This window comes from Candoia aspera, chromosome 2 (genome assembly GCF_035149785.1).
Source record: "Candoia aspera isolate rCanAsp1 chromosome 2, rCanAsp1.hap2, whole genome shotgun sequence".
NCBI classification, from domain to species: Eukaryota; Metazoa; Chordata; class Lepidosauria; order Squamata; family Boidae; genus Candoia; species Candoia aspera.
The window spans coordinates 96,612,401-96,722,995 of NC_086154.1; the positions used below are offsets into that span (position 1 = coordinate 96,612,401).

At 40.4% G+C, this 110,595-nt stretch overlaps 5 protein-coding genes and 1 pseudogene across 8 annotated transcripts; 4 read left to right on the forward strand and 2 right to left on the reverse strand.

The window, feature by feature from the left end:
• Positions 1-384: 384 nt before the first annotated feature.
• On the reverse strand, positions 385-5,816 carry PTTG1 (PTTG1 regulator of sister chromatid separation, securin). Of its 2 annotated transcripts, none has more exons than XM_063292472.1 (6): positions 5,329-5,816; positions 3,828-3,939; positions 3,067-3,236; positions 1,350-1,440; positions 906-1,055; positions 385-533 (listed from the first exon to the last, which is right to left on the reverse strand). In XM_063292472.1, the coding sequence occupies exons 2-6, from the start codon at positions 3,916-3,918 to the stop codon at positions 460-462; spliced, it is 576 nt and encodes a 191-aa protein (XP_063148542.1). In that variant the 5' UTR covers positions 3,919-3,939; positions 5,329-5,816; the 3' UTR covers positions 385-459. The 2 variants fall into 2 exon arrangements, with proteins under 2 accessions (XP_063148542.1, XP_063148541.1); XM_063292471.1 differs by having other exon boundaries at positions 5,317-5,816.
• Positions 5,817-6,523: 707 nt separating this feature from the next.
• On the forward strand, positions 6,524-22,549 carry SLU7 (SLU7 homolog, splicing factor). Of its 3 annotated transcripts, none has more exons than XM_063292470.1 (16): positions 6,524-6,566; positions 6,923-7,094; positions 7,805-7,958; positions 8,299-8,379; positions 9,500-9,664; positions 10,791-10,859; positions 11,860-11,907; positions 12,328-12,459; positions 13,391-13,488; positions 14,379-14,446; positions 15,130-15,269; positions 16,173-16,334; positions 18,616-18,720; positions 18,833-18,904; positions 19,784-19,894; positions 20,706-22,549. In XM_063292470.1, the coding sequence occupies exons 2-16, from the start codon at positions 6,946-6,948 to the stop codon at positions 20,883-20,885; spliced, it is 1,734 nt and encodes a 577-aa protein (XP_063148540.1). In that variant the 5' UTR covers positions 6,524-6,566; positions 6,923-6,945; the 3' UTR covers positions 20,886-22,549. The 3 variants fall into 3 exon arrangements, with proteins under 3 accessions (XP_063148540.1, XP_063148539.1, XP_063148538.1); XM_063292469.1 differs by having other exon boundaries at positions 6,563-6,694; XM_063292468.1 differs by lacking the exon at positions 6,524-6,566 and adding an exon at positions 6,705-6,775.
• A 4,135-nt stretch (positions 22,550-26,684) lies between these two features.
• Positions 26,685-43,624, forward strand: C1QTNF2 (C1q and TNF related 2). The gene is made up of 3 exons (XM_063296481.1): positions 26,685-27,160; positions 36,804-37,055; positions 42,727-43,624. Exons 2-3 carry the CDS (start codon positions 36,812-36,814, stop codon positions 43,338-43,340), a joined length of 858 nt encoding a protein of 285 aa, XP_063152551.1. The 5' UTR covers positions 26,685-27,160; positions 36,804-36,811; the 3' UTR covers positions 43,341-43,624.
• Positions 43,625-44,180: 556 nt separating this feature from the next.
• LOC134490024 (sodium/potassium-transporting ATPase subunit beta-3-like) lies at positions 44,181-47,278 on the forward strand (annotated as a pseudogene).
• An 8,086-nt stretch (positions 47,279-55,364) lies between these two features.
• CCNJL (cyclin J like) lies at positions 55,365-72,641 on the forward strand. The gene is made up of 5 exons (XM_063296482.1): positions 55,365-55,463; positions 65,307-65,517; positions 67,959-68,258; positions 71,323-71,482; positions 72,182-72,641. Exons 1-5 carry the CDS (start codon positions 55,386-55,388, stop codon positions 72,627-72,629), a joined length of 1,197 nt encoding a protein of 398 aa, XP_063152552.1. The 5' UTR covers positions 55,365-55,385; the 3' UTR covers positions 72,630-72,641.
• A 6,863-nt stretch (positions 72,642-79,504) lies between these two features.
• FABP6 (fatty acid binding protein 6) lies at positions 79,505-84,286 on the reverse strand. The gene is made up of 4 exons (XM_063296483.1): positions 83,932-84,286; positions 83,129-83,304; positions 81,673-81,762; positions 79,505-80,130 (listed from the first exon to the last, which is right to left on the reverse strand). The coding sequence occupies exons 1-4, from the start codon at positions 83,996-83,998 to the stop codon at positions 80,077-80,079; spliced, it is 387 nt and encodes a 128-aa protein (XP_063152553.1). The 5' UTR covers positions 83,999-84,286; the 3' UTR covers positions 79,505-80,076.
• Between the last annotated feature and the right edge of the window lie 26,309 nt (positions 84,287-110,595).

Genomic DNA, 110,595 nt, shown 5'->3' on the forward strand with positions numbered 1-110,595 from the left:
ACACGTAGAAGAGGAGGAAAATGGGAGATCACAATGGAAAAGTACAAAGGCAGCCCAGAACTGTAGAAATATCAGGAAAGCTACAGCTCAGAATAAGCTGCAACTGGAAATGATTCCTAGAACCACATGTGGCTTCATGTGCAGAAATTACTTGAGAGGGGCAGAAAGACAGCATCTCCAGGATTGTTTCAGCTATTTTGGTAATCCTGGCTGATAAACTGGAGATGATTATTTCTCTGTGGTGTTTGTAACTTTTTATCTTCTTTGTGGGGATCATCTTAAAATCAGAGTTGTCTTCCTTTGGGGTAAAAACAGTAAAGAAATAATTTTATTATATGAAATTATTTTCCCCAAATCTACCAGTAGGTTCAAACAAGACAAGAGTTATAACTACAAGTTCTTTATTATGAAATTGAAACGTGTTCAGAATACAGCTTTAAAATATAGCTTGTTCACTTGTTATAAGGGAGGGGGAAGATCAATTATTATTTCATCCAGGGTGGCCAGGAAGTCCTTAGTTGATTGCAGACAGTCTGAAAAGAATAAAAGGTTTTAATATCTCAAGTCAGTTATATTCTAATTCTGATTGTCTCAGCCCTAGTTTTTTTTCCAAAACATGTGTTTAGTCATTCTTCAAGTAGCTGTTATTGGGTAATTCCTAAACAGTTGTTGCCTTCCTTCAATTTTTACTCAGTTCCTACTACCTCTAGACCAGCTCTTCCTAACCTGGTCCCTTCTAACTATCTTAGGACTGCAGTTTGCAGAACTACTAGCCCACATGACTAACAACTAGCTAGTAATACTAGAAGTTATGGTCCCAGTATATCTTGAAGTTGAACAAGGCAGTTAAAGGAAGAACATCATAGCTGCTGGCTTTTCTGAATACATTCTAAATATGTATTTACCATAGTCCCATGAAATTGAAGGTTGCTTTACAGGCAGAGGGATGGTGCTTGCAAATCTGTCAGGTGCACTTTCAAATGTCATAAGAGGGACTCCAGTCAATGACATATGGCTCAGCCGGTGCTCTTCAGGAACCTCAAAACTCTCAAAATCTGTTCATGGAAAACAGCAGAAAAAATGAAATGCAGCTTCCCACTCAATCTTATGCATGGGTCAGGGATAAGCTTGAGTAAAGCTATGCTTAAATTTAGTCAATTTAACTTCTCCCAACTTTTCAGTATCTTTATTAAACTGAATCTAGAATGGAACCCTACTTTGCTATAGACAGGATGACATGCCGGCATCTTTATTGTCCGGAGGTACTGTATATCTGTGAAACCTGATTATTCAATAATCAATCCTCTCTTGCCAAGAAAACTGAAGCTCTTTCCTTTTTTGGGCATTACCTAGAGGATTATAAGAAAAAAGATTTTCCTTCTCTGGGCAGTCTTCAGGAACCATGCTGTTGTCTTCAGCTCTGCTTGCATTTCCATTTGCCTAAGTGAGAATAAACAAAAATAGTAGTTACAACACCCTCTCAAGACAAGGGCTAGAGATTGTAGCACATGAGTATCTGGAGTAGACAGGAGGCTGTTTTATTCCAGGACTATTGACCCACCTGGCCCCATGACTGTCAAGACCCACTAGCAGCAGCTCCAATCTTTCGGGCAGAAGTTTTACTCCTCTACCTAAAGATGCCAGAGATTAAACTGGGGACTTAAGTGCTTTTTCATGGAGTTGCTTCACTTCCTGTAACCAAAGCCTTCAGTAAAGAAGAGTATACAGAACTACTTGTTCTCACTGAGAGTTCCTTTGCATTGCCTCTACAGGTGTGAACTACCCATCCTCTTTCCAGCCTTATATCACTGTTATCAATGTGAAAAAATGGCAGTTACATTGAATATTGTCAGCAGTAACTTATATTCGCTAGTTACAGTGAGAAGGTAATTCTTCATTAAGTATGAAATCTGACAACCATTTGTTTACTTGTACTGATAAACCAAGCCAAGGGAAGGAGTAACTAAAAAAATTTAGTGATGTTTTAAGAGATCCAACGCAAGACATGCTTGACAGGAATAGTGAATCCCCAAATGATGATAATATTTATTTATCTAATTTATATGGCTGCCCATCTCAACATGTAAAAGAAAGCATTCTGGTCCTCAGTTCCTGAAGCTAAAACGTTCACAGATGTAAAACCCACACCTGGATAACCTTAGTTAAGCAGGGGCAGAGCTGGTTAGGACATGGATAAGAAACTACCAAGAAAGACTAGGCTATCAAAACAACAACAAAATAGCAAACTTCTATTTTGTTAAGAATAAAACTATATGGATGTTCCTGAATAGTCAACAGGCATTGAGCTTGACTTGGAGACTTTGCATTAATCAACACAAAACCTTAGAGAAAAATTAGTTCTTTCAGTTAGAAGAACGCACCAGCAAGCACTGACACAGGTGAAATAATCTGAACGTTGCAGAAATCTTTATTTCTTGGAATATTCCCTTGGAAATCCCATAATACCACCCTGATTTGTTGGGTCTCTAAATTATATCTGATTTGGAACCTATCTACACAGGGATCCCTGTTTTCATCCTCCGTACTCTAGACTTGATCCACTTTCTTGAACTGTAGGGAAAGCAACTTCTCTGTCCAGCTCATTCCTCTAAAACTAGTTTGTTCCTTCCCTTCACAAAATCCAGCTTATTAAAGCCCTGCAACCTTCCCCTGTTTGCTCTTAACTATCACCTTTTAGTCCTGGTATATTTGTTTTATCTTCCCTTCCACCCAAAAAAATCTCCAGAAATGAATCTTGGTAGGTATCAACTACATTCCCCCTCCAATGGGTTGGCACAGAAGTGTAGCTGGATTGTTTTTCTGGCTATCCATCAGCTTCTAAGATGTTCTTCCTTCCTTTTTCATGCAGCTGTTTGAATGCTGTACACGTGGCAGATTGGAAGATACCTCTAGAGCTTTATGTTCAACTTGTATAAATTGTGATTCAGGCTTACTATTCGTTCTTTGGTTTACAATTACTCTCTAAGCTATGTTTGACATGAGCACTGTTAGTTTCTTCTGTCTGAGCATCCCACTGGCCTCCAACAGAACATTAGCTTTACTAACCTTTTTCAACAAGAACTTTTTTCCTTTAGGGAACTGACTCTTTGTTGTTGCTAGGGGCCTGTTCAGACTTCCCAGAGCCTTCCTGACTGATTGAGATTCTGTTAGATTCACATTAGCTGTCCTTCCAACAAGAGGGGTTTTAGGATGAGACCTTTCAACAAAACTTTTCGCTGTAGAGGGGAAAAGTCCTGTTACACAATGCAATTTAGATCCTATATGCCAACATTTATCAAAATAGGTTTTCCCTAATATAGGTTTAACATCCCCAAATGCATTAAAAACATACGTCACAATCCAGAGCAAGGCTATGGAGGAATTAGTACAACCACACTGGCCTCTATGTCCATTAGGTAACAGTTTACTAGAAAAGCAACTTTTATTGAAATTAAGATACCCTGCAGCTTAACTCAGCTCTTTCCATACAAGGCAGAATCCACAGTGTGTTCCTTTCTACAGAGCAAATAGGTGGCCACTTTTAATTTCTCTTCCTTCCCACCCTGTTTTGTTGTGTTGTCTTCACAAGAGTTACATCACCAAGTCATGCCTAGAATCTCAAGACTGGCTTTTTTCTCATTGCTGTCCATTACACAACAGCCACATTGATGTAACATTTAGATAGCTCTTCATCTTCCATCCTCGTAAAATAACAAAGCATTCTGATTAGCATCCAAATCCATTAATATTTTGAGTGAACCTTTTTAGAGAAAGGGATTTCTGCTCATTTAGACCAGCTGCACTGTATTATATTAATGCAAACTCACAAGGTGCCAATAGCAGTTTTAGCCGGTCCTTAGTAGCAGCGGTGGTGCCAGTCTCTCCATTCTCTTTGTCTATGAAGATGTGTGTTGCCATTCCTATGGCATCAAATGACCCCTAAAACAGATACCCACAATATTATAGTACATCTAAGTTTATTGTCTAAACCTCTCACATCAATACAGGACTGCAAATGTACTTTTCTCCTAGAATATCACAGAGAGGATAGCTGCTTCTAGCTCAGCCAGAATCTTTCAGAGCCAAGACAACTATCCTTTTTACACCCTGGTTCAAACTGTCTTAAGTTGATTCACACTTTGGAAGACTATGAATTCTATACAAAAGTAACCCATACTTTTTACAGGAAACAAACATTTTTAACTTAATTTGAAAACATGACTTGATAATTGCTTCTTCCTCAATTTGGAAAACACATTAGTCTGCTATCAATTTATTTAATTTATGAAACAAATTTACAAGGCCACCCAACTCACATCAGTACTGTAGGCTAGGTTGGGAACCCAAAAGCAGTGGGCAGTTACAAGTCACTTTCATACTGGTTGCATAGACATGTTGATGAAGTAACTGAATGTCCAGCTCATTAAAAGGAGACCTATTTGTGCCAAATTAGGGATTACACCTGATAGTTGAGCAAATTAGATTCAAAATGTATTTGTTGTTCAGTCGTGTCTGACCCTTCGTGACCCCATGGACCATAGAACACCAGGCCTTCCTGTCCTCCACTGTCTCCTGGAGTTTACTCAAATTCACGTTCATTGGCAGTATCAAAATGTATAGGTCAGACTAACTATAGTACAGTATAGCCATTAATTTGATCTCCAAATGCTAGTCATCTCTTGAAACCAACACCTAGTTAGTATTCAAGGGTCTAATACCTCATATCTTACTTTGAATTAAACACCTTGTAGTTTAAACATTTAGTTTTAAAAAAAAATTACTTCTTCCCCATTTCAGAATATCATGCCTCATGAAGTTCTAATAAAGATATTATCCCATATGGATTTGGGATGTGTATCCTGTGCAAGCACTACAGAGTTCAGCATATCTTGCTCTCTACTACCTGTAAGCAGAATTGGAGCCTTCAATTTTTTTTTCCAATTATTTTATTTTAATACTCCTAGTGTTGGTATGTCTAGCTTCATTAATACAGCTTCTTCAAGAATTAGTTCTAGAAGGCTATCAAGCAAAAAAATAGCATTATGGTTATAAACCTAAACAATGCAAGTCCATAGAAATAATTACAGGACTTTAAAAAAACAGTTTTCAACTAACAACAATTATAAAGGACAGAAGACTAGAACTGAAATACTGACCAACTCGCCTACATTACTGCTTGCAGTTACGATATTGCAATTCAGAACACATCAGAGCCAGCCCTTAAAACGTTATACGGTAGAAACAAATAGAAACGAAAACTAAAGTAGGTATCACGATAAAAAGTTCTAAAACCATCAATTCTTATTGATTCATTACCTCCACACCCACTTCGTCTGAAACCTACAACGCAGCTTTCTCCACCGGATTCTTTTAAATCATTAACCTCATTCCTGATTGGCTGTTGCTCCTCGTGTTGAGATGCTAAAACTACTGATTGGCTCCCTTTCTAAACCAATGCTGGAGGACGAAAAGGCGGAGGTTGCACTTCTTTGCCTCGAATCTTATTTGCAAACAAGCGAAGAGGGGCGTGCAATTCGAGTTAGAGATGGAAAAAAGGCGGGACGTTTATGTCATGGACGCGTGAAGTCGACCTGTGAAACACTAAAGCGATGCGGACTTGATCTCCTAATCTTCAAGCAACCTATTCTGGTGGAATAGAGAAGAGACTTTAAGTTTTAGGATAGTTGCAAGCGTTTTAATTTTAAAAAAATACTTCAGAGGGGTGGTTGTGTTAGTCTGTCGCAGCATAATCAGCATGGAATCGTGTGGCATTTTACGGACTAACGCTGCGATGCTATGGATGTCTAAATCAGAACAAAGTCAATGGGAATTATGAACAGTTAAGTGCGGCTAGCAGTGTCTGGCTGACTTTCTCTGGGCTGGGAAGTCAAGCAGGGTCCGCCGTGGCTAAGACTTAGATGGGAGACCGGCACTCCAGGGATACCACAGCTATCGGCTACACTGGTCGAGAAAGTCCCGGAAGAAGGCAATACAAACCAATTCTATATTGTTGCCAAGAAAACGGTATGCTGTCCCTATAGTCTTTTGTAATGATAATGATTACGTGCCATCAAGTCGTTGTCGACTCTTAGCGACCCCCTAGATAGATTTTCTCCATGATGAGATAAAAACTTTTGTAAATTACATTTCACTTTATCAGATGCTTTAAACAAAACAAAGATCCATGGAAACATATGCCATAATAAATTCCATTGCAGCAAGGTAAGATTCTGGTAGCGGCTTGTATTAAAGAAAGTGCATTTCCACCAAGTCTTGGGCTTCAGTTCCTCATGGTTCTATTAATGTATTCATTTATTTGGGAATAAACTCCACCGACATTTGAAAGACCGACTCTGAAGAGCTTCAACCTCAAGTCCGCACCAGAGAGTTACTGAAGTCCAAAGCCCAGGAACGGAACGTCGTTGGAGAAAGTTGAGCTTTTGAAAACAGAGTGCGGCCCCTTTAAGAAGTGGCGAGAAGGTGGCCGCTCTGCATTGTGGGAAGCGGAAGGGAGGCCTAGTGCGCGTCACAGGCCCGGTGGCGCAGGAAGGCTGGTTGTGGCTTGGGTAAGTGCTCATGTTTGGGTCAGAGAGGCTTCTCGGAGCTCGTTTGCTTTCCCAAGCAGTTCTTCAGGCTTTCTGTAACTGATGTGTATTTACACGAGGGGCTTAATCCGGGTTAAATTATTCCGCAGGTAATTAAATTCTGGGTCTCTGCGCCCGGGAAGTTCAGAGCTCGCTCTCTCCTATTTTCCCCACAACAACAACCCTGTGAGGTGAGTTGGGCTGAGAGAGAGTGACTGGCCTAAGGTCACCCAGCTAGCTTTCATGCCTAAAACGGGACTAGAGCTCACAGACTCCTGGTTTCTAGCCGGTTGTCTTAACCACTAGACCAAACTGGCTATACTTGTATGTGTTAATAGACAAAACAACAGAATCTGGGAGCATGGAAACTATAGCTGCTAACCCTCCTGGAGGATCAAATGGTTTGGAAGAACCTAAGAAGATGACAAGAGAGGATTGGAGAAAGAAGAAGGAATTGGAAGAACAAAGAAAACTGGGAAATGCACCAGCTGAAGTGGATGAAGAAGGAAAGTAAGTATTGTTTGCAGTCCTGGTACAACTTTCTTTCAACTTTTTTAGTGTAATCTTTTATAACAAAACTAAGTGTGGGGCTGCATCTGAAAGGATCTGTTACAACTCTTTTTATATTATTAGACATTGATCTAAATGAAGTGAACAAAGTGAACTGATTTCTTTTTATCTTTTATCTGTGCTGTATTTTTTAACTTTTTCTAGAGTACTGTAGGGTAGGCATTATTATGAGGTGTATTGTTGAGCCACATAGGCATCTGACTGTGAAGACCTTCCTTCAGCCCCCATATCATGCAGACAAAGGAAAAAGATTCCAATTGAGATCTTAAAGCATGGTATGATGGAAGTGGTTCTCAAATAAAAGCAGTTTAGTTATATCATCTGATCCAATTTCATCTTTAAAATAGACATGCTTACAAAAAACTGCACTGTGAATTCAATTTCTACTGTTCGGTCGAATAAAATTTGTGTATTTGACTATATTAAATTATTTGGCTGTATTACATTATTGAGATTCCATTTAAGTCTTTTCCAAGAACATTTAGTGAATCCTCTCTCTCTGACCACTAAATGATTTTAGATTTCTAAAGCAGTTATATATCCCTAGTACACTTATTGGAAAGTAAGTGCCATGTTCAGTGATTCTTACTTAATGATAGGACTGGAGCCTTAACTCCCATCTAATTCTAACATGACTATGCTTTTTACAGAGACATCAACCCTCATATTCCCCAGTATATTTCCTCAGTGCCATGGTATATAGATCCTTCAAAAAGGCCTACACTGAAACATCAGAGACCTCAGCCAGAGAAACAGCAAGAATTTACATTACTAGGAGAATGGTATAAGCGAGGAGTTAAAGAGGTAGGTAGCTATATGTAAAAGTGACACTGTTGTTCGAAACTATGAATAAGTGCTAGCCAGTTTGCTGGGCTTTTTTATTATGACCAGCATTCAAAAGATCATATTTAGTGACACTGCATTGCATTTTCTCAGTATCAAATGTGAAGGGGTATAGTTTGTTGGAGTTGACAAACCTAGTTCTGGTTAAAATTCCCTGCAATTAGCATTTCAGAACAATTTAACTTATAGTTAGGCAATTTCTTTGTGAAGTTAGAGTGGGCCTACCATATTCTAGCTTGCAGGAGAGGATAAAGTAAATATCTTCTTTTGCTGCAAAAATCTCATTTGTTTTTGTCTTTAGAATGCTATTGCAACTAAATACCGTCAAGGAGCTTGTGAGAACTGTGGTGCATTGACCCATAAGAAGAAAGATTGCCTAGAGGTAAATATTAGTTATTCCATAAAAGCAATATGACCCTGTCTGTCAAAAGTTCTATAGTCTATATGGATTCAAAAAATTAGTATCTAATAGAACTGAAATTGGAAGGAACAGTTGCATGGAACATAGAAACAGAAGTGTACCATAGTAAGTTCCTTCTTGTTTTGCTGTTTCATTTTTTTCAAAATGAAAGTATACCTTTCATACATTTAATTGTATATACATTTGTTGTATATACATTTAATTGGAGTACATTTGTTGTATATACATTTAATTGGAGTACATTTAATTGTATATATGAATGTTGAGGGAGTGTTACCGCAGTTTGTCTAGCTCTCAGTACTGTACAAATATTCCAATTATAACATTTGTCCTAAAGACTTGCAAACAAACACCTAAAAGAGACCATAAATTTTAATGTATCATGATTTTATAGCTAAGCCATTTTATTTTTGGCAGTGCCAGAGTTATTGATTGCTAAAGAACTCACTGCCATTTTGACTGTTTCAAAGATTCAACTAATATTTTTACGTAAATAGCACAATCCTATACATAAGTACTGAAAAATAAGCCCCACTGATTTTGATGGGATGGGACATATTCATAGATAATTGTGGATAGGATTGTAATCTAAAACCTGATTTTTTATACACACTATACTATAATACTACTATATTAATAATTCTCGCGATGCTTCTGAGGCCTTCTGAAGCATCATGAGAAGGCAGCACACAATTTGGAGAAGGGTGCATGTGGCCTTGTGTAGAAGGCCTGGTGTGGCCAGCAGCTGCCTCACATAGGGCCAGGCCAGGCGTGTCTCATCAGCAGTGGGAGGAAGAAGACGGCGAACATCAGCTGGAACTATATTCATTTGTCCCATATGGTCCCTGGTTTCAGTGTTAATAGTGGAACAGTAGTTCGGTCACAAATGTAGTAGCTGCATTGCACCTGGAAAAAACTTAATGCCACTAGGAAAGAGTGTGCAGGAAGGAAAAGGCAGAAAAAAATATCAGTGCTGTGTGATGGGGGGGGGGGTTTCCCTGATGTCTGCTAAGAAACAGGAATAATGTAGGCAGTTCTCTTTCTAAGAGGCAAAGATTGTATTACATTTTGTCCCCTGCAGAGACCTAGAAAAGTTGGAGCAAAATTTACAGGAACTAACATTGCAGCAGATGAGCACATGCAGCCTCAGTTGATGTTTGACTATGATGGGAAAAGAGACCGTTGGAATGGCTATAACCCAGAAGAACACATGAAGATTGTAGAAGAATATGCCAAGGTTGATCTAGTAAGTAGATTTTTTTTCCTCTTTATAGATAATATTAACAATATCTTTGTGTAATTGCATCATGTTGGTATAAAAATAAATAACATTATCCAGAGTTGAATTAGCTTTTGTGCTAATATAAACATGTAGAAATTTTACAGGAGAGAATGACAAAAGCTGTTATTGATTCATTTACTTTAGCTTTCCAAGTTTTCAGATAGGATTTTTTTCCTCCTCCATGCCTGGAGAACCTGAAGATTATGCCAATTAATGTTTGCATGTAAACTTTAGTACTCTTCCACCAAGCAGCACCCCTCCCAAATAATTAAAATTCCCCTCCTCTCCAAACTTGATTAGTTAACAACCACAGAGTATCTGCAATACTAAAAGAGGAGCCAGGAGGAATACACATCCTCCTACATGCCTTTCATGGTTTTAAGAGAACCATGCTAAATCTCTGTCTGCCTTTACTTCTGATTCCATTGATATTTTCTCATTGGCTGCTTCTGTATTCAGACACCAAAGAAGCTAAACATTCTTAAGTCTTGGGCAAGTCACTGAAGAAATGGAGGAACATATTTCGGACAAAGTTTAATGAACAAGTGAAGCTGGGGGGAAAAAACCAAGTTTGTTTGTTTAATTAATTTCTATAGCCAACCATTTCAACAAGTGACTAGGCGGCTTACAATCATAAAACCATAAAACAGTTAAAACAATTAAACAGTACAAAATAAAAATATATGGTCACCAAGTAAACAATGTATGGATGTTAATATAGCCAAGAAATGGGGCCCTTAACATACTTGGGGGCCCAGGCCCGTAACTAGTTCTTCACGGCCTTACGGAAGGCCAAGAGGGTCAGGGACATGCTGATCTCTGAAGGGAGAATATTCCAGAGGGCAGGCGCTATGGCAGAGAAAGCACGCCTTCTAGTCCCTGCCAACCGACATTCCTTGGCTGACAGGACCCATAGCATCCCCAGCCTGAATCAAGTATATAAGTCAATTTTCTGTCTGTAAATTGCAAATAATAACTGTATTATTGACCCTAAATTATAATGCCTTGCTCATCAAAACTAGAAAAACATTGATTCTTTCATGATAAGTATGGAGTAGTTAGAAATCTCTGCTTTTCTTTTAATGTATAGGCTAAGCGCACACTGAAAGCCCAGAAGTTGCAAGAGGAACTGGCTTCAGGAAAACTGACAGAGCAAGTGGTAAGTCATGGGGGAAAAACTCTCTAAAACTTAATCAGAAGGATAAGGCAGTGCCCTCCTGTTTTTAAAATAAATTTTCCTAGCTAGCATGGGATGTTGATGACACAAAGAAGCACTGGCTAAAATATGGCTAAAATCTGTGTAAGGTAAAGCTTTCTCCTGTTCACTAAGTTGAAGGAATGCATGGGCTTGTCTTTCACCTTGCAGTAAATTCTTAATTGCTTCACTAGATGGCAGTGTAAACTTTATATAAGTCTTCTGCATGGGAGGAAGCAGCGGATGGAAAGATATTTTTGTTATTTGGAACTTACTTTCCTGTGCCTGGGAACCTAATTATTTGTTCAGCTAGCTAAATGTTAATTCTGGATTGCAGCAGTTCCCCAAGTCTGGACAAAAGATTTTCATATCACCAGCTACCTGATCTTTTTAGCTGGAAGTGTCTGAGATTAAAATCTGCATACAAAACAAACTATTTTCTCCCTATATGTGACCATGTGTTCTTTATGGTAACGATGCAGTCCTATTGCATACTGGGTCTCTGCATAACCAACACAAGGATGCCATCATAAGTGCTATGATCCACTTCAATCCCTTATCTCCTTTAAACAACTACTTTTGAAATCGAAATTAGATGCCAATTTAATTTAAACAGTTACATTAAAGTTACCTTTACAGTTTATTTTAGAAGTATTAATGTCTCAGTTCTTGATTGTAAAACATGAGTGATTTTTTTAAAAAAAATTCAGTTATTTATTTTGTGACTTGAGAAAGCATGAAAGAAAGGTCAGTCATAGGCTATTTTGAGGAAAGAGGGATGTCTTAGATAAATAAAATGGCTTAAAGCTAATAATCTACCCTGGTCAAGCTTGAGAGGTTCAGTGGGGGCCTTTTTATTTCAAAATGCAGCTTTGCCTTTTCTCAAGCAATTCATAGTTCCTTCTGATAACTGTGTAGTTCTGTGACTATGCTGGTTTTAAGAGATCTTTTTTGTTTGCTGCAGAACTCCCCACGACATCGATGGGGAGAAGAGGAACCAAATTCACAAATGGTGAGTTTTTTTTAAAAAAATAGTAACAACAACAAAATGCAGGACAGAATAAATTCATCTTTCACATAAAGGACTTGATATTCTGTGTGATCAGAATTCCTTGATTTTTAAGTGGCCTTTATCATTTTGCCTTCTTACATGAAGATATATGGATTAATTTGTTGTTGCAGCTGAAGTTTTCCATGCAACTGATATAATGAAACTTTGGGCCCAAAGAAGAACTTAAATACAACCTCAAGCTTTATCTAATTGTATTTTTTATTTACAAAGTATTCAGCCAACTAATCCAATCCTTCACTAATAATATTGTATGGATATTACTATTTTTCTTAAATGATTAGCCTAAAATTCCACATGTGTTATGTTACTGATACAAATGAAGTCACACCTGTTGCTTAATGCCACTCACTGTGTTTTTAGGAAAGAGATCATAACAGTGAAGATGAAGATGAAGACAAATATGCAGATGACATTGATATGCCTGGACAGAATTTTGACTCCAAAAGACGCATTACAGTCCGAAACTTGCGTATTCGAGAGGATATTGCTAAAGTAAGCTGGACCACATCCAGAACTGTCACTTTGAAGCTAATATTCTCCTTATTGTTCTAAAAGGCATAACTTTCTTCTGTTTATCTTTCTATCATATTGGTAGTACCATCTTTAGTAATAACTAAGTATGCAATTCTGTGGCTTGGGATACTGGGTGAATGCAGTATAGTACAGGTTGCTCTCGACTTACAAGCATTCGTTTAATGACAGTCCAAAGTTATGACAGCCTCGGAATGGGTGCTTTACAGGCTGTAAAGCACTTCTGAGCATCACAAAGCATTGCACCACCACTACCCCATGGTCACATGATTGCATTTCAGGCGCTTGGCAACCGGCTCGCATTTACGACCAGTTGCAGCGTCACGTGATCATGTTTCATGACTTTTTTGCCATTTTCCAGCAAGAAACGCCCATTGGGGAAGCTGGATTTGCTTAAAACTGCAGTGATTCGCTTAATGGCCTGTGATTCACTTAACAGCTGCCATAAAAATGGTCATAAAATTGGGTCCAGTCATGTGGTGACTTGACTTACGACTACAACAGTGTACAATGGAAACTCCAGTCCCAATGGTGGTCGTAAGTCAAGGACTACCTGTAGTCCAGTGCAATGTAAATACTCCAGTACTATGTAAATGCAGCATAATAGTCCAAGAGTTACAGTTATCCTCCCTTTCTGCAGTATGACATTTCTTCCTTAAAGGGATGGAAGCAGACTGGTGATGGCATATTGTTGGGTGATAGCTCTAGTGCATCCTAACTTTGGGTGGGCAGAATTGGCAGTATTGATTATCTGATTTTGAGGATATATAGCTGTATTTATTGAAGGGTTCCTCAAATGATGTATGATCTCAGAGTAGCTTCATTAAAGTGATAGTGTTATTAGCAGTACTAGAGTTTCAAGTTGATATTTTTATGTTGTTATTGCTTTTAGTACTTACGGAATCTAGACCCCAATTCTGCCTACTATGATCCCAAAACCAGAGCAATGAGAGAGAATCCATATGCCAATGCAGGAAAGAATCCAGATGAGTAAGTTAGCTTCAAATTGCTTCAGCAAATATGTGATCTTGTATATTGCCCTACAGTGTACTAGTAAATGGGAAGGTCTTTCCTGGATGATATTTAGTTTGAAGAAATTAAAAAAAAAAAAAAAGGAGTATCTCATAGTGCTCATCACTCAAAGCAGGTTGTCTGGGATGCTCATAGAACTTGGAAAAGTTCTGAGAGTTGATGGTGAACACAGATGAATATTGGTTGTCTATATTAATCTGCTGTAAAACAAGCGTCTCAGTAATTATCTTCAGAAAGCTTTAAACGCTCAGTGAATAACCACGGTGTATAAGAAAATTTCTTTAATTCTTACATGTAATTTAAATGGAGATTTTGCTGCAGGAGGAGGGCAGTGTCTTTTTTCTTACCCAGATTTTATTTGGAGATTTTTTTCTCATAGTAGATTTTAATGACAGATGAATTATGAATCATTCTGTCTGCAGACACGATCTAAATTACTAACAAAGAAAATGCTCAAAACATTTTAAGACCAAAAGGATTGGCTCCTGTGGTCAAAATATCATAAGAGAAGCAACAATGTATTCCAGAATCACTGTTTGTTTGTTTGTTTGTTTGTTTATTTATTTATATTTTCTACCCCACCTTTATTATTTTTATAAATGACTCAAGGCAGCGAACATACCTAATACTCCTTCCTCCTCCTGTTTTCCCCACAACAAGAACCCTGTGAGGTGCAAAAAAGAGTGCCTGGCCCAAGATCACCCAGCTGGCTTTCATGCCTAAGGTGGAATAGGTCTTACTAAATTTCTACCATTTAATCAAAGTGGCCTTGCGCTTGCTTTGCTTCTGTTTGTGCAAAATATAATTGCAGGCTAGATACTTACAGAATAAACTATTTTTGCTTACAGAGTCAGTTACGCAGGAGATAACTTTGTTCGTTACACGGGGGCTACCATTTCTATGGCTCAAACTCAGCGTAAGTATTAAATCTAAGGTGTTATCTTTTAGTGCTACCCACTTGTTTTTAACTTAAATTTGTTTCAGATAAGATTATTATTCTTTCAGAGAAGAAAATGCCCAGTTTGCTGTGAAGAACGTCCTATTTGGTGCTATATCTCCCACACAAGAGAGGGGGGAATATTAGAGGCAAAGGCCTCTAACAGGGCATCTCCCAAAACATATAAGAAAACATTGCCTTTTGAAAGGCGCTCTGCATAACATCTTTCTGGGCTCTTCTAGGGATGTATACACATGCTTCCTTACACTGCAAAGGGCCACTGACTGCAGAAAGAAAATGTGCACTTTTATGAGTTCTTAGCGTGTTGGAGCTGGAAGTGGATTAGCCTGGGACTTCAAGGGAAGGGGCTGTACCAAGTGAAGTGTCCTCCAGTCCCCTTTACCGCCCTCAGATCCTTAGTCTAGAAATGGGCCTGGCATGGATGAATGCTTATCCTCCACGCTGATCTCTCTCCTCCCTTTGCCTCCTGAAGCATCCCAGAGGATGGGAGAAAATAATCTTCTTTTCTAGGCTTTCCTTCACAGAGAATTTCCACAATATTTTCTCTTTAAGTACCTGTTTAGAAAAAGCTCGTTAATAGTTCAACATTCATGAATTTCAGAAGAACTGAAAATATTTTTCCTTTTTTTTTATTTCCGAAGTATTTGCCTGGGAGGCCTATGAAAAAGGCTCTGAAGTTCATCTTCAGGCAGATCCTACAAAACTTGAACTCTTGTACAAATCTTTCAAAGTGAAAAAAGAAGACTTTAAACAGCAGCAGAAAGAAAGCATCTTAGAGAAGGTAAATTAACGCATTCAGTCTCCTTGAAAATATTCTTTTAACATTTTTTACCATTTTAGCTTAAAAAAATAAAATGTTTGCAACACTATAGCATCACTTCCCATTTCTTAATTAATTAAAAGATTATGAAGTAATTAGATGTCAAATTATCTGAGACTTTGCCAGATCAATATTCCTAAAGAATAAAATAAAACAGTTAAAAATGGAAATAATCTCACATATCACTAGAGAAAGTTAAAATGTTTACACTGACAAACATACCTAATTTCAAAATCTGAATAAATTTATTATATAACTCTGATATTTGATTTTTGTTGGGTGGGGTAAGGAACCTTATCAGAACTCTCACCACCATGGGAATCTCATAGACAAGCATAAATGCAAACATCATACAGCCTGTAAAATGCTACCAAAAATTATTTATTGATTTAAAAGATTTATATGGGCACTTATCTTAAAACACAACTCTGCGCGGCTCAGAAACCAAAGCAATAAGACCAAAACCTGGCACCTCAACCATCCTTCTTCAGGGCATCTAACAAAGCCACCCAGTCGTCATTGAATGAGATTGGGCAGTGGATACATTTAATCAATTAATTAATTAATTAAAGCCATCCTCAGGCTCCAACCTCACTCTATCCCGACCCTTGGGAGCAGAGTCAGCGCTTTACAGTTGTCCAGAAGGCTGAAACAGTGAGGGCCTGCCAGATACCAGGAGGAGGGTGTTCCACAGGGCAGGGGCTGCTATGGAAGAGGCACGCTTCCTAGGACCTGTTGGATGGCAACATTTAAGGGAAGGGATCTGGAGCTTTTCTACCGTATCCAATCTGATGGAACTGGCAGATACCTTCAGAGAAAGACAGTCCTGCAAATGAATCTTTCAAACTTCTTTTTCTCTTGTAGTATGGAGGCCAAGAGCATCTGGATGCCCCACCACCTGAACTGCTGCTTGCTCAGACAGAAGATTATGTGGAGTATTCTAGACATGGAACAGTTATTAAAGGTCAAGAGAAGGCCATTGCTCGGTCTAAGTACGAGGAGGACGTAATGATCAACAACCACACGGTAAGCACCTGGAACAGGACTTGGCAATTTGTGGCTCTTGGGCTAATTTCAGAAGCCCTCTGCATGGAACAAGTGTAACTAGCCTCTCTGCTAGCCAGAAAGAGGGAATTACATCTTGGAGAGGATCCTGCATCTGCCCTACCTACAGGTAGTTCTCGACTTAAGATGGCAGTTGGGACCAGAATTTCCATTGTAAAGCATGACCGCATTGCTTAGCAACAGCAATCCCTGCAGTCCCAGTTGCCATCATTAACCGAATCCCATGGTCATTAGGTGAGGCAACTTCCTGCCAGCTTCCCACAACCAGAGTCAGTGGGAAAGCTCGCAGGAAGCTACAAGTCCCAGGCAGGCAGGTAAATGGCTGCTGCCAGGTGGGGGAGTGAGGGGGGTGCGAGGGTGGGTCAGGGCAGGTGCGTGAGAGGCACAGCACGGGGAGTGCATGAGAGGTGGAGCACAGGTTGGGGAGGGTGCTGGGGGTGCATGAGATGCGGGGGTCAGGGAGGATGCGCAAGGGAGTATAAGATGTGAGTCAGGGTGCACAAGAGGTGCAGCACGGGTCGGAGGTGTGAGGGTCTGCGCAAGCATTGCAGGTTGGGAAGGGGGTGTGAGGGTGTGGGTCAACAAGGGTGCAAAGGGGTGCACGAGAGTGCAAGGGAGGGTCAGGAAGGGTGCGCAGGGGTGTGCGAGTGGCCGGCGTGGTGCAAGCACAGAGGGGCTGTGTAGGGTGCATGGGTTGGGGAGACTTACCCCAGCGACTTCCATCCTTCCCTGCTGGCTTCCCCATTGACTTTCTGTGGAAGCCGGTAGGGAAGGTTGCAAATGGCAAATCATGTGAACACAGAGTGTTGCAACCGATCATAAGTGCAAACTGGTTGCCAAGCACCCAGATTGCGATCATGTGATTACAGGGGTGCTTGGACAGCCAGAACTCGAAGGATATGCTTGGATGGCCAGAACTCCAATGGTGACCATAATCACCATTCATACAGCGCCGTTGTAACTATAAACAGTCACTGATTGAATGGTCGTAGGTCAAGGACTACCTGTACTTCTTACTTCAGCCCTGCCCTGACATGCACTTTCCCCAACAGCCTGTTCTCAATGAAATGCTGTCATTTATTACAAAAATTGCCTAGTCTGACCTAAAACAAAACATCTGTGTTTGTATTAGAAATAAGTCTATTCAAGTGATCAACACTTAGTAAGGATTCACTGTTCAGAATTATTCTGAGGTGTGCAATTGCAAGAAGCCAGCATTTGAATGCAGTTGAGGACCATGCATTTTTTGGCTTCTATGACTTTTAAATTACTTTTTTACAATTACTCTCTTCAAGAAAACGTATACTGTATCGTGCTTTCCCTTTGCCTCCCCACTCTGGGATCCTTGTTCAATGAAAGTTAGCTAACTGGCCTGTGGTCCATTAGGGAGTCTTCATAGTTGAATTGAGATGAAGCCAACAGATTGAGTTGGGGCTGGTTACTAACTTTACTCAGAATCCGATTTAAAAAGTGAAAGGTCAGTTTGCCATGTTCAGTCAGTTTGCTTCCTAAACACTAAGACTCTAATTACTGTTAGTTATCACAAAGTGTTTGTGTTAGTCATGAATAAGTTTGTAGAGAGTAGTGTGTCACGTTCGTCATGAGGGAGCTTTTAGCAGAATTAAACAAGAAGATATTGTAGATGTAGCTTGTCTCTGTTTTGAAGAGAGGCTTGATGTTTCTTTCGTTGAGCCAACAGTTTATTTGCTAACAATTTATTTCAAAATACTCTGTGAGGAAAGTGTTTAATATTTACTGGGTAAAATTAAGATTTTGCAAGGAGAAAGTTGATCAAGTAATTATAGAAATGCTTGTTTAGCTAATTTCAGCAGTTTGAACCTTCTGTTTGGGAAGGTAATGAGGATAAAGTGTGAAAAATATTAATAGTGTAATCTATTCCAAAAGACATACTTTTAGATTGCATTGATTTCATTAGTAGAATTAAGCAGATGCTTAAATCTTTCAAATAAACCAGTATAATAGATCAGGGATTCCTGGTACAAAGGAATTATTGTATTATAGCTAACTCAACTATATTTTATCTTTCATCGTCTCTGTTCATTTCTCTGCTGAAGAAGGTTGTCTCAAACTTCTACAGAAATTTAAATACTATATTCTTCAGGAATAGAATGTTTCTCAAATTTATCATATTCTGTCTTTGAAAAAAAAACTTTATGAAATGTTCTACATGAAATTGCAAATCATTATTATAAGCAGTTAATCCCTTTGGTTTTTCTTACAGTGTATTTGGGGTTCTTATTGGAAAGAAGGAAGATGGGGATATAAATGCTGCTACTCATTTGTCAAGTATTCATATTGTACAGGAGAAGCTGGAAAGGAAATTGCCGTAAGATACAGTTTACTTACTTGAACTATAATTTGACATTTTTAAAACAAACCTAATACTTAGCTCTCTTTGTGAAATCTGACTTTTCTCATTTATTTCTTGCTATACACAGAATGCCAGTGAAGAATTGCTAAGTGAGGTGCACGAGGACGAGCATATGACCAAACCCAAAACTCTAATGGAGGTGGGTTTCCTGTTTTGTTTTGTTTTGTTCCTGACGGATGGCTTTCTAGACAAGCCTATTGCCGGTCAAGTACAAGAGAGATTATTTTGGTGTTTAGTCATGCTGGCCACATGACCACGGAAGTGTCTATGGACAAACGCCGGCTCTTCAGCTTTGAAACGGAGATGAGCACTGCTCCCTAGAGTTGGACACGACTGGACTTAATGTTAAGGGAAACCTTTACCTTTACTTAGAGTGTATTTAATGAATTAGCAGAGTAACTGAACTTCCTGTATCATTTTTTTTTCAGTAGCCAGAAAGGCTACAGAGGGGATAGCAGTGGTATAATTATGCCATAGGATGTGGCAGCTGCAATTCCTTTTTTTCTGATTTAGGGGGCAGGAAGATTAAGTGAAATAAATGTACTTGTAGACCCTTGGGGGTCTACCATACATTTTGCTGCTTAATTTACAAAAAGAAAAAAATAGAGTCATTCTGCCATTTTTATTATTCAGTGGCATGAGCTTAGAGGCCACAGAAAAGGAGGCTGTGGGCAGTGTGTATGGCCTTCAGGTTGCCTGCTCCTGCCTTGCATGAAGTCCTGAAAACATCCGATAACCACTACAGAACTTTCAAAGCAGGTATAATGCAGTCATGGTACAATGCATCTGTTATCAACAATTGTGCATCTGTTGCAGTTGTTGAACCTTTTCAGGTAGGACAGGACTCTGCCAGGTAAGTGATACAGGCATGTACATGCATCTGCCCCTATGAGAAAATTTCTGGGTCATCGTGTGTTTCGTGTATGTGTGACTACCCTGAGTGCAAATTGCCTGTAGCAGAGTACCCAGATTCATGAGACTGTCTGCAATTATTTCATGCTCTTTCCCATTGCAATAGATGCACCAACAAAAACAAAAAGAAAAGAAGAAGAAGAAGAAGAAGCATAAGAAGAGTACAAGTTCTGATAGTGAGGGAGAAGACAGAAAGAAGCAGGAAAAATTGAAAAAGGTATGCATAGTGCAACCACTGTCAACTGCATTGTCCCATAGAATTCTCAAAATATCCTCTTGGAGCATATAGACTATCTGGAGTACGAAGTTCAACCATGAGAATAGAGGCTTATTTCTCTCTATTCTCATGCTGGAACTTCCTTCCCAACAGCTACCTTTCCAGCAACAGATTTTCACAGATCCATACTGAATTTAAGGGAGAGGCAGTGTCTTTTCCAATCAAAACACACTGGCATAATGAACTAAATATATTCTGGTTTTCTTGGATTTAGAACAGAATCAGAGATTCTGTTGGGTCCCTTCTGATAGGTGTGAAATTACATTTTCAGTCTACGGAATGGCAAGCTATATCCTCACAACTATAGGGAAGCAAGTGGCTATTCATTAGTAAAAAAGACAGTTGATGCCGAAGCTTTTGTATTTAGCATTAATTTATTAGTAGGCTGTGAAATGTGAAAAAACTGCAGTGTGATATAATTGTTTATACACCATTAGCTTGGACAGAAAGATTTATGTTTCACTTCTGAGGTTTTTTTTTTTTAACTGTTCTGCTATACAACTATTGAAGATTTTGTATTGGCCAGCCACTGGAATCCTTTGGATCAAACCTGACCCATATGGTCTATTACTAATTGCAACTTTTTCCAGCTTTCTCATTACCTTTCCTACCTATCTTTTAGTGCAGCTTCACTCTTTGTACTGTATTGAGTCTTTCCATCTGCTTACTAGATTCTTTAAGCATATGCTGTAATTCTAGGTGCCACCGTAACACGGCAGTAACCGGCAGTGAATTTGCGTTTCCATTTCAGGCACTGAATGCAGAAGAAGCCCGTCTCCTTCATGTGAAAGAAATCATGCAATTAGATGAAAGGAAGAGACCATATAATAGCATGTATGAAAACCGAGAACCAACGGAGGAGGAAATGGAGGCTTACCAAATGAAGCGCCAGCGACCAGATGACCCCATGGCCTCTTTTCTGGGGCAGTAATTTGGGGCAAAGGACTTGCAAGCTCATAGGACTTGTATATTAGCGTCTAAATGGATCAATGTTGTATGCGGATCACTTTCCCTAAGCAAGCTGTCAGCTGATGTCCTGTTCTACAGCATCATACTCAGGCATGGCCCAGCCAGCCTGAAGCTCTCTGAGTAGAAAAAAAAAGTCAGCCAGTGTTCCATTTGTTGAGCACATATACTCAAAATCCTTGGAAATTATAGTGCTGAATGAATTTCTGAGTTTTTTAAAAAACTAAATTGATTGGAAGAGTCAGTAAATACCACATGTACCAAACAGCGTATGATTGGTAGGATCTGTTCCATAAATGCATAGTTTACTTCCCTGAATAGATTAAAGCTGCCTTTGAGGAAAACTTTATCTGAATCTAATAGCATTCCATACTTCTGAAATGATTTTAAGCTTCTCTCTCAGCAGAATTTATTTTAGCATTCCAGCTATTATAAGTGGTTCAGATGTTTCACTTCTAATGGGGTAGGTTATTCTGTTACATTTTTTTAATCTTCTGCAGAGCACAGTAGAGAGGAATTATCCAGTCTTTTCCTGTACTGGTCCCCAGCTGAATGTGTAAGAACACGCAGAACATGTAAGAGATATCCTAACTTCCCTTCTTCCTCTGACTTCTGTCCATGCTCAGTGGAGACAGATTGGAGTGTGCTCAGTTTTCAGTTATAGCTATGCCACGCATTACCTAATGCCCCATTGTACTTGGGGTGACCTAGATTCTTTAAACTAGGTACAAGATTCTATTTCCCTGTAGACTTGTCTGTGGCTTGGTTAGGACCACTGTACCTTTTCTTCCTTTACATCAGCCATCCCAGACTTGTTGGTCATGCTGGCCTGGAATTTTAGGAGTTGTAGTGCCACAGCATCAGAATAGCATAACATTGAAGGAAGCTATTCTACATTCTTTTAAAATTAAAAGCATTGTGATATTGAATGGTTTTCAGTACAATTAGGAATTATTTTTGGAATTCAAGAATAAGTTCGAAATTCTTACCGATTTGGAAATGCTTAAACTCTAGCTGTGATGCTTTAACAAAAATCTCAAGTTTTGTGGTACCAAAGGCTAGTTCATTAATTGTAACATATGCCTGGATTGACTAGTCAAATTGAAGCCCTCAGTTTGAAGGGAAGTGTTGCCATGTTGACACGGCAAGCCAGAAGTTAGTGAAATGCAAAGAGCACAGTCCAACGTTACTGTGTAATGCTCAATTGAGAAAAAGAATAGATATTTATATTAGTTACTGTGTAATTGCTGATCTTCCTAGCCTTACTATTTGATGGTGGAAGAAAAAAACTCATTTTGATCAAACTCAAATAGAATCAAACTTGTCAATATGCATTATGTTATTAATTTCACCCTGCATAATGGGAAACTACTGAGGGTCCTGCTTGTTGCTATTTTTTACATGCCTGTTCTTTTGGCCAAAGTTGTCCCTCTGGTTATAATAGAAAGGCATTGCTGGCAAGTGATGGGATACATTTTAAATACAAATAAGAATGCGATTTGACATTTAGAAAGAAGGTACAGAAAATAATAGAGAATATTTTGAAATTTGTAACTATAGCATGGAAAAGAGACCCCATTCTGAAGTGTATTATTCCAAAAATGTATAATTATTTTTATATAAGCTTTTTATTACCTGAGTTCTAATAGGTTAATAATCCCATTTTGCTCTATACTAATTTTTATGTTTAGGTCTAACTATTTCTTTTCAGTGTTGTGCAACATTTTACTAGCAAGTTAGACTCTTAGTAAAATTTAGATTTTATTAAGTTCTTTGAATTTTAAAAAAACTGCAAGTTCCATGATTTCCTTTAAACTTAAAATTCACTAGTTAGCAAAGGGCATATTTATTGGACAGTGGGTCCCTGGTGATGTGGCTGATATTAGGTCCTATCTTGTTTGAGGATTTCATCTACAAAAGGGAAATTATTTCACAAATTTTGAGTGCTGTTTTTCTTCCAACTGTTCTGAACTGGAACATTGAAAACCTCTTCCAAATATCTGAAGTATTTTCGTTGCAAGAAAACCAGCACCACCAAGACTTTCAATACTGTAACAGATTTTACCCAACAGGGAAAAAAGAACTGTGGTGAAGAATAATTTTGCACTATGCCATTCACTGAATTTGGTTTTGCACTTTAAACTGAGTCGGATTCTAGAAAAGCCATGGTTTTTTAAACCTATCCAAATTCTCTCACCAGCCACAACTGATGCAACCCAAGAAGTGTTTTTCATCTTCTCCCCATATGCTTTTTTTCCTAGTTCAGACTCTCATCCCGTGTGTTTCCATGTAACCCTTTTTTTATACTGTTCCTTTCTTTTGTACTGAGACTATCGTAATTGCTGGCAGCAGGAGAACCTACCCACAGTCTAGATCTACCTTTCCTTCTCTTTAGTGAGGGCGGTGGAAGGCTGATATCCGAAAAAGCATGTCACCATCCTTAATTTTCCTAATACAAGTCACACTGCAGTTTCGTTCTATACCATATAAATACTGCACTACATTCTGGCACATTATGTTATTTGTAAAAGAGGCCGTGGTAATCTTAAAAAATACAAGCCCTGTTTTAGCCTGATCTAAGTCTTAGTAGTGCTTCTTTTGGTCTGCATCACATCTGTGAACATTCATTTTAAAGGCTTTTAGCTGCACTAATCTAAACAGAACATCTAAGACCTGGATTGCCTCATAAAGTCTAATGTAGACTAAGCTAAGCATTTTGTTTTGCTATTAGAATAGTTTACAAGATCTCTTTTGGGACACTGCATAAACTCTTTCAGATTTCATGGGAAGCAAGAGCCAACGCAACATACACAATCTTCCACTAAGAAATATAGCTGTGACATTGCATAGTTTGCCAGTGCTGGAAAAAAAGGGGCTAAGGCTTGGAAGCAGAGGACAGCTAAACCAGCTTAAGTATGGTAAAGCCCCTGGGAGTGACCGTATCCCCCCTGAGCTAATTAAATCCAATTCAAACTGGTGGGCTCCTGTATTGTCCTCACTCTTTTCATACATGAACCATGCAGCTAAAATTCCAGAGGACTGGGGAGAAGCCATAATTGTTCCCTTATATAAAAAGGGAGATAGAAATGACCCAGCTAACTATATGCGAATCAGTTTATTGAACATTATTAGCAAATTATATACCAGGTACCTATTCACCAAACTCCAAACCTGGGTAATAGATGAGGGACTAAAATCGACCCTGAACAAGCAGGGTTCCAACTGGGACAATCTACTATAGACCATTGTTAGGTGCTTCGACACCTGGCGCACAAATATACTAACCACTCTGGTCTGAATCTATATGCAGCCTTTATTGATTTCAAAGCAGCTTTTTATAATATCTCAAGGGTCAGACTCTGGGACATTCTGAGCAGATCCTCTTGCTCCTAATTCATAAGCTACTGTATGTGACAAAACTGGCCCTTTCTGATTTTATACAGACTGTTATGGGGTGAAACAAGGATGCATTTTACCACCGTTGCTTTTTAACATACCAACTCTCTGATTAAAACTCTTAGGACAGTTGATATCCATGCACCTAAATTGGCCGATAGACATCTCCCAATTCTCCTCTATGTGGATGATGCAGTTCTCTCCTTGTCTTCCATAGGCACGAAGAGGGTACTAAGAACCCTAGCATCCTCCTGTAATGAGGAACAATTAATAATCAATTATAACAAATCTAAAGTCCTAGTTTTCTCTAATAAAAGACAAAAGCAAAAGTGGACAATTGATGACTCCCATGAACTAGAACAAGTTAAATGTTTTAAATACCTGGGCAGAGTATTTCAGGCCTCTAGGAAATCAACAGCCCAGGTAAACTACGCCACTTCTACTGCCCAGAAGAGCTCACAAGCAATAATAAAATTTTACAGGCGATGGGGCAAATTACATCCTAGCAGCATTAAACTATGGCCAAAACAATTGCCCAACTACTATATGGGATACAACTTGGCCCATATACGGTTTGCCCTTAGGTTTTAAGGGCTTATGAAACCAATTGAATTTCCTTAGGTCTTTGGTACCCCAAAGTGCACCCCAATGCAGTTTTGAGGCTTGAAGCTAACATGCCAAGTATTAAGGCTCAGGCTTGGATCACGATTTTAACTTCACGATTCAAAATCATGTTTGACCTTACAGGCCTGATGCCTTTGCTGTTGTCAGACAGCTACCAATCTCATTGGCACCATACCTGTACAAAAGAACTTTGCAGTCTTGGCCTCTCCTGAATATTTAGGCCAACTAACTCTGGAGAAGGCCAAATCAGTAGTAAAAGAAAGAATTAGGGACATTGATCGCCCAAATGGTATTACCAGTGCTCCCGAATTCTGTTGTCACATTCTAGGTAGCTGCAAACTCTCTGCTGCAGGGTATCTATACAATCTCTTCTTAAACAAATATAGATGGGCCTTTTCCAGAGCCCTCTTTGATGCCCGCCCTCCAGCACTGCTGGCAGGAAGATTTCATGGGACTCCTTATTCAGAGAGACTTTGCCCTTGTGGATCCAGGGAGGCAGAAACTCTTGCCCATGTCCTCATACGGGGTCCTTTTTATGATGCCCCAAGACATGCTCTGATCTCCCCAATTACTTCTAAATTTGTGGGTCATACTGCTACTGATAGATTTGACCTTTCTTTAAGGGATGCTGATTCCATACTCACACACCAGGTGGCCAAATATTTTTATGAAGTTGTACAATTACACAAAACTTAATTAGATATATTGCTTCACTGTTTCATTATTTTCCTTTTTCCTGACAATGAATTGTTGGATTAAACTATTTTCTTTTATTGTAAAGGCTGGTCAAAGACTGTAATAAAGATATTCAGATTCAGGACAGCTAAATGGAAGTGCCATAAAGTACAGTCAAAGAATCTTGATGGTGAGGGATCACTGGTTTACATCAAGGATCAACAAGCAAAAAGATCACCAAAATGCTTTTGTCAGTTTTATTGTGCTGTTTAATATCACACTTGAAGAAGGCTTGAATGTTTAATGTAACACTTGAAGAACTGGCATTGTACTGTAAGACCCTCTGGCCAGGCCCATATTCAGGAAAGTGCTTAAGAGGAAAAAGAAGGCCTGGAGCTTATTCAACAGGCACAGTTGGGGAATGGAAGACTGTTTTGGAAAAAGCCTGAAAACCTGACTAGGATTTTGATTCTGGTCCAATTTATAGTAATCAAAATCTGTCTCAAAAATAAAACACTGAAATGTAGAATATCTTGTCTACAGCATATCTGCTCAAGCTCTAAGGTAATTTGTGGACCTTCCTGATGGGTGAATGAGGAAAGAAGGTTTCTTCTAGTTTTACTGGGTGTTACGACAGATTAAGAAAGGGAGTTCAAGACATTAAAATAAGCAGAGGCTGGAAACTACATTTCTTTGACAGAGGCCTCATTTCGCTTAAGCTTTGGGGTTACGCTTCTATACAAGACTGCTGGCATTTTTTTAATAACAGAAATTGCATTCCAGCTGGCTAAAGGTCTTTTGTTAAATTTGTGTGGAGTATTTTTATAAATGAAAGCTTTGTTGATTTAAATAAAACTTTCTCTGAGGTACTCATGCATTAGGTTTGGAGTCTTGCCACAAAAACATATTTGAAAGATTTCCCTAGTACTATATAGTACTTTGTCACCTTGAGCTTCTGCACTTCAAAATGTTTCACTACATCACTGATTTTAAAATAAACACATGGTGCCTGCACTTGTTGAGATTTGGCAAAATTGTCAGGAAGCCAGTGAGAAAAAAAATACTGTGGGCTAGATTCAGGGCTACTTGCTGCCCAGCAGTGTTGGTAAACCACCTAGAGTCACTAGGTAGCATGTGGAAGAAGACAAGTAGCTCCTGAACCTTGGAAGCCTTTGCTTGGAACAGAGGGATGAGGGATTTCTCCAAGTATTTAGCCACATGTGTGGAAGGTTTTCTTCCCTGTCTCACATGACACAAGGCAGAAGCTCAAACACATTACACAATAATCAAAATATGCCTCTGGCAAAGCTGAGCCAAAAAAACAAGCTGCTGGAAGAAACTGGGATGCAAATACAAGGCACCCACTTCAACGAACTTCATTTGAGAAGGCAAGCTTTCCAGAAGTTTCATTTAAAGGAAGTGCTTTGTGACAGTAACTCCCAATTCCAACAAAAGTGGACAACAAGGTCCGGCTGTGGAACATCTGTTTAAGATTCAGCAGATTTCCAACTTGATGTCAGGCGCTGCTTGAAGAAAGTGGTGCTCGTAAGTAGTATTTTGTTTTTTAACTTCATTAAAGCATTTTCTAACTAGGGCTTTCAGTCAGATCCTATGCAAGCTAACAGTACGAGCGACTTACTCTTAAAGTAAACATGCGTGAGATTGTCACTTAAAATAGTTGATTTCTTGAGGCTTCTATAGCACTGACGGGATGTGGGGGGGAGAGAGAGTGCAGTGGAAAAATGCTGAGTTTTAATGTTGTAGCTGCAAAGTTCTGTGTCTTGTGCAAAAGATTTTAAATAGAGTGCCAAGGAATCGCTGGAATTGTGACTCTCCCATGAATAAGGTCACACATGCTCAGTGACAAAGGGTGAAATTCTGCTGCTGAGCTCAGAGTTTTGAAATCGGAAAAATAAGAGTGAGGAGGCCACGATAGTCCTTAATATGCACACTAGTCTCTCGCTGAATTCCACCAATGACTTCCTCTTAGATTTTCCGGTCTCATAAACAGCTCATCTGCTTTCATCCAAAAAGCTGCTTTTAAAATAAAGATATAACACCAAAACAAAAAACAAAAAGCCAAATCCCTGCTGTTTCTTAGAGAAGGAATAAAATTAACCCAGAACTAAAATATTCATTTTAGGTCCCTAGATAATAAAACTAAGAGGACAATCGGCACCAAAAAAACCCAGGGTGATATTTGACATGGCCTTTGTGATACAAATGAAGGACGGCTTCATTGCTAATAAGATCCATCTGCTTCCCTTTAGCTGCTAAAAGAGGCTCTACAGAAGGCTGAAAAATAGCAGATAGTACTTTACGTAACTAATCAAACTATGCAGTCCATTGAAAATATGAGTTTATCTTTTCCCATACCTTCTGCCAACAAATTTGACAAGCTTTTTTTCTTCCTATATACTCACCATTCAACTGGTTAATGATCTCTCCAACTTTGAGCTTCCAACTGCTCTTGGGCAGATCCTGCCTCCTCCTCCTCCTCCTCCTCCCCTCCCCATCTAAAGGGAAGGGGGAGGGGTTTAACTGGAGACTAGTGGAAATACGTAAAAAATAAGTGGTCCCGTAAAAAATAAGTGGCAGCGTTGAAGTTTTCCCCAGACTGGTAGCTACAGGATTGCTGCAAACTGCAATCTATACTGATTTATCTGACTAATTTCTGAGATTTATGTAGGAATGTATGCTCAACTGTTCGAACTTACCTTGCTTTTTTTTCTACTGCTTTCCATATTTTAATTTTAGGAAGCCAAAACAACACTGCGTGTTAGTGTGCTGTCTAAAACTAATACCGTGCCACATATTATTACGCTCCTCCCAATAAAAATAATCTCGGAATGACTTACACGTTGTTCACTAGGTTGCTTATGAAACTTTAAAATATAATAATCAAAGAATCTAAAAAAAATAAGTGTCACCAGGTAAGACCGTGTGATAAATTACTTGTTTCAATAAGGAAATATGTTAAAAACAATTCTTTTCAATCTGTATTAATGCTGAACCAATTTGTGGGAATAGTCCTTTGGTGTGAGATAGCGATGCCTATTCACAAGAAGAGTACTCTGTGCAACCTCAGAGGTCTGTTGTTCGTGCACCAGCCTGCACGTATAAGAAAAACAAGGCCCTTCCCCTGTGGGGATACCTGAGGTCTTAGGCATGGAAGTCAGATAGATGACTTTGGACCCGACCCTCTCTCTCAGCCTTAGGAAGAAGGCAAGGGCAAACCACTTTTGAAAATGTTGCCAAGAAAACTGTGTGGACTTGCCTATACAGTTGACAGGAGTCAAGACTGAGTTTCAGGCACAAATATGTAAGGATGAGATTAATAACTGGCACTAAGTATGAAAGGTTGATTGCCTGAAACAATCTGTATACAGTATATTTCCTAACCGAGCAATTCAAGAGAACTCTAATTTGTCTTCCTGCAAAGACCCCTTCATTTCCTGCAGGGAACTGGATCCAGTCAACGCTTCCTGCTGGAGGTGGAGGGACATTCTTTTTCCCCCCCTTGCCCCCCCCCTCCAGGTATCAGCTCCCACTGGGTTCCAGAGCATCCCCTTCTGGGGAGGGGCCCTGCTCTCATCTCCCCTCTTCAAGGCCAGCAGAATTGCACTCAATGCAAGTCTGAGTCCAGCCTGCTCTCTAGATTAAACAGAATTTTTTTAAAAATAGAATTAGGTCCATAATGTGATTGTATTTAATATATTTTAAATATGTTGACATTTGAGGTTGATGTTTTAAAAAGCTCAATATTAATAAGGATAGAACTAGATACGGTTCTCTAAGGGTAATTACATTTCCCCACAACTCTAGCAGTTACTATTTTTCTCACCTATGAGCAAAGCATAAAAGCAAAGAAGGAAGGGTTTTGAAGGTAGAAACTCTCCCTTTGCTGCCATCTAGTGGTTGTCTGCATATCTGCAACCCAGATACAATAGCCCCTGCTTGGGAATTGGTCTTGAACGCAGACAAAACAACAGCACAAAAGTAGCTCACCCGCTGTTCCCCACTCAACCTGCCAGGAAAACCTCTAGAAATGGGAGAGGGTACACTAGACCAGTGTTTCTCAACCTCAGCAGCTTTCAGATGTGTGGACTTCAACTCCCAGAATTCCCCAGCCAGCATGCCAAGGTTGAGAAACACTGCTCTAGTCATTCTGTGGCTGCAGCTTTCCCTAGTTCCTCATTTAAACTTCCCCCACCTATTACAAAAGCCTTTCCCACACTGCCATCTTAAACTGCTTGACTTCTATGCTAAACCAGCTGGAAATGAAACCAGCTTAAAACATCTCTTTCCAGATTTCAATCCCTTCCTGTCCTGCCTAGTAGCGTGCCCTCCCATATATGCCGGGAAAGCAATTGGTGATCTGCTTTCTTTGAGAACCAGGGGTTTCCACCAAGGGATTTTGCATATGAGACACTCTGCATTGATTCTCCCTCATAACTTTCATTTTCCTCCCTGGTGTGAGGGAGGGAAGGAAGGAAGGAAGGAAGGAAGGAAGGAAGGAAGGAAGGAAGGAAGGAAGGAAGGAAGGAAGGAAGGAAGGAAGGAAGGAAGGAAGGAAGGAAGGAAGGAAGGACCTGGATTGCACCAGGATTAAAAGGAAAAGGAAGTTTCATCCTTCCAGCAATGAATCTGTTTAAAAAAGGGGGGGGGGGAGTGGGAGCGTGCACTTTCTCCATTCCACCAATGAACTTGTTAAAAAAAAAAGTAGTCCAGCATTTCACCTTTCCCTGTGAAAGAAGCAAAAAAAAAAGTTTCACCAGTCCAGGTTCCTTCTGGAGAAGACAGACAGTCCAGCAGCCCAGGACAAAATGTCCATGGAGGGCAGCAATCAGTGATGAGAAGGGAAGGGGAAGAGTGCCCAGTAACCAACTGGAGTAGTAGTGTTTGCCCACAATGAAATGAATAACCAAAGGCAAACCAAACAGCTCTGCTTGAGCCAGCACAAGTCATACAATGCTCCTTTTTTTTACAAGTAACTTTATTAAAGATGACAATTACAATAATAAAAAGTAATACAAACTAAAAGAAAGATAGAAAAATAGAAAAAAAGAGTAAAAGGTGCAATGGGAAAAAATAGGAAAGACATAAAGAATAGAAAGAAACAAAAGAAAAGAAACAAAGGTAAGAATATAGTGAAGAAAAAGAAAAGAAATATATAAAGAAATGACTCCCAACCTTCATCACAAGTATAAACAATTTTAATATCTTTTCACCTCCTCTTAAATTACAGCAAATGATCTCTTCTTCCCATATCCCATCTCTTATCTATAAACAAATCCAAAAGCATCATTCCTGGTGTCAGCAAAAGTCGATTAAGGGTTATCAGAAATAATAATATATCTATTTTAACCTTGATAAAATAAACCAACTTTATATTCCATCCTTTTACTTCCAACAATCTTGATCTTTAGTCCATTCAAATAATGGAGAACTTGATTTCTTCTATGTCCCTTCTCATGAGATTCTTCAAAGCTTTAACAAGTCTTTCTTGTAAGTTCAATATAGAAAAATTATCCAGGTCACTCTCTTGGTTTATTGTTTGCATGTCCCTTTTACTTATTAAAACATCAACCAGTTTCTTTTGTATGCCCAGTGTAGCATCTTTTTCCATGTCATAGCTTCTCATTTATAAGTCCATTTTCAACTCAATCTCTGTCTTGTCAGATAAAATTTGTTCCTCTTCCATAACATCTTTTATACAGAATCTATCCATAGAGGCAGATATTGCTGTTGACATTGTTAACATTAATTTCTGACTTCATTTTTCAAAAATATCATTCAATATTTCCAGTGTTAGAATATTTAGTGTCATTCTGTAACTGTTGGTCAAGTTTATTTGTTCTACTCCTTTAAGTGAAACCTTTAGTTTCCTCTGGTGACCAATTTTTTATCTTATAATGTTTTTTATCTCATTATCTCATTATCTCATTATATTTTTTCTGTTTTTTCTGTTTTTATATTTTATGGGTTTTTATGTTTTTTATTATGTTTTATCTTATTATCTTATTGTATTATTTTAAAAAAAATCAAAACGAAAGCATTTTCCCATGGAAAAGATTCTTTATAATTAATTCCAAAATCTTTTTTCAAATTTATCTGGATCCTTGGCCCATTTGTAACTTTCTAAAATCAAAGTTTTAATTAACCTTTTGCTGTCTATTTCAAAAAATATTTTTTAAAGTTCTTAAACTTGTAGTTAAAATTTTCTTTCATTAAGGATTGAAGGCAGACTCACCCAGTGTTTTCAGACTTGGTGACCCAAAGGTTTCTAATAGCTGAAAAGTAGTTAATAAGCAATTTACGAATGTGATTAGAAAAGAAAGTATGTGAACTTAGTGTCCTTTCAAAGGCACTGGCCATGGTTTGAGCAAAAATGACTATTCCCTCATCTCCCAGGGCTCAAAGCCTGCTGGAGACCATTATCTTACAGGCTCTTCATGAGGAGAAACTGTCTGGAGCACTTGTGGGTGATCTCCCATCCTCTCTTTTGTCTGGAGAGGTTCAAAGAGCTGGTCTACTCACTGGCTGTTCATTCTTAGCCATGGTCATCAGCTCCACTTTTCATGGAGCCATCTTCAGTCCACCATTCTTCCTCTGGAATTCCATAAAACACTACTTTTGATGCATAGGAGGAAATGAGCTGGGGTGGGTGAAGGATTACACTTTGTGTTTTGCCTTGACAAACTGTTAGTGGCCTCTTGTCAGGCCCAACCTATGAATAATGGAGAAACAGTCCATTCAAACTTCAGTTCTTTATTTGCTCACACTGTATAGACAGAATCTTGCCAGACTAAAGCTACTCTACCTAACCTAAAAGGAAATAACTTGGGAGAGCTCTAGGGTGGGGCTATTCTGAACTTCTTCATTTTCCCACCATTGCCTCCCAGACTGTGCCTCCTCTTATCTCTGCCACCTCCTTGGAATGTACTCCCTCCTTCCTGAGAACCAGCGGCACCACCAAAATCCATCACACTCTACTCATCCTGGGGCAAGCTAGATATGCAGATCAGCCCAATGTATCAGTAGCATTGCTGGAGCCAACCAAAATTTTGATTGTTGGTTGGTTGGTTGGTTGATTGATTATGTGCCATCAAATCAGTGTCAACTTAGCAACCACATAGATTTCTGTCCCCAACCTAGTCCTTCAGTGCACCCAACACCACTGTCCATCCAATTTGCTGCTTGCTGGTTATCCTCTTCTTCTCTTTCATTCCACCTTTCCCAATATTATAGACTTCTCCAGAGAACTAGGCCTTCACATCATGTGTCAAAATATGATAATTTGAGCTTGGTCATTTGTGCCTCAAGTAAGAACTCTGGGTTGATTTGTTCAATGATCCATTTGTTTGTTTTTTGGCTATCCATGATATTCTCAGGAGTCTTCTCTAATGCCAGAGTTCAAAAGCATCAATACTCTTCCTATCCTGCTTCTTCAAAGAGACTTCAGTCACCTTCCAAGTGCAGTGAGTGACAGGTCACTGGTGTGAAGGTATTCCATGTTGAAAACCTGTTCCTCGGGTTCTGAAAACAGGCCTTCTGGAAGAAGAGTCAACCTAGAGGGGAGGAGGGCTGCTGTATTTGCTCAGCTGATGGCTGTCCCTGACAGTGGCATCACCAAAATCACAAATGAGGCATCATAGATCATTCATATTCCAAAGCATGTGTCAGGAGAAGATGAAAATATTACTATGAAACTGGAACAGCAAAGGATGAATTTAGGCTGACTCTACATGAAGATGAGGCAATTGCAGCATCATGACATATCCTCTAAAAGCAGTTAGCAGGCCATCTTCATGCCACAATTAGCAGGAGATGAGGATGAGCCCATATGAACTATATATTTTTTCTGGCTACCTGGTGCTTTAAAATAAAGACTGTACCCTGTTAATTCTGTACCCTGCAACCTGTTTGTTCTCCTTTCTCAGCTCAGGGCATACACATAGGTCATAATTCTTTGGGAGCCATAGGAAAAACTTTTACATATGTCCAGAGCTATTTTCTTTCTTCTAAGTTTTAGCTGGCAAGTTTTGTGTTTGAATTCTAGTGGTTTGCTGATATTTATTTGAACTCTGATTGATTCTGAGAGCACCCAAGAGAAATACTATACTATAGAAGTGGGGTGGGGCTGGCATCCCGCTGTATTATTTTTTACTAGCTCACTGTGTACAACATGGAATAGAGGAAAATATTGGAGATGGCTAAAAACAAACATCATTTTCAGAGAGTCATTTAAATCTCTCCCTCTCTCTCTCTCTGTCTCCCCCTCTCCTGTGTGGTCTTAATTATATATATTTTAAAATGGTGGAATCCTTTACATAACAATAATTCATAACATATTTCTCCAGCAAGCAATCTGCAGTGAGGAAACACATCATAAAATGTGTGTTTGATCTCTGTTGCTCCCTTTCCCTGAAGACATACAGACTGTTTCTATCATTCCTGACCTCCCCTGATCTAAGGCTATTTATTCTAGGGAGTTTATTTGTTTGTTTATTCATTTTATTCAATTTGTATAGCCACCCATCTGAAACCAGTGACTTTGGATGAAGATAGTGATTTTATATTCTTTTTTAGATTTTATAGTGATGATAGTCTGATTTTATATTCTATGATTTGAACTTAAATCCCCTCCCTTTAACTTGGGGCAGTAAATTACACTCAAATGCATTCTTCTTTTTAAAATGTGAGCTCTATGTGTGTGTATATGTGTGTCACACCTCTCTCTCTCTCTCTCACATACACACACACCAAGATCTGCACTCAGAGGCTCCTTCTACCTGTGGTCACTGGCTTTGCCACTCCCAGTTGTAAGCAAAGTTTTCATGCCCTAAGCAAAGGTTCTCGTCCTTCCAGTGGTCAATGCTCCCTCTTGCTGACTAAAGGGAAGTATTCTTTGCTCTTCCCTTCTAGGGTGTCTTTTCATGGCAATGAAAATAATTTCCACTGCAACTGAAAGGAGGAAATCCAGGCTTAGAAGGGGCAGAAGCTTCTACCAGTGAGAATCCATGTGTCCCACCACTCCAGAGAAACACTGCAAAACTGCCTCTGTAATATTACCCTGGAGCTGGTCAATAGCTTTCCCAACTCCACAGAAGTCTCACAAGTTGTGGGAACACAAGGAGTGGCTCCAACTTAGATCACTCAGTCTCCATGTGTGGAAGCCCCAGAGTTATAAACCCTCCACTACCTCTACTTTTCAAGCTGTATTTCCTTAGCTGCAGGAACTTCAGAGCAGATACATACAGAAATATGGTATAAGGCTCCCAACATTTAAAATATACAGTGGAGGGAGAAATCAATCCTTTTGCCCAGAAGGGGATACAGTTATTTTAAAAAGTTCTCCCTGAAGATCTCTACCACTAAGATAGTAGCTGAAGAGAGGTGACATTTGCCCAAGTGTAACAAAACAATGGCAGCCTTGCAGTACGTTGGAAGGTTGGAATAACATAGAAGTGACTGCCTGAGCACCTAAGTCTCCTGAACGTAAGCTGCCCCTGCAATTCCCTTTTCTGGAATTCCACTCTGAATCTTTGCCCTGCCCTCCTGGGTCTCAATCAGTCTACTTCTTCTATGCCCCCCTCCCATCTTTCCTGACTCTCTCAGAAAAGACTCCATCTCCACCTCTCCTTTGAAACAGGGGCACCTACAGTAGTTCCTAAGAAGCTCCTAGAAGGGCAGGGCTTGCCAGATCAAATCTGTCTTCTGGATGATCCACACCGTCAGGATGGGATGTGTTAATTCCAGAAACAAAAACAGATCTCACATCAATGTCTAGCATTTTCAGACACCTATACATACTTAAAAATCTTTTGGCTCCCCCTGAGAACATTCAACAAAATCTTTTGTTGACAGTGGCATACTCTGATATACCTGAGTTCTCAGGCTGCAGTACTCACTAGACAAAGTGTGGAAAAAATGGTATTGGATTAGCAACCAGGAACAATCCTTCTATAAGTTCAGAAGAATACCTTTAGCTACCTACTGTTCCCATCTAAAATTACTCAAATATATTTCTGTGATCACTCACAGCCCAACACATTTTTTTCTTGCTTGCATAAAGCTATATATTTGCTTACAGTTTCCAACCTAAAACAAAGATACCAACAAAGGAAATAGATCTTGTGTCAGACTCAGATGCCAGCTCTGCTGCTCCCCACTCCCCATATCTAGTCTGACAATAACATTTCAGGAGCTAGTAATAATTATTCCAACCTTTACAAGTTCATGCATTTTACTAATCTTCCAATGTGATATATGCTATTACTTGCTATCAGTGCCCTACTATTTTCTACATTATTTCATTCATTCATTTACATCTCTCCTTTCTGAAGAGAGCACAAGGCAGCATACTTGGGATCTCCCCTACTTTTATCCTCATCATGACACTGTGAGGTGGGACACTGAGAAAGAGTGAAGGGACCCAAGTTATCCTATGAGCTCTGTGGTTGAAGAGGGACTTGAACCTAGGACCTTGGCCACCACATTATGTTAGAGTAGTCTCACTGTATCAGCCATGTAGGCCAGTCTCATTCTACAAAGGAAAAGAAAGAAATTGGTGCAAATCTGAAATCAGTGTGGGAGCACTTCAGCCTCACAGACTGCAGACAATGTTGTCACCCAACTTAAGAAGGCAACTATAAAGACTAATTAAGAGCTCTTCAAAAATTTCCACTTTATGTCTTGTGGCTGGAAAAACAGTCTTGCTAAAGAAAAAAAGCCCCATTATTTGTATAAATCAGCTCTCAAATAGACTGTGTATGTGTGTGTTACCACTTGTTTGGGAAATGACCACTGTTAATAGAATAATTTTCACTTCCTTTATTTTCTTCATTTCATTTTGCTGCTTATAATTTCCCATCAACCATGGGTGAATGTATGCTTCTAACTCCTGTAACATTGCATGTGTCTGATTATGTGGTCTCTAGTACTGTGCACAAAAGCTCCTGCTACAAGACATCTGATAGCCTTGAGGTGCCAGAAGACTCCTTCTGTGTGTGTGTTTTCTGCAGCAGTCTATCAAAGCCACCCCCCTGAAAAGATTTTAGAAGGCATTCCTAGTTCCTCTGAGCCCCAGTCTCAAATGTTAGTTACATAACATGTTCAACTCCTGCCAGTCCTAGCTGCTTCTTGCAACATGCATCCATAATTGCTTCTGTTTCATTTCTTGCAGGTATCACCATGATCTTCCTTGTTCTGGTTGTCTGGATTGCTCCCTGTATAGCTAATCAATTTCTCAGTAGCTTTGTAAAAGCAGAAATTCAGAAAAGTTCCAAGCAAATAATCTGCAGTTTGCCAGGACCACCAGGCCCTCCAGGTGCTCCCGGAGTTCTGGGTGCTCCTGGAAATATAGGAAGGATGGGTCTCCCAGGAAAAGATGGACAGGATGGAAAAGATGGAGAGAAAGGAGAGCCGGGGGAGGAAGGTAAGAGATGGCTTCCTTTTCAAGATACTTTTCTATCTCAGAAGGAATCCAGAAAGAGCAGGGAAGTCTAAATCTGCCATTACTGTGCTAAATCCATTTACCTTCACCAAGCCCTTCCTAAATAGTACCTCTGCTCCAAAATCAAATTAAGGACAAACATCATTTTTTAATGTATTATGGCATCCTACTGGAGTTTATTATTTCAGAAGTCCATAGCCATAACTTATGACAGAGGTGCAAAAAGTGTCATTCAGAGGCTTCATGCAGCCCACGAGCATTACTCTTTTATGACTTCCAAAACCTTCCCAGAACAGCTGGGACTAGAACTTTAGGCCCTTCAGGGAGTGGGCTTTAAAAGGCAAAATAGGATTTTTTCAGCTTTGTAGCTCTTTAAGGCACCTATCATATTGCTTAAAACCCCCAAAACTCCTTCCCAAAGTAGGTTTTGGACCTGCTCACTTTGGGAGCATTGTGTTTGACATACTATGTAAAGATGGTTCACACATCACGTTTTAACAAGGTTTTGTGAATAAACCATGATGGCTTGTTTTGCACATAGTAGATGGGTTTGCACTTCATATTCAACCCATTGTAGGAACCCAGGCAATAAAACATAGATATCACCATCAAATGGTCCTAAGTACTCCCTTCTCCATCAGAAATGAGATTGATTGATTGATTGATTGATTTGATTTGATTTGATTTGATTTGATTTGATTTGATTTGATTTGATTTGATTTGATTTGATTTGATTTGATTTGATTGTTTCTATAGCCGCCCATCTCAGCAAGTGACTCTGGGCAGCTTGAGTAGTGACTTCAGAATTCCTTCACCAGAGAGGTCCATCAATTTATCTTCCTCCTTACCTTTAAACAGCAGTAAAAACTGTCTATCCGGATATATGTTTGAAGGAGGGAGAGAAAATAAATGACCAAATAAGGCTGTTTAGGTGCTCTGCTTCAGCAAAGGATCGTTACCTTGTCGTGGTGCTGGAGCTTGAGCACCTCAATGATGCCATGAGCTAAACCATGAAGGGCCACCCAAGACAGGAAGGTCATGACAGAGAGGTCAGACTAAATGCGATCCCTGGGGAAGGTAATGGCAACCCACCCCAGTATTCTTGCCATGAAAACTAAATGGATCAGTACAACCAGAGATATGTCGGTGTACCATCGGAAGATGAGACCCCCAGGTCGGAAGATGGTCAAAATGCTACTGGGGAGGAACAGAGGATGAGTTCAACTAGCCCCAGACGTGATGACGCAGCTAGCTCAAAGCCGAAAGGATGGCTAGCGGCCGACGGTGCTGGTGGTGAACGGCGAATCCGATGTTCTAAGGATCAACACACCATTGGAACCTGGAATGTAAGATCTATGAGCCAGGGCAAATTGGATGTGGTTATTGGTGAGATGTCAAGATTAAAGATAGACATTTTGGGCGTCAGTGAACTGAAATGGACTGGAATGGGCCACTTCACATCAAATGACCACCAGATCTACTACTGTGGACAAGAGGACCACAGAAGAAATGGAGTAGCCTTCATAATTACTAGTAAAGTGGCTAAAGCAGTGCTTGGATACAATCCAAAAAATGACAGAATGATCTCAATTCGAATTCAGAGCAAGCCATCTAACATCACAGTGATCCAAATATACGCCCCAACCACAAATGCTGAAGAAGCTGAAGTAGAGCAGTTCTATGAGGATCTGCAGCACCTACTGGACAACACGCCTAAAAGAGATGTTATTTTCATCACAGGAGACTGGAATGCTAAGGTGGGCAGTCAAATGACATCTGGAATTACAGGTAAGTATGGCCTGGGAGAACAAAACGAAGCAGGACATAGGCTGATAGAATTTTGCCAAGACAATTCACTCTGCATAACAAACACTCTCTTCCAACAACCTAAGAGACGGCTTTATACATGGACTTCACCAGATGGACAACACCGAAATCAGATTGACTACATCCTTTGCAGCCAAAGGTGGCGGACATCTGTACAGTCGGTAAAAACAAGACCTGGAGCTGACTGTAGTTCAGATCACGAACTTCTTCTTGTACAATTCAGGATCAGACTCAAGAGATTAGGGAAGACCCACAGATCAGCTAGATATGAGCTCACTAATATTCCTAAGGAATATGCAGTGGAGGTGAAGAATAGATTTAAGGGACTGGACTTAGTAGACAGGGTCCCGGAAGAACTCTGGACAGACGTTCGCAACATTGTTCAGGAGGCGGCAACAAAATACATCCCAAAGAAAGAGAAAACCAAGAAGGCAAAATGGCTGTCTGCTGAGACACTAGAAGTAGCCCAAGAAAGAAGGAAAGCAAAAGGCAACAGTGATAGGGGGAGATATGCCCAATTAAACGCAAAATTCCAGAGGTTAGCCAGAAGAGATAAGGAATTATTTTTAAACAAGCAATGCGCGGAAGTGGAAGAAGACAATAGAATAGGAAGGACAAGAGACCTCTTCCAGAAAATCAGAAATATTGGAGGTAAATTCCAGGCCAAAATGGGTATGATCAAAAACAAAGATGGCAAGGACCTAACAGAAGAAGGAGAGATCAAGAAAAGGTGGCAAGAATATACGGAAGACCTGTATAGGAAGGATAACAGTATCGGGGATAGCTTTGACGGTGTGGTCAGTGAGCTAGAGCCAGACATCCTGAAGAGTGAGGTTGAATGGGCCTTAAGAAGCATTGCTAATAACAAGGCAGCAGGAGATGATGGCATCCCAGCTGAACTGTTCAAAATCTTGCAAGATGATGCTGTCAAGGTAATGCATGCTATATGCCAGCAAATTTGGAAAACACAAGAATGGCCATCAGATTGGAAAAAATCAACTTATATCCCCATACCAAAAAAGGGAAACACTAAAGAATGTTCAAACTATCAAACAGTGGCACTCATTTCACATGCCAGTAAGGTAATGCTCAAGATCCTGCAAGGTAGACTTCAGCAGTTCATGGAGTGAGAATTGCCAGATGTACAAGCTGGGTTTAGAAAAGGCAGAGGAACTAGGGACCAAATTGCCAATATCCGCTGGATAATGGGAAAAGCCAGGGAGTTTCAGAAAAACATCTATTTCTGTTTTATTGACTATTCTAAAGCCTTTGACTGTGTGGACCATAACAAATTGTGGCAAGTTCTTAGTGGTATGGGGATACCAAGTCATCTTGTATGCCTCCTGAAGAATCTGTATAACGACCAAGTAGCAACAGTAAAAACAGACCATGGAACAACAGACTGGTTTAAGATTGGGAAAGGAGTACGGCAGGGCTGTATACTCTCACACTACCTATTCAACTTGTATGCAGAACACATCATGCGACATGCTGGGCTTGAGGAATCCAAGGCTGGGGTTAAAATCTCTGGAAGAAACATTAACAATCTCAGATATGCAGATGATACCACTTTGATGGCTGAAAGTGAAGAGGAACTGAAGAGCCTTATGATGAAGGTGAAAGAAGAAAGTGCAAAAGCTGGCTTGCAGCTAAACCTCAAAAAAACCAAGATTATGGCAACCAGCTTGATTGATAACTGGCAAATAGAGAGAGAAAATGTAGAAGCAGTGAAAGACTTTGTATTCCTAGGTGCAAAGATTACTGCAGATGCTGACTGCAGTCAGGAAATCAGAAGACATTTAATCCTTGGGAGAAGAGCAATGACCAATCTCGATAAAATAGTTAAGAGCAGAGACATTGCACTGACAACAAAGGTCCGCATAGTTAAAGCAATGGTGTTCCCCGTAGTAACATATGGCTGCGAGAGCTGGACCATAAGGAAGACTGAGCGAAGAAAGATCGATGCTTTTGAACTGTGGTGTTGGAGGAAAATTCTGAGAGTGCCTTGGACTGCAAGAAGATCAAACCAGTCCATCCTCCAGGAAATCAAGCCAGACTGCTCACTTGAGGGAATGATATTAAAGGCAAAACTGAAATACTTTGGCCACATAATGAGAAGACAGGGCACCCTGGAGAAGATGCTGATGCTAGGGAGAGTGGAGGGCAAAAGGAAGAGGAGCTGACCAAGGGCAAGGTGGATGGATGATATTCTAGAGGTGACAGACTCGTCCCTGGGGGAGCTGGGGGTGTTGACGACTGACAGGAAGCTCTGGCGTGGGCTGGTCCATGAAGTCACGAAGAGTCGGAAGCGACTAAACGAATCAACAACAACAGGTACTCTGCATTTTTAATTTTAACTAAGCTTTTATCAGTTGGGCATGGTTGGGCAGGTTTTAGATGGTTCAGCTCATGTTTTGTAGAAAAATATAAATTGAATGAAACTGACTGAAAGGACAGGATGTTAATATTCCTTCTGGCTCCTAGGCCTGATCAGGGAAGATATAGAGGGGAAAGATCTGTCATTTTCTCTGGGATGATGAGACCTAATTGGGGTGTAATTGTATTGTCTGGCTGACTTTGTTTATAAATAGAAATTATCTAACACTGGGATGGATCAAGCTTAAGCTTCCTGCCAATAGGACTCCTGACCATTAACAAAAATCAGAAGGAGCTTTTTAGCACCTTTTCAGACTAATAGATGTTATAATGCCTACATTTTTGTGAGCTACAGCTCACTTTATCAGATGCACAGAGCAGCTAGACTGATATAGGATTTAAATTGGAATGAGGTGGGCAAAACAGGGTGTTTATGCAAATACAGGTTACACATGGGACAGATTACAAGTCCCTTATCAATTAACAAGTGTAATGTGTTAAAAACCCATTGTGTTTGTTGAGGCCTTCTGAGATAGCTTGAAACCTTTTTGTGCAGGCAACATTTCTTTTTTTCCAAAATGGCTAAATGTAACCTTTATTAAAAGTATATGCCTGTTAATAAAATTTGTTTCTCTGAAAAGATGTTACCAGACTCCTCCTCATTTTTGGCTACCATAGGTTAACTTGGTGCTCCTCCTACGAGCTCTCCACTTAGAGGGGACTTTGAATTTCATGGAGTTTTGTCCTGCTAGAAAAAAGGGGACAGAACTTTCAGAACAATGAGGGTGTGGAAAGCAGAAGAATTGGCAAAATGTCTTCCCACCCCACCCCCTTTCAGAGAGTAGAAATTTCTGAATGGAATTTCACTTGGGATGCTTCCATTTGCAGCAAAGCTCTGATCCAACCCTGTATTTAGCATACAAACAGGGAGGAGTAACTGCAAATATGAACAATAATTCAGCTGGTGGTTTTAGCATACAGTTACTGCTTCTTATGTAGTATCTTTGTGCTGGAGATATTGACTCCATTCCCACATAACACTAAGCCAGAATTTTAAAACCATAGTTTGTTCAGCAAGCTGCAGTGGTCTCATGTACACATATGGTAATAGTTTAGATATCACACCAAGCCCAGAACAAAACAAACTGTCATTATGGCTTTGCAGGATGTGTGAATCCTTCTTTCTCTCCCAAATACTTATCTAGAAGAGAATATATTTTCTGACCTGCATTTTCTAACAGAGGGACCAGGACAAGAGATATGGGGGTACAGTTAGATTAAAACAGTGCAGTTCAAAATCTCTCAGTAGGTGAAATCTATGTAACGGAGAGAGCTTTTTTAATGCTTCCTGGGTTGGAGAGCGCGTTTTGGTCCTCTGATTGCTATGTCCAAAAGCACAGAGCCACAAGTCCCTTGTATGATCACTCACTGAGGTTGTGTTTTCTCATAGGTACCCAAGGCAGGACAGGAAATCCAGGCCAACCAGGAACGAAAGGGAAACCAGGAGCCATTGGCAAAGCTGGTCTCCGTGGCCTAAAAGGCCCCAAGGGAACCCCTGGAAAAAGCGGGGGGCCTGGAAAGAAAGGGCCCAGAGGAACCCAAGGAGACTCTGGGATGCTTGGCCCTTGCAGCTGTAGGGCCAAGAAAGCCAAATCAGCTTTCTCTGTTGCCGTGACCAAAAGTTACCCAAAAGAGAGGTTGCCCATCAAATTTGACAGGATCCTCATGAATGAAGGTGGAAATTACAATGCTTCCAGTGGGAAATTTATATGCAACATCCCCGGTATCTATTATTTCACTTATGATATCACACTGGCGAATAAACACTTGGCTATTGGGCTGGTGTACAATGGTCAGTACAGGATAAAAACATTTGATGCCAACACCGGGAACCATGACGTTGCTTCTGGATCAACAATCCTTTCCCTAAAGCAGAAGGACGAGGTTTGGCTGCAGATATTTTACTCAGAACAGAATGGGCTGTTCTATGACCCCTACTGGACAGATAGCCTCTTCACTGGCTTTATGATATATGCTGATCAGGATTATCTCAATGAAATATAGGGGAGGCTGCCAACTCCAACAAACCTAATGGAAGACCGAGAGCATGAAACGTTGTGTACATTTATCTCTGAAAAAGTATTTCAGCTGCAAAAGCAGGCCTAAACGGACAGTGGCCCAAAGCTCCTGCAATATTTATATGATTAGCCTAAATGTTTGGGTTTCTTTGTCTCAGATGATACAGATGCTTAAAGAATCATTCTTTTCCATAGATATACATTCATAAGTGATTTCTAAAAGAGAGGGAAGGGGAGATAAAGAGATAAATTTTTATTGATGGTTATGATTCCATAGATTGGGACGCGGTGGCGTTGCGGGTTAAACCGCTGAGCTGTCGATCGGAAGGTCGGCGGTTCGAAACCGCGCGGCGGGGTGAGCTCCCGTTGCTCGTCCCAGCTCCTGCACACCAAGCAGTTCGAAAACATGCAAATGTGAGTAGATTAATTGGTACCGCTTCGGCGGGAAGGTAACGGCGTTCCGTGAGTCATGCTGGCCACATGACCCGGAAGTGTCTATGACAACGCCGGCTCCAAGGCTTTGAAACGGAGATGAGCACCGCCCCCTAGAGTCGGACACGACTGGACTTTACGTCAAGGGAAACCTTTACCTTTACTATGATTCCATAATCTGAAAGGGAAGTCTTGTGTGGTCCTCAATATATGTGATGCTTACTATTAATGTCCTTTTCTGCAAAACACAAAACAAAGAATTGTTATCCTATTCTAACCAACACTGATGCTCCTCCTCTAGAGCAGAAAGACATACCTATGCTGCGCTGTAAATGATAGACAGCTATTGCTTAAACTAGAACTGAATTTATCTGCCTAGTTTCTCATTGCCTACATGGAAGACCAATTGCCTTTGAGAGTTTCAGGAATGTCCTTTCCAGCAATGCTATCTTTAATCAGGGAAGCCAGAGATGCCTCTGGAGATCTTCTGCTGGTAAAGCATGTGTTCTGTTGCTAGAAGTATATGGTCTCTCCCCTAAAATCAGAGCACCACTACATGAAAGATCACTGTACATTTTTTTAATAACACCAAAGGGATCTGATGTGCTAAAAAAAATAGTATTACTATTAAAAAGTTACAAATATTCACAAATATTCTGTTTTCCTTCAAGATCTCCTTTATCCTATGAGTAAGTACAGCTGGTATTTGGTTCTCAAACCAGATATATAAGGAAGTAGAAAATTAGTTAAAAGCGTGTCTAAAGAATCAGATGTCCCATAGATTTCCCTATATATGACCCTGTTTCATTAGGATCTGATTATATGATGGTTAGCCAAGCATTAAAGCCAGTTGATGTAGTAGTTAAGGCATCAGGCTAGAAACCAGGAGACCATGAGCTTTGGGCCAGTCACTTTCTCTCAGCCCTAGGAAGGAGGCAGTGGCAAACCACTTCTGAAAAAACTTGCCCAGAAAACTGCAGGGACTTGTCCAGGCAATCTCTGAAAATCAGACATGATTGAACAGATTTTAAAAAGTGAAGCATTATGGGGTGAGTGGAATCCTGTAACAATGGCTTGATCTAAATCTCTCCTGAGAAAGGGCTGCTAGATTTCCACTCCATCATTGCCAGTCCATGTACCCACATGCAAAATAGAATTAATGGTACAATTTTATACTGTTACAATATGTTAGTGCTGCACACTACAATAGTACAATAACAAGATAGTAAAACAGGGAGAGGCGACATTAATCTAGATTTATTCCAATTTGTAAAAGTTTTAATCTTACTAATTCCTATTTTCTTTCTGTGCCCTGAGAATTTATTTTTAATTTGCCTTAAATCATTCTGTTTGGAAATGCCCAAAGGTAATAGATAGCCAACTAAGTTCAGTTGCTCTTGACTTGGATTGACCTGGAGAAAGTGTTTGTCATTTAACAGTTCAATAGCAAAGAATTATTTTGGAAGCTCTAGATGAACATATTCCTAGATGGTTTCTAGATGGACACACAACTTTTTGTTTGTTCATTTTTTCTTTACAAGCCACTGTAGTTGGTAGATACTCTCATGAATAGCTGTATGGAAGCAATGTACATAAAGACTGTAGGTTACTGTAGTGTGGAATCAACACAGGACTCAAAACACAAATGATCAAGACTGCAGTCTTTATTGATACAGTGCACACCGGAGGGGTCCTCACCAAGATGGTGGGTGCCTCCCCTGCAGACAAAAGAAATGCACTGATATTTATGCATTACAGAAAAAGAAATGATGTAAGCATACATATTCATATGATGATGCAGGCATATATACATATTCATAAGCAATAGATCTCAAGTTACTTTCTGTCCTACTTATCTACTCTGAAGAAAGCCATTGTCTTAGTGGGAAGAAGGGAGGGAGCAAACTTCTTGGATATAGAGTTTTGTGGGTTGCTATGGGAATGTCCTGATAAAAGTTAGCAAAACTGCAGAAGCTGGTGTTAGATAGCTTTCAAGGTTGTTGCCACATACCTTTATGTTTCAGTTTGGTTTAAACAGGACCATTCATCTGAAAACTTATCTTTCTCGCAGTAGTAAACCTGCATATCAGTATTTTACAGCACTTCAGGATCAGATCCAGACCAGATTAATTTCAAGATGCCATTTGTTTTGGGAGCTCTCTGCTCTTTCCTTTCCACTCTTTTGCTCTCCCGCCAGGTGCCCAGAGAATATTAGCAGTTTGGAGGATCTGCAATTGTTTGTCAAAGAACCACTGCCATCACCACTCTGGTGCCTGGAAAGTAGCCACTTCCTCTTGCCCATCTCTCACTCATATTTTTGCTCTGCTGCTCTGGCCAGGGAAGTGAAGAAAACCTTCTGCTAGTCTAAGGCCACAGGGTGACAGTTTATCTACTTCTGAAACAGCAGAGAGTTTCTGGGGTGCACAGCCAAGAGCTGGGGCTTAACTTTGCTCGTTCATCTTATCTTCTGTGGCTTCTCAGCTGGAGGTTTTTCATCCACACTGTAGGTTATGCTTCAGACATTAGACAGTAATACACCTGAGTATCATGACCAGATTTCTAATCCAGGGTTTATGATTTCACCAAAACCCATGAAGCTGCACTGGAATTTTCAATAAACAAAAATGACTCAGGAATTTACAGTCATGTTGTGAAGCCCTTCATAAATGTCTAGGAACATATAATGAATCAAAGCAAAGTAGAAACATTTCATTCTAGCTCTTTGACCAGAATTCTTTAAATAAACCAGCAGGCCAATTTAAATCAGGATCTCATAATACCATGCTCTGGACTGCAGGATGAAAAGTGTGGTTATGACAAGGAACACCATGTGTTGTTATAAAAATTAAATGAATAAGTGGATTAAAACCTATTGAAAAGCCATTTATAAAGTGTAATTCTAAGGAAGAGTACAAGGCTACAATACCTTATTTTCCTGTTAATAGTACACTTGATTAGATGTATTTCCAATGCTATGGAAAATGCTTACATCCTAATTACTTAGAGCCACTAGTGGCTTTTCAACTAGCATTTAACACAATCAGTACCAATGTAACAATTGAATTCAAGATCATGGGAGCAGAAAACTTAAGAAATGAAGAGGAGCATGACAAGTTTCTGGGACAGGTTTCATTCAAATGTCAGATATCTGGATAAAATCATCTATATCACCATAAAGTAAACCTTGTCAGCAGGACCTGCCATTCTTAGAGATGAAGCCACATTTAAGAAGGCTGGGGTTGAACAAGGCATTCAGGGTACCATAAAGTGCTTTGAAATCATGTTTCAAATTTGTCATACTATAGCTTCCTTTTAGATCACTGTACAGATATAGTCATTTTAGGGACCTTCCAAACATCTAATCTTTGTCCTGTTACAAAATGTGGGGTTTACATTTTGTACCTCTAGAGTGAGTATCTCTAATATATGTGCTGTGCTATCTAAATATTGCATTAATTTAACAGTGGTTAACTATCATGTCAATACCAACAAGCAAGAAGCAAAATAATTTCAAATTATAATCCAACATAATGAATTCAGTTTGCACAAAGATGCCCTAAACCCTACATTGTTGGGATAGTGGGGAGATTTAAGTGGATTCTAAATGTTGGCACTGATTTTTGACAAAACACTGGGAACCCTCTGCTCTGGTTTATTGGAAACCACAGAAAAGTTTATCTTTTCTTTTGAACCACTACAACTCTGCAGACCTTGTCAGTGGTCCATTTTGCCATTGGTGGGAATGCTTGCCTCACCCTTTCTCCTGACTCCTGTCTCAAGCTAGCCATTACTCTCTCCCCTTCCCTTTCATAGAAGTTCAGGATCCTGTTTCTGAGTCATGTCTCTTCCTGTATACATTGTATAAAACTTGTCTCTGTCTTTCTGACACAACTACTATGAAAAGCACCTAACTGCAAAATTGTCAGAATGCTAGCATTTTACCTTCCCAACTCAAATGCATGGAGGAATACTGTCAAGTGGCTGAGAAACCTTTGAGAGATTTATTTGCTTTTGTTGACATTTTTCACATTCTTTCCTCCTCAAGCTTCTCCTGTTTTTGCACACCACCAGAAACATGCACCTAAATACTATACCTGTACTAAAAGACATATTAATGGTGTATTAAGGAGCATTAATGGTATATTCCTCCATTAATGGGTGCAGGCAGTAGGAATTTATTTTATTTCCTTTTTGTGTTAGAGTGGGATTTTGTTATTCTGTATCTGGCAGTAGCTCTGGAGTGGGATAAAGTGCTGTGGAAGTGCCCAAATTAAGTCAGTAAGAAGGGAAAAAACAGTAAACTATAGTTGGTAACTTTAAGCCTTTGTTAACGTAATCAAACTGTCATGAAGTTAAGGACAATGTTCCAAATTCCACAGAGTTTTCATCAGGCTAAATATTGACCAAAACAACGCAGGAGAAATGTAATAGAACAATTGTAAAGTAGAAAAAAATATTTTCTATCATATGAAGATGGGACACGTTTGAGAAACGGTGCAGAGATCTGTGAGGAAAGTGTCTGATGGATCTCACATCCTTCCATGTATAAAAGGGAGCATACTAAATCAGGAAGATTTTGATCCCTTTTGTCTGGTCTGCAGACATTGGTATCCAAGCAGATAACTGACGGAGCTGAAATTTGCCTATGGCTTTCTAATATTTTATAGTAAAATATTACTAGATGTGACTTTCTTACTGAAGGAATAAATTGGCATGTTTTTGCTTGTCAGCTGATCTGGAAGCCTATCATCAGGCAGAAAGGTGTATACATCTGTGCCCCAGAAGCATGAAAATAAGAAATCCTCCCAGGTAAATAATATATACATTCACCCAAAGTAATAATCTCTATAGTTGGAGGATGATTGCAATGGAAAAAGGTGTGAGAATTTTATGATCTGAACTCAAAACAAAGAGTGTCTTCTTTGAAAGATGAACAATTTCAGTCAGGCACAAAATAAATTGAATATATTTTGGTAGATTTTTATATGTACTGATACTTTACCCTGACAGTTCTTGCAAATCTAATCTGGAATTACTTGGTAAGGAAGGGAAAGAAGAGCAGAAACTCAGCAAGTATCAGCCAAATGACCTACTACCATTCTGAAGTTTCACAACAGTGCTCACTGCACAAGGCCACCCAGAAACTAAACAGCTAATGCCACCTCTACCTTCCTTTGTGCAAGATGCTGACCCAGAAACGCAATTTTGAATGAATTAAAGTTGTTTTCAAAACACAACTAAAAGAGTGTTTTAGCGTGTGCTCTTTGTGCACACTTGCAAATGGCAAAACCATCAGATGGTTTTCCATTTGCATGTCTAAGTTCTGGAAGTTTGTATCTTCTGTAAACATATAAAGCCTATTGCTTCCCTCACATTTCCTGGGGCTCTTTGAAGTGTGCCATTAATGATGCATCCCAAATGAATCAGGACTGAGGTAGGGAAATGTTGTTCCCCACATACTAGAGGTGGCATGTTAACTTTTACAGTGGAAGAATTCCCATATATATACACATGATATATGGTTGATAAAGCTACAGCTGTCTCTTTAAAATTGCCTTATATTTTTCAGGCTTTTAGCTGGCTGTCTAATACATCAGTACTTCCTTTTGGAGGCTGTAGAATTCTATAACAAAGCACTTAAATTCCAAAGTAAGGAACTCTGTGTCCATTATTCATATTCTTATATGAAAGGCTATGACCTCAGCAAAGGAGGTGTTCCATATTTTCATTTTTGTTGTAAGCTGTACTTTCTTCCTACAATCGTTCAAGCATATTGAAAAGATTTCACTATTACTTGTAAGCATGTCCTGGCTAGACATCCCTGCTATTGGCATGCATGGTGACTTACCCCTAAGCAACGTAGAAGGCTTCTCCTGGGTATTCCAAGATTCTGTTGTTTTGACAGTTGGGCAGTTGTGAGACGTTCTCAAGCGATCAACTTAGAAGAGTTTGCCTTTTTTACTGACCTCATATGTTTGGTAACTATTTCAGTCATTCTCTCTCTCTTTCTCTCTCGCTTTGTTCTTTAATAAATCATAGGCAATGCTACTTTTATAAGACCGTTACTTAGTATTAAGTGTATTAATATTGCTTAATATTAAGTACTAATATTTACAATTGATGAGTTGCTAAGATCAGCTACAATCTCTCCTCTACATTGTTATGAATCAACCTACAAATTTACAAGGGAAGATGTTTCCATATCAGCAGTATAATGTAACTCTAGGAGGTCAAGCATAATGTACTCAAGGCCATCTTTGTAGATCCCGGAGTTTCATGAGGTTTTAACTGCATATTCTTCTCCAGAAGAATAATTTTGAGAGCTGGATTCTGATGCAGATCTTGAGAAAGGTAGATCCCATCAACCTCTATGTCACAGACTGATTATGTGCCACCAAGTCCGTATCAACTTTTTAGCAACCACATAGACCTTCGGATGATCTGTCCCCAAGCTGGTCCTTCAGATTTTCCAATAGTTCATCCTTCTCCACTGCAACTGAGCCCATCTACCTTGCTACTGGTCATCTCTTTCTTTTCCACCCATCATTCCCAGCATTACAGACTTTTCAAGAGAGCCAAGTCTTTGAACGATGTATCCAAAATATGATAATTATGTCAGAGATAGTAGGTGATAAGGTTACAGCAAAGAGATTCAGTTTCTTGCAACTACTTATTAGATTACTCTGTCCCTCATGGTATGACAGATGAAAATCTAGCAACATTAACTGTAGCTTTTCTTCATTCATATACTTTCAGGGCAGGCAGCTGGTCAGTGAGGGCAGAATGAAAAAACAGTAGGGTGTTGTTTTTTCCTCTGGAACTTTCATGATGTTATGCTGGAACTCTAAGTTTAGATTTAGAAACTAATAGCCATGAATATACTTTAAGCTTAGGCATGAGTAAGCTGCCTTACAGGAATTCTATTCCTGCATGCTTTGTTATCTACCATTTTGCTGCACAATACATGTACTTGGATTCTTCCTAGCCAGTGCTATTAGACAAGAAAACCTTAAGTGTAAGACTAGTACAACTTTCTCCCATCTAGTATCCTCCAGGACTATACTCTGATTTTCATCAGCCAGTGTGCCATATTGGCTGCAGACAATGAGAGATGTGGTCCAACACATCTGATGGGCACATGCTGAGAAAGTCTTTTCTAGGACCTCATTATTTCTGAGAGTTTCTGAATATGTCAAAAAAACGTTCCACTTTTTAGTTCTTCCTGTTAATTCACTTTCAGCTCTTGATTCTTTGTACTACTCAAAGATGTGTTCAAGATGTTCATGGTATTTTGTATTTCATTTTAATTTGTGTATATAAGTACTGTGATTGTGGAAAAACAAAGAAATGCATATATTAATATTTAGCTGTACATTTTATGTGAAAAATGAAATACACTGCTCCAGTTGTGTGGAAATAATATTTGATGTTCTTGCATAAACTGAAAATGTTATTTGGGACTATGAATAGCTCAGAAGTAAATGTATATATGCTACCATTTGGTTCATTAGTGGCACTATTTTCTTTATCTAATTTTAAAATATGTTCTTAAGTATGTCACCTAGGCCAGTTGTTAAAAAAAACATTGATAAGCCAAAGTAGGAATTAAAGCTGTTCACTGGCGTAATTGGAACTCAAACATGCTCCAAGTTTTATCCCTCTACCCTGCCTTAGAAGGTATGAAGCTGACAGTTATGGAAGTAAACTAGAATGTCTGATCCAAAACATAAAGCATGAATTATTTGATCACTTCATACATATTTTCCCAAAGCTGTTTCCCACAACTCAGCTACATTACCTTCTGTGAACAAGGGCATGTTTAGCATTCCTCATTAAAAGAGATACTTTCCATTTGCTTCAGTCTTCCTAAACTTCTATCACTGACCTTCCATTTCTCAGCAATGTCCTCTCTGTTCCATCCTTTCTTCTGTTCAATGATTGGCAAACAAGCAAGACTTTGCCAAATGAAGGATAACAGCCGCTACCCAAATCTAAAGTCTTTCCCTGCTTGCACTTAATCATAATATAAACATACCCTGGCAACCTACCTATTTATTTATGGCTATTCTTGTCCCTAGCCCATGAGAGGGGCAGGCTTGGACATCCTCTAAAGTACCATTATCTCCCTTATTCCAGTATCATCCAACAGCAGCTTCAGGGTATATAAAACTGTTAGGTTTTTTTACTCATTATCTTGTAGGGAAGTCAAGTGACTGGACAATGACTGGGAACAGGAGCAACTGAGATTGGCTGGAAATCAGCAATAGCAACAGCCAGGTTCATTGCAGTATAGTTTTCTGCAGACCCAAGGATGGGGGGAATAGCACTCAGCAGTGAGAAAAGGCCTCAAGGAGTGTTAACTATGATGACTCTTCTGAATAGGTCCTATAGACATCAACATCAGCAAGTGCTAACCCTCCTTGCACATCCCAAGTTAGCTGCTATCTCTAATACGATATTAACCTTAAGTATGAACTAATTTACTGCATCAACATTAGGCTGAAGTAAATCCTTGAGACGCAATATCTAAGAGTTTTCTATTGGCCATATTGAGAGCCATTTTGGTGTAATGGATAAGGCACCAGGCTAGAAACCGACAGACTGGAAGTTCAAGTCCCACCCTAGGCATGAAGCCAGCTGGGTGATTTTGGACATCACTTTCTCTCAGCCCTATAAAGCAGGCAATGACAGGCCACTTCCAAAAAACCTTGCCAAGAAAACTGCAGGGACTTGTCCAGGCAGTCACCAGGAGTCAACAATGACTTGAAGGCATCTCCCCCCACAAAAGGCCTTATTGAGTATCCCTGTACATCCCTGCATGAGCCTGCAACATTGCAGAATGCCCAGAGGTTAAGCAAGTTTTTTGTCAGCCCTTCAAGGTAGGCCAAGTCAGAAAACAGGCTCCACAAGAATGACTGCAACACTATTGATAAAGTCTATGGCAACAGAAATCTTGAAAGCCTGACTGTGTTTTCCCTTCCCTCCTGCCTCTTAACTCAAGACAGCTAAGGCAGAGCTAGTTTGAGTTTCTTTCTAATGTTTTCTTCCTGTCCTACACTTAAATAATGTTTTTCTAATGGATGTCAAACAGTTTCTCCAAGATCATCTCTATGGTTCTCTACATTTAACATAACATCAGGTAGCCTCCTACAATCTGGCACTCTTGATGTGTTGAGATGACAACATCTAGAATTCCCAGCAAGATAGGGAAGCCTAACCCAAGCTACAAAGCCAGGCATTATAGGCTCATCTGGTTTAACAACCACTTCCTTTCCCTGGGGAATGTGGGTCAAGGATCTCTGTTAGCAAGTTAACGATTTGCTCATCAAACTACAATTCCTAAGAAACACTGTGTGAAGTCAAACTTAAGATTTGTTTAAAAAGTGACTATTCCCTTGAGTTGAGCTTGACTTGTTCACAAAAATTCTCTTGACAAAAGTATGAAAGGATTTTGACAGACTTTTTCAACTTTTTGGTCTACCCTACAACCTAGGAATTTCCAAGTGCCACCTGCTGAGGCCACTGTCTGGAACCAAACAAGATTAACAGTGATAGATATGCCATAGATTGCCTTTATTCTCCCTTTTCCATCCTTAAGCGCTGGATGTCACTGCCTTCAGCAGTTAACAAGAGTTCAATAAGCTGAGCTTTTGTAAACATGTCATCTTCATGCTGAGCACACTTTTCTGATATTTCATTAGCCACTCAGCTTTCTGCCCTTAAAAGCAAAATACTGTAACACTGCAGCATCAAACCAACAATATAGTATTGCCTCTCTCAAGCAGTTTCCAACACCTCTCTAAAGAAAAAGAGTAGTGATCTGCTGTTCAGAATTAGTGTGAGGAAAGGTACAATAAAGCACTTTGTGAAGCACTGTTAATTTTTGCAGGCTAAATAGAATGAGGTTTCCACACCCTTGTTCATATTCTGGAATTTTTAGGAGCACTTTGTTCCAGTTGTTTACATAACAACTCATGTAATTTGCCAGATCGATTCCCATAATTCTTTGTCATAGCAGCCTGTTTCATAAATGTGCATAGTCCATATTAATTTAAGATCCTTGACTGCTGTCACACCTGTAAGACTAATGGGAGTCAAATACAATGCTATGCATTGAAATGGCAAAGCAGAGCAGATCAAAGCAAACCAAAAGCAAAACTCGGGGTGGGGATAATGAAACTGAGCGACCATCCCCAGGAGTCATAAGTGGTAATTCCATTATCCTCCCATTGCTAAATGAATAGCATCTGAGAGGGACGGGAAACCATTGTCCTTATTCACGCCCAAGCGGGCAAGATCCAATGTCTTGATAACGCTCTATCTAAATCCCTTAGAAATGGGAGAATGGCGCCAACAATGGGCTGGGGTACAGCGACAGAACCGCCCAGGCGGCTTCAGGACACATCGGAAACAGCCACCCACGAACAAATGAGCCCCCAGGATGCGCACAGCGCGAGCCAACCCAGCACGGGCCCGAGGCCCAGCAATTATAAAGGGGGAAAGTGTAGGCAGAGGAAGCGGGGCAGGACTACAACGACCAGAGGCCCAGCGGGCGGAAGGTGTGCGCGTGCGTAGTATATAAAGCCGGTGTGGAACCTCACCAGTGAATTAGATCGTTTCTTCAAGCCGGAGCCGAGATTTGTGGCGCGAGGTGGTCTGGGGGCGGGGGAGGCATCCTCTTTCCCTCCGCCTTGCACTCCTGACACATGCATCCAACTGCCGACCTTCCCTCCCGTGCTTAGCACGGGGGCGGACGGGGGAATCCTTGACCCCCCCCCTCCCTTTTTCGGGGCTGCAGGATTTTTCTTGCAAGTCGTCGGATTCAGGAAAGGACAAAGACTGTCTCTTTGCAGGCGATCGGCGAAGGTAACGCTAATATGGAGTCTGTGGGCGGCTTGTCAGAAGTTTCAGTCCGCGGAGTTTTGAAAAGTTCCACGCAATTTGTACTTCAAAAGAGAGGGAGAGAGTAAAATCAGCCCGGGAAAATGCCGTCTTGATTCTCTGCAATTTCAAATCAGATGTGGAAAAAGCGACTTAGGTGTGAAAATCGCCGTTTGTAGGCGGGCATCGGGGCACCTCGGGTTTTGCTGAGTTCTGTTGCAAAAACATAAAAAAAAGTTGGGGCCCTGGGAAATCGGTGCCGTCTCCCACGACAGGCCGAAGAGAAGGTGGGCGTGAGTCGGTCAGGAGAGGAAAATCGATAATGGCTTGTATTCCAATCGAAATCTCTTTGCTCTTGTTTTGAGCAAAAACAGAGCGGCAGGTAAGGTGCTGATAAAATGGCTTGAGGTTGGCCAAGGCTGCTTGAACCCTTTTGCACAGGTACAAATCTGAAATGGGCATCCAGCTGTAGAGAAGTTTAGTGGACTGAGCTATTTTCAGGGTGGGGGGGACTATATAGGTAAATCTGCAGCCATGTCCTGTATCTGGTTAAGCTGTGACATTGCAATATGCTTATAGGCTCCTTTTACAAAGGAGTATGTGGGGTTTTGTAAAAACAGTGGATGAAGTTTAAACGTGTGTATATTTCATTTGTTAATTTACTTTGATTTCTGCCTACCTTGCAGGTGCTGCCTGTTTCACCCTCACTTTTCCTTGGATGGGAAGCCTAAGGATGGAAGAGCCATGGTGGAAAGGAGACCTTGCAGCAGACGTTCACCAGACCTTGAGACTAAAGGTTAGATTAGCTAACCACTTCCTTCTTTTCTCTATCTTTACAGTTCAAAACAGGTACAACCTGCTGTTTAGAGAGATGCCCTCCCGAAGTGACTTCCAAATAAGAAAGACTCAGGCAACTATAAGTATTTTCAAAGCATGATTGAAATTAAACTAAGCTTTCAGGTTTGAAGTTATTGAGAGCAGAACTCACGTGGCAACTACCTCACTCAGGAAAGATCATTTGGAACAAGCAGATTATAAATTGTTCTTATATATCAGTAGATAATGTAGTAAGGAAGATGACTTAGAGAGATATGCAAGATCTGTCACCAGGGCAAGGGGGGGGGCATATGTTATAGACATATTTTAAGTCCATAACAGAGAGATAATAATTGGAAGCGGTCCAGACAGGCACTTTCCTAAGTCACTGGAATACAGTATAAGAAGAGGGAGGGAGTACAGCACAGTTGGAGTTTGTAAGCCCCACAAGGTAGACCAGACCAAGAAATCAACTGCACAAGAAGACTAAAGCTACCTTTATTGTGATGATTGGCCATAATAACAGAAACTTGCAAGTCCAATTGTCTGTCTGTTGTGGGCAGTGTTGCACCTTCCCTCCCCCACATCACCCTGGCGACGGACCTTGCATGTCTCTATCAAGGTCATCTTCCTTTTTACACATTCATTCATCACCTGCAGTCCTGCTGGCTGTGGCTGCCATAGGTGTAGCTGAATCACAAGTTTGCACCAGAGTAAGGTGTAAAGCAGCAGAAATGTACAGTAATGGAAAAAAAACCTGACGAACAAAATGAAGACTGTGCCCCTCCCCCCTTTTGGATATGATCAAGGTCAAACCCAGTTCCTCTCTTTACCTAATCCCATCAGCCCCAAATTGACCCTCCCTACCCCAGACAAGGCCCCCTGCCATCCCAGCTAGACCAAAGCATAGAAGCCTCCACCAGCTCACAGCACGGCCCAAGGGCAGCCCTTATAAGGGAACTGCAACAGGGAGAAACTCTTAAGGGTCCATCCTCCATCAGCCTGATTACATCAACATTCCATCTCCTTTAACAAGGGGCTTCCCCAGCTCTGCTGCCCTCCCGAAAGGCCCGTTTTGCCTAACAATAGAACTGACCCCAGGTAAACTGACAAGGACCTGCCCAGCTTCCCCAAACTGGCCAGCCAATCAGATCCCTGGGATAGTCTGCTTTGTAGCCCTCAAATTCTATTTTTTTAAAAAACTGCTTTTCCATTGTTCAGGGTCCCTCTTTCTTCTAAAGCAGGTACCCAATGGTTGCAATAAACAGAGTTTTCCTTAAGGTTGTGCTCCTTCCTTTGGCAAAATTCTACAGCAGTTATATAATTAAGAGGCCACTACCATAACATCCTTGCACTTTGAAGTTTAGAGCCATTTTGGTCTAGTGGTTAAGGCAATGGGCTAGAAACTGGGAAAGCGTGAGTTCTAGTCCTGCCTTTGGCATGAAAGCCGGCTGGGTGACCTTGGGCCAGTCACTCTCTCAGCCCAACTCACTTCACAGGTTTGTTGTGAGGAAAGGAGGAGGAGGAAGGTGTTTTAGCTATGTTGGCCGCCTTGAGTTATTTATACATAAAAAATAATAATAAAGGCGGGATATAAAATATAAATAAATAAATCCCTGCACTTTGAAGTTGCTAGTATATGTCGATGAAGATTCTCAGTCATCCAGGTGGAATTGTCTGTAGGTTGAGTCATGGCAACTGGATTTCCTTCTTTTTGATAGAAACGTTTCGCTGCTTGTCCAAGCAGCTTCTTCAGTCTGGGCAAAGGTTGGTGAGGGGACCCCATATATGTTTTCCAGGGTGGTTGCATTGTCCCTACACCTGAATGGCTGTTAATTGTGCCGTGGAGGTGTGGATTGCCTTTGGGATGTCTTACTCCTAGATCCTTTGTTCATCCCCAAGTGGATCATTATGAGTGGCCTTCCTGGTGGTCTTAATCTTCCTGGGGACTGATGAGTATAGTTGTTTCAGCTAGTATAGTTTCAAACAGTGTGATAAGTGTGCAGCTGAGGTTTTATTTATTTATGTAAAAGACTTACATGGCCACCCATCTTATGTTCCTCAACTGTGGGTTGTATGGATGAAGGGGTTTCTTTAAGTACATTTACATTTTCTTCTGAGTAAATGTGGCAAGAATTGCTTTCTGTGGGAGAATGATACAGTTAGTCCATGCTTAGTGACCACAATTGGGACTGGCAACTTGGTCACTAAGCAAAAAATCATGTGACTGCAACAGGCTTACGATGTCACTTCCCATTGTCATTAAGCAAATCACCCTGGTCATTAAGCAAGACATCAAGTGAACAAGACTTATTTGTTTTGCTTCCACATTCTCCATTAATTCTGCTTGTCAGGAACTGGTTGTGAAGTATGCAAATGGTGATAATGTGGCTGTGGGATGCTGCAGCTGTTGTAAATACACACTGGTTGTGAAGTGCCTGAATGGCAGTCACATGACCATGAGATGTTGTGATGGTCATAAATGTGAGGATTGGTCACAAAGCTGTTTTTTTAAACTGTCATAACTTCAAACAGTTGCTAAACGAGGCACTTGGTAAGCGAGGACTACCTGTACTAAAAATAAGGCTACCATGACTGGTCTGCAAAAATTTGGATGACCACCAGATGCCATTATAGTTTTCCTTACTTCCATGCTGCCATCTGCTGGATGTCCAGGTTATGCAATCCAGATCTGGTAGCCCTAACTAGATTTTTTTTTCTTTCCTTCTAAAAGAAAAGTGTATCTAAGTACATGAATGCATGATTAAATATTCAGCAATTCAGACAGTTTTATCTTGCAGTATACTCTCTGAAATGTAAAATGCAAAACAAAAAGATTTTTTAAAAATCTAAGCTGCAAAAATACCTTCCTACAGGCTAAAAATATTGGCTATCTTTCTTCCACTCTTTGGGGAAATCTTTAATGAAATCAGATAGTGAGTGAATATTAATGGTAACTCCCTGTTGCATTAAAACTGAGGGTTTAAAGCACTAAAGGAATGTTCCAGTCTAAAGCTCATTTTTAGACTCAAACCTTATGGGATTTGGTTGGACTTTTTTATGGTGTACATTTGGGATTAGGTTGTAACTATTAGCTGTTTTTCTTAGCATTTACTGTGAATATTTATATACTGTCTTTTAGCTAAACAGCTGTCATGATGCTATGTAAAAAGAAAACCAAAACGATGAAAAACATAAAAAGCAACAGTAACATTATTTAAAAGCAAAACATCTTAATAATTGAGTGGGTTGGGCCTTATTGCTCTTTGGGAAGAACCTGTTGTTCAACTGCCCACAACATAATTGGCTGCAGGAAAGTAAAATAGGGCATAAGTACATGTGTGTTCCTTGGACTAAATAGGAAAAGGGAGAAAATCATATATAAAATGGAGATAGAATGATGCATATTCACTCCCCACCCCACAGATCCCTTGTTACTGAATAGGGGTGAGTGGGCTGTGTCATGAAGGGCGGTGACACACTTAGCGTCACCCTACCCTCACCTAGAACATGTTAAGAGTTCTTCCTTAGAGCTGAGAATCCCAGCCAACTGCAGATTTTGGATCATCAACAAGAGACCCCTATGTGGATAACTGTATGTATGTAGAGTCCTTTCTCAGTGCCAGATATGCAGCTATGATGAGGGATTCCCACAGTGTGAATAGGAGCAGAGCATCAGTGCATCCCAGTATTTCTTAATTTTGGTGGTAGCTTTGCCAAGTGCAGGTGAGCTCTTAATGTTCATCCAGCTGGAATCTTTGGAAGCAGGGCAGGACAGTATATGAAAATGGCAAATAAAGTAAATGTTTTCAGTAATCTGAAGCATCTGACTGAATAGGGAAACACAATGTATTAAGTATATTAAATTCTTGTCTCTTATAAACATTTGTCTTTACAACTTATGATCAAAGTGTTTCCATTGACTGATGAATTACAAACATAAGCATGTTATGGTGTAGTATTATGATGAGTTCTTGTGCAGGCTTGAACAGTTTATTTATGTATTTGGTGTTTTGCTAACTTTGTGTCATTAAAACTACAGTAAACAGGGAATCATCTACCAGTTAATAACTTTTTTTATCTGTTCAATCCTGTAGTTAATTAGTTAATCTGGTAAATGTCTTTGAGGGTGAAGCATGGAATTATCATTCCTATTCCCAGTGGGGAATGAGCGTGGAACTTGGATCTGTGGAATAACTGTCTGAAAGAAGCTACTCCTCTGGGTCATTATTACTGTTGTTGATGGGAGATGTACTCTAACTTGCCTGAGGTTAAGGAAAGCTGTATAGAGGATGTGAGTTAAGCATACATGATGGAAGCAGTCTGCTGAGGCTTGTTCTGAAGTCGTACGTAGATGTGGTGCATGTGTAGGGATAAATTATTTGCACTGATTCAGGAGCCAGTTTTGAGGCGACAGTGGTAAAAGTGAGGACTGGTACTTCTACAGCAACCAATTAGACTACAACATTGCATCATTACTTAAGGCCAAATCTTGTTGATCCCTGGGTTGGCTATTTCTGAGTTGACCTACCAAACATTGGGCTGTCCTTCGTCAAGTTCCTTTTAACACTGCAATCCTTGGGGTAAGTAAGCTCTCTTAACACAGCTGGCCTTCTCAATAAGACCTGCATTGGAATGCACTGAATGAAAGATGAGTATTCTTTTGTCCATTACGTATCTCCTGCAGTTGTAAAGATTCCTGAGAAGAGGCCCTGCAACTGCATAGGGAATGCACCTTTTAGCTCTGAATAAATGAGGGCCCTGATTCTCTGGTGGTTTTTAACTATTTTCTGTGTTATTATGTCTTTGCTGTGGAGATTTGTATTTCAGGAATATTCAGAATTATGGCTGCTAAATAGCCTGCTGATTAGCATAACCTTTTATTGACAATATTTCATGAGAAAAGAACATTTTAGCATTTTGAAAAAGAGAAACTGGTTTATGTTTCCCAATTAAGATGAGCAAACTGCATCACAGGTGTGCTTTCAAAAGCACACATGGCCGCAGGCTGCACATTTTTCTGCCCCTCCTTCATCTTCCTTTGACTTGGGTTTTCCATTGTTCATTGTGTTGACGGTAACACACATGCTAGGCTTTTCAAGGAGAAATATGAAAAAAAGAGGTAAGCCTGAGTTTTGTGTGCTTTGTCTAAGAACATATCTCTGTATTTCTTTCATAATTCCTTGCACCATACAGTGGCATAATGAATGTGACTTGCACTAAGAAACAGTCCACCCTTGGAATCTCCTAAGAGGTCTGATTTCTCTAAATATTTACTTCTTCGATATATGCTAATATTGCCTGTCTCTTTAAAAGGGTTGTCTAATTTTTCTTTTAAAGTAGTTCTTCCCTGCCCGTAAAGGATACCAGATTTTGTCAAAGGACCACTTCATTCTTGAAATTTCTTTTTGCATTATTGGCTATAAACCACTGTAAACTAACAGCTAATGATGAGGATCTTGCAATAGGAAATTATTCCTAATTCTTTCCATGTGCATGCAGAAAAATATCACAAATAGGTCAACTGTGGTAGATCTGAGCCTGAAATTTTATTTATTTGCAGCATCGCCACATCTGAAGATACTAAAGAATTCCACTGCACCAACACTGCTGCCACCACCCATTTGCATTATTTCTATGTCCCACTCCCTTTTGGATATGCTTTAGGTATTTGTGGTTGTGTAGTGTGCTCATACTTCGTATCAGAGCCCTCCAGATGCAGGGGATTAAGTTTCCATAATTTCCTGAGACACGGTATACAAATTATAGAATGGCCCCAGAGCTTTCCCTTCCCCAAAAAAGGCTGACACCAAAATGTAATTTCTCATGACACAGAAGAAAATTATTGTATTCATCAACTGTATTTTTATTCCTCTCATTTTAATTTAAACTGAAGCCAAATTTAGTGTTTTGTACTGGCTCAGCATTTGAAATGCAGGCTCTGGCACATCACTCCAAAGCCAAGTAGAACCCTTTGTCTAATGCTGGCTGTGTACCTCTGCTCTGTGGAGCTGGAAACCTGACACCTTTGGAGAAGCAAGTAGAAGAAAGAAACAGACCTCCCTCCTTTCTTATGTTCTCAGTGCCTGATTGGCAGAAGGCAAAACTGTGTTTTCACAAAGCCTGAAACCCAGGTTGTTAACACTGATAACACTTTTGAAGGATTAGTGTTGTGATTGCTCCTCCTGGTTGGACTAGTGAGTGGAGAGAGCTGATCCAATCGGAAAAATAATAATATTAGGCCGAAGCAGCCTGTTGGATAGAGATTTATATAGGGTGGTTGGATGAATTATCTCTTTGCATAGACACAAACATACTGCGGCTTGGAAGATTTCAAGGCTGTTATTTTTCTTCTAGTTTCTTATATCCAATAAGCCATTTTCCTTCCAGTGTTTAACTGTAAGTATGATATCTTATTGTAGAGTATTAATAATGTGCCTTTCAGTTAATATAATCTAATTTCAGCAGTCAAGAATAGTTTCTGATTTATATGACACCTACTGTCTATAATTTAGGATTAAAGATTAGGTGTGCCCTGTGGAACATCTTCCCCCTTGAGATCCAGCAGGCCCCCACCCTTTTAGCCTTCCAGAAGACTTTAAAAAACTTTTTTTCCCCAGGCATTAAGATAAGGTGAGGCTGGAGCCCAGTAAATACAAACGTTAGCATATGGAGAACTATTGTTTTTAGGACCCTGGGAGTTATTTGGGGGAGTATTGGTTTTTATTGTTTTTATGCATGTTCTTATCACTGTTGTGACCATATAAGACTCTTAAATAAATACATCTTTAATATTGGCCGAATAACAGCATCCAAAGAGTACTCATTAATGATTACTCTTTAGCTTAGAAGAAAATATTCAAGGGAGTGTCCAGGGCTCTCTGCTGGTCTCTGTGTTATTCAGCATTTTTATCAATGGTTTGGATGGGGAGTTGATGGGACATTAAGTTTCCAGCTAACACAGAACTGAGAGGTGTGGCTGATACTTTCACTGAATGAGAGGAGATTCCAAAAAAATCTAGACAGGCTTGAACAGTGGGCTGAAATGAACATAATGGAATTTAACAGAGAAGTATCATGTTCTAATCTGGGTAGGAAAAAGGTACAAGTATAGGATGACAGAGACCTAGCTTGGCAGTAGTGCCTGTGAAAAGTAATTAAACATGAACCAATATTGTGCTGCAACTACAAATGGTATTGTGGGGTACATTAACGGGAGCCTAGAAACCAGCTTGTGGGAAGTAATTTTTCCAACTTTATACAGTAGTGCCTGGTCAGATTCCATTTGGAGTAGTGTGTCCCTTTCTGCACACTGCAGTTCAAAAAAGACAGGGACAAAATTGAGCAAAGAGTGAAAGGTCTGGAAACCAAACTCTTTGAGGAATGTTACAGAAAAGTTGACAGAGATCCAAAAGTTGTCACATAGAAGAATGAGTAGATGTGTCCTCTGCTGTTGAAGAAGGCAGGACTAACACTACAGTGTAGTGGACTAAAATTAGAGAAAGCAGGTTCAGGATAGACATTAGGAGAAACTTCTGAATGGTACAAGCTATCAGTGGAACAGGCTGCCAAATAAAGTAGTGAGTTCTCCTTCCCTTGAGGCCTTCAAACAGGCTGTATGATCATCTGTCACAGATGCTCTAGTGGATCCTGCCACTGAGCAAGGGGGTTGATTAGATAACCTCCAAGGTCATTTCCAACTTTATGATTCTGTGATTCTCTGAGATGTCTGATAAACCAGCCAGTATTTAAATTGTAGTATTATTCTTGTGCTAATCTGCTAGTGCTACTTTTTTAAAAAATTGAAGTGCGTTCTCTTTGTATGTTGTAGTACATGTATATAGTTGACATTTCAAGAGATCAAAGCTGTGAACTTCACTGTCATTCTTAAGTTATGTTCCCTTGATGATAGATAAAAATGGCTTTTGAACTATAGAATAAGCATTATAGAATACCTTCCTGCCAATTTTCTGTGAATTTGGATCCAACTTTATTTTCCAGCCAAGTCAGAAGCTGCAAGGTACTCCATCTTGAAAAAGAATGTGTTGATTTGGTTTTGCTTCTTGAACAAAGACTTGGTGGGGGTTTCTAATTGTCCTGATTGTAAATCCATCTGGTATATCTCGGTAGATAACTAAGTATGTTTACCTGAGGAAATGGGGTCCTCTTCACCATGGTATAAATATTTACTTGTGATCCTTTTCTTTAAGACGTTTTATCAGGTCTTTACAAACAGGGCAACTTCACCATTTTTAGCCCAATTTTTTTAAAAAGTACAGTAGAATATATCTGGACCTAGATTTGAAATTTTAGGACTTGGTAGCAGTAGCGTTTTATGCAAAATTGAATTAGTATTCTGAAAAAACTGTAGAATTCCTCAAATTTTAATTGTTTCATTCTTTTATGGTGGTAATGCCACTGAAGAGTCTTATCCTCTTGCTCTTGTCATGCTGTCCCTGCCTCACACAAACCTAGAGTGGAAAGTTGGGAAGAGGCATTGAAGCCTGTTCATCCAGTTGTCTTATCTGATCAGAATGCTGATGGCATGGCTTTGGGCCGCGTTGTTCCTTGGCAAAATTAACTGCTTGAGTGCAGCTAGTTCTTCCAGCATAAAGAGTGGCCATCACAGCATGCCCTGATTCTAGAAATTGAGTTCTCTGTGATCTGGATGAATATCTAGCCCTTTCCCACTCCTGTTAATTGGAAAGTTTGGCGAAACAGTTTTCATCAAGCTTGGTCTTGAGAGGGAAATTAAACTACACACCTTCTCAGATACCTTCCAGGATCCTTCTCCCCCTTGAAAAATGTAGGCAAGTCAACTGCATTTAATTAGCTCATTCTTTTGTTCTCAAACATTCAGTTTTGAATCACTGAAGCAAATGCACGTGAATTTAAAATTAGAAGTCACATTGTCAAGAGTGCTACATGTTAACGCGAAACTGCTTTCTATTCTGACTTTGCTTCAGCTTGAGTCACAAACCATCACAAAGGTGATCTAAAATTCACCTAGAACAAACAACTTCCTAGGCAGTGCTTGATCCATAAGAATTTAATTCCTTTAATTCCCCTTGTCCTATCTTCAAATGAACAGAAGGGTGTTCTTTTAAAAGATGTCTGTATAGTTACAAGAAGGTGAGGAAAATCCCCTTAGTCTATAGCAGCCTTTCTCAACCTTTGTACTCTGGAGAAATCCTTGAAATAACTTTCAGGTCTTAAGGAACCCCTGCATAAAAATACAAAAACTTCATAATACAGTTCATTTCCACCCTACACAATCCACATTTTATGACATTTACAACAACAGCAGAGTAGCAGGCCAGCAGCTGAGTTGTGTTATCTGAAAATTCCCATCATTATGAGCTATAGTGTTGCTTGGTGCACAAAGTTCAAAAAATAATGTTTATTTTTTTTCTATCATAATCTCTGTCACAGAACCCCAGTTGAGAAAGACTAGTCCATAGCCTGGTTTTCACAGGCTGTGATTATCAAATGCCACTGCTAAACAGGATTTGGTAAATAGTATTGTTTCTTAATCAGAAGTATTTACCTTAATATAGAGCATAACAGCTGTTGTTGTTTTTTTAAGTCCCCGCCCCATACCCGAGTTTCTTATTTCTCGGAATACAAACAGTTAGTGTAAATTTAATTGCTTTTCAGCACCTAATTATCCAGACAGGATGGCTGGTGTGGCCATTTTGTGTTCCTTTAGTTGTTATATACATGCCAGAACAGGTGGTACATGCTGATCTGGGTATTCTCTTTACTGAAATGGATATTCACTTGAATACCCCTTTTCTTCCCCCTTCTGTTTATGTTGCCATAGGAGCTGAAACTGCCAGTCTACAAGGCCCATTCTCCGCAAATCGAAAGACGACGCTATTTTGCTCACCTCCTTACTGTCCTCAGCAGCCGTTGCCAACTTTGTCCCACAGCTCGGCACCTTGCTGTCTACTTGCTGGACCTTTTTATGGACCGCTATGATGTCACTGTCAAGCAGTTGTATGTCATTTCAATTGCATGTCTTCTCCTTGCAAGTAAGTCACCTTACCTGTCAATACAGAAATCTTGCAATAAGATTTGGGTGGGGAGAGGGCGTTTTCTACCAAATGCACTGAGAAAGCCAATACAAATTTTGCATTATTATTATTATTATCATCATCATTATCTTAGTAGATGGTTGCGACAGAATCTCAGCAATCTTTGGGCTTGAAGCAATATCTTCAGCTTCTTGTTGCACAGAAACAATTGTTCGAATTACAGTCCAGCATAACCAGAGCTATGCTAGAGAATGTTGTGTGTTCAGTGTGGTGGCCTTTAGATATTACCGTAATGCCATGAGAGGTGTTTTTACCCAGTATAATACTGAAAAACCAAAAGCAGAAGCTAAGCTCACCTTGTATTTGTGGCTGAACATCTCCCAGACCCTTTTACTGTTGACAATCCTGACTGGAGTGCTGGGAGTTGTAGTCAGCAAACACCTCCATGGCTCGTCAAACTCTAAGACTGCAACACATCTCTGTAAGTCCTAAAGGAGTTAGTCAAGTAATGCTGACATTTTAACAGATTGTTTAAACAGATGTATTTCAAAGATGTAACAGACATTGACTTTTTCAGATTGTTAGTTCCTCATTGGAAAGCTGTCACAGTACAAAAGAAATTAAACGCAAAGCCATTTTGAGCAGACTCTTTAAGGAGGTGTCCCCTATGGTTGTTGGTGCAGTTAGATTCCAAAAGACCAATCTGAAAGGGAGATAAGCAACTGCTAATAAAACAACAAAAGCAAGCAAAAGGATCAGAGGGTTGTGTCTTTTGGTATCTGTTGTCTGCCCTCTGTATTCTACTCCCAACTGGAAGATTGGTGGCCATGACCAATTATCTTGAGATACCAGATCTGGGCTGCAAGTATCTGGACAACTACTAGATAGCCGCAAAGTGATCCAGAAAGTGCTAAACCTTTGCTCCCATCTAGTGACTGTTTGCAAGCCAGTTGTAACAGTCCTAAATTATCTGGATCATATCTGATAAATTTTAAAGCATTCTATATCAGTTGTTTCTCAACCTCAACAACTTTAAGAGGTATGGACTTCAATCCCAAAATTCCCCAGCCATGGGGGGTGCTGGCTGGGGAATTTTGGGAGTTGAAGTCCACACCTCTAAAGTTGCTGAGATTGGGAAATACTGTTTGATATCAATATAATAAAAAATAAAAGTATTGCTTAATGAAGAATGCATTTGCAGCCAATACATCAAATTTTAAATAATTTGTATATAGTATTGTATATATACAGTTATGTACTGCATACTGTTAAGCAATCCTGGCTTTTTAAAACCTCTTGGTGAAATAGATTTCAATTTGTTTATCCTAGCCTAATTAGTATGTGGACAATCCTATAGATACGGAGTAGTTCTAAGGCAATGTTAGGAATTTTTCCTGCATTTTTGTGCTAGCCACCTGCTTCAGTTTTGAATTTTAAATTGGTCAAAATTTAGCTTAGCTTGTTTTTATTATAATTGGTTAGACAGAATGAAAAATTGGTAAATGCTTGGTTATTTTTAACAAACTTCTTTCTCAACTTTTGGGGTAGAATCTTTTTGTCTACTCAGCATACCTTTACATAAGAATGTGAGCTTTTTCTTATACAAAATGCTAATAAGGTGGGTAGTAAGCAAACATACTTTTAATTCAGGATAACTGCAGCAGCATGTGGTTTTGACTCCATGGTGAACAAGAAAAATTCAGGGGTGATTGGAGTTTAGCAAGTAATAGTTTTTGCACATACCTCCTTATTTTTACACAGGATTACCTTTGAGGCTCAAAGGGTTTTTGCAGTTGCCTCTTTTTTTCCCTAATCCTTTTGAGGATGGATGCTGATGATTTACTGTTTTATTCTCTCTCTCTCTCTCTCTCTCTCTCCCCCACCCCCCAGTATGTGTGTTTGTGTTGCTTTGGATTTTATAGAATGGAAAGTTTGGAAATTACGAGGCAAACCTTAACAGCTTATTTATTTTTAAATTCAGTGTTCCAAAGAAAGAAAGTAAGAAGACTATATTTTTATCTATTATTGGTGCAATATTTCAGAATAAATGTTTCAGAATTCATGCACTATTATGGGCAGGATGCTACATAATTAAGAGTTTACACTTGTGTTTAGCCAGCATAAGAAATTCATGCTACAAAAACAAACCTATATTGGTTCCTTCTCTTCCTTCTGTTTCACCCATGACACCTGAATTTGAAACTGGGATTTGTTTAATGGGACAAGGCAGAACATGGTCTCAGATCCATCTTATCTACAAATTCAGACACAGTGGAACTGTGGTTTGTTTTAATAGCAGAAAGAAAAGTTCCCAGTCTCTTGTATCCATGAAGACTAGTGGCAATGAATCTACAGTTGGTTTAAACATATAGTATAGTGGTGTAGGATGGATGTGGGCCTTGAATCAAGCTCAGTGTTTTAATCTTTCCTTACGATAGGCAAATTTGAAGAGAAGGAAGACAAAGTGCCCAAACTAGAATTGCTGAACAACTTCACTTACATGTGCAGCGTTAACCTAGTGCTTACAAAAAAAGACCTGCTGAAGATGGAATTGTTGCTCCTGGAGAGCTTCAACTGGAATTTGTGTCTGCCAACCCCAGCGCACTACATTGACTACTACCTCTTTGCCTCTGTCAATGAGGGTGACCTCCACAAAGGCTGGCCCATCTCATCTGTCACCAAGTTCAGAGCCATCATGGAAAAATACTCTCATTCATTCCTAGAAGCTTCATTGCAAGGTAATGATTGAATCTTGGTTAGAGTGAGCAATAATTGAGGTGTAGGAGGCCTCAGTTTAGCCTCCTAATCTTCTTGAGGACCAAAGGAAGGCATGATGTCACAGGAAGGAATTAGGCCAGGGGTCCCCAAACCCTTCAGTTCATCAACCCTTTCATGAAGTTTCAGAGTGTTCATCAACCCCCAGACATGAAAATAATTTAATGAGTACTACTTTAACTAATAGTACTATGAATAATAATAACAACCACTCGGATAGTCCCATCGACTCTTGGGGGTAATATTAATCACTTTGGAAAACCCTGGATTAGACTGAACATTTTAAGCACATTTTTAAAAAATGGGGAGTGTGAGAATGGGAAGGAGAGGCCACTAGGAGGCAGTGTCATGCCTCCAGCCATTTTAGAAAAACTCTCATCAATCCGTGATCCAATTCTATGATCACAACTTTGGGAAGTTGTGGTTCTTGAGTTCCTTTCAACTTAGAGGTAATGCAAGTTTGAGGACAGCTAAAGACCCATTTTCTCAATTCTTCCTAAGCTATTAAAGGACATAAAGCCACAAATAGCGCTTTCTTTGTTGTGAAGAATTGGCAGGGTGATCTGGCTGCATGTTTGCTTGAAGATTAATTTCATTGGTGGTATTCATAGGACACAACTCACTAAGTCAGCTATTCTCCTGTGCAGTTACTCATATCACATGATTGCCATTGTCCTGTGAAATGAAGGGACAGAATCATTAGTAGAGTCTGTCAATGTCACTGCATGGATGAAGGGCATGATTCATTGTCATTATTTTTCTGGTCTTCCTATCCAGGGCTTCTAGTTCAGTTCAAGTCCAGTCCACTATTCCAGCTGTGTATCTAATGACTGGAATTGCCCAGGTGTTAATCACCTTGATGGTATTTCCACCACTGAGTTTGGACTTCAAGATCTTCATTCATATGATGTATTCACTACTAAACTTCTCCTTGACTTCTGTGTGATTGATTTTATCAGCCTGAAGGATGCCCAGGTATTTGTAGTGATCTTCATCAGGATTCTTGATGTTATTTCCATAGGACATCTTGATTCCTTCAGTTTCACTATTTTTCCCCTTTGATGGTAAGGCTGGCACATTTGTCCAGTCCAAACTCCATTGCAATATCTTGGCTGTATATTCGGACAGTGTTGAGCAGTTATTCCAATTCAGATGATGTTTTTCTGTACAATTTCAAATCATCCATGTAAAGGAGGTGGGATAGCCTGGCAGATGTTTTTGATGTTTGACAGCCATGGCCTGACTTCTTCAGTATTGTTGACAGAGGAATCAGTGCCATGACAAACAGTAGTGGTGATAGTGAGTCTCCTTGAAAGAGTCCTCTCTTGATGTTAACCTCTCCCAGTCTATCACCATTGACCAGCAACTGTGTCTTCCACTGTGCCATTGATCTTTGCACAAAGCTTCTGATGTTTCTACTGACTCCTGTTATTTCTAGGCTCTTGATTATCCAGTCATGGGCAGGGAGTCGAATGCCTTCTTATAATCAATCCAAGCTACATTCAGGCTGGTCTTCCTTCTTTTGCAGTTTTCCAAAATCATCTTATCGATTAGGAGCTGATCTTTTGTCCTCTGCTGTTTGGGCGGTTTCCTTTCTGCTCAGATGGAAAAGGCTTGTTTTCAACTGGATGCTGTTGGATGCACCAGCTACAACACCAGTTAGCAATTTGAAAGTGGTTGGTAAGCAGGCAATTGGCCTGTAGTTGCCTGGTGCTGCCCCATTTGTTGGATCTTTCATTATCAGGTAGGTTTTGCCAGATGTTTACCAAACTTCAATTTGACCTCCTTGCAGTATGGTATTAAACTGCTAGGCTATGTGTAGGTGCAGACCAGTCAGATGTTTCAACCAAAAACCATGCAGTTCATCTTCACCTGGTGCTGACCAATTCTTGATCTTCCTTGCCCCTTTCTCCACCACTTCTGCTATTATTGCAAGTTTTTTCATTCAGCTTTTTTATTCTTATCCACCTCCTTTATCCAAGCAGCATTCTTGTTGTATTTCTTTGGGTTGTCTCATAGCTGCGCCCAGAACTGCACTGTTTCTTCTTTGTCAGGTGTTAACTGGTTCATTGCAGTCTCTCCACTGATGGGTTAGTAGAAATGTTTCTGATTCGACTGAAATTGGAGATTCTGCCTGTAATGTGCAATTCAGACTTCGTATCTGCTGATCTTCTGGCTATGACTGTTATTTGCTGCTTTATTATTTCCAGTGCTTCCTTGATCTTCCTTGTTTTTAGGTAATATTCTTGATCAGGCATTCTTTGGTCTTGCTTCTTTTCTTTCATCTGTTCTAGCTTGCTTGCATCTGATCTTACATGATGATGATGATGATGATGATTTCAGCATCTTCCAGTGCTGCAAAGGAAACTGGAAGGCTGTCAACTCCTTCCCCCACCCTTCATGAAAGCAAAATTTAAAATCCCCAGTGGTCTGATCAGGGCACCACTACAACTGAAGTCAGGGAGAGCTTAGGCAGACCTTTCATCCCATTTTTCACTTTCCTCCATTCAGCCAGGGGGGTTGTGAAATGTCACACATTCCTCAAGCAGCCCTGGCTTCGCGGGGCATTCTAGGACTTCATCACTGTCTGGGCAGCGTGAGGGTTTGGTTGGGTTGGGTTTGTGTTTTAAGTATGCATGCTTGCAGTCTTCGAGGTCTAAAGACAGCAGTAAATTAAATGCCTATTTAAGAGCATTTTTCATAGCCTGAGTTAGTATCCAGCATATCAAAAGATCTCAGTAGCTTTCCATGGCATTGCTTGCAAACAGACGTGACATCTCAGTATTAATTTCCTCGTGCTCATGCTATTCTGACATCTTAGTTTACCAGAGGCCAGGTCCACTGTAGGCAGAAGCAAGAGATGACTGTAGGCAGAGTGAACCAGGTAAAAGGAAGTACTCAGAGGTGACTCACCTTTCTAAATGATTGGCCTCCTGCCAAGTCTGCAAATTAATCAGAGTTTGGTCTCAAAGTTCGTTCATTTTTAAACAGCAGTCTTAATTGTCGGTCTCCCCTCCCCCCCTCCAGATCACGTTTTTCTCTCTTTTCGGCCTTCTGTGGTTGCTGCTGCTTGTGTGGGTGCCTCCCGCATCTACCTTGAGATCTCTCCCTCATGGACTACCCAGCTCCAGCTGCTGACATGTTATTCCTGGGAACATCTTGCTCCCTGCATTGAACTCATGCTTGGGTAAGTTTTGAAGGGAAGTGGGCCATTTTCCTGACTGCCAACACTGTCTTATAGACCAGAAGGATGCCATATTTGGATCTAAAGTAGGCAGGGGAGGGCTCCGTGTCTGTTAGCTTCTCCTTGAAGAAATTGTGGCTTTTCCTGGGCTCAAAACAGTAGTTTGAAAATACTTGCAAGTTAGTTAAAGGGACTTGCTATTGCCACTGAGTCTTCCTCAGTGATTTACGCTTGCATTCTGAAATAAAATTTTGGTGTGTGGGTGGGGATCTGTGGTTGTCCTGATCCAAGAATCCACCCTGTGGCACTTCCTCCTGGACTGTGGTTCCTGCAGGTTGCTCCCACTGTCCCAAACCTTTGCAATGTGTTAATATAATACATGTACTATCTCAGTTTTGGCAATAGATCCCTGTGTAGATATTTACAACATGAGCAAATTGATGGGCACCTTTTAAAATAAATTCTTAACACAAAAAATCAATTCTGGTTGATTAGTTTCCCTTTCCTGAACTTGAAACAGGAGAGTATAAATGGTGTTCAGTTGTAAATAAAATTATTGAAACAGTGAAATATTCAGTAATTTTAATTTTTTCCCCAGTGGCATACAGGTTGTTTTGTGGAAGTTCATTTATTTTGCTGCCCTAGTTTCACATTTCTTTACAAAACCTGGTGTGACTATGTTCTCGATTTATTTTCTTCTAGCAAAGCTCACAGTAAGGACCCCAGAGAAGCCACGAAGGAAAAAGATTGTGTGACCCTGTTGCAACAGCCACAGCAGCAAGTCATGGAAAGCCTAGCCCTTCAGACCCCAACTCAGGTTCTCTTCCAGCAGCCACGGTACCACCCCCTGGCCCAGCCCTCGGCCATCCTGCCGCAGTTCTGTTCCCCGATACAGGATCTGTGCTCTGCTTATCGGGACTCCCTGCAAGCTCCTCGACCCAGTGGCCTCGCCTCAGGGAACAGTGCACTGTGTACCTATTCTGCCCTGCAGGAGAACTTCCAACCTGTTTTGCAGACCATGTCTGTCCAAGGGCCAATCACAATGCAGGTTGCCATTTCGACAGAAGCCAGGCATTGCCTCTCATTGATCTACGGCAGCAGCTACTTCAGCAGGCATCATTCATACACAGCAGGCTGTTTTGATGGCTGAGCGCCTGTGGAAGAAGGGAGCTAGAGAGGGGCAGGACGTCTTGCCAGCCAAACACAGGCTGGGGTACACAAACTGGGTTGCCCTTGACACTAGCAGCAGGGACTCTGTGAAGAAATGGCTGGACAAAGCCGGTCCAACTCAGAAATGAATTTTGATTTTTCAATACGTGTGCCTTGTAAGAAGGCGAGCTTTTGAGAGAGAAATGCAAAAATATACCTCACCATTCCCAGATTCTGCCAGGCTTCATTTTGAGTGAGGGAGACCTGGAGAAGCTTCTGCCATAAGACAGACTTTTGTTCTAAGATTGCTTCCCTGTGACACTTGTTTATAGTAGCTTCCCTAATGAAGTTGGCAGGTGGGTGCTTGCAGTTTTTAGCCCTGGAACATTCTGTTGATGCTAAAAAGGCCAGTGTTTGTTGGACCCCCCTTGATCTCTCTCTCTCTCTCTGATGGAATACTTTATGAAGAATCTTCCTTGTTGCTTATTGGAAGATTCACACAGCAATATGTTAAACATGAAAAAAGGGAGAGAATCAGTTTGGCCTCTTTGAAGATTTAGTAGGCTAAGCACCATTTGGGTTTCATATGTAAAGTGGTGTTTTTTTTTTTTTGCCTTTTTAAAGTACCTCTAGATGTTTGAGATGCTGCTGCCTTATGTCGCAAGTAGTCATTTGTTGGAAAAAAATGGTTTACGAGTTTTATCAGGGATTAATGTTTACTTGAAGCAATCCGCTGTAGAGAAAAATAGTGAAATCCCTTAGTATTTGAGGGAATTGCTGCCTTTTACTATAGGATGTTAGGAATTTGCAAGATGACATAGAAAAGTAGACAAAAATATACATAGAAGGACTCTTAAAAGAGAAAAGGAACTCTTAAAAGTTTTGTGAATAAGGGAGTGTAAAGTCATAGAAAATGATCAGACAACTAAAAACTTGCATTCCTAAAAGACACTAACTGGAGTAATCCTATAGATGACCACTGCAGGCAGGTTGCCATGCACAGTTTTCAAGACAATATGTAAAATAACATTAAGTTACAGTTTAGTTTGAGCATTAGCATTCAAAACAAGGAATGAACCACACATGATAAAGAAAGCTAATCTCCTTCTGCAAATGCTTCTCCAGCACGTTGACTTTTTCCCTTCTAGCTGGACTCCAGAATTAGGAAGTAAGTCTGGAAAACAGGGGAGGAAGTAATGTTTGCAGAGAATAATTGATGGAAACGGGTGGGCTAAAGTACCCGGCCCCCACCACTGATTCTCTTCTGAATATGTTGATTTGACAGTGCTTCTGCCAAGTTTTGCCTTGCCCCATTGCTTCATAGTTCTATACAAATGTACCTTAGGATCATGGCCTTAAACAATTTTATATGAGTGAGTTTCATACTAGATTTGTGTGGCTCCAGTTTCAAAATATTTTGAAGACGTCTGCTACTGTGTGAATTTGCCACTTGATGTGGAGCTATTGTCACTGAATGACAGTATTGTTTGTGGAAAGCTTCTCAGGATTGCGATAACACTATGTGCAATATGCTTTTATTCTTTCAAATCTCTAGAGCAGCGTTTCTCAGCCTGGGCACCTTTAAGATGTGTGGACTTCAATTCCCCATGCGCTGGCTGGGGAGTTCTGGGGGTTGAAGTCCACATATCTTAAAGTTGCCCAGGCTGAGAAACTGCTCTAGAGTTTGTGTTGTTGGGGGAGTGCAGTGGTAAAATGTTACTTGTTCATTTTGCTTTAAGTTATAATTTTTAGGGGGAGAGTGAAGAATTTTTAACTGAAGAAGGGAGTGCTGCTTTAATGTAAGAGAAAATCTTTTCCTTTTTACTGAAAGTCTGGTGATGAGTACTGCTAAAGTATATTGCAGACTGGGCTTGTCCCCCTTTTGATGACAACATATCTAGCAAGATAAGAGTGAGAAAAGTTTCCGTTCGGATTTTCTTTCCTTGTTACAGACTTCAATGAAACATCTTTGTCAAAAATTGTATCTGGACTTGTATTTTATCTTTTATGTATTTATATATAACTTTTTATCTGTAAGGTTTTGTGTATGGTTAAGCAGACAGTAACCACTTAATTGTGTGAAAACCACTGGAGAAGCCCTAGTTTATAAAATCCAGTCTGATTATTCCATGAAGCCCTGCAAAGAAGGTGTTTTTGCATGTTGAAATTTTCTGTTTCCATCTTAAGAAAGTTTATTGAATAAACACAAAACATTTAATGGTCTTGTCCACTTGTGGAGACTCATAATCTTCATAGGCTCTGCTGTACCCTTTAATCAAACGTTCACAGTTCTTCCATAACTGTTACAGAAGTTCATAATGGCAGGAGACAAACATTCATTTATTCTATTAAATTTAGAGGCTGCCCATTTCCAAATGACTCTGGGTAGTTTACCCTGTAAAAAGTAACAGACAATAAGACAAAAAGAAAAAGGCCATGCACATCAGGAAGAGACACACACAAAGCACCAAATATCAAAACGGCAGACTGAACAACCACCCTACTCCTAGGCCTGGGAGAACAGCCAGGTTTTCAAAGGGTGGGAGCCGTATGGATCTCTGGGCAATGCTGTTCCAGACAGCAGGCACTGCAACAGAGAAGGCCTCTGAACCAACTAATTCTTTTGATGCTGCTGAATATCTGTAAGATTGCCATTCCAAAGATACATACTATGCAACACATGTCCCCTGCGAGAGCCACCACTTAACCGGTTTTGGCCTCTGATTAGCTCCACTTTGCAAACAGATGTGCAAGACTTCACCGAGTCACTTATAATCAAAAAGAACTTGGGAGTTGTTTTCAAATTTAGTTTCCTGAAAGCAGTTCTCAGTTGTGCAAATAAGGAATTAAATTCTGCTCATAGCTGATGAGAACTAAGTAATCTCAGGAATGCAAGAGAGCACTTCTAAATAGAATGCAAAGTCTTCTCACCTTTCATGTATGTTTGCAACTCCAGAATTTCTACTCAGAAACAATTATTACCAAACAGTAAACCCTTTTTAGCTTACTGAAGTTAGCATCTATTCATGATGCCTTAGTGTACTTGTTATCAATCCTCCATTATACCTGGGAACAGCTTATGAATTTAAAAAAAAACTAGTTCCAGAATCTGAGCAGGGTGGGGGAGATAACGGTACACTTTCCTGAGCCCTGTAGAGCCAAGAAGCTTTGCTTACATGGTGTCCCTATTTTCAGGAGATAAAAGGAAGAATTACTAAATTGTAAGTAATGCTTGAAAATGTATGTGGAAAGTTATGTCCTTCCTAGTGGGGTTTCAAATGTGAGGTTTGCTGGAACCAATTGGAAGCAAAACTGGGAATTAAGTTTCTGGCCAACTCGCACCCCCTTCTTTATACAGTGTCTGTGCACTTCATTCTAGGACATGTCACTTGAGAGGGATTTATGCTTCCTTATGTGGCATGCTCTTTCAAGAACTAAAACTCTGATACTTCCTTGTGCATATGGAGATCGGAGAGTGACAAAGAACCATATTACAAAGGAGACTGAGCTGAGAGGCAGTGGAAGCAAATTGCACAGAACTTTCCTCCTCCCAATGTCTAGCTGTAAATTCAACTATGGCAGCCAGAAATGTAAGAAGGCAAAAGGACAGATGTCAAATCAGGTAAGGCCTGTCTGCAGTCTGGCTTAGGCACTAGTGAAGAAATAGATGTGTAAAAGGTACTGTAGGTGGAATTTAGGTTAATAAACTCTGGTAATGTCAGTCGATGAAAAATGCTGCCAGATATGTAATGTGACTCTAATAGATAGTTAATGTCACCATTACTGCCATCAACTCATTTAAAAGATTTGCAAAAAAATCAGGAGAATGTAATCCTATCTTATCCAATTCATGCCTGTTCAAAGATTCTGGCTTTTGGCCTAAGCTGATAACATTTTATCCAACAAAGGATTGTTAGACAGTATATGGTTTCCTGACATTTGAAGAAATGCAGAAGCTAGCAATGGTAATTCCAGAAGGCAGGAATACGTTTCCTGAATTTCTTCTCAAAAATTAGGCTTCCCAGAAAGAACAGTTACCAAGTGACTAGCTTGTTTGGAACCTGACCAATTAAGCTCTTTCTTTTTTCTGCATCAATTATTTCCTGAGAGGAGATTAAAACCATGCGCTATGCTAGCAAAAAGTGAAGATGGGGAGAAAATGTGAAGAAGTGACATTACCGCTATAGAATATAAAAAAGCATAGAGCATAAAACATGCTACTGCCAGCAGATAGCAGGTTCAAAACCCAGTATTGACAGAAGGAAAGCACATGTGGGACCCTGATTCCAGAGTTTGGATTATATGCCTAGCCACCCTTCCAAACAAGTCCATAGATCGATGTGGAACCCCATGATGAGTCATGGAACAGATGAACATTAGAGCCTATGAATTGTCCCTGGCTGTGGTATAGCGTAATTTTATCTACCGCCATGGCAGGGAGAAGGGCGAATTAGAAACCTGTGCTCTGCCTAAAGAAATAATACTTGGGTCCTGACTAGGTTATTGCTGAGGGCTCTACATCCTGTGTTTAGACTGGAGGCAATGTGATGATCAGCCAAGGGGCTGATTCAAACAATGCAGCTGGATGTAAACTCTCTGGATCTAACACCATGATGTTTTATATCTGAAGAGAGCTCAGGATTGAGTATATGTTACTCCTAGAGAAAGAATATGACTGGATTTACACATCACACCAAACCATACAGTAGTCTGCTCAACTACTATTTACTGAATAAATCACAGTGACAAATCACATTATGATGAGCAAACTGGATTCTTCTGATGTACAAAGCTTATGAAGACTTGGAAACTGAATACTGTTAATCATGAGAGGGCCAGCATTTATTTATTTTCTTTTAATGTTAATTCTAATTACCTATGAAAGCTGCGAGCTACAGTAAGAACATCTGACAAAGCACACTGAACTCTCACAACCTCTAGTAGAGACTGAGCAATTTTTTAGCCATGAAAAGTGTAGCTTTTTGACTAGCACATTCCTAACCAGGGGTATTAGCAAATAGATGCCTCAGGTTTTGACATGTGTGTAGCTTGTACAGATCAAAACACCTGATAGCATATTTATGAATTCTGGACTCATATACACAAATATAAAAAATGGAATTTCTTAGGAGGAATCAGAAGGACACATACTTAAACTCAAGTATCACTTGAGTTAAATCACTTTGGATCTCTTTGTGCTGAAATTCAGTTTTCTCTGACTCACTCCACACAAACACACTCATGCCCACTGTTAATGCTGAAAACATTTAAACAGACAGGAATTTCTATCTTCTTTACATTTCTTGAAAGTTGTGATTTTTTTTCTACAATGGAAGGTAAACTTTCTTTTTTGCGTTAAAACTATGACTGCTGACTATGTGGAGCAACCATCTTCCTTCCCCATCACTGGAAAAGTTTAAATAATATTTTTAACCTCAATTGCTTGCCAATGCCAGGAAGCAAATATAGAAGGAAATTAAATATAACTTCAGATTCTGATTTGCTCTAAGCAGCAGCAGAAGATATCAACACAAGTGTATTCAAAACTGAAAACAAAGTGAATTGTTATCCTGTATTCAAAATGTAGAATTAGACTTGGTTCTGTTCTTCTACAGGCTGGTGGTGGGTTTTTTTGTTGTTGTTGATTGTGGGGGGGTTGTTTTGTGGTTACTGGGAAGCACCTTTTTGCTGCACTGATTAGACAATGAGAACCAGACAAAGTATTTACTTCTTGTCTGAAGCTGAGTGCCATTTGCAAGGGAGGACAAATGGGGGTTAGTGGGACGTGTGCGGGGGCGGGGGGGAGAAACCAGCAGCTGTGTAAAGGTGCAATAGAGCAAATCTTTTCATGCAGCTTTGTGGAACTGACAGCGAAAAGCCCTAATTTCAGATGGAAATGTGGCAGCGTCTCCATTGGAAAGCAAGAGTGTAAAGGATTTGCACATTTTGAGCTACTAGTTGGAACACATGCCCAGGTTTCTTTCGTTGCTAAGTGACACAGTTTAACACTGAGCTTCAACACATGGCTTTCCTGTCATACAGAGGGTGGTGTTTGACTGTGTCTTGGCTTGTCTTCTGAAAGTGCAAAAGGATAGCAGAAAAGCATTGACTGATTCCTCTGAGTGAGAGGATGCTGGTTGTGTGTGCTCTGTGGAATGTGTTTCGCACTTCAGGAAGCCAAATCATATTTGAGTCAAATTAACTTAGCTCGTGCAAATTTTAACTTCATAGCATGTAAATGTAAGCTTTTTTTAATATATAAATCAGTGACTAAACTGCAAGAAAATTCTTCTCTGTGAAGGTACAGAGGGAGAGATCATTTTCCTTCTGTTCAGAGAAATTGAGCCAAGGGAGCTCACAAGCTACTTCCCTCCTGAGGTTGAGAAATTCTGACAAAGTGTTGCAATCTGGTACAATGCTTAATAATGTCCTCAGTTTGTAATATGGTGTGGTGGAAAGAAAAACTCAGAAAAAAGGTGATTGCCATGTAGGGTCACAGCTTCTCATTAAGGCTGTTGCCCAAGCTGTATTCACTGCTTCTCAAGGGGTCACCAGTGACCAGCATTCATGATGAAGAGAACAATATTCCACCACATCCACCACTGACTGTCTGTACTGGCATGCAAAGGTGGCTTCTAGAATCACAGTCAACAAGCATTCTGAGACCCCAAGCTAGCTGGAACGCATGAAACAATTGCTATGCTGCATACATTTTCCCCTTTTGTAGTTGGAACATCACCTAGATAGGGCAAATGAAATACAGTTTTAGAAAGATAAGAATTGTAGCAACAACTATCAAGATCTAATATGTCAATGTCACCTAGGTAGCAAGACTGAAGGCTTCTTTGCAAGTTACATGATTGGAAGGAACATTGCATGTACAGTAACCACTTTTTTAAATGACCACAAGTCATTGTTCTTAAATTATGTATAGATAAACTGGGCTCACATTGCTGTAAATAATTATTTGTTTATGCTTATTTGTTTGTTTATAACCATATGTATTAAGTGGTTTATAAAAGCTACCCTTCACACATTACATTATGCTCTAAAACATGGTTGATGAACTATTGTGGCTGGAAGCACAGAATGTACTAAGCCAAAATGTAATCTGTTTGGTTTTGCCATAGAGTGTAGTGGAAAGCCAGCCACAATATGATGGCAAAAAGGAAAGTGTTCATTCACTCTTTATCGTGTGTAACATAGCAGTGCCTGAAATCTTGCTCTTCTTTATTAGGAATAGTTAGATAATTCAGGATTCCACCACTGTGTTACATGGAGGGAAGAGGGAAACCAGCAGAGAAATTATGTATGGCAAATAGAAGGTGTCTTTCATTTGTTTGCAAAACAAATACAGACTTAGAGAAGGTCTGCCACTTTATATAACTTTGTTGGTTTTCCGGTATGGCTAAGAACTGGATTACAGTATTTCTTCTCCAGTTAACTTCTTATGACAGCTTCTTATTGATTCTCTTGAAGGTTACATCAGCAACTGTAGAAATCTGAAAGAATTAATAAAACAAACATTTTGTTGAACCGATAAGGAAATACCTATCTCTATCTGTATCTATATATCTATATCTACGTATATCTATATCCCTAGTAATATCTTTTCACCCTGATATGTACAGCTGAAGGCTATCTTCTTCTGCAACTATTAATTATCTAGGAATTCTACATTAGAGCTTTATGGATGGACAGATGAACCAAATTCATCCTCAAGGCAATTCAGAACAGCCAATTTCAAAACTGTCCATTGCTGCACCTTAGTTCATATGGGTATCCATATTTAAACAGTGCAAAAACTGCTTATTTCCTGGAACTTCTGGTTATAAAAAGAGGATTTGTGGAACTCCAGGCCAAGACTTCATAAAGATTCTTAAGAAGTTGGCTATTAAAACTGCAGGAACATTTTACTGAAAACACTATAGACTATAGATTATAGTTTGCCAGAAATAACTTATTTTTGAACCCTAGCTCTTTTCTATGTATTTTCCTGCATTACATATATGCTACAATTGCCTATAATTCTGCAGGAACATGAAGACCCTGCCTTGTCACAGTTCCATACACAGTACTGACCTGTGAATTATTGGTAGCTGTCTCAAAGTAATTGGGCACTTCCTTAACATTCCTTCTTCAAGTGACTAGGGATATGGATGTTCAGGGGCAAAAGGGAACCAAGCTCCAACATCTTTAATGCAACTCTGAGGAACTTATAGTTAGCTACATTTGGAGGGCTACTGTACATTTCCCAGTATATATTAGCTGCACTGGCTGGAGTTGCTGGGAATCTAATGAAGAAACAACTGGAAAGCCACCTTTTCTGCAGCCCTGCTTTAATAGTTCTGTAGAACATGAGTTGGGGAGAATATCAAGTGCAATGTTCTTCAGTCTTGCTCTTGGTAAAATTAGCTGTTTTTAACCCTGTTCATAGCAATCATTTTACATAGTTTTTTCAATGTTTTATTTGTTCACATTTTGCATTTTCATATTCCTATCTTCAGCAGGTGATAGATGAGTTTGGCTACACTAGGTTCATGGAAGGAGGCTATCACAATTTTTTTTTTTAAATCTGCATACACAGCTTGTACTTTACCACAGCATGTACTTTACCAAGTCTTAGCCCTCCCTGCTCACCCCTTGTGCTTGGATTGATTGATCCATTTACTGCAAATAGATTGAGCAAATTATTGACTGGTAGCTACTATTGCCTAGAGTTGTGCAGTGGTTCAGATTTAAAGTCAAAAGGATTCTCCAACACTGAGAACAAAGCACCAGATTTTAACTCCTTAATCCAAAAGAGTATTTTCCTGGGATGGGGGAGGGGGACAGCCACAATTCCCTGGTAAAGGTGTGCCACTTTAAGGAGTTGCCGAGAGGTGCTCACATCCCTGCACAATGGAGCTTTTTACCTTGGAATCAGAAGTACTGTTGCTCCTTTCAGTGACATTAATCTTGAGTTAGTTTTCGTGTTAATATATTTGTCTAGTCTTTTTGACATCACACATTCCATCTCCAAAGAGTTGTTTTCAAAGATTTACCTCAATAAGTTTATCCCCAGCAATCTCTGCAGTATAATGATAGTTTGGGAAGTCAGCAATCACTTTGCCATTTTCCTTTCTAAGTATTGCCTGTAATAGATTGGCATGTATTAGTTCTCACGTTGACTGAAGCTCATTAGCAATAGCATTTAGATGGAAGTCTCCTTAGGCAGGATGAATCTTCTTTGGACTGAAAATAGTTATGCTTGCGAAGTATAAATCAGAAAAAAAAATCTAAATGATAGCTAGAAATAATCTAGTAAGCAGTTAGCGCTTGTTCAGGCAGTTGCTGGCTTTTATTTTAGCACTGAGATGACTAATCCACAACCATGTTCACGTTCCAACAACGGAAATACAGTCCTAGCCTAGATGAGTGGTAGAAGGTTGCTTCTTCTAGCTTAAAAAAAAGGGGGGGTGTTACATTAGCTGAATCTACTGAATAAAATTTAAGGCAGGATCTGGATCCAACCTTAAATAAATAAATAAATTTGGATCCAACCAGTATACTCAAGAAGCAGAAAGAACATAGTACCAAAACTGCAGCTACTCTGGGCCTTTCCCCTTTTGCCATAGCACAAATATGTCCTGGCAAGCTCTTTTTTCTGACATGACTTCATGACATTGTCTTCGTCTCATCCCCAGCCTGTTTCTACAGCAACTTAAAGTCATCTTATGTTGTTCCAGTGCAGTTTTGCCATGGGTACAATCTAATGCAATTCAGGTTGGTGTCACAGTCAGGCAGTGGTGTGCTGGAGCTGGCTCATACCAGCTCACAAGGACTCATTTTTAAATTTTCTGGAATTTTGCGAGCTGGTTGACAGCAGAGCTGACCCGCAACTCCTAGCATACCAATCAGCTGTTTGATGGCTAGCGGGGCAGTCGTAATGGAGCCAGCAGACCCAGTTGTTATATATTTATCAGTACACCACAGAAGTCAGGTGACTCCTAAGAGTGAGAATATTGTGGCATCTATTGACCACTTCAGGTGTCTGCAGGCACACCCCATCCCTCCAGTGCCTGGGTACTGGTTTCCAGGGCTACTCTACTTTGGACAATAAGATTCACTAATCTCTATTCTTAGAGTACTGTACCCTGTACCCTGTAAGTAAGGACTGGCCCATTTGTTGGCACAATGCCTATGACAGAATCTGGATTGGCAGGCGTGGGGGGCTGCCAAAGTTATCCTGATATATTTTTCTGCTGACTGAAGGATCTGTGGATAGCATTTGGGCATGGCCATGAGAAAGACCCTTTCGTCAGTAGGATCTGAAGTAATTACTTGGGTGGGTGGGTAAAAAAGCTAAGCTCAAACATACATGATACCAAATCTGGAACCCTAACAGTTGTTGCTCATGTTTCAATGTTTCTAAACACTTAAGATCAGGACCAGGAGCACTGGGGAACAGGACTGTCAAAATCTATGAGATGGGGGGCATGGTGCCAAACATTTACTTACCTTGAATTTTTTGCCTCCTATTGTCTCCATTTCTGATTCCTTGCCAATAACAAACTTATTAGTCAAGGTATGCCCTCCTGGATAAATCTGGGACCAGGTGAATTCATCATCATTCTGTATTATTTCAGTAATGATCTTGAAATTTCTTCCTTTCTCAATTGCATCATCAGGAAGACCTAACAGAGTGGGAATTGGAATCAGTTTTTCATCAACATTGTACCTGTCGAATTGCTTATCAGAGTCCATAAAAGTAGTGCTATTTAATCACTTTCCTTTTTCCTTAGAAAGTTACTTTTTTTCATCTTGAGTTCACATTCAAAACTATGTACAAATATTAATGAAAAGCCACCTTCCGTATGTGGGAAAAATTTTGTCCCTAGAAGTATTGCTTTGGGTAGAGCCAACTTGTTATATTTCATGGTTATAAATGTATAAGAAAGGAACAGTCCAATCAGTAGCCACAGTACGTATATGCAGCCTTTCCTATCTACAGATGAAAGCTGTCTCATAACAGTCTTAAAAGAAGATAGGGCAAGTTTTTGAATTACAAAAGAAACAAAGCTGTCAGACAAAATCCTACAGCTACTGTAGAATTTCTACAGCACTAATGTGTATTCTGTGTCCCCCCGCCCACCCACCCACCAAAAAAAATATTGTGAAACTCTGAAAGCTTGCACATTATTTTACTGGAAGATCCTAGGTAAAGTTAGTACAAAGATAGTGCTTTTCTCTTGAAATGCACAGGGCAAGAAATGTATCAATCTAAAGAAATATCTAACTTATGAAAAGGTATATATACATACCTAGGCGCTTCATAAAGTTGTCATAGTTTTCTTCATTTTCCACTTCATATTTTCCAGTGAAACCCATCTTCTGTGTGATGCCAATGGAAAACTTGCAGATGAAGGTCTTCGTGGTAATGAATCTGGCTTGGTCCAGGAATGTAAAGCTCCAGCTTATATAAGGCTTTCTTAGTTCAGACTACCCACCTAAGAACACCACAGCTCTCCTCAATACAGTCGAAAAAGGAAGTTGACTCTTTTAATGACAGGAATGCAATTTTGCAGGAATCACTAACCCTGGTGTTATTGACCTTGTAAAAGGGTTCATTCTGACAGGTCTGTATGTTAGAAATACTGGAATGTTCTCCCTGAACTATATACAAACTGATCATGGGTTTTTTATTCACTATTATACTTGTTTAAAAAAAAGAAATGATACCTTGGCCAATTATGAGAGAAACTTTACGGTGCTTTTTCTTAACCATTTTTTAATGTGCCTTTCAGAAACTTTCTAAACATTCCTTTTTAGTTTAGGGGGAAAATCTATTTTATCCAAACTAAAAAATTCTAGAATGTATAGTCTTTCTTTGTGGGGAAAGTGCTCTGACTTTCTCGAAATCACGGTCATCCATTTCTACATATTTTGTACCTTGTCCAAACATATCTTTTTTTTTCAATCATAACTTTATATCACTTCAACTCCACATATCTTAAAGTTGCTAAGGTTGAGAAACACTGCTGCATACAATCTTCCTCCATGGTTATGGCAAACATAGGTATATCATTATTACCATTACATGTTCATTCCTTGATTATTATCCTTTTTTTACCACTGAATTTACTGTTAGCAGATGCCATAACCATAGATCCCGGGAAGGGAAGCCAAATGATTTTCAGACATTGACCAGTCTTTGGGATCAGGGAGCATCCCTCACCACTTGCTTTGCTTGAGAATACTTGCATTTTACACTGACTAAAAGCCCTTGGCTTAACCAAATTGGGTAGAGAAGTTGGCTTGTTGAGCAATGCAATACGAAGTCCATGGAGCAGTTGTATCCTGTCACAGATTTCAATGAGTAAGAGTTAATACATGAGTACCCACCTACCTACCCATCCTCAAGTCAACAGAAAACGATATGGGTAGGAAATCTGTTGCCCCCATTCCCTATCTTTTCTCTGTTGTGTCTGTTCTGACTCCCTGCTCAATGATACCTTTTGATTTGCATGTTCAGCACATACTAGGTAAATGGATCTTCCATCTCTGCTGCCTCCTTTTTGTTTATTAAACTGCATTGCTTTAATGCAACAAAGAAAAACAAGGAATGACGAAACAAAGGAATGGGGAAAACACAGAAAACAAAACAAGAACTAACTGAATAAAATAGAATATAATCATATATGTTTCAGAAATAATACAGCTGAGGTTTTGAACAAACAAAAAAATTAAATCTCGACCACATTGAGGTCACAGTCTTTCCATTGTGGTGGTAAAGAGGTAATTGAAAGGCTGAGCATAGACAATTTCATCAAGCTAATCTTTGGTATCAGGAGTATAAATCTCATTCCAAGAACAAACACAAAATAATTGTTCTTGCAACCATCCAGGCACGGTGGAACCAAAGCTCTTCACAGATAAATTCCAAATTTGGGGAATATAATTGAACAAGATACTATCATTTTAAAATCTCAATGCCTTCCACAAACCTTATTCACAATATTAAGAATATTCAACCAATATGAAATAACCAGAGGGCATGTCCAAAACATGTTTGTTAACATGCCTTCAATTTATTGCATCCCCAACATAGGAAAGTAGATAACCAACTCTTTTTAAACACCTGCTGAGGAGTTCAATAGACCAGTAAGGTAATTTTTCAATTAAAATTTTTTAATGAATTAATGGCATCTTACAATCCCAAGAAATATTAAATGTTTTAAGACTTGCTGACTTGTCACCCCTAGGAAGAAGACAAAGGCAAGCCACTTCTGAAAATCTTGCCAAAAAAACTGCAGCGACTCATCCAGGCAGTCTCCAAGAGTCAACATTCACTCAAAAGCACCAAAAATTAATTAAATATATATATAAAATAAATTCATGGAGTTATTTTTAATTTTTAATAAATATTATAAATAAATATTAATTACATTTATTAATATTTCACAAACATTTATTATTATTATTAATCTGTGCTATACAGTTTAACATGTTGACTTGTACTAATGCATCTTTCTAGGAATAATTGTCCTCAGATGTTTAAGAGCACCCAAACAGTAAACAAAGCCCCTTTTTTATACATTATCATAGAAACAACATTCTTCTCTTCTGCATGTCCCCAGCCAGTGGGGGCAACATCTGCCAATCCTATTGTTGCAGCAGGAAGGGGGCAGGCCTGGCTGCAGGAGTCTCTAGCTCCTTCCAGTGCCCTTCCTCCTTCACCCTATTTTGTTGTAACCCAAGCCTAATAAAGGTTATTTTGCTAGTAGCAAACGTAAGCTGTGACAGCATTCATACAAGACCTACTGACTACATTCCATGTATGCAAATAACCAAATTAGTGGCTTTTCATATTTTCTTCTTTCAAGAAGATCTGTTTATCTTTCATGAAGCCCCTGCATGACACCCCCCACTAAAGTTTTGGGGGGAAATTGTCTTAAATTCAAGGTTATTTTTCTTGCAGGTATTATGGGTAAGTATCTCTGGGATTCATTAATCATACTTAATCAGAGCTTGGAATGTTTCATACAATTGTTAAAAATTAACAGCAATGGAAAAAAGCTGACTCATTTCATTAAAACAATATAAACTCTCCCTCTACCATAAATAAGAAATTATAGTTACCTTATCCATCTTTTATTGCCATGATTATTATTTTATGACATTATAATCTCTTCACAAGTTTAGTTTCTCTTGCAAAAGAATGGGACTTTAATTGTAATACTCTTACCCATAAAACTAGGAATTTCTGAAAGTTTTGCCATCTTTAGAAAGGCAGAGATCTTCTGGTAATAAAACACTCTACTTCCTCAATAGATAGCAGCAGACTTGGTACATCAGGCCAGAGAAATTATCTAGAATGTATAAAAGCATTCCAAATGTATGTTGGAAATGTGAACAACATGAAGGGACATTTTATCATGCTTGGTGGACATGTCAAAAAGCTTTAAAAATGGATTCAAATACATACATAGATACAGAAGATTTTAAAGGTTAATATTCAATTGAAGCCTAAATGTTTCCTTTTAGGACTGATGGATACACAGTTAGAAGAGTCATAGAAGGTTATTTCAGTATATGATTACTGCCGTGAGATTACTATATGCACAAAGATGGAAAGATTCGGCATTACCCACCATGGAGGGTTGGTGAAATTGACAGAACTTGCTGAGATGGACAAACTGACTTCTTTGATTAGAGAAAGGACAGCATCTACATTTATTGGTAACTGGAAACCCCTTATGGACTTTTTGCATAAAAATGAACAAAATGACCTTGTGATTTATGGTTTTGATGATTTAGAAAGAATAGGTTATAAAAAGAAGGGAATTATGATGCAAGCTTAGAGAGAGAGATTTGATCAGAATTGTATGTATAACTGCCGAGAGGAAGAACGGAACCCACTTTTATATATATTTATATATATATATATATATATATATATATATATATATATATATATATATATATATTCATTCATTCATTCATTCATTCATTCATTCATTCATGTCTTCTGTTTTTTTTCTCTTTTTTCTATCTACTTTTTTCTTTGTTTCTTCTTTTCCTTTCTTTTTTTTCACATTTACTTTTTTTTTCTTTGCATGTATTTCTTATTATATATGTAAAATATTTTTAAAAAACTATTTTAAAAAAATTGATAGCAGCAAACATCTTGTTATGAGTGATTTTAGAAGACCGAAGTGGAAGTAGGCAGAGAACTCTGCATGTTATTGGTAGCAGGTGTTAATAACTAATTTTGGAGTCTTATGAAGAAACAAATTCCTTCTTCATTCAAGGTTCAAAAGACTGCCTACTTCAGTCTTTTTCTAGACCCTTCCATCATTGGGGTATCTGCAGGCAGGTTGCTGGGGGAAAACAAGCTACAACTAAGTAAGATATTGAGCCCCTTAAGAGAGAGAAGTTCCAAAGAGTTTTGTAGTCCTTCAATAAGCATATCCTGGGAAAGCCATTCCATCAGATATACTAAGCCAAGAGTGGGCATCCTGAAGACTCATGACTTCTTGCAGGCCCCCATATCCCTTTCTTGGCATGTGTAAAGCCAAGAGAATTGTCTGCAATTTGTGCCATGGGCCATTCTGAGGTGGGAAACACATACAAATACAGGTATATAATTGATCTGTTTATAATTTATAAGACAAGACCTCTCACTTCCAACTTCTGCCCCCCACACCAAAAAAAATCAAGGAAAAATATTTTAAAATCCTGGCTCCATCCATTTTGAATTATTAACCCACCCATTGCTGCCCTTCCAAATATGCAGGACTGCAGATCCCAAAGTTTGTGATCAACATGGAAAAAAGGTATAGCTAAGCCTAGCCAGAAGTGGCCAGAACCCTATTTTCCTGCAGAGGGCATCCTGACACTTCAGCTGAAACTGATCTAGATGGCGAATCAAAAGATTGTGGGCCTGGAAGGACACCAAAGTAAGAATCTGCTCCTTCAAAAGAACACCGTCCCATCCATATTTCTTTGACAGGCCCTTTGCTAATTTCAGCTCTTTTATTCGGATATCACTTCAGGTTATTTGTGGGTGGGGGGAGTTGCACATCTCCAGTCCATTGGACGTCTATCACGTCTCTTGGAGTTGTATGAAAAGGGAAATAATGCAGGTTAACAACCAAATACTAATGGCAGGCCCCAACTAGGGTCTGTGTCAGCTGGGGCAAACATGGAGTCCGGCCCCCACCCTGTGGGTTGGTGAGGGAGGTGTTAGCAAGTCTTATTATTCTATTATACATTAAATTAATAAAACATTCAGTATACAAATACTATTTTGGCACACACACCCCAGCGCGGCGCCCGGGGCACATGACCCGCTTGCCCTCTCCCCCAGTTGCAGCCCTGAAATGGTACTGCAATCATAGCCTATTATAACTTTGTATAGTAGTTTCCTGCAAGGGTTAAAATTATGGCAGGCAAAACTTAACCCAGAATTTTCATAAATAATGGAGCTGAGTGAAACGATGCTAAGTAAAAGCAGGTGTTCTGATAGGCAAAGCCTAGCATGATCAACTTTGATTAACTCAAGTCCAGGTGTGTAGATAGATGGTGGGGAAAAGCCCTTATCACAAAGGATGCATGCCAAGGTTGCTGGGTTATGTATTAATTAGCCAGGGGATGAACTAAAAATGACACGAATATCCTGTTTGCATAGAGGATCCACAGGAGGTAATAGGAGCAGACCTTAACAACTGGCTGACAGAGTTCCCATAAAACAAAGGCATGATGCAAATAAAGCTAGAGATGGATCCTGAGAAAGAACAGAATGAGTTTCAGGAATTTGGGAGAGTAGTGTAAATCAGTTTCAGTGATTTACACTACTCTCCCTTTGTTGCTATTTTAAAATGGAAATTTCACAAGAAAGTGGTTCCTCCTCAATCCTACATTCTGAGAGCAGGAAAATAAGTATGAGGTACAGGTTTGGGAAGGAGTGTACAAATCACAATTTACTGCTGAACAGTGGCTGAGTTCACAGAGCACTAAAGGTCCCAGGCTGGGTGCACTATACCCAGAATGATTTGTGGGCAGCTGTGCAAGATTTCCCCATACTATTGGGGGACATTATGAATATATGACTGCAGAGGGAACATATGAACCATATTTAATTTTAATCTCAAGTTAATGGAACAAAATCAAGTTCCGTTTATGACTTTACCTCTGGCATGCCATTCAAAAGCAAAGTGCAGTTTTTGGCCTGGAAATAATTGTGTCCCTCTGCAAAAACTATCCTTTGTTTCAACCATTGTTTGTTTGTGTCATGGTTCATACGTGTGTCAGAGTTCATACATCAAGCTAAGCCAAAACCAACAGCCTGCAGGATGCTTAGCATGAATCTATTTTCTGCACGCAATGCACTATTCAGCTCATGACATCTCCCAGGACCATGAAGGATACACCCATTTCAGTAGAACTTATTCCAAAATTGACATGGCGGGATTATAACCATTAACTTCTAATGTTAACAGCAAGCAAGGGGAAGAGATTAGCCCATAGGGAAAGTGGTGATCTGTAAGTAATAATGGCAGCCAGAATACATTTGTCCAATCCAAATTCTCCTTTTTTTTTTCCAACTTAGTTTATATGGGTAATTATTTGTTCTGTGAATGAGAGCCAGTTCAGTCTAGTGGTTAAGGCTCCAGGCTAGAAACCAGGATGCTGTGAGTTCCTGTCCTACCTTAGGCATGAAAACTGGCTGGGTGACTTTGGGCCAGCTCAGGCTTGGGCAACAAGCTGGTTGGTCAATTCCTGTTGCAACCAACGGATCAACATTAGGTTGATCTGAAAAAGCGGACCCTGTGCCTGCAGGAAAAATGCTAGGAAGAAAAAAAAATGTTCTGTGAATCCACTTCAATGTTTAAAAATTTAAATGAAAAACAGAATCAATATACACAATTTCATTTCTAGTCATAAGATGCGTCTTCTACTTCCTTTCCTTTCAGGTTCCAGGCCATATTTTCTGTGCAATTCCTTGTAGCTAACAAAAAGGCTCAGTCAGGAAATTCCACAAAGAGGGCCCTCCTGGCTAAAAGAGTAACAAATACCGGATCCTGAGTAACAAACTCCAGCATCCCTAGGAGAAAATTCTTTTTAGTAGGACCAACCCAAGTGGCACAAATGAATGTGCAAGCTTTCAACCATTCCAGAATTCTTCATCAGGCAAGATGTTACATAAAGCAGAGGTGGGAAGAAAGTTCAGTCAAGGGTAGCACTGAGTCATTAAATCTGGGGTTCAAAGTCTTCTGGCAGAGAGGCTGTACACTGAATACATTAGTCAGCAGTTCTTCGTGTCAGGTTACACTTAGTATTTGGGACAGAGAATAAGAGCAGAGCCTGCCTGCCCACCCCCTCAACTCCTTCAGATCCAAAAGTACAAAGGCTGTAAGTCCAGAGCCAACGTACAGAATTCCATAAAGATCATTTTATTTCTAGCTCCAAGCCCAGAAAAATGGACCAAAATGATACCAAATTGGTGGTACAGAAGAAAAGTTTGCAGAGATCGTGTTTGCATGAATCATCCAATATAGATCTTAGTTAACAAGTCTTAACCTAGATGCTGTACCTATGGTTAGAGCATCCAAGATACAGCGACCCAAGATGGCAGCTATTTCAGGTGGAGCAATACAGCAAGGCTTTAACTGAAACCTCATTAAAGAGCTGTACATGGTGGAGGTAAAATGCTGCTCTGGGCATGCTTTTGGAATCAGTGTGGTGTAATGTTAAGGTGTTGGACTAGGACCAGGGAGACTGGTTCAAGTCAGCCAACTCAGTGATTTTGGGTCAATCACTGTCTCTCAGCTTAGCCTACAGGGTTGTGGTGTGAAAATTAGAGGAGTGTTATATATGCCTCTTTGAGCATCTAAAGGCAGGATTTAAATTTAACAAATAGAGGAAGAAATAAATATATAGCTGAGCATGTTGTGCAAACAACCTCAAAGCTCCAAGAGAATTAGCAGGAACTCATCACTCCCCTGTTACTCTCCCAGTACTGCAATCCTCTAGGATAATGAAGGGCCCTTCTTCACAGTCCAGGCAAAGGGCTATCTATCAGCCTGTGTAGAGGAATTCAGCTCTCACTTTGAGAAAGGGTTGAGAGAGCAAGAAGGGTTACTCAACCTTGGGAAAGTAGAAAGCATGAGAACAGATACACCACCCCCACCATCCCCTGACCTTGTTGTCCTTAACAGGAGGCAGTGAAGGTTTTGCATCTGCTAGCCTTTCCTGTTCTAATGAGCTCTAGGTATTTTCCGTTTCCATAGTTCCCAGCCAGCATGCCCAATTCCAATCCTGTTTGGAAATTACAATAGTTGTAGTCCAATCCATCTGGAGGGGGAGTGTGCTGAAGGAGCCTATATATATCCAACACTGATGTATTTACTGAGCAATTAAAATAAGCATATGTTATATGAGATGGTGCCATCTGGCGGGAAATATCAAGAATTGAATTGTCAACATTTTAAAAAGAGGCTTCATCCCTTTGCATATTGGCAACTTAAGAAAAATTGGGGCAAAGCAGCGACAAATCACCTTGAAGCTACACTGGGCGTATATAGAGGAGAACAAAGCAGATGGATGTGATCCCGAAGATGTAGAGTAGCATGGCTTCCTATCCTTCTGGAAAGGCTCAACATGGGGGAAATAAAGCCTTCAGGATGCCTCCTCCCCTATGCAAGCAATGGATTCTCAGTTGTGTGTATCGCCCTCCCCACAAATGGATTGCTGGAGCTTACCACACATGTGCCTGACTTGCAAAGCCTTTTGCATGGCCCTCTTGGCAGGTGAAGGCAAAATTGCATTTGTGTCTTCAATCACCGTCATAACACTGTGGTGCATACATTAGGGAGACTAAAGACACAGTGGCAATGCTGACAGCACATCTGCCAGTTGCACAGAAAAATGTGGTCGCTATAATAAATGCTTGGGCAGTTCTGCACAACATTTGTGAGACACAGAAAGAACACTGCGCTGAGCTGCAGTCTTCTAGGGTAAGATTATTTTATCATGCAGCATCAGCAAAGTGGCGCTGACAGAAGTTGGTGGAGGGCAAGAAGCTTCAGGACGTAATTGCTGATTTCCTGTTTGGCAATTCCTGAAAATATTCTCTCCATCAATGATACATGCGGGGAGGCTCCTGCCAAAGAGGCAGCCCCCTTTCTTTCACAGGATAAAGGAATGCTGGGTCACAGTAGGAAAGGGGAGACCTAACTGAAAATTTGCAAAATCTTTCTTGAGAAGTAGAAAGGCTCCTCATCTACATGGGAAAAATAAACTTGGGCGTGGGAGAAGATGTCTTTGTGGCTGGCTTGCTGCCTTTCCTCAGTCCCAGAATTAAATGAGGAGCTCAAATCTCCAACTCACATTGCAAAAAAAGAAAAAATAAATGAACAAACATTTTTAACCATTACTGCAGTACAGGAATTGAGGGACTGCGCAAATTTGTATAAAAAGCACTGCATTTTTCTTCCATGAGGAAGGAGCATGGCTCATGGTTACAGGACACCATTAGGGCTGTTATGGAAACAACCTGAGAGAGGCAAAATGCTTCCACACGCTGCTGGCATGACCACCTCAGACCATCAATCATTCCCTGCACTAGGTGATTCCAGCTGTGATGGCATCACGGGCTTCCCTCTGAATAGAGTTCTATGGCTGCCACATTCTCTGCATTCAGAGTCACATGATGCCACTTGCTCTCCTACAAGGTGGGTAGCACAGCATGTCATTAATCCTGAGTGCTCCCAATTAATGTTAGACAATTTGTAATAGAACACAAACATAAGAATGGGTGGAAATCAGTGCTTATTTGCACTGAGTGTATCTGAACATCTCCACTTATTCAGCAATGAGTGAATAAGTGATGTTGGGCATTCTTCCTGCTGCCTTGAAACCCACTGGCATATGTTCGTGCCCATTATTACTTTGACATGCACACTCCTCATACATGTAAATGTTTGTACATACATACATTAGCATAGAGAAATGTATGGGTAATGTTTACGTACTTACCCCTATGGATATGTATACTGCATGTACACATATACATCTATATGTACTACAATCACCTCAACCAAGGTCACCCTTAATGTCCCTGGTGGACTGTATTCCAGTCTGCAGGGATTTTGCAAATAGTCTCTACAGCAATGTAAACCTCCTAGCCTCTCCTGCAGAAAGGTATGGTGATGCACATTATTTGGACACAATGCCCAATCCTAAAGATCACATAGGGATTATACAGGTATTGCTCTGAATTGTTACTGAGACCAGCAAAAGAAATATCAATGGGCAACTTTCCTCTGGGTCTTGGAACAACATCTGCAATTACTTATGAGGGAATGCAAACAGAGACCTCCGTTTGCTGCCAGTAAGTGAGCTGTAGACCACTGATGCTTTATGGCTTTTTGAATTGTGCTGGAGTGGGTGGTTCCTTCCATCTGTGTAGCATTTTGAACATTGACTTTATCTGGTTTTTTTAACAAATCTTAGGGGTATTGCTGATGGGCTTCTCTGGATGCTGCTCCCTCATGTGCCCTCCAAGCGCAAGCTTGGTTGTCACAGGAGACCTGCACTGCTGCCAGGTAGTAGGGACCACCTGGGTTGTTGTTTCAGAATCAGGGAGGGCATAGCAGACTTTTCCAGAAGCTTCATAGAGTTCTTGGTTGTCTTACACATCTCAGAAATTTCAGATGGCCTGGCACATCATTTCTCTACTCCTTGGTGGATGTGGAAGTGCACTGACACTCAGCAGTCAGCTCACACAGACATTCCCACTGATTCTTCTATGAGTGCTTCATGACACTCTCAACCAAGTGTTGAATGTGGGGTATTCTCCTTTTCCTTGTCTACTCTAATGCCAATATGGATGCCAGAGACAAAGTGGAAAGCTTTGAAACAGCACATGCATCTGGATGGAAAAATCTGGAAAAAGAACATGAGTAAAGGCACAGCTGAAGATCCCACAAAGGCAGAAATGCTAGTATTCAGCACTTGAAGATTCAGATGCATCATAAGCCAATCCAAGTAGTATGGGATACATGCAGGGGATGTTGAAACCCTGTGAGCATTATTCCACCTCTTCAGTTCAGGAGACTGGAGGCAGACACTCAATACTTTCTGATGTGTTATATACACAATAGCAGAGACAGAGGACTGACTTTTTCAAGCAACAGCAATCCTTTGTGGTTACATGCATCCCCTTTTGTCCTGTTATTACCACTTTGCCAGCGTACCGAGGGTTAATTTTATCATTTTGTGTTTGTTTGTTTGTTTGTTTACATGTTCCAATTCTGTGTGCATATATCACATAACAGGCACAGACCTTGGTTAGGAAGCTAAACCTTAAGCATGCTAGGAAACATGAAGACAGACTTGAGAAGCAGGCCCAAACATGGTTGCATATCTACTTGGCCGCCATGTCTTGGTCAAGGGTATGTTCTTTCTTACCTTGTTCCCTGCTCTCCACCTCTCTTTCCAGTTCATGTTCCACTTCTGGTTCATTAACATCTGTCCCTGTACAAGGAAAGATGGAGTAGCATAGTAAGTATGGCTGGTATATTTGAAATGTTTTGCATCCCCCTCCCAGGACAAGACTGGTTTTGCATCATGAAGCAGGAACTTACTATCATAATTGTTTGGTGGAACCTGCTGGGCACAATCAAAATCTTTGTCTTGCAATAGTACAGCTGCATCCCCTTCCTCCTCCCCAAACTCGGGCACATCCTCTCGCATTTCCTCCAGATAGATCTTACTCTCCACATTTTGTAAAAGTTGGGGAAGAGAAAGATGTTGGATTATGTTCCATGCTTTCATACAACGTGCACCAGGAATCCCACAAGCTTTCTTCCTTCCTGCAGCTATCAGCAGTGATATCAAGGTAGTATGGTTCATTGCTGCAGTGCATGTGTGCTCACCTTCCACCTGCCCATTGCTGCACCAGGGCCCCCCAAACATAGCTCATTTGCCAACATTGCACTCTACTTTCTGGGACCTCCTTCTGGCTGAATCTAGGTACCTATGTTTGCAAGGATCATGGGCAAACTATTGTAGTAGTAGTAGCACAGTAGTACAGCTATGTATAGAAGCTCTTCCCATAGTTTCCTGCGGCCCTTGGACTTTACCAGGCCTCCTATAACATTTTGTAACCTGATTCCTAGCTGCTTCACTTTATTGCAGGGGGGGGGGGGGATGAGCCAAGGATAGTATGGTTGTTCTGCTTTTCCCAAGGAAGGCTTCCATTAAAGATGTAGGAAAAACTTCAGAAATCCCACCCTTAGGCTACAGCTTTCCTTGGAACAAGTAGCTGATGACCATGAGACAGATGATGTCCACTACACCTTCTGAAGGCACCCATGAAAGAGGAATGAAAAGGAGGGTTTGATTAGAGAAAGGTTTCCAGAAGAGCAATTGTTTCAACCCTTTTTCATGTCTTTCCCTGTTGGCATTTTGTTGGCTGCTTTCCTTGCTTGATCATGTTTAGGAAGATTATCTTTAGCAAATAAGGAAGGAAGGAAGGAACACTGAAGGCACAAAAAACAGTGAGCATGCGAGTGACCAAGGTAGTGAATGATCAAGGAATCTACTTCAGACTTTGTGTTTAGCAGCCAGAAGTAGTTGGTGGGCAGCCATGGAAAACACAAGAACCTGAGCAGACCTTTGGCCTGTGAATGACAGCAGCGGTCACCACAATGCCCAATAATGCCAAAGCCAGACTGGGGAAAACAAAATTGTGCTGCCCCATCACTACCAAGGATGACATGAGTAACTATGGTGTGTTGTACAAACAGCCATGGGAACCAGACCTGCATCAGACTGATCCCAGGAGTACTGGCCAGTCAAGAGTGACATTTGTAGGACTCTACACTCTCCCTTCAGAAGGTATAGTGGACATCATCTGTCTCATGGTCATCAGCTACCTGTTCCAAGGAAACCTCTAGCTAAGGGTGGGATTTCTGAAGCTTTTCCTACATTTTTAATGGAAGCCATCAAAAGTAGTAAAACCAAGAAACCTCTTGGCCACACAAAACTTCTTGTCAGCAGAAACAGTGGAAAACCTGTAATGCACCCACTAGGGACAGAGCTAGGAAGAGACCCCTGGCTTTATGTCCCAGTTTAAATCAGCCTTCTGCATAACATACGACTCACTGTCAAATACAGACACTAGGATTCTCTCCAGACTGTGAAGCCCATGATTAAAAATTAAGTCTTGAATTTTGAAAAGAGCTGTAAACCTACATATGTTTATAAGCAGCCCATGGAAGGCCTGACAAGCATGGTGCAAAGTGCCAGTCAGGAACTGCACAGGCAAATGGCTCTGCAGAAACCAAGTGTCCAGTCTCTCCAGTAGCCCAAGCCAAAATGGCCACAAAGGGCAATACCTTTCAACCAAAGGGAGTGGATGTGGCTCCAAAGCCTAAAGTAGCCAAAAGAAGCTGGACAGTTCTCAACCTCTGAGCAAGTCAACCAATTAAGGGTTAATGTGGTGCATAAAATTATGCTTATGGCAAAAATTGTGCTAGAAAAAGAGAGGAAATGCTATTTTTAAAGAATAGCTAAGGATGACTTTAGGCTCCCGCAGTTACCAGAGCATGTAAGGAAGAGTCAGAGCAACAACCAATTCTGCCTGTTCCTCAACCACTTGCCAGGCAGGTTGCAGCCAGTGCGACTGGAGGGGATCCAGTATTAGTTCACCAGCTGCCTTCACTCAGAACACAACAGAAAGTTCAACATCATAGGTATGGTACTTTACAACTAGACCTTTTTAACTGAAGTACAGGTAGTCCTCGCTTAACAACCACAACTGGGACCACTAAACAAAGCAGTCATTAAGCAAATCTGACCTTTTTTGTGGCAGTCGTTAAGTGAATCACCATGGGCGTTAAGCAAACCATGTGGTCCTTATGCAAATCATGTGGTTCCCCATTGATTTTGCTTGCCAGAAGCTGGCCAGGAAGGTTGAAAATGGAAATCACGTGACCAAGGGACACTGCAATGGTCATAAATGTGAACCGGATGCCAAGCACCCAAATTGTGATCATGTGACTGTGGGGATGCTGAGACGGTCTTAAGTGTGAGGACCGGTTGTAAGTTGGTTTTCTCAGCACCGTCATAAGTCTGAACTGTCACTAAACAAATGGTTGTTAAGCGACAACTACCTGTAGGACTTTACAGGTATGCATGTACAAATAGTGGTTTCTCTAACAGTTTTGCAGTTCTAGCTTCTGAAAAAGAAGTGTGTGGTTATCTGATTATCTCAAAGCCAAGGCATGGTCAACTATTGTTTACAGCACTGTTTCTCAACTTTGGCAAGTTTAAGATGGGTGGACTTCAACTCCCAGAATTCCCCAGCCAGCTGGGAGTTGAAGTCCACCCTTCTTAAACTTGCCAAGGTTGAGAAACACTGATTTACAGGTTCAAGATACCCAGCTTCTGTATCAGCAATAGAAGAGTGTCTCCTAGTAAGATTGGTTGCAAACATTTGCTGTATTAATGGACTGTTTATTGAAAATAAAATCTTTTTGGTGGGAAATGCCAATGCAGAAGAGAAGTAGCACTCACTGGGGAAATACCATTCAGTGGGGAAATCGCTTTTAAAACACCAAATAGTGTTGAGGGGAATAGCAATGAAAACAAGAACAGCCTTCAGAGAGTGCAATCTGGAAGTTACAGTCAATGGGAAGTGGCAAGGAAGAAGGAAGTAGCAATCACTGGGGAAGAGGCTTTGAGAAGAAAGTGTCAAGGGATCAGCAATAAAATCAAGAAAAGCCTGCAACGCACTCAGTGGAGAAGTAAATGGCAAAAGAAGGGAGAAAGGGGCAATTACTGGGGAAATACCACTCAATGGGGAAACAGCAGTGCTTCTAAAGCAGATACCATACAGCACTGAGGGACCAGTAGTAAAATATGAAGAATGTTCAGAAAGCACAACGGGAAAAGAAAGAGTCAGTAGAAAATGACAAAGAAGGAGAACATTAAGGTACCTTTGGGGAAATAATCCCTGCTGAGGAAACAGCCATTAAAAAAATGAACAGAGTTGAGGGAGTAGCAGTGAAAACATGAAAAATGTTCACAAAGCCTTCACTGGGGATGTTGCAGTCAGTGGCAATTGGCAATGCAGAGAAAGGGGAACCGTTGGGAAAATACCATTCAATGGGGAAATAACCTTTAAAAGAACATAATCCTTTTGAGAGAACAGTAGTAAAAATAAGTATAGCATTTACAAAGCACTCAGTGGGAGATGTAACAGTCAATGGGAAATGGCAATGAAGGAGAGAGATAGCATTCATTGGGGAAACAGCATTTAAGCAGCATGGAGAGAACCACCCCTGTGGATTAGCGGCAGTATTTAGAGAAGAAGGCAAGCTCTGTAGGAGCCCTGCTCTTTGCTTCAGAGAGAGGGAGCAAGTGCATACACACACTTTGAATGGGGGTGGGGAGGAATATTAGCACAGGCAGATTTAGCTTCAGGAGTTAGGAATTCACCAGGAAAGGGAACAAAAAGGGAAAGGAGGCCTGAAAAGCAGCCTATATGTATCAAATGAGGGGAGGAAAAAGATGAAGAAAAAGCACTAGGGAAGGGGCTGAGAAGCCAGCTCCTCCTCTACATAAAGACCAATAATAGATAGATGGAGGAAGAAGAGGAAGAAGTTCTCAGGGACTGGTGCCAGACAAAGCATCTAGTAGATTTTGAAAGGCAGGGAAGTGGGGGTGCTATGCTTACCAGTGCTTTTTGACTGGATCAGCTCACACACTCCTTGGCTTCTGGAAGTGATGGTTCTTCTGGAGTTGGGACTCAGACCAGTTCAGAGAGTGGACACTGACGTCCTGCTCCTCTGTCTGGACTGGATCTGGCTGATCTTCCAGGCTATGAAACCCAACTCAGGCAGGACTGCTTCAGGGACCCAGCAATAATGCTCTTCTGAGGACTGAGGCAGCAACGTATGAAGGCCCAGCAGCCTCCTTAGGACTGGAACTACAAGTCCAGCTTAGTGAAAGGCCCTGACAGGCCTCTGTCCACTTTGTAGTCATACTGGCTAGGATCAAATCCAATCTGTTAATGAAACTAGGCCTCAAGTGGTTCAAAAATTGGCAGGGACCGGGGTGGGGGGAGTGCTCAGAGCTGGTTTCTCTTTGGGTGACTTCAGCTCTTCATGGAAAGAGATCAAAGGGAGGTTTCTCTCTGTGGCTGGCTGGCTAAGAAGTCAGGGATTTTATACTGTGTCCTGTCTACCCAAAGGGGCTCCTGAGTCATCCATTCCTTTGGGCAGGTTCACAAAAGGTTTCCCTGTCTTATTCGTCCTTAAAAGATGCCCTTCCTCCAGGGTGATCAGCACTGATGAGATTTGTAATCCAGTCAAGAGAAGGCCTAGTGCTTGCTGCTTCATCTCCCTATAATTTCAGTTTTATCCCTGTAGGCAGCACCAGCATAATGGCTGGCCAAAAGGTCACATTTACAAGCTGGGGAAAAGATTCCAGAGCCTTGCTCTGGAGTAACCTCATGCCTCTCGCAGCATCTGCCATAGCATGAAAGTTTGTTCTTTTTCCATAAGCCTGAAGTGGTGCAGTGTTGGATTTCAGGGGTGAGAGTCTCTCTCAGGACAATCTAAAGGGGAAGCAGGTTCTCATCAAATTGGGGGCTGCCTATGATATAAATTAATGGTTTCACCGAGGTGAGAGTTGGGCAAGAAATGCCTACATACGTACATATATGTATGTACTCAATTTATGTGGCTGCCCATCATACCATAGCAACTCTGGGTGGCTGATAACAATTAAAATAGAAATACAAACAAAATAAAACATCAAAACCTATAAGAGCAACCAAAGTAAACCAGTCTGCTGCAAATGAGCAACTTCATGTGGTCCAACTAGCAGTCTGAACCCCATGCCTGGGAACACATCCAGGTCTTCAAGGATCTGCAAAATATGTCACTTGCTCAAAGAGAGGTAACTCTCATAATGCTTTCTTGAGATAGGCTTACTTTATAAGCACTAATAAGAGATTGGTCATCTTTCACTTTCCTTTTATCACCCAGCAAAAGCATTGCCATCTTGAAAAAGTAAAAATTTAAAATAATGGATAAAAATACTGAAGACCGAATCCGACCAAACACTGGTTAGAGGCGCTATTAAGGCCTACCTGGTGGCAATAAGGGCAGTGAAGCATCAATACTTCTCCGCCCTTATTGCGTCTGCAGAATGCCACCCAATGGCCCTGTTTAAAATCACACAATCTCTGTTGGGGAAGGTGGGTGCAGTGACCCACCTACAGGGCCGTGTAGAGGAGTTTTCAGAGCATCTGCAAGACAAAATTGCTTGGATCAGTTCTACTTTAGATTCCAAGCATGAGGCATGGTCTGTGGAGATACCCAGGGATTTTACTTACCCTGTTATCTGGGAACAGTTTGATCCTGTTGGACCTGAGGAAGTGGACAGGATCCTCTGGACAGTAAATGCCACCACTTGTCATCTAGACCCATGTCCCTCCTAGCTGGTGAAAGCTGCCCGGGAGGTGACATTTGGCTGGGTCCAGGTGATGGTCAATACATCCTTGAGGGAGGGGGTGTTTCCAACTGCATTTAAGGAGGCACTGGTACACCCTCGCCTCAAGAAACCATCTCTGGACCCTACTATACTGGATAATTTTCATCCAGTCTCCCACCTCCCCTTTTTGGGGAAAGTGGTTGAGAAAGTGGTGGCATTACAGCTCCAGAGGGTTCTGGAGGAAATGGATTATCTAGACCCCTTTCAGTCAGGTTTCAGGCTCAGATAAAGGACAGAAACGGCATTGGTCACACTTATGGATGATCTCTGGTGGGAGCGGGATGGGGGTAGTGCATCCATCCTTGCTCTTCTTGACCTCTCAGTGGCTTTTAATACCATCGACCATGGTATCCTTTTGGGTCGGCTCAGGGATTTGGGGGTGGGTGGCATGGTTCTATGCTGGTTCACCTCCTTCCTCCAGGGCCGGTCCCAATCTGTGGTGATAGGGAGTGAGAGATCTGACCCTCGACCCCTCCTTTGTGGGGTGCCACAGGGTTCAGTTCTCTCTCCTCTCCTATTCAACATCTACATGAAACCGCTGGGTGAGATCATCCGTCACCATGGGATGAGGTATCATCAGTATGCTGATGATACTCAGTTGTATATCTCAATCCCAGGTGAGGTAAGTGATGCCGTAGCTGCCCTTTCCAGGTGCCTGGGGGCTGTAGGGGCCTGGATGGAGAACAACAGGCTTCAGCTGAACCCTGGTAAGATGGAGTGGCTGTGGGTTAAGAGTTCTTCCGTATCTGGGACTTTGTCATCTTTGGTTCTGGATGGGGTTGCACTGCCCCAGACAGACCTGGTGCATAACTTAGGGGTCCTCGTGGACTCACAGCTCCTGCTCGAAGAGTAGGTGGCAGCCATGGCCAGAAGGGCCTTTGCACAGCTTCGTGTTGTGCACCAGTTACACCCTTTCCTGGATCGGGAGGCCCTTCGAACAGTCACTCATGCCCTTGTTATCTCCCATATAGACTACTGCAATGCGCTCTACATGGGGCTGCCCTTGAAGAGTATCCGGAAGCTTCAGCTGGTGCAAAATGCGGCTGCATGGGCTATTTTTGGCGCCCCTAGAAGGGCGCACATACCACCTCTGCTACGCAAGCTGCATTGGATACCAGTTTGCTTCTGAGTCCAATTCAAGGTGTTGGTTATCACCTATAAACCCCTACATGGCATGGGACTGGGTTACCTAGGGGACTGCCTCTTCCCCATTTCATCAGCCCATCCCACTCGATCGTGCAGAGTGGGCATGCTACGGACCCCGTCGATAAGAGAATTCCATCTGGCGGGGTCCAGGAGGTGGGCCTTCTCTGCAGTAGCACCCGCCCTCTGGAACATCTTGCCCCCAGAGGTGAGGCTAGCCCCATCCCTCCTAGCCTCCTGGAGGAAGTTGAAGACCTGGCTCTGCCACCGGGCTTGGGGCAGGGAGGAGAATAGTCATACTTGGGGCTGGCTAGTACCTTGAAGTGCCCCTCCTATACAACAACTAAATGAGACCATAGCCATCTGGATTTTATTATATTTGGTAGCTCTGCAAAATTGTTTTATAATGTGTTTTATATTGAAATTTTATTGTGCATTTATTGTTTTATATTGTAAACCGTGCAGAGTTCCTCCACTCAGAGGAGATGGGCGGTGACAAATTTGACAAATAAATAAATCAACTTCAGTTACACACACACTGCTACCAACAACTCCCAAGATGAACATCCTATTATCCTATTTGAAAAGTCATTCCAGGTTTTGTTCCCTACCTTTCCAAGCCCACTGCAACTTTGCCCTGGAAACTGGGAGTGAATGTTGAAGAGTTCCTGTTTTGTCTGAGAATCTGATCAAACTTTTTCTTTTTTCTTTTAAAAATACCCCCCATTGCTTTCAACTCAAACCCGCGGTTGGAGAACTCCTGGGTTATGCAAACCCATGGTTTGCTTTAAGAATAGTTTGCTGAACCAGATAAGGTCAGTTAGCAAGAAGTTGGTTTGGGTTGCTACTGAACATATATGGTTGGGTAGCCCTGTGAAAACAATATTCAGTGCTCTGCTAAATTAAAAGGACTGAGGGGGCAGTTTCTTCCAGAGGAGGAAGAGATGGCTGGCACCTATGAGAAAAGGAAGAGGAAGAGGAGGTAGTCATCTCTGTCACTGGTAAGAAGGGATGTTTCATTGGGATGACAGCAGTTGTAATTGTGAATGTACAATTCAACAGAGACAGATTGCCATGAACCTGTATGCATTACAGGATGGGTTATGGGAACCCCACAAAGCAGCTTCTCTACCTTCCACACTGATCAACTCCCTTACCTTGCAGTACTCATAACTATGTAAGCAAGGCTCAAGGCATGATGAATCAAGAAATGGGGGTGGGGTGGAGAGGTAGCCAGAAGAGGAAGTGGAAGTAGTTGACAGAGTAAAAAAAAGGAGAATGGGTAACAGTCAGGGATAGTTGATGCTGGATTGACTAGAAGCACAGAGAAAGAGGAAGCCCAGGGTGGCCTTTGGGAATGAAAAGAAGGTAACCACAGGGGAACATGGAACATTACCTGGGGTCTGGTTGGCTTTAACAGATGGCACTGGGTTGCAAATTTTCTGGTATTCTTGTCTCTACTGAAAACAGAGAATGGAGAGCTATAACAGCAAATGTCATGCTCCCTGATCAAACATTCCCAGAACATCTGATTGGACTTGCATGCATGAATGAAATCAACATGTGTCAAGACTTGCGAGTCGGTAGAGTGGGAGGGGTAACATTCAGGAGTGAGAATACATTATGTTTGGACTATCTCTCATACCCAAGGTCAACTGGCTGAGCCGTTGAAGACACCTGCAGGGAGTCAAGAGACTGGCACGAACTGACAAAAGGGGGGTTGCATACCAGAGCGAGGGAGGGGGAATCATACACTCATTGGACTGTTTCATTTGCAACTTTTTTGCCATTCTGTACGCTTCTTCCATTAAAGAGATTTCTACTACATTTACATATGAACTGGATTTAATGGTGATCGAGTGTTGCAGTCATTACAGCAAAGTAGCATGAGACAGCATAAATGGCTAACTGGAGGATCTGCAACTGCATTTCTCTATACCAAAAATGTAACTAGGGTGGCTCTTCCTTCTGCATTATCAGTCCATTCCCATTGAACAGTAATCCTCCTTTTCTCCCCTTCAGTTGCATGGCTGGTTAATAAAAGAGAAGGAAGGCTATCCTCAATGGACATATGGAGAAATTGGGTCAAAGAAGTGGTCACTGATCTATTTTTATCTAGAATTTTCTGGTTTTGTTTTTACTCTGCTATGTTTAGTGGGAAAGTTCAATCTGGTAAAGAAGCCAGCATTTAATATTTGCCTGAAACATAAATTATTCCTATCTGCCTCAGTCTTTGTTGATGTTAGGAATAAACTAGCATTGACCTGCTAATTTGAATGTTATGTGTATATATGACCCAATGGCCATACAGTGTCTGTGTTGAAGAGATGTTACTTGGAACTCCGTCATTTATTATGCAATGGCAAGCATGCCTAGAACACAATATGCTATGGTGCATAGATGGAGTGTGTGACCAGTGTGCTAATTTGGCAATTACAGCCTTTTCAACACAAGGTTGGGAAGTGTCAGACAAAGCATATGGGAGGGAATAATATGCTGCATTGAGAGGCTGAAGATGTGAGAACTTCACTCAGGATTATGCAACAGATCTCAAATCTGCACTCAAGATTTTGCAGAGAGGAGCTGAGGACAAGGCTTACGTAGACAAATTACTTTTAACTGCAGATGCAAGAAGCCATAATCGTGAAGGAGGTCATCTACCATAGAATTATGCCTTCTATTTATAACAGCCTTAAATTTACATTTTCTGTCTCTTACTTCCTGGCTCATTTCTCAGCCATGGATGTGGAGGGCATCTGTACCACATTTTCTTAATAGTCTGGCCCGGTCTTTGTTTCTTTGCTCCTGCTTGCCAGCTTCAGCCATCACAGAGGAGATTCTCTGGGGAGAGACAACTTCAGTGGGGTATGATTTCATTGCAAGCTTGGTGTCATTAGCTTGCTATTTCCTATCAGGCATAGGAAATAATCTACTGTATCCAGCAGACAGCAGACACATTTGGGAAGCAGGCCCAAATGTGGTTGCATATGGTTGAGTTTGGGTGAATGTTCTTCTTATGCCCAACACAAGCTACCATTTTCTTAGAAGAAGTCTCTGTCGCTGGTATGAAGGGGATGATTCATTGGGATGGCAGCAGTTGTAATTGTGAATGTGCAATTCAATGGAGACAGATTGCCATGCACCTGTATGCATTACAGGATGGGTTACGGGAACCCCCACCAAGCAACTTCCGCACTGATCAAATGCCTTACCTTGAAGTACTCATAACTATGTAAGCAAAGGAAGGGATAGCCCCTTTTATTTTTATTTTTTTATAAAGGAAAGACCAATTACAAGAGCAAGGGGATAGCTTGCGAGATGGATATCTCTGCAATTATTGACAGGCTGACATCTGCTTTGCAGTGTTTTTAAAAATATTGGTCTTCCAGTGGTTGCCCTGCAGTTCACTTTGAATCTTCCTTTCCTCCCTCCCACACTAAAACAACATCAAACAGCTGCAACGTCTCCTCTCTTCTGCAAGACATTTCACAGCTGGAATGAGTACGCCTAGGTTCTTCCTCCCAATTACTTTCTCTGTTTGCAGCAGCAGGTGCAATGCCAAACGTGTTCAAAGGCTCCCAGGGGAAACAGGAGGGACGCAGGACCTGCAGCCCATCACTGCTGGAATACTCTGCAGGAATGTCTCCAAAAGAATCTCAACACAGTTTAGAAGGCGTTCTGCAGTTTCAACTGAACTGGTTCAAAATATACTTATGTTCTGACACTCAAGATACTCTTTAAGTAAGTAGAGTGGAACTAGCTTAGTTAGATTGATTTTGTTTGATTTGGGGTCCTACATGATTTAGTGCCACTTTCCTTTTTTGTTCTTGTTTTACCCAATAAACTTGTTATTACCTATAAATGTGGCTATGGTGTTTTAAAGGGAAATTGTCATAAAACCTCCCTCGTGGGGTTGCATAGCTACCATTTAGGTTCCAGGTTGTTCAAAGGAATTTGTCACATTTTTATTTCTAGTTGTTAGAATGATAAAATCATACAATTTAAGGATCAGAAGCTACCCTGGAGATCATCTAAGCTCCAGAGCAGGAATCCATTCAGCCTCTGTTTAAACACTCCCAGCAAAAGAGAACATCATCTGCCAAAGTCATTCTCTCTCCCTCTCTTTTTAACACTATATCCTAATTTACTTTTTTTTTTACAAATACAAGTTTAAAAGAATATAATTATTTCTATGTATAAAATTGTAATCTAAAAATAGTTTCCACATATAATTGAATTCGGCATCAGATTTACTTTTTAAATATGGTTATTCTAGACATTCCAGAGAGTCCCTTCTGTTGTTTAACAGTTCTCACTGTTAGGACGTTTTTCCTGATGTCCAAACTAAATCTACTTCCTTGTCATTTAAACCATTTTTCATTGTCCTCTCTTCTAGAACAACTCTGCACAATTCTGCCCCCATCTTGTACTTGAAGCACTTGAAGGACATGTACTCTTCTCTGGGTTAAACATAACCAAAGTCTCCAGCCAATTCCTCACTAACCACTTTTCCTTCCATGCTCCATATCACCTTGCTGGCTGTTCTTTGGACACACTCCAGTTTCTCAATGTCCTTCCTAAAATGTAATGGTCAGAACTGACCACAGTATTCTAGGTACAGTTTGACTAATGCAGGATGCATGCAATGTACTAGCTTCCCATTTATTTAAACAATGTGGTTGCTAGGAATTGAAAACAACTTGATGGTACATAATCAATCAGTCAATCAACCAATTATATTTAAAAGTCAGATGTGACATTAAGACCTGAGAGGCATCTGAGGACATGTTGGCACCCGTAAAAGATACATTGGATACCTGGGGGATTAGGGTGAACCAGGAAGTTCAGCCTGAATGGTAGCAACCTATGTAATTTATTTTTATTTGGGTTACACTTGTAAGGAGGGCCTGAATAAAAAGATCTCACCTCTCATTTCATTCCAACGTGCTACCACATGTGACCATAAGGGACCTCTGAATTGAAAAATCTGTAGATGCAACAGGAAGCTGAATTGGCACAACTTCATTAGTCACATCCTTTAATTCTGTTTCCACATTGCCATTCTAAGCCAAGTTGATCCATTGCCTCCTCCTGAAGAAACTTTTATTCTAAAAATCAATCTCCCTTAAGGCAAGCTTGATTCTGATGACTTCATTAACATCCACAGTTTCCTTGGCGAAAATATTAAAGTGATTTGCCACTGCCTTCTTCTAGGATCTTATGACTTCCCAGTCTGGCCTATAGCCCTGATATTTCCTGGTAGTCTCCCATCCAAGCTTTAACCAGGTCTGTCCCTCCTTAGCTTTTTCAAGATCAGGCAAAGTTGATTAATGACTTTTTATTGTTGCCACATGTTCTCTTCCTTGTAGAATTAAGCAGCCGGTCAGCTAGGGTGGAGGATTCTTCAAGCTTTTCCATTTTCAATATCTAGACTGAGACATGAGCCTATAATTGGAGCAGCAGCCTCAAATATCATTAAGGGGCCTCTAATAAACCATTAGCAGAGCCAGGTTGGTGTAGTAGTCAAAGCATCAGGTTGGAAACTGGGAGACCGTGAGTTCTAGTCTTGCCTTAGGCAGAGCCTGCCAGGGGACCTTGGGCCAGTCCCTCTCTCTCAGCCCTAGGAAAGAAGCAATGGCAAACCACTACCGAAATCTTGCCAAGAAAACTGCAGGGACTAGTCCAGGCGGTCACGGGGTCAAAAACTGACTTGAAAGCATAAAATACAAAATATTTAAAAATAATAATAAACCATAACGTTAAAAGGACTGGATCATTCTGGGTCAGCCTAGAAGCCCGAGAGAATTGCTCCACCATGGCCATCATCCAAAATAAATGTAGTCTAATGAAATTATAGGGAGCACAAAATGACAAAAGTATAACTACGATGACCGCCAGCCCAAACGAGCAGCTGATGCTGGCCCAGAAATGTTTTCTTTTTATCTGCACAGAGGGGAGTTTGAGCTGGGTTAGGAAAATATGGAGAGAAGCCAACGCTGGGAAGCCGGAAGAGGAGCCCTTTTGTGCAGCAAGTCCCGCTTCCTCAGTCTTTGATGAATGAGGGTATTCTGTGGCAGAGGATGCTGGACTAAGCCTGAGAGAGCAAAGGCCTGAGGTTTCACCCTCTTCCAGAAATACACAAAGGCTTTTCAGCAGTGATGGTTTCACCATCCATCCTAGCCGTTTTCAGTTGCTAATCAACCCCATTCTCCTGCCTCACACCCAGGGTGAACGGTCCCACTGTTGTGAATCACAACTGTCACTCTAGCAGGGCTTGATAGCGGGTGCTGCATTTTATTCTGAAGATGTGTTTGTAGGAGCAAACCAGATGTATCCCTAGGAGCAAACTGAGCATATGTTTGTGGCAATTCACTATCCCTTTATCATTTGTATCTCGAAACCTGGCAAAAAAATAGCAACAGGAAAGCAGAGGGTTTGGTTCCAACATTTCCACCTCTTGCATTACAGTGAAAACCTGGGTTTTGTTCTCGGACTGGTTTGAAAAGTTTTACTTTTACTTGGGCAGTACTACTATTATACTGCATCACTTAACCTGCATATGGGTATAATCCAAGCTAAATTCTCCTGTGACTTTTCGTTTTTCATACAGTGTAATGCATTGACTAAGACCAGCCTCTTCATCAGCCTCATTTTAATTCTTTTCCTGTGAGAATTCAAGAAAAAAATAAATGGGTTTTTAATGAGAATAATGAACCATTCTCATTTGATGTTTGGCTGGAATTTTAAAAGACAAGGGCTTTATTTAACCATTACTCATGACCACATTTCTTTCCACTTCTGCAGAAAGCCAACATGCAGGGATAGGAAAGGGTTGCTGCATAAAAGAGATTTACACAGATTCTTTTAAAACAGCCACCAGGAAATGTAAATGCAGCCACCCAACCTTTATCAAATGCCAGGGGTCCACAGGATGTGATAAAAAAAGTCAAGATGATGGTTGCAACAGGGTGATTGAAGTTCTGCCTGTTTTTTACATGTGATGCATGTGTGATACATGAAAAAAACAGGCAGAACTTCAGTCAGCCTGATGTGGCCACCACCTTGACTTTTTTGATCACACACCACAGACACCCCTGTCCAATGCCATACAAGCCAATTCTCCCTTGACTAACTGATCTGAATCAATGAGAAAAGAAAATGGAATAGGAAATAAATTAGAAAAATGTTGATCCCCAGCTCAGAGCTGGAGGGGGGATGGACTTGGGGGTGACTCTCCTTTCTTCAAAGCGGCCCTCTCAAAAGTCAGTTTAGATCCCATTATATATATTCAGTGGCCTGATTTAGAGCTTTAATTAAGAATACATTACTGGAGTGTATAACACTGGTATATTCATAGAATACTCCTATATTGAAATTCCTATCTTAAATGTTTTTCAACTTTAGGGGGATTGGAGTAACTAGAATTGCCTGCTAGTCTAGACCACTTTGGACATAATGGGCCATAAGTTGATCCTGTTTCCAGGTAGCTTCCTGCTTTGGATGTTGTAGAAACTTTGGCTTAACATACCAAGAAGCCCCTTCTTCAATCACGCACATGAGAAGGAAAAAGGAAGAATGATGGCCTGCTCACACTTTCTTGCTTACAGTAAGTTCTAATCAGGTCTCTAGCTTTGTGACTGAATTTTTAACCTGTTCTATTGGCCACTTAGAAGTTTAAATCAATTAAATTAAATTAAATTTTTGATCTGTGTAACAACTTTTGATTGTATTGTCCTTTCCTTAAGCAGTGCCAAATCTATGGCTTCCAGAGGTTACTGTACTACCATCCCCAGCTCAGCTCCACCACCCACCCACCCAATGAATGACCTTATGTGTTTATTCCCAGAACATCTGAGAATGAGTGGCAAACAAGCTAAATAGAGGTTCTGGCAACTAACAATGTCAACATAAAATAACCCCTGAAACCCAAGTAGGTATAAAACTTACAAAATCAAAGAAGGGTAAAACTAGAAAACACAAACATCACATGCCTGCAAACCCCACTTTCATTCATAACACATATTTTTCCTGGGAAAAATAGATCAGGTAGGTCTTCACCATTTTCTTAAACCCCCAGACGGACAAAGCTGACTAAATCTTTGACTAGAGGTTGTTCCAAAGAGTAGTGCAAGTTACTGAAAATCCCTGCTTCCTAGACCTCATTTTGTGACAATCCCATAAGGACAGGATCTGGTGGCAGTTGATTCTATTTGATCTGATTGGGTGGGAAGATATATTGTATTCAGAAGGCAATCCCTTAGATAACCAGATCC

Bases quoted from the DNA above. Each gene is read 5' to 3' on its own strand.
- PTTG1 (XM_063292472.1), bottom strand. From the start codon at position 3,918: ATGGCAACACACATCTTCATAGACAAAGAGAATGGAGAGACTGGCACC. The intron at 1,441-3,066 runs GTTAGTAAAGCT...ATTCTCACTTAG, and splicing joins AAAAGTTCTTGTTGAAAAAG to GCAAATGGAAATGCAAGCAG. The intron at 1,056-1,349 runs GTAATGCCCAAA...TTCCATGAACAG, and splicing joins TTTTTCTTATAATCCTCTAG to ATTTTGAGAGTTTTGAGGTT.
- SLU7 (XM_063292470.1), top strand. From the start codon at position 6,946: ATGGAAACTATAGCTGCTAACCCTCCTGGAGGATCAAATGGTTTGGAA. The intron at 9,665-10,790 runs GTAAGTAGATTT...TTTAATGTATAG, and splicing joins AATATGCCAAGGTTGATCTA to GCTAAGCGCACACTGAAAGC. The intron at 13,489-14,378 runs GTAAGTTAGCTT...TTTTGCTTACAG, and splicing joins GCAGGAAAGAATCCAGATGA to AGTCAGTTACGCAGGAGATA.
- C1QTNF2 (XM_063296481.1), top strand. From the start codon at position 36,812: ATGATCTTCCTTGTTCTGGTTGTCTGGATTGCTCCCTGTATAGCTAAT. The intron at 37,056-42,726 runs GTAAGAGATGGC...GTTTTCTCATAG, and splicing joins AGGAGAGCCGGGGGAGGAAG to GTACCCAAGGCAGGACAGGA.
- CCNJL (XM_063296482.1), top strand. From the start codon at position 55,386: ATGGGAAGCCTAAGGATGGAAGAGCCATGGTGGAAAGGAGACCTTGCA. The intron at 55,464-65,306 runs GTTAGATTAGCT...ATGTTGCCATAG, and splicing joins ACCAGACCTTGAGACTAAAG to GAGCTGAAACTGCCAGTCTA. The intron at 68,259-71,322 runs GTAATGATTGAA...CCCCCCCTCCAG, and splicing joins CCTAGAAGCTTCATTGCAAG to ATCACGTTTTTCTCTCTTTT.
- FABP6 (XM_063296483.1), bottom strand. From the start codon at position 83,998: ATGGGTTTCACTGGAAAATATGAAGTGGAAAATGAAGAAAACTATGAC. The intron at 81,763-83,128 runs GTAAGTAAATGT...AATCTATTACAG, and splicing joins TAGGAGGCAAAAAATTCAAG to GCAATACTTAGAAAGGAAAA. The intron at 80,131-81,672 runs GTAAATCTTTGA...TAATTCTTTCAG, and splicing joins CTGGGGATAAACTTATTGAG to ATTTCTACAGTTGCTGATGT.